Source organism: Entelurus aequoreus, linkage group LG13 (assembly GCF_033978785.1).
Source record: "Entelurus aequoreus isolate RoL-2023_Sb linkage group LG13, RoL_Eaeq_v1.1, whole genome shotgun sequence".
Classification (NCBI taxonomy): domain Eukaryota; kingdom Metazoa; phylum Chordata; class Actinopteri; order Syngnathiformes; family Syngnathidae; genus Entelurus; species Entelurus aequoreus.
Window position 1 is genome coordinate 35,767,415 of NC_084743.1, and position 144,179 is coordinate 35,911,593.

Below are 144,179 nucleotides of genomic sequence, written 5' to 3' on the forward strand. Positions count from 1 at the left end.
CTTGTCCACATCATTCATCTTACTGCGTCATGAGCTTAACTTTATGAATTAGTTTTGGCCACAAGGTATCGCCAAAAAAACAATTACTTCAACTTAAATACAGCATAAGTCTATTTCAAATGATTAATAGTAAATAGGTTAGGGTTTTTTATACCTATCATTATTGTCTGTTTGACTAATTTCACTCGATCAAACATTTTCTAACATTCAATGCTGAAAAAATAATAAAAGTATGTAAGATTTCTGCTGGTATCCAATTTGATTTAATGCCGATATCAGGCGATACACAAAACTCCAACAAGATAATATCAAAAGTGAAAAGGTTTTAATGAAAATCAAAGCAATTTTTCCATAAGAAATAATAGTCCAATTAATATGTTGCAGACAGCCAAAAATAAGAATACATGACAACATTTTTAAAGAATAATTATGGTCTTACATAAAGAAAACAACGTGAAATACTGTACATACATATGATTATGGAAATTGATAAGCAAACATCACTTTTAGCTTGATTGAAGACAGTGATGAGTGGAGTGGAAGGAGGGGAGAAACACACCTTTCTTTCTTGAATTCAATAGTGTTTCTCGCATTCTTTATTAAAGTGCTGCCACTCACAACTTTATTTGGCCCCATGTCAGATTTTTGAACTCAATAAAAAGAGTACAGGACTGATTTTTTGTTTAAGCGTTTGATTTCACGGAATGATATGCGGGCAAATGAACCAGTTTGGCCTTACGATAACCAAGATGTTTTCAAAAAACCTAGGCAAAATTTTGCTGAGCATTTTTGCCGAAAATAGAATCATACCAAAAGTGGGGCGTACGAAAACTAAAGTAGCACTTTATTGGTATGAAAATATTAGTTCTTTGATGCACTCTTTATTATCACTGTATTATATCTATCCTTTAAAATTGTTTCCTGCGTATACGCAATAAGCGCCTCTACGTTTTCACATGAGCTGATATCGGGATTGATACGGATTAATCCGCTTTGCCACTTGTGTCAGTTTTTTAACTCCGCTTCTTCTCCAAGTGAACTGGAAACAAAAGCATCTCCTTCTCCCAAGCTGACAAGGACTGATGAAGATCAGCTGTGCGTTGTTCTAATAAGGCTTCCCATAAACCGACAGACTTTTTATGGCAGGAAGCTGTTAATGCAGTCTTTGTCTCACACATGACATGTTGTGTAAAATGTGTGTTGGTGTTATTGGATAGAAAGAGCCATTAATTAAGTGCAGACAGTCTAGAAGGCATCAATTACTGATGGCTCACCGGAAAGCATGCTTCTCATGCTGTTGTGGAGTCACAAGTAAAGAACTCTATCTCAGTTTACGCATTTGCCTTTTTAGCGTTATTTCATGAACTTTTTCTCTTGTGTTTATTTCCAGGTGTCCATCATATCTTCCCTACATTCCACACACCCATCCCAATCGACATGAGGCACCATGAAGGGCGCTACCATTACGAGCCTCACCCTCTCCACACCATGCACGGGTAAGTGTTCTTGGCCCTCGTCACATATTGAGGGTCAACAGACCGAAGGAAATAAACAAATTAGGGCTGTCAACGCATGTGATTAATTTTAAAAAATTATTGCGTTATCATATAGAAGTTACAATAATCTCAAGGCCGAACCCGGAAAACACGCACATTGTTAAGCGGTCTGTGATCACAATGAGAGGCGACTAGTTTCGCTTTAAAAGAGAATTTTAGATTAAAATGAGGTAACTTGTTGGTATTGCAGCAACAAACGTTCTTATTGTCGGCGCACATCAAGTTCAAAATACCATCTTAAAGCGAAACACGTACTCGAGGATGGCGCCAATTGCAGAAATGCGACATCGACAACAAGCATAGGAGAGCAACGCTGGCAGTTTATCTGTTGTCAACAAAAGTAGCACAGTTAAGTTAAACATATGCCTTTGCTTAACGGACAGCCACCGCATGTAAGACACCTAACATCTATGAAGACCGAGTCCTGCAAGAAGATGTCATTCATATCACTACAACTGATCTGTCGTACAATAACTTGGAGAGGCACAATTACAGCAAGGCTACACCAACTGTACTAAACAAACAAGAGCGTCAAGTTGCAACTGCTGGCTGAATGTGAATTTGTTTTGCTTACTGGAGAACATTGATCATCTCTGTAAGTAATCACAACCAGCTGGGGTCACATTCTACCAAAAAAAAGAGATCAGCATTGTCAGCTGAAGAGGTAAACAAGCTTGTCTTTTTAAACAACTGGTTAAACTAAAGAAGTGTAAATGCAGATTTAAATGGCACCCTCTATGTTAAGTTGTTTATGAGTGTGTTTACTACATTATCGATTAGTAAATGTACCTTGTTTGCAATTTTATTGCAAAGACATTCAAAATGTGCACTTAATTTGTACGATACTTACTGTCACCAAGTTTTGAGCAAATCAATCACTTGCAGTTCCGTAAAACATTAAAAAAAACTTTCCTGTATGACATTCTGACCACCAAATTGCATTTGTATCCAAGTATTGGAACATTTTCTTAAGCAAATTTTTATTCATGCAAGCAAGTAAAAATATGTGATTAATCATGATTAATCATATATCAAGAGTGTTATTAACCTGATTAAAAGATAACCAATTGACAGCCCTAAAATGAATACATCTTTTTAAAAAATTATAATTTCTTATTATTATAGTCAATAGTACATGATAACAAAACAAAAGGTTAAAAAATACCATCTATTACTCTATTAATTCCTTTGATAATAAAAACTTGCATGTGTCACGATTTAATTAAAATTGTAATTAAACACATACAGTACATGTGTTATTAAATGTGTCATTAATTAATTGAATTAATAAAAAAAATCATACATTCATTTATTTAATTAATAATTATGTATTTCATGATTCAACTAATTATTTGGTTTAAAAAAAATTGTTGTTTATATTTCATCAACTTGTGTGGCAGCACTTCATGAATTTATTGTATCCATCAAATTCAGCCGTAAAAATATATGAATTAAATAATTAAATTGTGAAATTAAATAATTATTGGAAAACATAATTAATCAAAACATGAAATGATTGATTAAATTGTGAAATGATTACGACAAAATGACTACATCAATTATTGAATATTGAAATAAATAATCAATTATTGAATAAATAATTGATTGAATACTGAAATAGTAAATTCAATTATGAAATAATTACCAGTAAGAAGAGTATAAGATCTTTGATGGTAACTTCCACCATATCATCCTAGATCCTACAGCACACAGTAGAATTAGAACATACTATGTTGTTTTTTCCCCAACCCTGACCCTAGTCTGATTTTTGGAGTATCTACGAGGTTTGAATTGAACCCGTTTAGGCCCTGGTCAGATCCGGGAAAGTCCCAAAAGAACCCAAGTAGTCCCAACGATGAATGGGGTTACACAAAATTTCGGACCTTTTGGAGCACCAGGCCTTTCAAGGGTTAGTCCGTTTTTGGGTACTTTGGGTTAATGATCATTTTGGGGGTAATTTGGGACCATCAAGTACATGGACTTGTTCCCAATAAAGGTAGATAGGGTCCAATCCCTTTGAGGACATTTCTGGTGGAAAAACGTGCCCTAAAAGGCTCAGCTTCATTTTATAAGTGCCCCAGTCCATATTTTCTTACCTGTAAGGGTGGGCAAACTTTTGAAAGTAGCAAAATAGGGAATGAGCTAGCTAACGATCCTTAATACTGACTGGAATTCATATGATGATCGACTTCTACATGTTTTCCATCTAAAATGCGTCAAACAGCACGGCAAAACACAGGGCTTAAAAAAAACACCCAAACAACACTTTTCTGCCGAAATGTGTCATGTATCCATCCATTTTCTACTGCGTGTGCCTGTTGGGGACGCGCGGGGGCAGGAGCCTATCCCAGCTGCACTTGGGCAGAAAGCAGGGTACACCCTGGACAAGTCGCCACCTCATCGAAGGGCCAACACAGATAGACAAAGCTTGTTTATGCGTCCCTCTTTACCAGCAAACCCCCACTCTGCTTTGTATTGCATCTTGAAGCCATTAAATAAACGTACGACTAGAAAAGCGCCTCTAGTTTCTAGTTTGCACTTATTTTAGAAGTGCAGACGGTTTAATACTTTTGGTATGTTATGTTAAAAATATATATCTTTGTGTTGTTTGAGTTAAAAATATTTTTTTGTTTTAAATTATGACCCATGGGCATTAAAATACTTGAACTTGAACTTGGCTAACCAGACTAACAGGCAGACCAGACCAGACTAAACTAAGACAGAAAAAAAAAAAAAAAAGCTAAAACAGCTTGTTTTGGATATGCCAAAAACCACACACAAACTGAAATGTGATACATTACATCGTACATTAAGCTTGACATGACCCCCAGTCAGTTGTACTTGTAAAGTTACTCTTCCTTCTACTTCACGCTTGTTTTTGGCTGCTGAAATGCTGTTGTGGCTGCTGTCTTTTTTTTTTTTATTCTGTTGGTTGCTCCCAATTATCCAATGACACCTTTGACCAGCTGCTCTTACAAACTCATTCTCGAATCAGCTGCCGGCTGTTTTGATGTTAATGTGTTGTACTTGCTAGTTGACGTGGGTTTGTTTGCATTTGACGCTATGAAGACCACAGGGTATTGTTTTCATGTTGTCATCAAGCGGATACCTGCTGTTTTGTTAGCTACCTTGCTGCTCAGCTAACAATGTAGCATGTAAACATCATGCAGGGATCAACCGTTGCAACATTTCCCCTGATGTGTTGGAATGTGTGGGACACACTTGTGAACACTTAACATCATGTAAATGTCCCTTTATAATATTGGGAAGGCAGTGTTGCAGCATTAGCTAAGGCTATGTCTACACTAAGCCGGATAACTCTTTAAACAAATAATTATTTAGCCTAAGCCCTGTTTCAGCCACACTAAACCAGTGTTTAAGGTTCCCCTCCTCGGACCAATTTTTACACGGGTAAGTGAGCCGTGTATTTCTTAAATCTCCGGCTCCTAGCTTTGTATTGACTCATTGATTGTTTACAAACTGAGTTTGGAGAGGAAGTGACGCCAGAAAGGCCACGCCCCACACAGGAGGTGATGTCAGAAAGAACACGCCACAGCCAGCTTCATAATAAAGCGGTTTTGTAACTCGGAGCTAACCACTGGAAATATGGAGGAGAGTCATCCAGACATGCCCGTGTTTCTCATTCTTGTACATGTATGTGGAAATCACTCATAAATACCTTAAGAGAAAGCGATTGCAGCTATTTGGGATACAACACTTCTCAGACGGCAAGAAAACTTTCGAATGTCCAGGTCAGCTGTGATTCTACTTACAGAAAAACTTTGTCCATTTGCCGAAGGAGAGTCAACGAGAATGCGGGCTACCGTGGATGTGATAAAAAAGGTAGCGTGTGCTTTGTATTACCTGGCCGTAGAGTGAAGACTAGGGAAAACAGCTTTTGGACTGGCAAAGCTGACTGTATCAGTTATTGTCCGCCATGTATGTCACGGACTCAACGTCTAGGTCCAGAGTATATAAAGTCACCAAAAACGAATGGACGATGAAGGTGAAAGTAAAAGAGTGAGGAGTCTCCTGACCAGATATCTAGATTCCGAGATTGATTGTTGTCAAATTGTCTTTGTCACATTGTGTACTTTTGTGTCCAATAAAGATTTGATTAATTTATGATGGCTCAGGTGTGATTCACTACAATAGGGCCCCACAGCACACTGGATTCCAGTTAATTGAAATACCACAACACTGGATATTGTTCAGATAAGTTACATTTAAGAATTTGCACACAAAGCAACACTGGAGGTGACTATGACGTGTGCATTTTCCGTATTAGGTTGCGTTGCGCCGGCTGACGGAGGGGGGAAGAGGGTCTTAAACGACCATTGTGTGTGTGTGGACAAGGATAAGGTTAGGTGGCATTTACTCTGGATAAACTTAGCCGGCTTAGTGTAAAAGGGGCCTAAGAGTAAAAATAAAATTTAATGTAATAGTTTAACGGAGAGTTTTTTTAAATGAGCATGTCTGCCTTTAGACAACATCAGCAAAAAATTCTTCTCATATGAGGACGGTACAGCAAAGACGAAGAGACAGTATTTATGTTCTCTTTTGGTCAGACATCTTGAAATGAACCCGCAAACCAGCAACGCTTGCCCACCCTGCCACCATGTTTGACTGTTGGTTACCATCCAAACTCCAGCCTTCTCTTCCCAGAACCTCAACAGTGTTGCAGTAGATGAGAAAAACAGACGCCCTGTTCATTCCACAGTCAACATTTATACTTTTTGGGAAGCAGTCGAGGGGCAAATGACAGCGCTGAACAACTTAAATATGTCCGAGGTTTATGTGCGGCAGGACTGGTCTCTACCGCCCAAGTACACAAACACATGTGGTGCTTCTCACCAGACCTGCTCATGGCCAGCCGCCCCACACAATTAAATGCAGTGTACGGATGAGCCGTTTGGGTTGTGTGTTTTCCCACTTCATTGTTTTGGGTTGGTGAATGTGTAAAGCGGACATGTTTTATGCCGTCTGCTGGTTTATGTTTGAATGCGGTTGCTAGGATTATGCTGAAAAAAAGCATTCCACCCACCCATCATCGCAGAAAATCTTCTCTTCCATAACGTTAAAAGAGACACATAGAAATAGCTAACGAAGGCTCATATCATGGGTGTTCAATTGTTTTCCCAGGAGGCAACTTCCAGAAAAACATATTAACACAGAACACTTTGATGTTCTTATTTTACTGGTTTATTAAACACGTTAAAATAAGCACAAATTCACACACCGAGCAACAATACCTAACCGACAAACAATAGCTATCAATATCTAATGAAATGTCTATAACTCCCGGACGAGCCCCCGATTGACAAACAATAAATACGTTGTAAAATAAATTAAGTATTTAATAACCAGCAGGGTTTTTTTTAGATTGCCAAAAAACCTGTGGTGGGGGGGGCATGGCCGTCATGATGTCATTGTTAATTTGCATAATCTGCTATGATGCATGTATCTGTTTTAAAAAAGGTTAAACAAATGTATACATACATTTAAACACAAAGTTGTGTTATTTCTCAGTATTAACATATATTTTTTTGTTTTGCACTATTTTTCAATTGTTGCTGTTCATTGTACAATGTACTTTGTTGAGAATTGTTCTAGTGTCTATAGACTTTTAGTGACTTTTCTTTATTAAAAAGGACTAACAACAAATCTAGCATCTTTTTCTAGTGGTGTTGAAGACTGTTGTCGTGTTTATAGACTCTACTTCCGTCATGTACATGACTAACAGCGAGCTGCAGCGAGTCTCTACCGTCCCAAAACGGTAGAAAACAGCTACCGTTCTTTTAATATTTCCACATTGCACATTTTGTAGATGGCAGTCCACAAGTATGTCTCGAATCATCAGACTTTGTGTTACTTCATCTGGAGGCTATAATACATTATATTACTGAAATGTATTTTCACATGAAAAAAACCCTAATTTTTAAGGTGTGGCGGCCTTAATTGTTCTGTGGCGGTGCAACACAGGTAGACTGAAAACAATTTCCACCAAAACTAGGGATGAGACAAGCATTAGGGAAAACAACACAAGGTTTAAGTTAAAGTTAAAGTACCAATGACTGTCACACACACTAGGTGTGGTGAAATCTGTCCTCTGCATTTGACCCATCCCCTTGTTCACCCCCTGGGAGGTGAGGGGAGCAGTGGGCAGCAGCGGTGCCGCGCCCGAGAATCATTTATGGTGATTTAACTTAACTAAAGAAGGCAATCACATGAAACTAAGTAAGACACACAATACCTTTCAAACTGACCACAAGCAGGGGAGTCCAAACTTTTTCACAGAGGGCCGCATAGTGAAAAATGTAAGAATTCAGGGGCCACTTTGACATATTTTGTACATTAAAGATGATAAAACCAATTCAATCTACATCAGACTATGCTAAGCTATTTGAAAGAACATTGTTATCTTAGCTTTTGTGTTGTAGTTGACAAAGCAAATATTTTTGTGTTATATATCATATACCTCAATGATGATTAATTCATTTAATTTTCAGATCATGTCAAGGGCCAATTAAAAAATTATCTGCGGCCCAAAAATGGCTCCCGGGCCGCACTTTGGACACCCCTGACTTAGTAAACACAAAATAACACACATTATGTACGTACATTAACTGAAATGGCAGTTAAATAGAACTGCATACAATTCATTTCTGTGAGCATATTTTTACGTTTGAACGTAGCTCAAGATATAAGCTCATGACCGTAAAATATATTTAAAAGAAACACGACATATGTTACAGCCTTGTGTCAATGTAACAACAAATCAAATAATAATGAGTATTGCAGGTCCTTTGTCTACGTACAAGTTTAATGTTGGAACGTAAATAATAGCAAAAAGATCAGCTAAGTGGCTCGTACTATACACAGAACAGATTAAGTACATATAAAATACGGTAATAAAATGTAACGGTAATACAAAAGAGGACCGTTTCTTCCTTTTATTTCTGAGGTCGTAGGAAGAAGCTTAATTATTCCTATCGCTTTGACCAGAACACTTCCCTAAGGAGTCGTCTGGGGGGTATTCTGATCAGATGCCCCAGCCACCTCATCTGGCTTCTTAGTGGAGAAACCATATTAATCAATGACAAAAAATGTGTTCACTTCCTGTGTTCAATATACCCTACTCACAAAAAGCTAGGGACATTCGACCCCGGGCAAAACCCCCGAAAAAAGCCAGAATGCACCAGCCAACCTGACCCCCCAAACCTCTAAACCCCCTAAACGCACAAATCCAGACGTCCAGTTCCCCAGCACCCCGACAACCCTAACCCTCCATCAGGTAACAAAGCAATAACATCTACAATTTATACATGTACCAACAATTTGCCTATTCAGTTGAAAGTGTCCAAGTAATGGCGCAACCTTGACATGCACATGCGTGCTGCTATGCCCTTACTCATACGTTACCTATACGCCCAACATGCTGCACCTTGTCTACATAACTCGTGCTTACTGCAGACTTCTAACAATGAAACAAGTCTGTCTGTGATCATTCCGACACCAACATCAATCACTACGTCTCTTTAACTTTCATTGATGCTGTACGATAATTGTGTCTGACATTAGAGTACAATCATGACTTTGGATTCATTAAAGTATTCGACTCTGCTGCACCACATTGATTGCATCCAGAATGTTTGGATGAACGACCCCTGCTGATTGACTTTTGCTTGCCACAAGGCTCAAACGGCCTCCGGTTTAACCTTTGGGACTGAAGTCTGTTGAGTTTACCCACACCTAAAGGAACGTCCTGTCAGAGAAATGGTGGCTCCCAAATGATGCTTCCTTCCAGGTAAAGCTATTATGTCAGGCAACACTTGTACATTTCACCTTAATATGAAGACCTGAGAACCACTCGTCTTGTGCTGTTTGGATGTGCACCCACATGTGTGAAAGCAGAAATAATTCACTAACAGATATATATTTAAAGCGTTGAGGCTGATTGGCAACACTAAATTGGCCCTAATGTGTGAATGTGAGTGTGAATGTTGTCTATCTGTGTTGGCCCTGCAATGAGGTGGCGACTTGTCCAGGGTGTACCCCACCTTCCGCCTGAGTGCAGCTGGTGGAGTAGGCTCCATTCCCCTCACAACTCAGAGGGGACAATCAGTAAAAAATGGATGTATGGATGAAAAAAGTTTTTTTTGAATAATTATTTCATGGCCTGGACTCGTTCTCTACATCACAATAACTCGCCATCTACTCAATTTTATAAAATGTTATAGCAGTTTATGTGTATGTTACATTGTAAGGTTTCTTCGTGAGGAACCCTGAAATATTGCAAACATTTAAATAAAAAATTATTCTGGGCTCTTTCAAGTGCTTAGAGTTAAGACATTTTTCAAGCTGGCTGACATAATTACTTTCTGGATATTACAGAAAGTATGAGAATATGTGAGCTGCTGCCTGCTCTTATTTACTTATACATGTCTCCTATTGTCAATATATTTACACAAAGTTTGGATTTTGGAAGAGATATACAAACGTTTGTATTTTCTTAACTATATATCTCCATGTCCATCCATCTCTGTCGCGTTGCTACTTGATTGAATCCCGAAACATGAAACTCCTTTAATGAGCCACAGTTTGAGTGTTGCAGACAGAGGCTTGTCGAGCGACAGTAGCGAAAACAAACAAAACGAAACCAGGAAGATGCTAAGAAAGAAGGACAAAAACTGTATTTCCTGGCAAAGCTTGAAGTTTTGACAGGTATGCGGAGGAGACGTAGTGTAGGCATCAAGTACTACATTAAGAAGAATATATGGGGGAGTAGTAGAGAAAGGGTGCCGCAGTGAAAGCAGCTGAGCAGACTTAAATAGATATAATTTTAAAAATCTAAAAGGGACAAGCGGTAGAAAATGGATGGATGGATGGAATAGATATCAAAACCTATTTGGGGAGAATTATTGACAATGAGAGTATTTTTTATTCTTAAATACATTTTTAAAAATGGCTCCAGCTTTATTTTATTTTATTTTTTTAATTTTAAATACCAGTCGAAATTGCCAAGATGCCTGTGGCGGTGGGGGCGTGGTCACAATTACATCATCCTATAATTTGCTATGATGATATGATTATTGTTAAAAAAACAAAAATTGTATACATATATTTAAAAATAAATCTGTTACTATTAATTATTATTAACATATATTGTTATATTATATCTTTTTGCCATATTTTTAATTGTTCCTGCTTATTGTACAAAGTGCGTTGTTGAGAATTTGTCATGTGTCTATTGAGTCAGTGACTTGTTCTTCCTTAAAAACGACTAGCAACAAACCTAGCATCTTTTTCTGGTGTTATTATAATAGAATGTACTCGTGTTTAGAGACTACTTCTGTCCCTCGATGTCCTTAACCAAAAAGGCGACCTGCAGCGAGAATGATATCACACTTGCTTCACGCTGCTGCTCCAGTTGGACTTTCTCTCCTGAAAAGCCGCCACGGTCCTCTTAATATTTGCACATTTTGCATTTTGTAAATTGCTGTCTGCGGGTATATCGAGGCCATATTAAAGTTACAATCGCATCTGTTTTCGATAGTCAAATTCTTTTTTCGGCAGCCAAATTTTTGGTGCATCATTAGTCAATAGTGTGCAAATAATGGGCTATAAGTATCCATTCATAATAACCTGTCGGTAGTAAGGTTTTATGTTCGTGTGGTTTTGATTTGATGTTCATTTTTCCCATGATCACAAACACACTGTCCGTGCCTGAAAGCAGATTGGCGGAGAATGAGGACGTGTTGTTGTGTGTCCGGAGAAGCATGGAGATGAAAGTGTTTGCACGAGAGGTAAAACCTCTTGGAATTGGGCTGTTTGTTATCATATACACTACCGTTCAAAAGTTTGGGGTCACATTGAAATGTCCTTATTTTTGAAGGAAAAGCACTGTACTTTTCAATGAAAATAACTTTAAACTAGTCTTAACTTTAAAGAAATACACTCTATACATTGCTAATGTGGTAAATGACTATTCTAGCTGCAAATGTCTGGTTTTTGGTGCAATATCTACATAGGTGCATAGAGGCCCATTTCCAGCAACTATCACTCCAGTGTTCTAATGGTACAATGTGTTTGCTCATTGGCTCAGAAGGCTAATTGATGATTAGAAAACCCTTGTGCAATCATGTTCACACATCTGAAAACAGTTTAGCTCGTTACAGAAGCTACAAAACTGACCTTCCTTTGAGCAGATTGAGTTTCTGGAGCATCACATTTGTGGGGTCAATTAAACGCTCAAAATAGCCAGAAAAAGAAAACTTTCATCTGAAACTCGACAGTCTATTCTTGTTCTTAGAAATGTTTGGGTGACCCCAAACTTTTGAACGGTAGTGTAATTGGAAAAAAAAAGTTTAAAAAAATAGCATCTGACTTTGTGTGACTTCTTCTGGAGGCTACAATACATTTTATTACTTTAATTTGTTTTCACGCAAAAACCCTTATTTTCATAGTATGGCGGCTATGATTTTGCCGTACGCGGGCCGCCAAAATCAATTACATTAAGGGGTCAACCCTGCTGGTATCAAAAATGTATCTGCCAATGTAGTTCTGTTGTAGTTGTAAAAAAAAAAAAAGGCATGTACCGATTAAAAAAAGGCCGATATCAAAACACCAAATATCGGCACCGATAATTAGCCTGGCCGATAATCGGTCGATCGCTAGAAGACACTGATGTGAGGGGGTAGTTTGTCGTATGAATCCTTGAATTGGACTGAAGGAAGTGTTTTTTGTGGAAGTTGCAAATATTTCTCCTCACTTCTGCTCTCCCTAGTTAGGGACAGAAGACCCTTTATGGATGTTTGTAAGGGAGTGGGCCTGATGGCAGAAAGTTGGCTCTTGGACAAGAGCAGCAGTCTGCAGACGCTTACTGGAAATGAACAAGAACCAAGTAGAGGTTGGATGGTGCAGACTGAAGTGTGGAGGCTGGCTTTGCCTGGAGTGGATTTCTTTCTGTAGCAGTGCAAGTTGGATCTGTCACATTCATTTCTCTATTTTGGTTCTTTTGTGTGTGTTCATGGGTAAAGTTAATTTGTTACATTATGTGCAACAAAGGTGTTGAAATATGGTACAGTTACATTTTTCATTTCATGAATCAGTACTCGCTAGTACAGACAAAATGTAATTGGTTCCTACAAAAGTACAGACATTTGTACTCATCCCTAGCTACTATGTTTTCTTTCACATACAGTAGGGAAGGGATTCATATGGCCTCATACCTGGGTGGATCTCGTGTGAGAGGAAGGTGAGTAGTAGGGCTGGGCAATAAAGACCAAAACTGATATCTTGGTAGTTTTAGGCCGAATCACGATAAATGATATATATCAGTATTTTTAAACAAAAAACCAAAGTGTTTAGTTTAAACTCAACACAACATTACTGTTATTACCGTCCATCCATTCATTTTCTGCCACTTGTCCCTTTTGGGATCGCGGGGGTCGCTGGAGCCTATCTGAGCTGCAGTGTTCTGAAATTCACTTTACTCACTCGTTACTCAACCAAAAAAGTTATTTCCTTACTAATGGCATTACTTTTTAATAAATGTAATTAATTAGTAAGTAAAGTAACTAATGTGATACAAAAAAAAAAAAAAAAAAGAGACGTTTTATATGACAGCAGGGTGTGCGCGAGTGTGTGTGCCTTTAAAAGGTTGTGTCTATTACGACGTGTGATGTGAGCTAGGGTTGTATTGTTAGCTTTAGCAGTTAGCAGCGGAAGTTTGTCGGCTCTGACGGCTGTTCTGCAGAATCTTTTCACTGGTTTGTATTACCTCTGGTTAATAAAGACGAGCCGCTGCTCGCCAGCCAATGAAGCGGGCACGTGGCAAATGTGGCGAGGGTCGGTGTCTGCAATGCACGGTAGCATTTCCGGACGCACGCCAGACACTTCCTGCAAGCCAGACCCTTCCTCAGCTACGGTGCCTGTCGGGCCACCCGGCGGCAGCAGGCGGCACCGGCTGCAAAAGGCCATAACAAAGGTGCATCAAAAGATACCAGAATGGCGGTATTGTCTTAAATGTATACCGCTTTCTAAAATATACCGGTATTAACTGTAATACCGGTATACCGCCCAGCCCTAATCATTTTGCAATGCAGTCTGCTGAAAATGATGGAAAGTGCTACTTTACATAGCAACCGACGCGGTGGTCAAAGTAGGAGTTGCCACAAAAAACATTTTAAGTTATTCAACACTTAGCCCCGTCTGGCATGAGCCCCCACAATTTGTCACGTTTTGTGTGTCAGGTAAACCGCGACACATGGGGCCATATAAATCCCCTTTCTACTTCACGCATTCTAGCTCTCTTTATCTTACAGTATTGATGATTTATGGGAGTGTGTAAACAACAGTGCAAAGTGGTTAGACAAGGACTACCTGTACACTCATACTTAGAGATGTCCAATAATATCGGCAGGCCGAAATTATCGGCCGATAAATGCTTTAAAATGTAATATCAGAAATTATCGGTATCGTTTTTTTTATTATCAGTATTGTTTTATTTGTTTTGTTTTTAATTAAATCAACATAATAAACACAAGATACACTTACAATTAGTACACCAACCCAAAAAACCTCCCTCCCCATTTACACTCATTCACACAAAAGGGTTGTTTCTTTCTGTTATTAATATTCTGGTTCCTACATTATATATCAATATATATCAATACATTTTGCAAGGGATACAGTCCGTAAGCACACATGATTGTGCGTGCTGCTGGTCCACTAATAGTACTAACCTTTAACAGTTAATTTGACTCATTTTCATTAATTACTAGTTTCTATGTAACTGTTTTTATATTGTTTTACTTTCTTTTTTATTCAAGTAAATGTTTTTAATTTATTTATCTTATTTTATTTTATTAATTTTTTTAAAAAAATGATCTTATCTTCACCATACCTGGTTGTCCAAATTAGGCATAATAATGTGTTAATTCCACGACTGTATATATCGGTATCGGTTGATATCGGTATCGGTAATTAAGAGTTGGACAATATCGAATATCGGCAAAAAGCCATTATCGGACATCCCTACTCATACTATGACTCGGATACATTGCGCATGTGCATGCGTGTGTGTGCATGGATTAGTGTCGGGCCAGTCAAATCAAAGAAGGGAAGTGTGCAATGCCTGGGCACATGCCTTGAACTTTTTAAACTGAGCTATTATTTTTGTGAGTTTTGTTAAAGTATATTTTAACAACATGCTGTGGGTCAGTGAAAAATAAGCTGCAGGCCACAGATGTGCCCCAAGCTGCACCTTGGATACCAGCGATTTAAGCGTTACACCACTTCAATGTCTTTTTAGCAAACAAAGCTTCCGATCTTCTGCCAGACATGACATGTTGAATGTGTATCCTGTGTGACTGGCGGGCTGTCTGATAACTTGAGATGAGAAGGCGGCTGTAGGCAACTTCAGAAGGATTACAGCGTTGACATTGTAAGAGCCTGTAGTTCTTTCAACCCAAACATAACTTGTTGCCACACAGATGAAAGGCTTTCGTCCTGACTTGTCTGCCCCTCCAGGGCTTCGTAGGAGAAGGTGAACAAAAGAGATTATTTTGTATTAGCTGAGGAAGTGAAGAAGGGAAAGCATGTAAGCAGATTGAACCTATTAGCTTATTTTTCGATGCACTTTGGCTTTTTGTACACACGTTAACATAGGTTTTTATACTTAAAAATGTCAAAGATCCAAACTTTTAAAAACTGTTGTTTTGGCAGTGTTTGATTCATGAGTGATGATTTGATGTCACGCAAGTTCGACTCAAAACATTGATGAAGTCATTCCACTGAATCAGTGATATTTGCTTGTTGTAACTCTCAAATAAACTTACTTCCTGTCTTTTTTTTTTCAACTCTAAATCTGAAAATACACCTATTAACCTATTCAAAATGTGTATTTGAAGAAGTGGGTAAGAGAAGGTAAGAAGTAGGTAACAGAAGGTGAAACGTAGGTAACAGAAGGTAATAAGTAGATATCAGAAGGTAAGAAGTAAGTAACCATAGGTGAAAAGTAGGCAACAGAAGGTGAGAAGTAGGTGATAAAAGGTAAGGGAAAGTAAGTAGTAGGTAAGAAGTAGTTAAGAGATGTTGACCCATCACAGGTAACTTTTTAAACATGTGAGTAGCAGGAGTGAGTTTTTAGCATGATTATCATAAAATTATCAAATTAATGAAATAAGGTCTTTATGCTATTAGCATGTTGACAGGAAAGACTTTATGATTAGGGACTGAGTACAAACCCAATAACACCACTCAAGCGTTGTGTTTACTAAGGGGAGGTGACGGCAAACAGACACTAGATGGCAGTATGTACAATTATTATATATATATAGTAACATACATATATATAATAATAATAATTAACAATACTAATAAACTAGAATGGAGTGTGACAAAATCCAAGAGTGTATGAGAGTGACTATGTGTGTAGATTAACTGAAGTGTGTGTTACCAAGTGTTGCACGAGAGAAGAGGAAGTCCATGGGCAGGCAGGTGATCCGGGGAGATAGAGAGGCGTCAGAATCCAGGGACGAGCAAGGAGTCGGGGAACGAAGGAGGCAGTCAGGGAAGCAGGGGAACGACGAGGAATGACGAGTCACACAGCAACGTCAAACACGGGAACGGAGGTCTGCAGTAGGATGACACGACAATGAGACACGGAAGGGAAAACAGACAGAGAGAGCAGGATTGCATCAAGCAGGATGATCGCTTACTATACGCCAATTGAAGACTATATTCCGGCGGCGGCAAGCCAGGTTGTCCACGCTTATGAAGGCAGCTACTTCATTAACGGCAGGTGTGCTGATAGATGATTGCCGCCAGCTGTGGAGGTGCGTGGCCGCGGTCTGCGCGGCGCGTGTGGGGGCGTGTCCTGCGGTGCTTGCAGTGCGCAAGGATGAGGGCGAATTCCAATGCGCCCAGGCCGTGACATCAAGTGTACTAAAGTACCAGTTTAAAGAAAAAATAAATGCTCTTTAAATGCTAAATTGTGTTTCATTTAACCGTAATATTCAAATATATTTCCAATCCGCAAAATATCGTCTCAACAGCCACCAAATTCCAAAATTTCAGACGGCCAGTTTGAATATTTTGCTCCAAATGTCTTTAGCTATTTCCGTTCGTGCGGGACTTGATGATGTCACTGTAGGAAGTGATCTGCACTCTGACCATAGTCAGCAGAACAGTGATAATAGAAATATGCAAACATTGGAATGAGATGTGCTGTTTATCATTCACAATCCCTATGTATGACAAGAACACATATGTTTTTCTTTTTTTTATGCCTTCTGCATGAAAAATAAACGCTAGCAAAAGTCAGCTCCTCTATTTCGCCCACAAAGCCCTCTAAATAACTATCCAAAAACCGCCAATAATACTCCATACACATCTCGTGACCTGAATATTAACCAAGCATTAGCCATTTTGTTATTATAATGGCTATTGCTGACAACCTATTTTTCAGCGGCGCATTGATCACAGGAGGTAACTAACTTGTGCTGCTGTATTGACATTTTGAGACCTGCTGCTGCTGCTCAATCGCCTCTTGAGCTGGTGAAAGTTAATTATGTATTATAAATCATGCCTCTCACTTGGATAGTGGAAGGTTGTAGCAATAGAACAAGACGTTGGTGAACTTTGACATGCAACTTATACCTGGAGATGGCGAGAAAGACACAAAAAGACGCTTATGTTTAATTCTCGGGAAGATATAAACATCCCATCAGTCGGCATCCCAGTGACAGCAGACATTATACAGTAAGTGATTGTGGTCTTGTTCAACACTCCGCAATATTACTACATGATGCTATCGTGTTTCACACAAGCTGGATCTGTTTAGCGCACAGCTTAAAAAAATTGTTGCTCATCCTCCTTATTTTCAGGCTAAAAAAATATAAGGTTGTGGATCATCATTTGTCCCAAAGTAGTCTCTGTTGTCTTTCACGCAGTAGTAGTGTTGTTGTTGTTGTTGTTGTTGTTGTTGTTGTTGTTGTTGTTGTTGTTGTTGAAGGGAACTGTCCCACATGCACGTCACAAATTGCGTGACTATTATTCCTTATTATCTCACACAATGGCACAATTCCTGTGAGATTTATATTATTTTGAAAATATCCATTTACCATATTTTTCGGAATATAAGTCGCTCCGGAGTATAAATCGCACCGGCCGAAAATGCATAATAAAGAAGGAAAAAAACATATATAAGTCGCACTGGAGTATAAGTCGCATTTTTGGGGGAAATGTATTTGATAAAACCCAACACCAAGAATAGACATTTGAAAGGCAATTTAAAATAAATAAAGAATAGTGAACAACAGGCTGAATAAGTGTACGTTATATAACGCATAAATAACCAACTGAAAACGTGCCTGGTATGTTAACGTAACATATTATGGTAAGAGTCATTCAAATAACTATAACATATAGAACATGCTATACGTTTACCAAACAATCTGTCACTCCTAATCGATAAATCCGATGAAATCTTATACGTCTAGTCTCTTACGTGAATGAGCTAAATAATATTATTTGGTATTTTACGGTAATGTGTTAATAATTTCACACATAAGTCGCTCCTGAGTATAAGTCGCATCTCCGGCCAAACTATGAAAAAAACAGCGACTTATAGTCCAAAAAATACGGTACTCAAAAACTTTGTAAGTCTTTGTGGTACAAAACAGAAATGTATGATAAGTGCTTTAAATATAATGTCAACTTATCATTTCCATTATACTAGTACTTTAAGGTTTTCAGGGTTTTTTTTGTTTTTGTGTTTTTTTACAAAAATATTTTTGGGATAAGAAAAACAAAAATATGTAGAAAAATACCAAAAACATTTATAAAGAATTAAAATTATTATATTTCATGGTAAAGTCAAATTTTAGGAAGTGGTGACAGACAATGTGTATTGTGTAGGACACTTTACAATATTTTACACAAAATATTGTTGCATGTTATTGCATTTATACATTTTATTTCCTGGGGACACACATGGCACCAATTTGTTCAATGTTTCCTGAGCTCTGTGTACATAAAGTGAGTTTAAAATTGATGTACACATCATTGTACACTAATATTATGATATACTTCTGAATTACTGTATTGATGAACAAAGGTGATGTAATGCCACCAAGGCAGCTTTGGTCGTTAGTTTTTAAAGCTTCGGAATGATAAAAGGAACATGACAGCTGATGAATGTGTTTTCATGTGCACATTTTGTAACACCAAAGTAGGGAAAGTGGGCATTTTTCCTGTGGACATGGACTGAATGTTAAGTTCAGGCATGGTGTTGGATTGAAGATCAACTTAAGCTGAAAGCAAGCATGTACCAGTAGTTCAATCATACTGTATATATATTATATTTAACACTACAGCCTTGTGAGGAGTTGATTTAAAATGATAGTTTTCTCCCACAGAGCTGCAGGACTTACAGGAAGTCCAGTGATCTCAGACATCTCCTTGATCCGTCTATCGCCCCATGCAACGGCTGGTCCGGGGGATTCACCGTTCAGCCCTCCGCATCCCTATGTCAGTCCCCACATGGAGCACTACCTGCGCTCTGTGCACAGCAGCCCCACCCTCTCCATGATCTCTGCAGCACGAGGACTGAGCCCGGCTGAAGGTGAGTCTACAACATACTACGACGCCGAATATTAACTGGGATTTCAAAAGTGCTGTTGTTGAAATGAATTTTCACCATGAGGAAAGACAGAGGACAGTTTTAAACTAAGGGTGTCCCAGTTCAATATTGATATCGGATATCAGCCTGATATCAGCAAAAACACAGGGATCGGGTGATATGAATTTGCATGTAACATGTCCGATACAATCGGTCCGATACAAGCAGTCCTGCAGCGTGTTTACTTGTGCAGAGCTGGACCGCCAGTTAACATCTAAATGTCCCCCAATAAGCACACATGGTTGGTCTTTTCTGAAATTTTAGTTAAGTCATTTACAAAAGCTAAACATGGCTACAGGCTAGCTCACAATTACATAACAGCTAAGCACACAATAGCACACAAGCTAGACATACGTAATAAATGTCTTTAATTTAATCATATTGCAGTCTAAAACAGCACATTAGTCAATGTAAACAAGTATCAAATAATTACAGTTGCATATTCTTCCACATGTGTCAGCTTCTGGTCTTTCAATTAGGGGAAGCTCATTTTCAGCTACTCTCTAAACATGAGTACAGTCTCCAATACCAGATAAAAGATTTAAAGATGATATATTTTACAAAGAAAACGTCACTTAAAAGATTTAAAAATGTTCCATATCAACACGAAATAACGGAATGAAACTTGAAAAATGCTCTGCCAGTAGTTTATAATTCAAGATCGCTAATTCGCTCCTTCAGCCTCAGACTGATCATCCATTGATGATCAGTCTGAGGCTGATGATGTGAAAAATGTTTCATGTTACAGACTGAATCCAGTAAAAATCACAATAAATGCAGTACCGAAGTATTTTTTAGTAACACGATCCAAAAAGTTAGTTGAAAACTAAATTGTCAAAAAAAACAAGCATTTTTTAATCTGTTCCAGACAGCACTCACAACTTTCCTTTGGTCCCATGGCGAATTATTTTAGGGTAATACTCAATAAAAAAAAATTACACAGACCGAGTCACCAACATGTGAATTCTTTGGTGATATGCAGACAAACAAACAGGTTTGTCATGTGCAATATTTGGCCGTAGACCAAATATTGCAAGCCAAGACTGTAAACTAGGGCCAAATTTTAGTGAACATTATTGTCAAAAACCGAATCTTATGAAAAGTGGGGCATTCAAAAATCGAGGTACCACTACTCAAAGTCTGACCTCAGACTTCACCACAGCTTGATTCTGGTATATTCTGATCATTTAGATTTTTAATAGTTTTAATTTGCTCTTCTCATTTCTCCAACAGTCACCCATGAACACTTAAAGGAACGATCCCTGTTCAGTCTCCCTCCACCGCCACCAGGGGCTAACCCTACAGAATACTACCATTTGATGGCCACTGCCAGCCAGCGCAGTCCGTATGGCGACCTCTTGATGCAGAGCAGTGCGGCGGCGGCAGCGGCGGCGGCGGCAGCTCACCTACCAGATTACATCAGTCCTGTGGATGGTGAGAATAAGACCTCCCAGATATAGTATTTGAATCGGTATCAACGTTGCCAGGAATACAATTTTGTACGATAAATATCGTATTTGTTCGATAGTTTCACCCTGTGAACGATTATGATTTAAAAAGTGCCATCATATCAAATTTGATCCTTCAATACATAAGTAATAATAATAGCAAACAAAAACAGGATACCTCCTGCGCTGTGCTCGATGTTATACATTGTTTTTGCTTGCATCTCAACAACCAGGTGAGGGCACTGCACTTCCATCTTTATCTAATAGTACTAAGTGTTTCCACTGGGAGGTAACGTAAGTATTGCTGTTAGTTGGTTAGTTTGGTATTTAGTTAGTTTGTTAGTTAGTAGTGCTGCAACTAACAATTATTTTAATCATCTAGTGTACATATAAACAACTTGTATTATATAAACTGCATTTTTTATTTATCGGTGAACTCTGTGGATTATTTCAGTATAACGCAACACATCACAATACTGTACCATATTGTGTCTCAAGTATGGTGATACCTGTCACTTCGTGAAGTCCTTGTCAATACCCTGCCCTAAGGGTAACATAGTAGAAATATCCGGATCAGACCCAAAATCCAATCGGCTATTCTTTATCCTATTTCAGACATTTTCTGAAAGTTAGATGAAAATCCACCCGAAACTTTGTGAGTTATTTATAGCGGGATGAGAGAAATGGAGTGAACCCTCTCTATGTCTCTGCAGGGTCTGTAGCATACACAGGCACACACACACACAGAAGTTTAAACGTGAGGTAGTAGAAATGGTACGGGTCAGCCCCAAAATCTAATCAGTGTTTTTTTTATCCCATTTTTTGTAAATTTCCTGAACGTTTTATAAAAATCAGCTTAAAACTTACTAACTAACAAACTAACAGATACCAATAGCAACGATTACATAACACCCTGGCAAATGTAATAGAACACAGAACTAAGATATTAGGGAAACATTAAAATTACATATACTGTACATACATACAAAAAATATAAATGATATATACTATATATATTATTATATATACTATATGTACTTATTTTGTATAATACATAATAATAGTAAAATAAGAATACTAATTAGATAGATTAGAACTAATACTTGATTATCGTATTAATTACAGACATGATATACAGTATATATGTGTATATACAGTGTATATATATGTCAAAAATATGAATCTTACCATGCTGGTATTAATCTAATACTAATACTACTTATGGTATTGATACTGTCAATATTTGGATCAATACGCCGACTCCTGCTTCCTTACCCTAGGTGCTGATAAAACATGTTAAATGAACATACTCCAAAAAGTTTTTCAGATTAGCAGATAGATGGTTGATTATAATCAGTCCCTCTTGAATTTTGCAATATTTTTTTGTGAATGTGTGGCCTAAAATGTCTGAATTTGCGGCACATGTTTCAGAAAGTTGCTGCAAAAGTTGCAATATTTTGAGGCTAATTTTTTCAATATTATTGAATCAACTTGTGATTTTATTAATTTGTTATTAATGTTTTAAGTGTTCCTCGTAACAATACAATCAACAACAAATGGAAAACAAATAGTGTACTAATGTTTTACTCGTTTTATACCACACACACTTCAAAGTAGACACTAGATGGCAGTAAAAAGCACATACTCTGAGCTTTTTGTCAAAGTACTGTGCTATTTAATTCATTACAACTAATAATAGTGATAAACTATTATAATTACAGAAATAAACACCACCAAAGGGTTCCTTATTGTCCACTGTCTGCTTAGTCATCTTTAAGTTGCAGACATTCTCTGTGTATGTTTTTTACTTGAAAAGTGTTTGTCCATCTTAAACATTCATTTATGTTCCAACACATTTAGCCCCTCACATTAAGATCATTTTTAAACTGTTGAAAGCAATCTATAGAGTAAATGTGTGTTGGTAAATGAGAGACAATGACAGTTTATCATCATAATTCAACATCTCTGACATGTAAATGTTCTGCTCTTAATTGTTGTACTCTGGATAAATAAATGTTGAATAAATATATACTAATATGTAAACTAGGAAGTTAATATTTGTATACTACATTACCCAGAAGGCTTAGTGCTGTAGACAGGAACAGGATGTAGGTCTGAGCTACTCGAGAGGACGGCAATTGTGTTGTTTGAGCAATAAAGAGTTAATAGATTGTTACATATTGTTGTACCTGCTTCTTCTACACTAGAAACAAACAAGTTTTGATTAGACCCTTGACATGCACGCTTGAGTGCTGCTCAGAGACAAATTGCATTGGCGAAAATTACGATGATTAACCCAAATTTGCAGGGAAGTTGCGAGCATTGGACAAAGTTGTGAGGCTGCGTAAAATTCACAAGGGTTTAAATTAGATTTGCGTTTAAATTTGTGTAAGTTGGCGCTATCGTGGCATCGCTAAATCCTGTTATTAATGACTTTTGCACTGAAAGTCTTCAACGCCAGAACACATTTTTTTGCTGACTTCAGCAAAGCATCCAAGAAATCTTCCCCCCTCATGAATGTGAAATAGAAAGCACACATTGTGGAATCCAGCACTTTTCAATGCTGAGTATTCAAATACCCTGCTTGGCCATAAGTGCAGCTTTACTCTATCCTTCTTGTCCAACCACCAAGACGAAACAACTCTGCAGTGATTCGAATCTGAAGTCACTGCGGGATTTATGCCAATGTGTTGCTATGCTATCATTACACAACCAAATATCCTCCTCCAACAACCCCAGAGACACCAAACCATGCTTGTTATGCAGCCTCATACCACACTGACTGCCACCATCCCACTGACTTTTTTGGTGTTCCATCACTATCTTGGTTTGGCACGCTGCCTGCATTGCATTGCAACCTTGAGGTGACATAGACCACATTGACCCAGGCAGCCAATCAACCACCTCATTAATGTCGGGGTAAGAGAAGATGCGTAGTGACCGAGGTGGTAAACATGTGTTTCATGTCTTGGTGTTTGCTTTGGATGGCAGAGCAGATCAAACCATAGCAGAGGTCTGTGTGCGAAGTCTTAGTCAACAGACCCACTGCAAGAAATAGGAGCCCTGAGTGCGGCTCATCAGACAGCCTTAATTTCTACCGCTGGTTTACTTAAAGGAAAGTGTGGACCGACTCACACCAGACCATTCGTACCGGGCTGGATCTTTTCTCTCTCATCCCTTGTTTGCCTGCAAAAAAGTTACATTATTTTACCTTGTTTCTGTGAATATTAGTGGCATTGTTGGACACTCTGGGAGGTGCGGAGTGATAAACAAGTAGTGGCTTTATTTTGTCAGCTGATAGCATTAGCACAAGTTAGCAGGGTGAGGCGATCCTTTATCGGCTTGTGTCCCGGTAGTGCTTTCTCCTTCTCTATATAATAAAAGTCCGCTGTGGCTACAACTTGTGGATAACAGAGCAGACAGCGGACAATAAGAAAGCCTTTGGTGGGGCTTCATTCAGTAATTATGATCAATTTACTAGTACCATTATTAGTTATAATGAATAAAAACAGTACAATAATTTGACAATGGGCTCTGAATATGTGCTTTTACTGCCATCTAATGTCTACTTTTAAATCTATGTGGTATAAAACGAGTAAAACATCAATTCAGTAAGTTTTCAAATTTTTGTTGAAATCCTGTGCTTTTTTCAGGTTAAGGTTTCAGGAAACATTTAAAACATCAATATCAAATTGAGTTGATTCAAAGTTGATTCAATGTTCTTGAAAAAAAAGCCTGAAAACATTGCAACATTCAAAAATAGCTTCCGCAAATTTAGGCAACGATTATGGAGGGACTGACTAATCGTACACTCCAAGTGTCAGTAGAACCAGGACGTCAAGTACAGTAGTAGTCAGGATTTGCTCAACCCGCCAATTTAAACTTATTTTCCCCAAAACTATATCTGCTCTTTTAAAATAAACACGCTCATGTACACTCCTTCATACCATATGCCTTTTAATATGTTTTTGTGTGCGCTGACATATTATTATGACTTTATAAAAAAGTGGTCCCACAATGTAAGTCATAATCACTCGCTTACACACACACACACACACACACACACACACACACACACACACACACACACACACACACACACACACACACACGCACACACACACACTCACTTACAGACACACGCACACAACATCATCTAATATTAGTGCACGCTTCTAGGCATGCACATCTGTTTTCTGACTCCCAATAAATCCAGTGAAATAAACCCTTTCTTAAACTCTTCTATGCTGGGCCATTAGGTTGAAATATTCATGAAAAAAATCATATTTAGTGTGCATGTACAATGTGTACATGGATGAGGTTGCTATGACAGTAAATACTTTGATGGGTACTGTAGATGCAAAAAATTTGCAAATATTTATAGTGGATTGATAACTGGGTTCGGTCCTCTGGGGTCTTTCTGTGTGGAGTTTGCATGTTCTCCCCGTTACTGCGTGGGTTCCCTCCGGGTACTCCGGCTTCCTCCCACCTCCAAAGACATGCACCTGGGGATAAGTTGATTGGCAACACTAAATTGGCTCTAGTGTGTGAATGTGAGTGTGAATGTTGTCTGTCTATCTGTGTTGGCCCTGTGATGAGGTGGCGACTTGTCCAAATGTAGCTGGGATAGGCGCCAGCACCCCTGCAACCACAAGAGGGACAAGTGGTAGAAAATGGATGGATAGATGATAACACTTTCTTCTTGTTCTTCTTTTTCTTTTTTGCGTTCTTCTTCATGTTCTTCTTCACGTTCTTTTTCGTGTTCTTCCTTTTTCTTTGCGTTCTTCTTCACGTTCTTTTGCTTTGCATTTTTCTTCTTTGTTTTCTTCTTCGCCTTCTTCTTCTTCTTTGCATTCTTTATCACGCTCTTTATCTTCATATTCTTCTATGCATTCTTCTTTTTCGCATCCTTTGCATTCTCCGTCTTTGCAATTTTCTTTGTGTTCTTATTTGCATTCTTCTTTTTCGCGTTCTTCTTTTTCGTGTTCTTCATCTTCACTTTCTTCTTAGCATTTTTAAATAAATTTGTTGCATGTTTATTCTATGCATTCTATTTGTTCGCGTTCTTTGTGTTCCTCTTTACATTCTTCTTTGCATTCATTGCAATTTTTCTTTTTTACGTTCTTTGCGTTCTTTGCAATTTTTCTTTTTGGCGTTCTTCGCTTTCTTCTTCGCTTTCTTCGCAATCTTATTTATATTCTTCTTTTTTTCAGCAATTCTTTTTTCATTCCTCTTCTTTCTGTTTATCATTTATATTGGATATCGTCTGTATCTCAACACTACAATAATCCATATTTGGATGTTTGTCCATCGGTTTAGAATATTCCATGTCCCAATCAAAATATTAAGATTCAATAATTTCCCTCACAATGTAGAATACTTGTTTTTCAGCTTGAAGCACTGACTTGTGTGTAGAAATTGAAGAGGTGGTTGGAATATTTCGTGTTGGCAAAGCGCCCAAAGGGGCGAGGTAGGTGCCAGGTTCCCAGACTGTGAGCCCTGTTTCCTGCTTTATAAAGGGGATCATTAATACACATCTGCTATTAAAACTCTTGGCGTCGCAACACGCTCGTCTCCTTGCAAGAACAGCAAACCAGCTCAGCCTTTTGATGCAAGAAAGAGCTCCTAGCATAATCTTTAATAACGTGCAGCTTGTCCCGTTCTGTACGTCCATATGAAATACATAAAAAGCTGAAGTATTTAACAAAGAGCAACTTTGCTACAATTGCCATTACTTAATATGTCATATGTCTCTACTTTAAGACAAACGGTTTTAGAAGAGCCTGGTTTATTCATTGGGCTGGAAGGTGCAGATTGGCCACTTTCGACAGCAGCTGGCTGCTTGTACTTAAATGAGTCACTAAGAGTTTTCTGCTACTTGCACCTCTGATAATGTCTGTTATAAAACATAATTATAATTAAAACTCACAAATGACATCTGCTTTCTGTCCCTCTACATGCAACTCAGTCCCCTATTGAGCATAGGGTTGAGCTATATAGACAATATACAACATAAATAACATACATTTGGTTAAAGATAGAGTTTTCAATACTATTGTTGTATCGTGATAATGCATGTTCATGACACATTCTAGCTGTGTCCCGCAAATTTGACAGCAACAAGCGGAAACACGCGTCCTCAACTAAATGTAGCGTACTTGCTATCTGCAAATAAAGTACATTACAAGTACCATTATTACTGGAGGACGAGGACTAGCTAAACATGCTACACTGCATGCTAAAAATAAGCGATGCTAACCACTAAGCTCGATACAAATATCGACAGTAACGATACCAAGTATAGTATCAGTATATGGTCAATGTTACAGTAATAAGATCCATACTTTTTTCTATCGCAACATCTTTTGTCTTTTTTGTTATTGTTTACAAACTCAGGAAATAAGTCACAGGGAAAAAAACGAATTATTTAATTCAAGGCCAATACTAGGAAATCATTAAAATATTGAATTGATATTGTTACACCACCATCCTGTGTTTTGTTTCTATTTTGGAATTGTGATAATCAAAAATGTAATCATTCCATGATCTTGAAAATGTTAAACATCAGTATCAAAATTGGTATGACCTATCCTGCCCCTGTAACTAATTGATATTGGATCGATATCCAAATGTGTAGTATCGCCTAACACTAAAGTAAAGTATCCAAACAACATAAATAAAAGTGCTTACATTTTAACAGAAATGTAGCTAGATCAACAAGTAGATTAATAATAGTTTTGAGAAAATAATACAATACTGTTTTGAAATGGTTCCATTATCATTCATATACCAAATAATATATCGTTGGAGGAGGCTGCAATATAGATTTTGGGCCATATATCGCCCTATCAAAAGTACCAGCAAGTACAGTAGTTTCATGAAGTAATGTAATAATAATGTACAGTATTTACCTTAGAGAGTGGACTTCTATGGTATCTCCTCAAGTTGCTTCTGTGTCAAACACACCATCAGCAGTTTCCCTTTATTTTCATAGATACATTAGATATTTAAACATTTTTGGCGGCGTTATCAACTCATTCTGCTTCAGTATGGTGCAGACTAGCAGAGCTACGTTCCAACTGCTTCACCAAGTTAGCTGGCTACTTGCTCTGTCAGGTTTTTAAAGATGTATTTATTTAATTCAATTAATATTATCCACTTTTTCTTCTCAGCACTGCCTAAACTATCAATCTGCCAATCCTTTCCATGTCCAGGCCAGGTGAGGTTTCTCTTGTGGAGTCAAATTAAGTCTTCTTCCGTCCCATGCTTGGAAAAACAAAGTTATGTCGATCGCTAGCGTTAAGCTAATGCTAGCGAGTAAGACTGAATGTTTTGATCTGAACTCACAAGGTTCACTGTAACATTTGCTATGTCAACTAGCGGTGGAGATGCTTGTAACCTGAATTTTTGCTCTCAATCTAAAGCAGGGGTGTCAAACGTACGGCCAGGTACAGGTACAGGTTCAATCTGGGCCGCGGCCCGCAAGATGAGTTTGCTAGGTAAAAAAATGACCTGCAGTTTTTTAATTAAAGAAACTGCTGTTCTAAATGTGTCCACTGGATGTTGCAATAGCAATTCAAGTGTAACCCAGGTCACACATGACACTGTTTAAAGATGACATGTCAGCTGACTTTAAGCACCCTCTTCTCACATTATTAACCATTTCCACTCTGCACCCATCTGCGGCCCCTTCCGAGGTTTTTTGTTGTCCCATTGAGTTTAATTTTTTTCTAGCCCTGATGTGGGATCTGATGTTGTTGTGGTTTGTGCAGGCCTTTGAGGCATTTGTGATTAAGGGTTATACAAAAAAACTTTGATTGATGATTCTGGATTGGCTGCCCCTACTCCAATCAACGCAGGTGCAAGCTATCAGCAGATTGGAGTAGCAGCAGATGGCGGCAGACTAATATAGTATTGACGCATGATCATTTATTTAATTGTAAATTATCTACTCTACGAATTAAATAACGAATCGGTAGCATGCAAACACTTAAGTCAACATGACTATCATCTTTGTAGTCAGAGTTCCGTGCAGCGCTTGCAATTCGTTGACATCTCGTTGCGCACCCTGAACTCCATTGTAAAAATGTGTGTTTCTACATTTGTTGTTTGTTTTCCTATGTTCACATTGATTACGTTTGTAGTTATGTTACAATTATTTCGGCTATGGTGTCATTGTGATAATTGTTTTGTTTATATTATAAGTGTAATATTTGAGTGACGGTAAAGGAATGTGCAGTTACAGATGTCACCAATGCAGCGGTTTGAGGAAACACTCGGTTGCTTTTCCATTCATGTCTTTAATCGGGAACTGCCAACACGAAAGTGCTTAAAGTTTAATGGCTTTGTAAATACACTGAGACAAAGCCTAAGTTTATTGTTTTCTTCATTGTGTTTTTGAAACTGCGCCAATTTTTTCCTCAGAATTTTCAACTACACTGCAAAAAGTCAGTGTTCAAAAACAAGAACAAAAAATTAGGGGTATTTTACTTGAACTAAGCAAAATTATCTGCCAATAGAACAAGAAAATGTAGCTTGTCAAGACTTTCCAAAACAAGTAAAATTAGCTAACCTCAATGAACCCAAAAATACCTTAAAACAAGTATATTCTCACTAATAACAAGTGCACTTTTCTTGATAGAAAAAAAAAATAGAGAGACCTTTTTTCTCAATATGTTAAAAAATACTCTTAAATTAAGTAAATGCTAGTGCCATTATCTTGACATAATGATAATGGCACTCGGCATTACATTTCTTGAAAGCAGCAAACTTACACTAAAAACTTGTTTATTGTTCTTAATGGAAGGCAACAAGGCAACCGCTTGTTACTCTCGGGGTTTCTAGCCGCTCAGGCAAATCATATGGTCTAAAAATGCATTTTCCCATCGATAACATGACATCATCGCGCCAAATGCGTGCTCTTTCAGTCAATTAGTGCGCGAGGAATATATATATATATATATATATATATATATATATATATATATATATATATAATATATATATATATATAATATATATATATATATATATATATATATATATATATATATATATATATTTATTTATTTATTTATATATATATATATATATATATATATATATATATATATATATATATATATATATATATATATACAGCCCAGCCCCCAGCCAAATTTGTTTTTATTGTAATTTTGAAGAATTTACCTGAATGTGCATGAATTATTTCTGTTCAAAATAGTTTGAAATGTCACATGTTAAATGTTTAAATATTAACTGTCAGTTTACTGTACTGTGCCAACTGTACTACTATATGAGTACGCATTTTCTCTTGTTTCATTGAAAATAAAACGTCATCTATTTTAATTATGAGATACAATTGTGTTATAATCATGATTTTTTTGTTCATGCTTGAAATAAGAAATTATTACTTTGAAAAAGCAGTTTTATACTTGTGAGTGTTGATGACACAGCTTTGCAAAAGTTGATATTCTAGTTTTAAGCATGTTTTACTCAATTTAGGTCATAAAATCTCAGCAACAAGCTGTAATATCTTACTGAGATAATTTAGGACCCAAACCCTTAAAACAAGTAAAAGACTCTAACATATAATCTGCTTAGTGAGAAGAATTATCTTATCAGACAGAAAATAAGCAAATATCACCCTTATTTGAGATATTTAATCTTACTTAGATTTCATTTTTTGCAGTGTAACTTCAATTGTTTTGCCAAGAGCTGTATTTGTAGTGTGTACATTTTCAGAATATGCTTGTTCTATTATTGGCCAGAGTAAAACAAAGAAAACAATCTGAAATTGTCTTTATTTTTAAATTATTATGCCACAGCCGAGTCATACCAAAGACTATAAAAATGGGACCCATAACCTCCCTGCTTGGCACTCAGCAACAAAGGGTTGGAGTTGGGGGTCAAATCACCAAAATGATTCCCGGGCGCGGCGCCGCTGCTGCCCACTGCTCCCCAAGGGGATGGGACAAATGCAGAGGACAAATTTCACCACATCTAGTGTGTGTGTGACAATCATTGGTACTTTAATCTTTAATGATTTTAAAAGTCAAACTCACGTAGGAATAGATTTTCCTCCATGCGACCCCTGAGCTAAAAACATAACAATTAGCCGAGAGACAGCTCGTGTCCCAAAAAATGTGTAAGTTGGGACACTCGTATACCGAGGTACCACTGAATTCTGGTGTATCTTTACTCTATGGTATGTAGTACATGCCAGAGTTACATAGAAATTCACAGTATCAAGGGCACAAGTGTCATGGCTTCTTCTAAGTTAAGTTAGTGGGAAAGTAGTATTCAACAATACCAACAACAAAGACACCCAGTTGCCTCTGTCCTTTGAGAGTCAGACATTTTTTTGTAATAGTATTCTGAGATCAATTTGTTTAAATTGCCTCCATTTAACTTGGCTGTGTAGAGATTGGTATCATGGTGATTACTGACAATGATTGGTGAGGTTTCTTTATGCATAAGAGGATGCAAATGTTAAACAGGAGAGCTGTTTGTGCAAGCACAGATGCAAGAAGATAGCATGGACGTGTGTTTGGTGAAGGTAAACGTTAGCATCTGCTAGACCAAGATAGGAATGTTGTAATGGGTATGCAAATGCAGTGTATTATGAACATTATATTTGGATTAGTTCGTAATACTACAATATTGTTTGTCTTCGTGTCCAGTTTCACGTTTCTCCAGCCCAAGGCTGACACCCCGACTGAGCAGAAAGAGGGCACTGTCCATTTCCCCTCTGTCAGACGCCAGCATTGACCTGCAGACCATGATCCGCACCTCGCCCAACTCCCTGGTCGCTTACATCAACAACTCCCGCTCCAGCTCGGCCGCCAGCAGTTCCTATGGCCATTTGTCTGTTGGAGGGATCAGGTATGACGATGCACAAAACTCACATACCCTCTGACAGGCAGTGGAAATGTGTGTTTTAATTTCGTTTGTGAAATATTTTTAGGTACTGTACAGCGATATTTCAGTTTTCATTCCCCCCATTTTTGTAATTTTGCTCCGGTTTTTGTTTGTTTATAGGAGTGGCAAACATTGTATGTAGCAAAAAGAGGTGGGTAGTGTAGCCAAAATTGTACTTAACCCTTGGGGATACCCCAAATGTGGTGAATGTCATAAATCTTGAAAGTAAATCATCCATCCATCCATTTTCTACCGCTTATCCCTTTTTTTACTTTTAAAGCTAAATCTCTAGATCAACTTTAGAGCTATCAGTCGATAAAAAGTGTTTAATTAACAAAAACACAAACAATTCATTATTCGTGCACGTACACACAATATTTTTCTAACCACATCCACACAACTCTTATGTCATTACCAACTCACCAACTTTGTTTTTATTACATATAAGTTGCTGGCAGGTTCAAAGCAAGTATGCGTTTAGTATGAATATATGGTACTCTATGGTAACATATGGCGTTATCTTGTGGTTGAGGGGTAAAATTACTCCTCTAATAGCAATTGCATGGATTTCAAAGGAAAATGTTTGGATTAATTTGGTTTTCATGGAAAAAGCATTATGAAATAACAGGTTTACAGTATATGGACATATGGCCATTAAAAAGGGAGTCAATGGGGGACAAAAAAGTCCTGGGGAACTCCAATGTATACTCACTCAATAGCTCATGCTAAATATAACTTTGCAAAGAACGGATAATGTACTTTTTGAGATTAATTATTTTACAACGCCATCCACTAATTCTTTTACAACGCCATTCATTTTCTAACGTGTGTCCCTCTCTGGGTCGCAGGGGGGTGAGAGAGCCTATCCCAGTTGCACTCAGACGTATTTCATCTCGCTAACTAACTAACTTGAGTAAAAGTTAGTATGTACTACAATACAAAATATGCACACTTTATAGTCACTTATGACGTTACAACAGGGCTAATGCCATGAAAACATTGCCACATCTCCAACTTACAGCAACATGTTTTCTCGAGTTGGAAGTGGAATCCTCGAAATGTGAACATTCCTACAGCAAATATTACAATATAAGTCTTCTTCTTCATAGTTTTTAGTATTGATTGATTATCGTGAGAGTTATGTTCCAGACCGCTCGTAAATTTGTGCAAAGTAGGGACATTATTTATCTTATGATTTTTTTGTATATATATATTTAATGTATTTTAGGTGTTTGGACTTTTTAGGTATATTAACCGCTCACACACTCATAAAAACGTACTTAACATTTACATTAAACATTTTATTTTGTGCCATCTCATGTGTCTCACGAGTGTAGGTATGACAATAAAGATTTTTTTAATTCTTGAATTTGATAAGTACTCACAAATAATGGCGATGGCGTGGCTCGTCAATCACCGTTATTGCCGCAGTCTTTTTAAAAGACACCATTGTCGTCGTCCTTATATATTTTTTTCATTCTTTTTGCAGCGAATAAATTCATGTGATTTTTGTATTGGCATCTAGTAGATAGTAGCTCGTAGCTTAGCTACCTTCCTTTAGCATAGCATTGAGGAGGTCCACATTTTCTCTAATCGTAAGCAATTTCCTCCGGTGCTTAAATTCTGTGCCAGAAGCCTTAGAATGCGCATAAAGTTAGGACTACATCGTAAGACTTTTAAATAAACTCAAATGTTTCCAAAAACATTCAGAGAAAATATGCAGTCAGAGCCAACAATAAGTGAAGCAAACTGGAGGGATCTATGTGCCTGAGAACACAGTGTTTTGGGATTGGTTCGCCTTTAGCCAATAATAGGGGTGTCCTGATACGACTTTTTCATTTCCGATACAATACCGATATTGGACCCTTGAATATGATAATAAACAACGCATATCAACACGAATCCTGCATATTTCATGGTTTTCTAAAGTGGAATGTAATAAAAAATTAGGATTAAGTGAGGTTCGTCAGAGCGCAATGGTAGGTATCAATAACCATGTAACAGAATTATGCTTTTGAAGGAAGCTTTAAATTGTTTTAGTGACACCCACAGGTCACAATAATTTATAAAGTTAAGTTGATGACTTGCTTGTTACTGGATACTTTCTAATACGCTTCGGCCTTGGAGACTTTGTATGTGTAATTAATACTGCATGCAACTATAATTATTTAATACTTGTTTATATTGACAAATGTGTGGTTTTAGATAGCATTATTGTTAAATTAAGGCAGTTCTTCTCAAATGTCTGGAGCCGTGGCAGCATGTCTGCAATGTAGACGTATAATAATATTTCCGAGATTTACCGGCGGACGGCTATCTCCAAAATGTGCATTGTGCAAATAATAAGAAGACGGTGGCGCTCGTTCAAGGATAAAAATTGCGCGAGGGGCCGATTTCAGCAGTAAGACCGGCTCCTGGCGTCTTGGGAAATGTCTTAGGCGGTTTCTCCTGCAGCTGCACGCGCACAGCCACGCTTTGCACTCCTGATCGACCGACCTAGCCCTTAGAGCTAATCCTTGTCTCAAAGTTACAGATCTGACTTGCCCACTTCCCTTGCCCGCCTTGTTCTAACATGCCTTGGAAACCTGCTGGAGATACGAGTATACGTAGTGGTGATTTCTCTAAGACTGCAGGCGAAGTTCAGCTTTCCCTAAATATAAACCAATGCCAGAGCATTTTTCAACTTTCATTCCGTTGTTCCATGTTGATATGAAAAACTTTGCAATCCTGTAAATGGTGTTTTCTTTGTAAAAATCTAGCATCTTCATATATTTTATCTGTTATTGGAGATGTTACTTGTGTTTAGAGAGTAACTGAAAATGAGATTATCCTACTTGAATGACGAGCGGTTGCCACTGGTATACGGCCTGTGTTACATTGTACAGTAATAACCGTTGAAAAATAGAACAAAATGATACAACATAAGAAAATTATTTGTTGATACTAATTACTAATAAAACAGACTTGTTTTTAAATGTATGTACGATATTTTTTTGGTCTTTTTTAAAGAAAATATATGCGTCATTGACAATTATGCAAATTATATGATGGCTTCTAGAGGTATGGGGAAATAATCGATTTTGAGATGCATCGCAATTCAGATATGGGCGATTGTAAAACCGATTAGTAAACCTCAATAAGCGAATATTTATTTATTGTAAATAAAGTAATGCAGACAAATTTGGCTGACCGCAGCGAGCAACCTCACCGAGAGCTCCAACCAGCTCCTTTATTTAAGTTGCAAGTGATGAATGATTATTTAGTGAAATAAAAATAAATTTAAAACTTCATCAATGTACATAAATTAAAGATGCATCAGTTATCAATTTTGAATCAAATCGTAGCTCCTGAATCGTAATTGTAATCGAATCGTGAGGTGCCCAAAAGATTCCCATTTTTAGGCATCATATTGAACACCTCTCGTAATACAGTTTTAAAAAGATATTATAAAATACTGTATGTTAATGAAAATAGCAATTTTTTATTTTAAATTCCACAAGACTTACTAAATTCATAAGACTTTAGTAAGCAAATCGCAAAGTGGTGAAGGAACACTGTAAATGATTTCTTAAGGAAAAAATTGCTTACGTTTTTCATAAGATTTGGGTTTTTTTGGAACAAATAACTAATGAGAACGAAGAAACTACTGTACTGTTTAGCACACAGGTGGGAAACTCGAGGCCCGGGGGCCATTTCTGGCCCCGCCACATCATTCTATGTGGCCCGCGAAAGCCTGGAAAAAATAGGTTTCAACAAAATCCTTTTTTTTTTTTATTAAATGCATTCGTTCTTTCAATTTTGACAGAAAAAAAATATATATTTAAAACTTTAATAAACTTTAATATCATCTGATCATGCCAATTATATTATTATATACTGTATTTTGTGAGATAAAAACAAATAGTTAAATATCTGCTTGTCACCTCTGTTCATGATTTTAAAGCAAGTTATACATTAAAAACAATCTAATAATCAAATGCATATGCATTTTGATTAATCATGATTAATCACAGGTTATTAACTGCATGATTAATGTAAATTAATTTAAAAAAGCGGCCCTCTGAAAGCAGCCATTCGTGCGATGTGGCCGTCAATGAAAATGAGTTTGACACCCTTGGTTTAGCAGTTTCATAAGCCTTAACCACAAGAAGACATTCTAACATTAAATCAAATGGCTCTTGCTTCTTATTGTTACAAAAGCTTTTTTTCAAACTAAAAAATGTGTGCCTTTCCTTCTCCTTTCATCCCAGCCCCTCATTTAGCTTCCCTCATCCCATCAACCCGATGGCGTATCAGCAGTTGTTGTCCCAGCAGAGGAGTCTCAACACCTTTGGCCACACTCCTCCTCTCATTCAGCCGCCACCTTCCTCTTTCTCTGCCCGCCAACATCCCCTAGCCACGCCCCCTATGCCCAATGCCCACAACAGCACCAACACAGAAGCTAACCAGGTGGGAATGACAATGGAATGATGATGATGATGATGATGATAAACCTGAATGTCTGAGCAAGAATATTGACATGCTGCTGAGGATGGGTGCTTACCTCTGATAGAGATCTACTGTGCAATATGTTTTTAACATTTGATTATGTTTTTAAATTTTAAATTGTTTTATTGTTTGTTGTCTTAAGACTATTTTATGTAGGTTGTTTTAAAAGCACTGAGCTGGATTGCTGTCCAATTTCGTTGTTTCCATACAATGACAATAAAGGTATTCTGATTCTGATACAGTCTAAAATAAATATTGCAGCCTTTTGTGATAAGGATATAAATCAAGATATATTATTTGGCATATAAATTATAATAAAACCATTTCAAAGCAGGTTACTGCAGGGGGTCTCAAAGCCAATTTACCTGGGGGCCACTGGAGGTAGAGTCTGGGTAAAGTATTCACTTAAGAATCACGTTTTAATCACATGACTAAATGTGTCACCTACTTGTATCAGCAGCTATAGTGACCCTGAGCTATGGTACAGTTACAGTAGGCCATAAGTCATTATAAATGTTAAATTGTATATTTTGAGACTGTTGAGTTCTCCAGTAGACACTTCCGCTTGCTTAAAGGAAGTTGCTCTTTGTGTCGCCCAACATGTGTGTGTGTGTGTGTTGTGCTGTCATTGTTTGTGTTTGCACCGTTATTACCATTGGTTTATCGGTCAGTTTTAGTTAGTCAGTGTGTTAGTTCGCAAAAAAAGTAAAAGGCACATTTTCATGAAATTGCAAAAGGTGTCCGCCTAGTGGTTAAAGTGTCCGCCCTGAGATCGGTAGGTTGGAGTTCAAATCCCAGCCGAGTCATACCAAAGACTATAAAAATGGGACCCATAACCTCCCTGCTTGGCACTCAGCAACAAAGGGTTGGAGTTGGGGGTTAAATCACCAAAATGATTCCCGGGCGCGGCGCCGCTGCTGCCCACTGCTCCCCAAGGGGATGGGACAAATGCAGAGGACAAATTTCACCACATCTAGTGTGTGTGTGACAATCATTGGTACTTTAATCTTTAATCTTTAAAATGGGATACGGAACAAATGATTACATTTTGGGGCTGATCTCAAACTTTTCTGCTATGTTACCTAATTTTTAAATTACAGGCTTCAACTACGGGGACAAAGAGAGCGGATGACTGACAAGATGATGCACTCTCTCTTTCATTCTGTTTTAAATAGCTCAAAAAGTTATGGGCGGGTTTTCATCTAAATTTTAGGAAATGTAAAAAAATTTGAATAAGGAAGAAGTGATTAGAATTTGGGCCTGATTCGGATCATTTCTACTAAGTTTCCTTACGTTTACGTTTCTGTGTGTTTGCTTGCGTGCTTGCATGTGTGTGTGCGCTTTTTTTTCTGGTATAGATAAATAAAAAAGTTACGGTGCTTTTCTCATTGAATATACTTTTAATTTCTTTCATTCAGACAGTATTTTGATATCGTACATTTTTTAGGTTTTTTACCTTTAAGGTAGAAAATGTAATGGTATATCGATACCTGTGTATGTTGGACTCATAAACAGATGCACGATGCGACGTAATATAAAACATTTAAAAATGTATGGAGGATTCTTAAGAGGTAGCACCAAACATATTGGTGGCAGTCCAAATGTTTGTATATGTGGTGGATCGCCGCAAATAAATAAGTGCATGGGAAAGTAATTTATTTATTTCCTTTTTCATCTCCATCACTTTTAAGAATGTGTTTCTTCTTCTTACTGTCAGTTCAGTCTGTCCGCAGTTCAAAGCCCGCTCCCTGTTTCTTAATTTTCAACAATACACCAGCCTCGCTCTCTAACAAGGGTAATAACTCCTCCACACTCATATTTTTGTGGCTTTGTGATCATCAAGCAGTCTAAATTGTTTAGTCTCAGCAGCAGACCTGGTCTCACTTAAGTATCCGGTGCCTTGTAGGACTATCAGGACTAAACCTCGTACAGAATCACATGCGGTCGAAAGTTTTTGAAACAGAAGTTAATCAAGTGGTGCGAGGGTTGGAATAACTTTACGATTGACAGTTTGATAAGAGTTACTGACTCGTCATGATCTGTCATGTCTGTCGGTCAGAACGCCAACGGCGACCCGGCAGTGAGCAGCACAGTCAACCAACTCAACTCCAAGAGGACAAAGGTCAAGCTGGAAGTAGAAGGCCCACTGCCTATCTCACCAACCTCCCAGGTAAGGGAACTGATTACGCAATGAAAATAAATGTGCATAATTCTCAAATTGTATGAATATAATAATGAACAATAACAATTGTTTTTTTTTTTACATTTTTTAAATGATTAAAAACTATCCATCTATCAATTTTCTACCACTTGTCCCCTTTTGAGGTCGCGGGGGTGCTGGAGCCTACTACCATTCACATATTTTACTGGCCAATGTTAAGGATATTACTGAAGAATCCCAGTAACTTGTAGAAAGTCAATCACAGACGGGGGCCAAATTTCAAAGCACACTTTAAATTCCAAACCATATTGTTAAAATGATCACTTTTGAGTGTTAAAATGCATTTTTAATGTGTTATTTTGTACAGACAGGGTTTGATAGTTTAAGTGGTATCGTTTTTAGTCGCATACAATTCAATTGATGCCACTTTTAGTGATAATCTGACACCTTAGTAAGAATGGTTAGTACAATGCATCATATTATTTGTTATGCATAAATTGTACAGTATATGTATGAGAATTATGGGGTGGTTTTGCAAAAGTAAGTTTGGGTTCATTATTTGCTGAAATTCGCCATTGATTTTTAAATGGTACCACAGAAGAAAACTTCAGCTTGAGAAAGATAAAGAAACTCATTGATTTTTAATAATAAAATAAATAAATAAATATCATATAAATAATAAAATAATGAAAATATTAAAATAAAATAATCATAAAAAATATTCAAATTAAAATTAAAATCAAAGCGTGTAGATAAAATATGTTCAATTGCAATATGCACAAATAAATAAAAGTGTTTTCAGCCTGGATTTGAACATTGGCAATGTTGAGGCCTGTCTCACATATTCCTGATTTTAGGAGCATAAAACAGAAACAAAGTCTCTCACCATGTTTTGTCTTGACTCTGGACACCAGAAGGAAACCACTCCTTGAGGTTCCCAGAATCCAGTTCTAGAGATGGTTCATATGGTTCTAACATGTCAGAGATGTACTTTTTGGCACAAGACCGTGAAGTGACTTGTCCACAAGCGGAGCGGTTTTAAAGTCTATTCTCTGAGCAACAGGAAGACAGTGCAGTGACCTGAGCACTGGACTAATATGGTCATATTTCCTGGTTCTAGTCAGGACTCGAGCAGCTAAAGTCCAGAGCTGTAAGATCATTGTTCAGCATGTTTTGTTAAACGTAGGGAAGCGTTTTTGCACGTTTTCCCGTACTGCCACACAAGCTAGTATACCTTCCACTCAACGGCAAATATGTTTTCAGGCAGCAGGGGCGACTAGTATATGGTTCAAGGCGTATTCACAAACCAAGAAATGACCTCTGCCTCACGATTCCACTCCGATTTATGAAGTACATCGATTTTCATACATGTTGTATCACTCGATTTTTGAAATATTTGACCCAGTGAGCAAGACCCATGTTTTGGTCGGATCTTCTGGAGTTCACTGTGACATTTGCTATACCAAAGAGCGGTGGGAAAGCTCGTAACCCCAATTTTTGCTCGCCACCTAAAACATAACAATTAACCGAGAGACAGCTCGTAAAATCGGGCACTCATTTCCGCCATTATTGGATTAACAGTATGACTATGCTTTTGATTGGACTATTAACATAAACCTTCTGATGCCACGTATCTACAAAAATAATACTAAGTATTTATGAGATGAATAAGATTTCTCCTTTTTAAATAAGGTTTAAGATGTTTATCAGAACAGTCTCTTCAAGTGGATAATTTTCGTACATTGTTTGAGTTATTGGCTTAATCCATTCCATAATTATCCGTTAGCAAAGAAAAATCTGTAGATTAGCCGCACCTTTGTATAAGATGCAGGATTCAAAGCTTGGGAAAAAAGTAGCGGCTTATAGTCCAGAAAATACGGTACATTTTATATGACAGCAAACCAGAGCGAATAAAACTAACTACGGTAGTCAATGTTTAACTGCAGCTGCTTTTTGGGTATTTGGGTATATCTTTTAAGTTATATATATCCTTCGATTCACAAGGCATATCAATTACCATCCCTTGCAGTTCCTTTCTTACTTCAAAATTGCACTTTTGAGAATTTAAGGAAAGTGTTTAATTAAGTGTCAAAAGTTATTTATGGTGAAGAGAAAAAACTGACTATATTTGTATTTTTTACTACATTTTCAATATTTAAGTGTAGATTGAATCAAATCAGATCAAATCCTAATTATTAGAACCTACAGTTAATAAATGTGATAGGTATTGGTATCAGCCAATCTCACTCATTGATGGCTGGTATCGTAATCGGAAGCAGAACCCTTTTTAAAACCCTAATTAGAAAGGCAGTCAATGTATGAAAAATGGAGAATAATTATTCCAACAAAGTGCAAGGATCAGAAGTGTGATTTGGGCCTTGGGTCTGAAAGAAGGTAGTATACAGTAAAGAAGGCACGATACAGTAAAGATGGCACAATCCAGTAATATCTTTTTGATGCCAACGTCCCGTCTCTCATCTTCAGAACCAGAGTGGAGGGATGTTGGACTTGAATGAAGATCTGGACAAGGACGAGTGCAAACAGGAGCCAGAGGCCGTGTACGAGACCAACTGCCACTGGGAGGGTTGTTCCAAGGAGTTTGACACCCAGGACCAACTTGTCCATGTAAGTATCTAAACCTCTTTGATGTTCATTCATGACAGCATGCTGTGTGTGCGTGAGTACGTTCATGGATTGATTGGTCACTGATCCCGACGCCTAACATTGATGAGGCTTCTCTCGCCAAATTTAGCTCAATCTTTGCAGCTGTGCACCCTGAACCCTCCTGACCTCTAACCCTTGAACCCTTCCAAACGACACCCGCTACCCACTGGAGCCTAGAGGGCCGTTCATAAATCCGTCGTCATGCCAGCAGCTCTGCAGTTGCACTGATCGTCAAGTCACAGAGTGAAGAGACGTGTTCTCACATTAGGGGGAGAAAGAAAGAGTTAGCTTTAGTATCAGGATCAAAAGTCGTATATGACTTGGTGACACGTGCATGGCCTATCATGCCGTGCTCTGGCCCAGCTTTCAGTCTTGCCAAAGGAGTGCAGATATGACGGGGGCCCAGGCCTAGTGTGAGTACACTTTTAGGAACATTTGCCTCATCTCCAAATCCCAAGACACAAAGTCCAGGAGAGTTTTGGAGGGTTCTAGAGTCACCCGGCAAAAAATATATGGCGTGATTAAGGGTGTGGATGGACAATGATTGCCCAATGAATTACTGACCATAGGATCTCCAGTTTCTCTCAACCTTAGAACCCTGGGGTGCAATTTTGAATCACCCCGACAAAAATCCCTGACAACATCTCCCAAAGCACTCTTGGGTTTCATGCGCACCAAACAAATACATTCTGAACCTAAAGAATCCTGTTTCAAGAGCCCCCACATTAAGGAGTCACACTGGTGTGTACCTGAAAATAGACGTGTCTCTGCTGAGCTACACACTTCCTCTGCCCAAAGTAGACCTCAGCGGGATGACTGAGCCACTGGGCTGAAAAAGTGACAACCTAAGTGGAGCATTGTGAGCTGGGGTGTCTCTTAGTGCTTCCTTTCTGTTTGAACATATATAAATATGGTGCAAGGGCTCTGTTTTAAGTGGTTGTCTGTTATCAAAATCAGAGCAAATGCTAAAAATTATTCATCCTTATGTTAATCTGCACTAAAATTATTCCAAATATATAATTATTATTAGTATGCTGACTCATTATTTGACTCTCAACTATCCTCAAATTTCTCTACTGATTCAACCAATGTTGTTTGAATTTGATATTGATATCAGCAAAAACAAAACACAAATATGGGATTATACCACTTTGCATGTAAAATGTCCATTTCAATCTGAATGTTAAAAAATATTTTCCGGTAAAAAAACAAAACTAGCAGGTCCGTCGCCACAATTTCACAGTAAAAATAACAGTGGTACTGTTGTTCCATTTACAGTAATTCAGAGTAAAAAACATTATGGATTTTATTGTAAAATTCTAGTATTTTTAGAGTAATACAAGCAGTCCTTTACGTGTGCAAAGTTGGACAGCCAGTTAACATCTAAATGTCCTCTATTAAGCACAAAAGGTTGGTTTAGTCTTCTAATATAGTCAAGTCATTTACAAAAAGGTAAACATGGTAGGCTATGCAGTGTTTCCCATAAACTGCCAAGATACCTGTGGCAGTGGGGGCGTGGCTATGGGCGTGGTCACCATGACATCATCAAGTAATTTGCATAATGTACTACAATGATATGATTTTCTCTAAAAAGGCTCAAAAAATGTATACTTACTAATTAATAATAACAGTTTTGTTTTAAACGTCCATCCATCCATCCATCCATCCATTTTACAATATAATTACAACACTTTATGTACATATTTATATGCAGATTTGAACAATAAGTTATTCACTGAAATATATTTATTAATTGTGGTTCTTACAAAAAATATATCTTATAAAATATAAAAGCTAAAAAGTCTCTTAAAGCTCTGCCCCTTTAATTAGTGCATACTAAATAATTTAACTTTGGCCTACTACTACAACCATATTATTTACCAGCAACATAAAGTGAAACAGAGGCAGAGGTGTCCTGCCACAGTCAGTAACAAATAAACAGAAAACAGTAGTGGTCAAATACAAATAAGGCAACAAGAGAAGTATCCTACACTTCTCTTTTGTAAAGTAAATCTGAACAGCCTATATGGGCATCTACATCAACTATATGATTTGCCTGAGAAGCTGGACAGGACAAAAAAATAAAAAATAAATAAATAAAAATAAAAAAGACTTTTTTTTTTTTTTTTAATGTAGTTGTGGCGGACGTAATTCTTTTGTGGCGGGCCGCCACAAATAAATGAATGTGTGGGAGACACTGCTATGGGCTGCTAGGAGCTAACAGCTACACAACAGCTAAGCACACAATAGCACACGAGCTAGACATACGTAGTACGTGTCTTTAATTGAACAATATAGCAGTCTAAAACAGCACATTTGTCAATATAAACAAGTATCAGATAATTATATTTGTGTATAACTTAGATGTTCAAAGTCCCCCAGGCAAAAGCATATTAGAAGAATTATAGGAAAAGTAAGGTACCACTCTCCTTCCACATTTCTCAACCCATTCAAACTGTTCCAGTAACAAAACATTAAAGATCACAGTTCTCCACATTCGAAAATAAATTCCCATAATTGTACATGTTTTGTACGGCACTTCACTTCATTTTCACCCGCAATTTCTACAAAATTGGATGTCTTTAGTTTTACTTTAATAAAGTTTCTGTAAATATCTTAGAATCCTAGAAGATGGTGACAAGTGATTTAGTTAGGAAGTTTCTTGAGACGTTTGCAGACATCCTGAACAAACATTGTTTTTATAGTTTTTGTCTCCTGTTGACAGAAGCGACAAAGTGGCAGCTTTATTTATGGCAGTGTTGCTCACAATGTGTGTTTGTCGTTACTGCACGTGTGCTCACAGGATGTGAAATTATCTGGTGGGAAATAGACAAGATCTTGCTGACTCATGTTTTGCAATCAAGCAGTGCGTCTGTACTCCTTTAGCGCACGTTTCTTTGTGATTGTCTCCTCAGCACATCAACAACGATCATATCCACGGTGAGAAGAAGGAGTTTGTGTGTCGCTGGGACAAGTGTTCGCGGGAGCAGAAGCCCTTCAAGGCCCAATACATGCTGGTGGTCCACATGAGGAGGCACACGGGCGAGAAACCACATAAATGCACAGTACGTACAAAGAGGCCCAACACAATGCTGGGATGCAATGTTCGAATTTAATGAGCAGCTCAAATCAGAACAATCACCGTATTTTTCGGACTATAAGTCGCAGTTTTTTTCATAGTTTGGCCGGGGGTGCGACTTATACTCAGGAGCGACTTATGTGTGAAATTATTAACACATTACCGTAAAATATCAAATAATATTATTTAGCTCATTCACTTAAAAGACTAGACGTATAAGATTTCATCAGATTTAGCGATTAGGAGTGACAGGTTGTTTGGTAAACGTATAGCATCTATATGTTATAGTTATTTGAATGACTCTTACCATAATATGTTACGTTAACATACCAGGCACGTTCTCAGTTGGTCATTTATGCGTCATATAACGTACACTTATTCAGCTTGTTGTTCACTATTCTTTATTTATTTTAAATTGCCTTTCAAATGTCTATTCTTGGTGTTGGGTTTTATCAAATACATTTCCCCCAAAAATGCGACTTATACTCCAGTGCGACTTATATATGTTTTTTTCCTTCTTTATTATGCATTTTCGGCTGGTGCGATTTATACTCCGGAGCGATTTATACTCCGAAAAATACGGTACTTAGAAATTATGTCATATACTTTAACCATACCAGAATTTCAGTAATTGATACCGATACCTATGAATTTGGACGATTTATTTATTACTTTAAAAAATAAAACTACTTAGTATAGTACTTTTGAATTATCTGCTTTATTTACAAGTCTTTCAAAATGTCAAGTATTTAGGATCACTGTGCTTCAACAAATTTTTGCACAGAATTTAAATTGCAGTATCAGCTTATACATTACATTTAACAGCAGTGTTCTATAACTATGGGTAAAATAGTGGAGCTCCCATTGGCTCCTCTGGAACCGGACATTTATTTACGTTTAACTAATATTTACAATGCATTAAAAAAAAATCCATCCATTGTCATGTCTTTCATAATAATTGTGAAACGAAACGCAAAAAGTGCAATTCCCCTTTAAAGGACACAGTCAACTCTGAACACTATTTACAGAATTGTTCAATGTGCTCTAATTCCTGGTCCTTTTGATCAATAATGTCACAGATAGTTATTAAGGTATCTACAAACTGTTTTCCTGTGCGAAACAAACATGCACATTACCTTTAACATAGAAACACACACAAGACCCTGATAGTCATTCCCAATGTGTCCCTCTCTGTGTTTGCAGTTTGAGGGCTGTTTAAAAGCGTACTCTCGTCTTGAGAATCTCAAGACCCACCTCAGGTCCCACACAGGCGAGAAGCCCTATGTGTGCGAACACGAAGGCTGCAACAAGGCCTTTTCCAACGCTTCAGACCGGGCCAAGCACCAGAACCGCACACATTCAAATGAGGTATGTCAAGAGAAATATTTTAAATGTTTGTCACCATGTCCCTTGACCTCTGTATAGGCAGGGGTGCCCAAAGAGTGGCTTCCCAAAATGAATGCATATTCATACTGACCTATTTGAAGCTCAGACAATCATTGTTGCTATGTCCGAAAGGCTTACTAGTGATGTGACACTCTCCACTACATTATTTATGGTGGTATGGGGCTAAACTCCTCACCAATGGTGCTGCTGTACGCTTAAAATGGCTGTGTTTGGCCCGTGACTCATTGACATATTTTCACTTTGGCTCTTGAAGGCATAAAGTCTGGGCACCCCTGGTCTAGGGGTTTGTCTTTGTGTTGTTATGCTAGCTGCTATGTGAAGGTTACATTAATATACATATGCTGTACATCCACGGGAAGAACATCAGGTATAAGCTCAACCAGGGCCGCCCCTCCCTATATGTAGATTACTCGCTACGCCTAGGGGCCCTATGATCCGTGGCGACCCCCGTTTTGCCTGCATAAGTGCTTGTAAAATGTCAGATAATTTATGACCGGGCGCTTTGTGTGAAATTTTATAATAGATGTATTCCTAGCCCCCTCCAGCTCTGTCATTGATAAGAATATAGTGGAAAAGTTTCCCCGTATATTCTCATTCTCACTCTCGTCACAGTATAGTGCTGGGCTGCTAAAGATGTCTTTAGATCAAATCCCGGCCTAAGATACAAAACATAAAACATATACAGTAGGGAAGGGATTCATATTGCCCCATTCCTGGGTGGATCTGGTGTGAGGGGAAGAGGCAGGTTAATCATGTTTGCAGTGGAGTCTGATGAAATGATAAAAGAGCCACTCTACATAGCAACTGACACTGTGGTCAAAGTTGGAATTGCCACTAAACACATTTTTTAAGATATTCAACACTCTACTGCCATCTGGCGGCTAAAGTGAATAGTGCAATCCCCCAATTTGTTACATTTCATGTGTCAGGTAAACTGTGACGCATGGGGCCATATGAATTCCCTTCATACTGTAGTTGCATATGTTTTGATAATGTTATATTTTACGGCGTGGCGCCGTTGGGAGAGTGGCCGTGCCAGCAACCTGAGGGTTCCTGGTTTGAGCTCCAGCTTCTACCAACCTGGTCACGTCCGTTGTGTCCTAGAGCAAGACATTTCACCCTTGCTCCTGATGGGTTGTGGTTAGCGCCTTGCATGGCAGCTCCCGCCGCCAGTGTGTGAATGTGTGTGTGAATGGGTGAAGGTGGAAATAGTGTCAAAGCGCTTTGAGTACCTTTAAGGTAGAAAAGCGCTATACAAGCATAACCCATTTACCATTTACAGTTTGCACTAGTAATATACATTTTTTAACAATTTATTTTCCATTAATCAGTTTTAGTGTATGAAAGTATAAAAATAAAAAAATCTCAGACCTGCTGGCGCAACCAGGAATCTTTAGGGATGAGTCCTTTTTGGGGGAACCTGGGACCTTAAGGGTTCAGTGCTATCTAGCGGTGCATGAAACCATTAAGGGGGCTGACGACCCTTTTGGCAGAACACAGGTCCTCTAAGGGCCGAGGCTCTATTTGGTACAGTCTCAGGCCAGTAAACCACTTTGCTTCCAAAAGAATAGTCCGCAATCCTTTTGGGGCCAATTGGTTCCTCTTGCAGTCATTTTATAAGTGCCTTGCTCAGATGTAGTCCTTTCCTTATAAATGTTCAAAAAACAGAAGCCAATACAAATCACTTGTATAGACAAAAGTAGACAACAGGCGGTCATAAAGCAACATCTGTCATGAATTGCAATTGTTTCCTTCTAACAAATGGTTGAATCTCTGTTGACAGAAACCATATGTATGTAAAATCCCGGGTTGCACCAAGCGCTACACAGACCCCAGCTCTCTCAGGAAACATGTCAAAACTGTTCATGGACCCGAAGCTCACGTCACCAAGAAGCAACGGAGTGACGTTTCTCCAAGACGTCCGCCGCCCAAAGACGACGCAGAGACTGACTTCCACTCTAAGAACGGTGCAGGAAGCGTGGACGAGATGACCGATGCCAAAGGCACCTCTCGAGGCGTGGAAGACTGCCTAAAAGTCAAATCAATCAAGACTGAGAATTCGATAGTAAGTCCTGATAATAAACCTGAAATGACTATCATCATCTTGTTCAATAATAACTGCATGGGTTTTGTCCCAACTTCAACTTACTCTCTGTTTGCCCATTTACTAACCTGGCACGATCCCTCCTAAATTCTATCTTTCCCTTTTTGCTTGAATGTGCTTTTCTCTTCTCCTTCTAACTTTCCAAATGGACAGTCTTCATTGAGGTGAGCATTCCAGAAGCTTCTTAGACTGGGGGAGTTCATGCCTCGTGAAAGTCGTAATATATATGACAATTTTGCTTTTATCTGCCATATTTTTTCAGATTATAAGACGCTACTTTTTTCCCAAGCTTTGAACCCTGCGGTTTATACAAAGGCGCGGCTAATCTATAGGTTTTTCTTCGCTAACGGATAATTGTGGAATGGAATAGGCAAATAAATCAAACAATGTACTAAAATGATCCACTTTAAGAGACTGCTCAAACTCAAAGTGTTTACAAAGTACAAGGAAGAACAATCCTGATAAACATCTTCAACCTTATTAAAAAAAGGTAGAACATTATTCATCTCTTAAAGGATGAATAAAGATATCAATGACTTTTCTGTTTTGTTGGATCAGCCGCTTTACTGCCGTGTTACAGGCACCATTTGGAAAAATTAAGGTATGGAAATAAACATTGACAAAATATTTCTATGTAAATATCTCACTTCGCAATGTACCGGTATACATCTGAGGCTTATAGTCCAGTGTGGATAATATATGTATTTAAAAAAACAATATGTATTTAAAAAAAAATTTCTTCTAAAATTTAGTGGGTGCAGCTGATGTATCGGTGCGACTTATAGTCCGGAAAATATGGTAATTTTGCATGACATTTTCACTTTTATGGAGGGTTAAAATAGGACAAAATTAAATAAATGAATAAGAATGAATAAGTGCATGTAAAATGTCAATTAATGAATGACAGAGCGCGTCATATAAAATTTTACCGCAAACTTATTCCTAGCCCCTTCCTGATTCTTGCTTCTTTGAAAAGAATATAACAGTAAATGTTCACAATTCCATTGTCCCTGTGTGGCACACAGCTTAGCTGGTAATCATACCTACTGGAATATGTTAAAATGTTAAATGTGTTATTTTGCAGTAAAATAAAAAAAGTAATTATTGAACAATATCTCTCCCTTTAATTTGTTTTAGCAAAAAACATGCATCACATTAAATTCAACTTTGATTTTAAAAAAAATCTTAACATAATTTTACAGATATAAGAAAGTGTAAAAAAAAATTGGAATGGGGATCTTAAAAAAATGTCTAATTAGACTGGAGGGGCCTGTTAATCATCATATATTTCATATATTTATAGTTTATTACAGATGAGTATATACATACATATATATATATATATATATATATATATATATATATATATATATATATATATATATATATATATATATATATATATATATATACAGTACATACTCATAAATATATGCATCTATACTGTATATACTATACATACATATACACATGAATATACATTCATATACTGTATATATATATATATATATATATATATATATATATATATATATATATATATATATATATATATATATATATACATACATATACACACACACATACATACATATATATTTATAAAACATTATCATTGGTTGTCATGGAAGCATTATACTTCTCAAAGTTTAATCTAGCTAGGATAGGATGTAGCTAGACTCTCCTCTGTGTCGTAGTCATCCCACCAAGCTACAATGAAAACTGTTTTCCCTCATGTCATCATTATTGTTTGCTGACATGCATTTCTTCCATTTTGTCCCTCGCTAGATGTATCAGTCCAGTCCTGGTGGTCACTCGTCATGTAGCAGTCAGCCGTCACCTCTCAGCAGCACCAACAACAACGACAGTGGGGTAGAGATGACCATGCACAGCGGGGGCAGCTTCGGAGACCTCAGCGTGCAGGACGAGTGCCCCATGGTCGACTCCACCGTTAATGGCGGGGGCCAGCAGGCTGGGTTGGGGCTCCAGTTCAGGAAAACAGTGGGTCACAGCGGCGGAGTTAGCATCAAAATGGAGACGATTAAAAAAGAAAGGCTGAAGACAATGAGAGACCCCTGTCCCTGGGTCAACTCAGCCCCGCAATTACCACAGGGCCACTACAACAGCACAAAGCTGCCCCCAATACCTTCAGTTGGTAAGTATGAAACGTTGAAAAAAAAGCTTCTGTTGCTGTATTTTGTGTACCAGCACAAACCAACTCAAAAGATGAAATTGAATTTGACAATAAATTTAGATGCACTGAAATCGGCATATCAAGCTGCACTCTGCCTTGTACCAAGGCTGCTTTGTCGCAGTCCTTTGGATTACAGTAATGACATGTCCATCACTGGACTGTGCCCAGCCTGTAGTTTCAGAAATAGTTGTTGTTTCAATCCTGTAGCCTGTGGAATAGCTGGTGGTAAAGGGTATTAATCAAACAATCTGGTAAAATTTGGCATGCTGAATGAGAAAGCGTAACAGGCCCAAGTCTAATCTACTGTAGGAAGGGGATTCATATGTTTATATGGCCTCATTATCTGACACACGAATTGTGATAAAATTCTGAGGGGGGGGGGGGGGGGGGGCACTATCCACTTTCGCTGCCAGACAGCAACTTTGACCCCAGCGTTAGTTGCTATCTAGAATGGCGCTTTCCATTATTTTCAGAAGACTGCATTGCAAAACGATTAACCCCCGACCTTACTCTCCCGCAAAATCCATATGAATCCCTTTTCCTCCCCTACTGAAAATGAATATGTTGTTATAAAGTCCTTAACTATGTCCTGTGCATCTTCAGGTTCTCTGATGGAGCACTCCAACTTGAGTCATCTGAGCAAGTCACACCCCAGCCAACGCTTGGGAGATCTGTCTTTGTGTGAAGTGACTATGCTAAACCAGCTGAATGATCGGCGTAACAGCACAACCAGCACCCTCAGCTCAGCATACACTATGAGTCGGCGCTCCTCTGGCATCTCGCCTTGCTACTCAAGCCGGCGCTCCAGCGAGGCGTCACAGTTTGGGGCTAACCGTCATAACAATATCAGTTCAGCTGACTCCTATGACCCAATCTCAACCGATTTGTCCCGCCGCTCCAGTGAGGCTAGCCATTGTGGAGGTGGTGGTGCCGGTGGAGCTGGAGGCGAAAATCTCCCCAGCCTTCTCAGTCTGACCCCAGCTGAGCATTATCGGCTCAAGGCAAAATATGCGGCTGCCATTGGTGGAGCTCCACCTACGCCTCTACCTAACATGGATAGAATGAGCCTTAGGACCCGCATGGCACTCTATGGTGACTCTCAGGAATACCCGTTGCACCAGTACCACCAGCCTCCCTCTGGAAGTGTGCCCCGGCGATGCAGTGATATTGGATATGGCAACCACAGCATGATGCCCCATGAGGTGCCTGCAAACTTGCCACGCCGAGCCAGTGACCCAGTGTGTCGTTCCACCGTTGACCATCCGATCCTTCCGGGAGTCCAACGGTATAACAGTATGAACAGCATGAACAGTCCCTCAGAACGTCACCAATCATTGGCTATGCAGGGTTACACTCGCTCTGACGGCAACCTGCAGCGCTACCCATTCATGCCCAGACCCCCAAGCATTTCAGAAAATGTAGTTATGGAAAACATAACAGTAGACGGGATGGCAACTGGAGGTGAACAGGGTGTAGAGGATGATATAGTTCTTCCAGATGACATGGTGCAATACCTGAGGTCCCAAAACCCTGCAAGCCAAGGTCACAACTTGGGGCAAGGAAACTACAGATTCAATAACCAGCCTCAAGGCTACCAGACAGGAATTGCACCACCAGCGTCAGCTTTTTCGCAGAAAAGGCTGGCCATGACTCAGTCTGCTCAGGATATGGATCATAGTGTCTCCCAACAGCCCTTCTCAGCATCATCACACGTGAATAAGAATAATATGCCAGTGCAGTGGAATGAAGTGAGTTCAGGGACTGTGGACACGGTAACCAGGCTCGCTAAACAACAGCAACATCTCAGGGGAAACCTAGCCCTTGTTCCACAGAGACACAATTTTAGTTCCTTCCAGGCACAGGGTCAGAACATCAGCAGCAACCAGCAGGTTGTGCCTATGAGCCAGAACATGTATATGCAGGGCTATGCAAACCACAACAGCAAGAGGTTAAGTAATCCTCACCAGTGCAATAATTCGAGTTTAGGTGATGAAAGTTCCCTGCAAGGTTTCTGCCAAGATTCACTTTCTGTGAGCAATAATGTGAGAGCCACTCGAAATACTGTAGTGTCTCAAGAACTGCAAAGTTACAGAGGAAGAACCCAACCTGTTGCCTATTCTAATGTGAACCATGTGGCTCAGCAGCACAGCATTGTGTCCCAACAGAACAATAGAGGAATGTTACAACCAAGACCTCCAGTGGACCCCAAACATAGTGGAAGACAGCACAGTGGGTCTGGCGTGAATCACTTGAACCGAATACCCAAGTTCGTTGATGTGAGCCCCAACCTGCATAATAACACCTCAGAGGCGAGTCCAAAGAGGTGCAGTGGCCCAGGAACCCAACAAAACTCCAACTCTGCCATGTTTCACGCAAGACAGATTCATATGTTTGAGCAACCTCCTGCCAGCTTAGACGCTCCACTGTGCCCCAGTGTCAACCAGGCTCCTGCCAATAACAATACAGCAGCGAGCAACATGGCCTCGCCAGGCGTCAATCAGGTCTCCAGTAGTACAGCAGATTCTTCCACAGGTGGAGTTGGCGGTGCGGAACACACCCAAATAGATTTCGACTCCATGTTAGATGACGGAGATCACTCCAGCCTGATGTCGGGCACTTTGAGTCCCGGCCTTCTGCAGAGCCTCTCCCAGAATTCCTCTCGTCTCACCACCCCACGCAACTCTGTTACCCTCGCATCGGTACCAGCAGGGATTGGCAACATGGCCATCGGTGATATGAGCTCTATGCTCACAGCGCTGGCTGAAGAGAGTAAGTTCCTCAACATGATGAGTTAGAAACATCAACAATGTATACGTCAGAAACATGTGGACAAAAAAGCACTGATTAGACAACAACAAAGTGGCCATTTTGTTTTGTTACGTTATCATGGTCCATATCAACACGATTCTGATTTATCTTGTGATATTTGTACATCCAATCTTTGTATAGGATACATTAAGAGTAGATAGCAGTAAGGACTGTTGCCCTGCAGATTTAAAGTTCACCTTCTTACAATTACAGTAGCACCTCAAGTTTTGTTTCGAACACATTTTTTTTTCGATTCAGAAAATTAACCTGTCCCAGATATTCAAAGAATGTAAACACATCACAGTTTTACAAACAAAGTTTAATTGAGTGTTTCCTCTCTCGCGATTCAATTAGTACAGTCTTTTTATAAATAATAAATGATAAATGGGTTATACTTGTATAGCGCTTTTCTACCTTCAAGGTACTCAAAGCGCTTTGACAGTATTTCCACATTCACCCATTCACACACACATTCACACACTGATGGCGGGAGCTGCCATGCAAGGCGCTAACCAGCAGCCATCAGGAGTAAGGGTGAAGTGTCTTGCCCAAGGACACAGCGGACGTGACTAGGATGGTAGAAGGTGGGGATTGAACCCCAGTAACCAGCAACCCTCCGATTGCTGGCATGGCCACTCTACCAACTTCGCCGCGCCGCCCCCCTTTTTAAAGTACCATTGAGTACTGTTACGCCCCTGTGTTAGTTTGAGTCATTGTTTGTAAGAACAGCGCCATCGTATGGTCAGATTCACTCATTGCAGGTATCCTGTTTAAAAAAAGTGACTTTACTCTGATACTTTATTTGAACCGGAATTAGAAGAAGTCTAGTCGTTTGTTTCTTCATGTAGTTTGCAATTCATCTCTTCCTCAAGCAACATCTGTAAATGTTAAGTACACAAAATAATGTAGGTTTACTTTATCTGTTGCATATTTGTTGTCTCCAGTAATGTTCTATGCATATTGTGTCCATGCTATTTGCTACATAGCTTAGCTAATGTCGTTATCATTATGCTATTAGCATGCAATTGCATTTGTTCTGTCTCTTTGTAGTTTCACAAAATCCTCAGTAAACTTTTAAATATTTATTATCACACGAACATACACAGAAGTACTGAAAATTGGTGCAATTGAGAACCGGTATCCATTTCCAGGTACCGGGAATTAGTACCGTATCGGTTCAAAGGAGAAAAGCAATAAACAGTATTATTGAGATCATGGTACAAAGGTGAACTTACAAAATCAGCAGGGCATCAAATGCTTATTTTCCTCCTTGTATATACAGTATATATATGTATATAGTGTACACTGTAGATGGCGGTGCACTGAACTCATTTCCCACAGTGCCTTGCAGAGAACACGGAGGTAAAGCATCTAATCACCGCTACAGCAGCAGGAAAAATATACTGTATGGTACTTGCTTTAAGTTATGCTGCCAGCTTTTTATCTATAAACTAGGGCTGCCAAATGTGATGTGTTTTAATGACCTATGCCTACGTTAGTTGTGTCATAAAGGTCAATGCTAACCAATTAGCGTACAGGACGTGGGGTGCAGAATGTTGTACAGTATTATGTTCTACAGACTTTTTGATCATGCTCTGACCTCTTGAGGCCTCCGGATCAGAGGCATGAACTTTCCTCGGTTCAAACCTTAAGGGTGATGGATTAAAAAGGACAAGTAAACGTCTTGGTCTATCAAGGCGCATGGACCACAGTTTGGGATGGGGAACATCCTCTTAAAGAATATACAAGTACCTCTGTGTGTACTTAATGGGATCCAACGCTAATTAACACATTCATAACATCACCCCCACCACCTTTTTGCCTCTCTTGGGCTTTGGTTGGACTGACGAATCCCGGAAGTGACAGACTTTGATATTCAAAATCCGCTTTTGGCAAACTAGCTGAGTAAATCCCTCAGTTTAATCGTGTAGTATTTTAAAGTAGTTCTTGGATAGGGGTGCAGCGGTACGCTAGAGTCACGGTTCGGTACGTACCTCAGTTCGAAGGTCACACTTTGGTACGGTAAGGGAACAAAATACAAAAATGGCTTAGCTTTTGCGTTAACAACTTTAATGATCATTTAAATTAAATATGAAAAACTATTGGATTCCCAAAAGACGTTACACCTCTTATCCAAGTAGGCTTCATCAGAGTGTCCGCCCTGAGATCGGTAGGTTGGAGTTCAAATCCCAGCCGAGTCATACCAAAGACTATAAAAATGGGACCCATAACCTCCCTGCTTGGCACTCAGCAACAAAGGGTTGGAGTTGGGGGTTAAATCACCAAAATGATTCCCGGGCGCGGCGCCGCTGCTGCCCACTGCTCCCCAAGGGGATGGGACAAATGCAGAGGACAAATTTCGCCACATCTAGTGTGTGTGTGACAATCATTGGTACTTTAATCTTAATCTTTAATCTTTATGCTCATAGACTTAGATCAGTCAGATCTAGTCTTGCAGCTGGTGCCAAAACCCTAATTAGGAGGGTGTGGTAGTGGTCGTTCCGCAGCAATCGTTTTGCCACACAATAGTATAAATAGTTGGCACCAGCTGCTAAACTAGATCTGACCAATCGAAGTCTGTGAGCATGAACTGATGAAGCCTACTTGGATGAGAGGCGAAACGTCTTCAAAGACAAACCAAACAGCTCAGTTAAGATTGAATAAATGCTCTGAGGGTACAATGACCTGGATGAAGGAGAACATCCATAGACACATTGGATTCTCCTTAGCACTGTCACTTGCCAAGACTCCTGCTTGCTAAAGACTAGACATATTTGTTTACAGAGTAGACGTATGACGCCTTAAACCAGGGGTAGGCAATCCGTCGATCACGATAGATCAGTCAATCTTTGGGATTGGTAGCTCCTGAAAATGTTTAGGGGTAAATCACAACAGTGTCCTCCCCTCCCTGAGAGTATCACTGCTATTTAAATATGGAAAGCGCCACTCTACATAGCAACTGATACTGTGGTCAAAGTTGGAATTGCCACAAAACACATTTGAAGATATTTAACACTCTACTGCCATCTGGCAACTAAAGTGGATAGTGCACCACCCAATTTGTCTCATTTCATGTGTCAGTTAAACCGCAACAAATTGGGCCATATGAATCCCCTTCCTACTGTAACAAGGTAAGGTGTGTACACCCATTTGTCTTTGGCACACTGCATAAATACAATTAAAAAAAAAAAAAATTGTAAAAGACATCAAAACGCACAATGAGAAAAAAACAGGATGTTTAAATATTTCACAGGTGGTTATAAGGGAGATTTCTCCTTGGTTCTAGGCTGGGACTAGGTTTCTTGGGCTTAATGACCACTGCCTTAAACACTTCCTGTCCCTCACTAAATGTGTGGGAAATGGGTTCCCTTCTGTACCAGACCGAATATTCTGTACGAAAATATCAAGATTCCCAATACATGTACCGTTACACCCCTACTGTTAAAAGTGTTTTGTTTGTGTATACTCCTATATACTTTCACAAAGTGTGTCTGGGTTTGTGTGACAGTGTATATAATTTTTGTACATTTCAAATAAACTATGTCTTTTTTTCCATTTTAAAGTGCTGAGTTCTCTCTTATTTTCAATTTAAGATTAGATGAGTGGGACTGGTCCCCTGTGCTTGCGAGCAACCTGGTCGATGTTGCTTGGGATCGCTTCAAAACGGCGTTCCTAAAGATACTAAATGACATGGCTCCCGTGAAAACAGTCAGGATCAAAGCCCGCTCGGAACCATGGATGAATCCGGACCTATTAGCTGCCATTAAAGACAGAGACAGAAAATACTCTGAATAACAAAAATGTAAAACAGAAGTAGATAAACAACCCAATAACATCAACCTCAAATTACTCCTTTCAACTCTCAAAAAGCAATGCAATAAATTAAGAAATAAGTCAACCAACCTGACTAAATCCTTTAAAAAAAATTACATTAACGACAAAATAGAGGAAAACACAAATAAGCCACGTGAGCTCTGGAAAATTCTCAACAACCAGCTTCCCGGTTGCAGCCAGAAACTTAAAACAAGACTCACCAACATCAGCATCAAGGAGGGTGACTCCCTCATTACAGACAAAATGGAGGTAGCTAGCAGACTTAACATCTTTTTCACCAGCATAGCCGCAACTCTTGTCAACAAGCTGTCCCACCACTCTGGTCGCTTTGGTGTGGAACACATTAAAGCCTTCTACAGAAAGCTAGGAGTATCCAACGATGATTTCAAATTAGAAATGGTCACAGCTGATGAGGTGTTTAAAAAATTGAGCGCGTTCCACCCTAACAAGGCCACCGGCCTTGATAATATTCCCTCCAGATTCCTCAGGGACTCTGCCTCCATCATTGCACCGATCATCACGCACATAATAAACCTATCAATTACACAAGGCCAAGTACCAAAAGATTTTAAGATAGCAAGAGTAACTCCCCTCTTTAAAAAAGGAAGCAAATTGGAACCTGGCAACTACCGACCTGTTTCTATTCTCAGCTCCATTTCGAAAGTAAATGAGAAAATAGTTTATGAACAGGTCGATAGTTACCTTGCCACTAATAAACTCATGTACAAATTCCAATCCGGCTTCAGAACTAACCACTCCACTGACACATGTCTTCTCTATCTGACCGACCACATCAAACATGAGGTGGACGCGGGCAAATACTGCGGCATGGTCATGCTGGACCTTCAGAAGGCCTTTGACACCGTTAACCACGCTATACTGTTGGATAAGCTCAGAGTAATCGGATTTAACAAAACCTCATGGAGCTGGATGCAATCTTACTTGGAGGGGAGGGAGCAGGTGGTAGAGGTGAACGGCACCGTGCCCCCCCCCCCCCCTCTCGGTGAGCTGTGGAGTCCCCCAAGGCAGTATATTGGGACCTTTACTGTTCCTAATATACATAAATGACATGTCATCGGCATGCGACTGTGAATTGTTTTTGTTTGCGGATGACTCTGCCCTGCTGGTATCTGGTAAGGACAAGTCACAGGTGGAGAAAATCCTCAGTGCTGAGCTGTGTAGAACTTGCACCTGGCTCGCTGACAACAAGCTATCCATACACTTGGGTAAAACAGAATCCATCCTGTTTGGGTCCCACATCAAACTTAAGAGAGTCAATGACTTCACCATAAAAGTGGGTGACATTGTTATCACCAGGAAAGATGAGGTCACCTACCTAGGTTCCATTCTAGAGGCTAACCTTTCCTGTGATAAAATGGCAACCAAGGTAATCAGAAAGGTTAACCAACGAACGAGATTTCTCTAAAGAATCTCTCTGGTCAACAAAAGCACCTTGAGGATTCTGGCGGGAACTCTCGTTCAACCCTTTTTCGATTACGCATGCACCTCCTGGTACCCTAGCACCTCCAAAACCCTCAAATCTAAACTCCAAACATCTCAGAACAAGCTAGTCCGGTTACTTCTAGACCTCCACCCCAGAACCCACCTCACTCCTACCCTCTTCTCTAAAGTGGGCTGGCTCAAGGTGGAGGACAGAGTTAAACAACTTGCACTGAGCCTAGTCTATAAAATCCACTACACCTCCCTGATACCGAAGTACATGTCAAACTACTTCCTTAACGTAAATGACCGCCATAACCACAACACCAGGGGGAGCTCCACTAACCACGTCAAACCCAGATTCCGAACTAACAAAGGTCTTAACTCATTCTCTTTCTATGCCACATCAATGTGGAATGCGCTCCCAACAGGTATAAAAGAAAGGGCATCTCTATCCTCCTTCAAAACCGCACTAAAAGTTCACCTCCAGGCAGCTACAACCCTAAACTAACACCCTCCCCGGATTGCTAATAATCAAATGTAAACAATCAAATGCAGATACTTTTTCTTATGCCTTCTGATCTCTCTCTCTCTCTCTCTCTCTCTCTCTCTCTCTCTCTCTCGCTCTCTTTCTCTCTCTCTCTTTATATGTCCACTACTTGCTGTCCATATCCTACCCCCCACCCCCTCCACACCCCTGATTGTAAATAATGTAAATAATTCAATGTGATTATCTTGTGTGATGACTGTATTATGATGATAGTATATATGATAGTATATATCTGTATCATGAATCAATTTAAGTGGACCCCGACTTAAACAAGTTGAAAAACGTATTCGGGTGTTACCATTTAGTGGTCAATTGTACGGAATATGTACTTCACTGTGCAACCTACTAATAAAAGTCTCAATCAATCAATCAATCAAACATGTTCTGTCTGAAAGGTTTCATAAAAAAGTATGGCTTTTTATCCGTCAATTGTCATAATGTCACACAGCAAGATGTTTTAAATGTTTAACTTGACTGCACGTCATTTATTTGATCAAAACTTGGTAACAGTTTTGTCTTAAGTGAGTGTATTATGAAGTGAAATTTCAGCAAGTTCCTTAGTCTCCTCACTCATCTTTCGCAATGCATTGTGAGGACTGGGTAGCCATTGTTGCTGGACAAAGTTTTTGCTTACATGGCTTGACTCAACCAGTGGTATTGTGAGACAGAGCAACAAACTGGATTAAAATGGATCATATGAAAGAAAAAAATCAAGGGACTGTACCGAAACAAACTGGACCTTATTCTAAAGCAGTGGTTCTTAACTTTGTAGGAGGTACCGAACCCCACCAGTTTCATATGCGCATTCACCGAACCCTTCTTTAGTGAAAAATAAAATGTTGTTTTTTTCAAATTCAAGACAAGTTATATGTTGTTGGTAACACTTTAATATGGGGAACATATTCTAATTAACAAAGACTTAATTTAGAGTTATTTGGTTAGGGTTAGGGTTAGGGTTAGAGGGTTAGGGTCAGGGTTGGAGGGTTAGGGTTATAATAAGGCCATGCCGAATAAGGCATTAATAAGTACTTAATAATGACTAGTTAAGAGCCAATATGTTACTAATTTGCATGTTAATAAGCAACTAATTAATGGTGAATATGTTCCCCATACTAAAGTGTTACCATGTTTTTTTACTGGTGCACAAAATGAACCGTGCATGAACATCACCTTGTTCAAAGAACAAAACCAACACAGTGCATAAACTCACAACAAATTACACACCTGCAAATCAGTGTGACTTCTGCTGTTGCCGTATCCGTAATACGCCGATAGGGAGAAGTTTTTATTTACACGATGAGTCGGGTGTGTTTTGACCTCCGCCGAACCCCTGAGGCCGACTCACCGAACCCCTAGGGTTCGATCGAACCCAGGTTAAGAACCACTGTTCTAAAGCAGGGTTATTGACAAGGGGGCCGCATTGTTTATACATACACATACATACATATATATATATACAGTATATATATATATATATATGTATATATATATATATATATATATGTATATATATTAGGGCTGGGCAACGATTAAAAATTTTAATCAGAATTAAACGCACAATTTCTCCGATTAATCACGATTAACTCCATTGTGTACGCAAAACCCAATAATGAATTCAAAAGTAGTGTGTAGTGCACCTTTATTGGAATATTTTCCCATACGAACAAAAGCGCCAAAACATTTGTTGTGCAAACACAATTTAAATCAGTACTTGTTAAACAGTAGCAGTTAAAGGCCTACTGAAATGAATTGTTTTTATTTAAACGGGGATAGCAGATCTATTCTATGTGTCATACTTGATCATTTCGCGATATAGCCATATTTTTGCTGAAAGGATTTAGTATAGAACAACGACGATAAAGATTGCAACTTTTGGTATCTGATAAAAAAAAAGGCTTGCCCCTACCGGAAGTAGCGTGACGTAGTCAGTTGAACATATACGCAAAGTTCCCTATTGTTTACAATGATGGCCGCATGAAGTGAGAGAAATTCGGACCGAGAAAGCGACAATTTCCCCATTCATTTGAGCGAGGATGAAAGATTTGTGGATGAGTAAAGTGCAAGTGAAGGACTAGTGGGGAGTTGAAGCTATTCAGATAGGGAAGATGCTGTGAGAGCCGGGGGTGACCTGATATTCAGCTGGGAATGACTACAACAGTAAATAAACACAAGACATATATATACTCTATTAGCCACAACACAACCAGGCTTATATTTAATATGCCACAAATTAATCCTGCATAAAAACACCTGCGTGTTTGTTATGCTAGCTCCTAGCTCCTCTGCTAGCTCCTAGCTCCATAGAACACGCCAATACAATTCAAACACCTGATCAACACACACAATCACTCAGCCCAAAAGACCGTTTACCTAACCCAAGGTTCATAAAGCTTATATATTTTTAAAAAGTTACGTACGTGACGCGCACATACGGTCAAGTTATCGAATGTTTAGCAGCCAAGGCTGCATACTCACGGTACCTGATATTCAGCTGGGAATGACTACAACAGTAAATAAACACAAGACATATATATACTCTATTAGCCACAACACAACCAGGCTTATATTTAATATGCCACAAATTAATCCTGCATAATAACACCTGCGTGTTTGTTATGCTAGCTCCTAGCTCCTCTGCTAGCTCCTAGCTCCATAGAACACGCCAATACAATTCAAACACCTGATCAACACACACAATCACTCAGCCCAAAAGACCGTTCACCTAACCCAAGGTTCATAAAGCTTATATATTTTTAAAAAGTTACGTACGTGACGCGCACGTACGGTACGTGTTATGCTAGCTCCTAGCTCCTCTGCTAGCTCCTAGCTCCATAGAACACGCCAATACAATTCAAACACCTGATCAACACACACAATCACTCAGCCCAAAAGACCGTTCACCTAACCCAAGGTTCATAAAGCTTATATATTTTAAAAAAGTTACGTACATACGCAAAAAAAAGCCAAAGCTGCATACTCACAGTAGCACGTCTGCGTCTTTGTCATCCAAATCAAAGTAATCCTGGTAAGAGTCTGTGTTGTCCCAGTTCTCTACAGGCGTCTGTGTATCCAAATCAAAAGTCCTCCTGGTTAGAGTCTCTGTTATCCGAGTTCTTCCATCTTGACTGCATCTTTCGGGAATGTAAACAAAGAAGCGCCGGCTGTGTACTGTTGTGGCTGACTACGTTCGAAAAATACGTCCATTTCGCACAGACAACTTTCTTCTTTGCTTGCTTGGCTTCCTTCTCCATAATGCAATGAACATGATTGAAACAGATTCACGAACACAGATGTCCAGAATACTGTGGAATTATGAAATGAAAACAGAGCTTTTTCGTATCGGCTTCAATGTGGAAGGCATACCCGTGTTCGTCGGGCTACGTCACACGCATACGTCATCCGCAGAGGCGTTTCGAACCGGAAGTTTAGCGGCAAATTTAAAATGTCACTTTATAAGTTAACCCGGCCGTATTGGCATGTGTTATAATGTTAAGATTTCATCATTGATATATAAACTATCAGACTGCGTGGTCGGTAGTAGTGGGTTTCAGTAGGCCTTTAAATAGCATATTTTATGAAAATCAACTCAAAAAATGTAAATGCAAACATTCAAGCTTATTGCCACTGCCAGGGTATTTAAGTTATCCTGTTTGTTATGGAAAATAAATATAATCTACATACAAATCCCTGAGCATCCGAACAGGCAATTTCTGAGGTAACAGCAGAAACATTTTATTTTATCAGGGAGAAAGAAAAGAAAGGGTGAAGCACAAAACACTTCACTGCTGGGATTTCCTTTGCAGGGGACTAGAATGTAAAGTCCATGTTAATTATGGAGTTCCTTCAGAGAATCTCACTCAACTCGGTGCAGTTTGTTCATTGTTAGAACTTGACGGCCATTAATTTTAAATGTACTGCCCTATGAATTAAAGTGCCATAACATTTACTGTGCAAACACACTTTTAACAGCATTTTTAAACAGTTAGCAGTTAAACAAAATATTTGTAAATCTTCAGCCTCAGCTTCAACAATGTTATCAAAGCAAATACAAAATTAAAGCTTATTGCCACTACCTGGGCATTAATGTTATATGTTCCTTATAAAAAATAAAACAAAGTCCTGTGCCACAATCACAACAATTCTACAGGCAATTTCTGAGGTAACAACAGAAAAGTTTTACGGTCATCATGAAGCAGCATAACCAGTCTATATTCAGTACCAAATGTCCCTATTAGAGAGAGGTGACGCTCAAAAAAATTCACTGTAATTATGGTTACCGATTGATGTCCAGTAGTCCCCACTGAGAGCAACTGCAGCTGCACGTTGTAAAGTTGTCACTTTTACAGTCCTCTCCTTTTCATACAACTGGTGTATTCTTGGTGCTATGGTGCCTCTTGATGGCGGCTCATACGTGCTGTCACTTGTTGCGATTCGCACAATGTTTCTCAGGCCGGCGTCTTCCACAACACTAATGGGCCTACAGTCTGTAACTATCCACTTCGCTATGGCATTTGTTAGCTTCTCTTGCTCTCGTTAATCTATACTTCTCCCGCACGCTGCATTTAACGTAGTCTGCCGAAGCCTGGCTTCACTTTCTGCTTTGTTGAATGGTTTGCTCGCATCAACAGTGTGCTTCGCGTTAAGGTGATATTTTAGACTGGAAGTACTCCTGTGATAAGAACATTCAGCTTGGCAGTGGCTACAAATGACTTTGCTTCTGTCAAATCCGCCGCCTGGTAGTACTTTATAATGAAAAAGACCCTGTAAAAGTTCTGTTGAGTTACCCTTCTTCTCCATGCTTGTTTTGTTTTCTACCGCGTTCTCCTTCCTTCTCCGCAGGAGCCAGCAATAGGCGTTAACAAAATAAAAGCATGTAAACAACATACGCAAATGCGCGATAAAATAATTGTCAGCATTAATAGATTGATGGGTTAACTCGAAATGAACACATTAACTTGCCCAGCCCTAATATATAATATATATATATATATATATATATATATATATATATATATATATATATATATATATATATATATATATATATATATATATATATATATATATATATATATATATATATATATATATATATATATATATATATATATATATATACACACAGTACAGGCCAAAAGTTTTTGACACACCTTCTCATTCAATGCGTTTTCTTTAGTTTCATGACTATTGTAGATTGTCACTGAAGGCATCAAAACTATGAATGAACACATGTGGAGTTATGTACTTAACAAAAAAAGGTGAAATAACTGAAAACATGTTTTATATTCTAGTTACTTTAAAATAGCCTTCTGATTACTTTTTTGCACACTCTTGGCATTCTCTTGATGAGCTTCACTGGTGTCATAGTTTTGATGCCTTTAGGGACAATCTACAATGTAAATAGTCATGAAAATAAAGAAAACACATTGAAATGAGAAGGTGTCTCCAAACTTTTGGCCTGTACTGTATATATTTGTATATATATATACACACACACACACACACACACACACAAATATTCCCTGAAGAGCAGTGAAACCTGTGAAACAGGCTTGTAGGACTGAAATAGCCTCTGTGTTTTTTCCTGACCTAACGAATATACACACATATATATAATATATATACATATGTGAGTGTATATATATATATATATATATATATATATATATATATATATATATATATATATATATATATATATATATATATATATATACATATATATATATATATATATATATATATATATATATATATATATATATATATATATATATGAGTACATTATACTATAATTTTTAATCAATCAGAAATATCAAGCAAATAAAATGCACCAAACATGGATAAGTGTGGAGAGGGTTTTTGCATTTTTCCCAACATCCCTTGTATTGGATTTAAATGGGTGTAAGTTTTTTTATTTGTTGACTGGACGTTTTTTATAATATCCACAATGTTCAATGAGCAGATTGTGTTATGTGTGACCATGTTTGTTGAATTTTCATGTTGGTTGATTTTTTATTCATTTTTTTGCACCATGACTTACTAATTGCTGAGCTGTATGTCCTTGCAAGTACAATTAAAGGTTGAGTAACTTTTGTTGGCCACCAGATGGCGATAAAATGGCAGCTGGTAGACGATTTGCTGTTTGTATAAGATGATCACTCCTCTCCCGGCCATTTGTCTTATTGAACTCGTGCCGTCTGTCGGGCCAAATCGAAGACTGCATTTGGCCGCGGCCGTAGTTTGGAAACCCATGTTCCATATACTCGCTACCTTGAAAAAAATAAATACAATTGGTGGAATTGATCCATATAAGCACGTCCAATAGACAAGATTTGACCAAACGGCCAAACATGTCCTGTATCTCGGTCGTCAACGGAGTCGTTTTTATTACAGGTCAAACATTTCAGAATGCAAAGTCAGTAAAGGCTCACAGACAAACCAACTTGGGGGTGTGCCAGACCTCTGATTTTTACATCATAAGGAGAAGATTGTCCTCCTTTCAAAGGTAAGTCAACAGGACTCGTCACTGTGCGGTGTCTCCTGGAGAAGTTTATTTCAAGTCTGAAATACAATGTGCATTAATGTGGGAAATATTTAAAGTCTTCTCAGCTATTGATCTGTGAATAGGGGTATTGCTTTTTTCCCCAAATACTGTATGTTGTTCGTAACCCGCAGCTAGCTTAGCTTAGTTTAGCTAAAGCTAACATCCTACTAAATGCTATGTGCTCAACAGAATAAAACCGGCTTTGAAACTTACCAGTGTGAAAATGCCGTGAACACATGAACATGTGCCAGGTGATGGCATTAAAAGTCATGTTTAATCATCTCACAGCAGCTATCCAGACTATTTATTGTCTCTTTATTAGCTCACTAACCCGACATCCTTGGCTTTGCTGTTACGCTAAAAATTTGACAAATCACACAAAATCTTTTTTTTTTTTTTATGGAGGAGCAATCATGACAACCATTGTGGCAGTTATTGATACTGCATGTTTGCAACATATTTGGAACTTGTTCAAGAAAAAAACACAACTTTAGGACAGAGTCTTGCATTCAACCCAATGTAAAGATGCTATTCCAATGCAGCTAGACCTATGAAGCCTTGCGTTTCAGCGTCACACTTTCAAGCCCTGTTCGGGTTACGAGTTTCGCCACCACTAGTTGGCATACTGAATGTCACAGTGAACCCTGTAAGATTCAACCAAAACATCGGGTCTTACTCACTAGCGTTAGCTTCTAGCTACAAATGGACATAACTCTGTTTTTCCAACCGTATGAAGGAAGAAAGTAAGTGTGAAGAACAGTGCTGAGAAGAGGTGGATACTATTCATTGAATTAAAGTAGTAGATCAGGACGGTGGCACAGGGGTTAGTGCATGTGCCTCACAATACGAAGGTCCTGGGTTTGATCCTGGGCTCGGGATCTTTCTGTGTGGAGTTTGCATGTTCTCCCTGTGACTGCGTGGGTTCCCCCCGGGTACTCCAGCTTCCTCCCACCTCCAAAGACATGCACCTGGGGATAGGTTGATTGGCAACACTAAATGGGCCCTAGTGTGTGAACGTAAGTGTGAATATTGTCTGTCTATCTTTGTTGGCCCTGTGATGAGGTGGCGACTTGTCCAGGGTGTACACCACCTTCCGCCCGAATGCAGTTGAGATAGGCTCCAGCACCCCCGCGACCCCAAAAGGGACAAGCGGTACAAAATGGATGGATGGATGATTCATCAAAAACATGACAAGCTTGTAGCTTTCTAACTTGGTGAAGCAGTTAGAGTGTAGCACTGCTCAGCTGCGCAATGCTGAATAGAATGAGTCGCTAACGCCAGACAAAGATATTAAATTAACATCTATGAGGCGGACATTTATCCACGAAAATATGGAAAAGCTGCCAATGGTGTGTTTGACGTAGCAGCAGCTACAAGAAGATACCGTAGAAGCCCACTCTCCAAGATAAATGCTGTACATTATTATCACATTAATTCATAAAACTACTGTAGTTGTTTGTACTGCATTCTATTGTATTCTTTTCCATACAATAAAACATTTATTTTTCTTCTTAAAAGGCTTGTGACATGTTCAAATGAAAATGTTTTGGGGCCAAGGAACGAGCTGCGTCACAGAACCAATTAAACTCGTATCCTGAAACACCACTGTATACTTACAAAAAATGTATATATATATATAGACTGTCACTTAAAATTCCACAGTAAAGAAATGTTTTGAAATTCAAACAAGAATCTTAGACAGCAAATTAGGATGACCAAACTAAACAACAAAACAAGATCTTAACTACTAAAATCTTCTATCATTCCATTAACATTTTTAGCAAGATAACATCATTCTTGATGAATCTGTGTGGTTTGATGTGAATAAGACCTTGAATCAGGCTGATGATGTATGGATTGATATTTTTTACATACATAGTAAATAATTAATGAAGTCAGGTTGTATAAAAATACACTTGCACCCAACCTTGACGTGTCTGAGCACCTCAGAGCCGCTCAGAGAGAACCATTGTTGGAACGTCCAAAAGGGTTAAGAGGATCTGGGACTTTTCAAAGGATTTGGGCCCTGATTTGCATATGCATGCAGTACATGTATTTTTAATGATATCTGCCAAATAAGTACTGGGGGAAGGTTAACAGTCAAATCGGTGAATACAAATCCTTTCTTTCAACTCTCAACCACAAGACGCAGCCATGTTTTCTAGACACTCAAAGCGCTCTACAGAGAGAACTGAAACAAATATCTTTCATTTACTCCACATTAACAAATTGATAGTGGTAAGCTACATTTGTAGCCACAGCTGCCCTGGGGTAGACTGACGGAAACGTGGCTGCCAATTTGCGCCTACCTCTGATCTGTCATGTCTGTGTGATCATGTTTTGTTTTAGTCATGTTTGGTTTTGTTTTCGGACTTTTTGTGCACTCTTGTTTGTCACCATAGCAACCATTAGATTCACCTGGTTCACATCGTCATGTCACGCACGTGTTTCACGTTTTGAGTCACGCACCTGTTTTCACTAATCATGTCAGTATTATTTAAACCAATTGTTGCCAGGAAGTCTCCCTGGCGACATCACACTCCTGCCACTCTGTTTCATGCTCAGTTCACGCTGCTTGTTTCATAGCTTCCATGCCAAGAAAGTTTTTGTTTATTAATGCCACAGTTAGTGTTTTTGTTTCATTGTTCATAGTTTCTGCCTTTGTGCAAGTTTTGTGTTTATAGCCAAGTTTTGTACTTCCGCCCTTGTGCGCGCTTTTTGTTTATTCCTTTTTATTGTCATTATATTAAATCATGTACCCACCTCCAAGCCACGTACGGTCCAAATCATTTGCACCTCGGGAGAACAAACCACGCCATAGACCAGGTCTTGACATGATCACCTTTAAACATTCATTCACATTCATACACCAGTGTGAGCGGCACTAGGAGCAAGGTGGGTGACATGTCTTGACTAGGATGTTGCTGGATGGCCGCTCTTCCATTTGAACTACAATATTTCCATATTTTTTTGTTTTGCATTTTTATTGATTTTAACCTCAAAACAGTAACAAACAGACATTTTGATTAGATAGTTGACGCGCACGTACAAACGCCGCTCTTGACATATATATAACGCAGATTGATCAAAATATGCGGGGACGTTGCAATCTTTGAAAAAAGTTGCAAGGCAGCTCATAATTAGCAGGAACTGGTTAAATTTGCGTGAATTGGTGCAAACACAAAAATGAGTAAATGGGAAATGTTCCGATGAAGGTTTTATGCTCCCAATTCCAATATAGATAATCTATTATTGAGATCAACTGAGACCTACAGTTGCGATCAAAAGTTTACATACACTTGTAAAGAACATAATGTCATGGCTGTCTTGAGTTTCCAATCATTTCTACAACTCTTATTTTTTTGTGCTAGAGTGATTGGAGCACATACTTGTTGGTCACAAAAAACATTCATGAAGTTTGGTTCTTTTATGAATTTATTATGGGTCTACTGAAAGTGTGACCAAATCTGCTGGGTCAAAAGTATACATACAGCCTTGGCAAGTTTCACTGCAATAAGGCGCTTTTGGTAGCCATCCACAAGATTCTGGCAAGCTTCTGCTTGAATTTTTGACCACTCCTCTTGACAAAATTGGTGCAGTTCAGCTAAATGTGTTGGTTTTCTGACGTGGACTTGTTTCTTCAGCATTGTCCACACGTTTAAGTCAGGACTTTGGGAAGGCCATTCTAAAACCTTAATTCTAGCCTGATTTAGCCATTCCTTTACCACTTTTGACGTGTGTTTGGTGTCATTGTCCTGTTGGAACACCCAACTGTGCCCAAGACCCAACCTCCAGGCTGATGATTTTAGGTTGTCCTGAAGAATATGGAGGTGATCCAAGTCAATAGTTCCAAGCTGGATAAAGAAGCTATTGAAGAGCGATAACAAAAAGGGGTTGAAACAAAAAACTGTGCCAATGGTGCGAGTTAAGTAGCCAGATGATGTGGCAATGTTCATCATAATAATAGATGTAAATAAGTGTGGCAGCGCTTTAAAATGCTTCCATTGATCTTATTTTTTAATCTATCAGAAGATGAAATAAATAATAATTCCAGGATGTCATTAATGAAATGTACTAATTGTCCTCAAGTGGTGTACTATACATATGTAGCACCATCTACTACTACACTTGTGAACGCATTCATCACAGATGGGGGGATACATATTGTTTCAGCATTGTAATGTGCGCCCAGAAAATGTGTCCCGGTTACAACACACGTACAGATTATCCAAAGCATGTATTTGGGTATAAAGGTCACAGGTGACATTACCATATTTGACAATGAAGGCATGAATGTAAAAATCCACATTTATAGTATCGTTACTATCACTAATAGGTTGACACAGGCACACAGATCTGAAGTCATGGCCGCTTTCGCAGCAAGATATACACAATAATTGTTACGGCGACATCTAGTGGAGACATGTAGAACAGAAGTTTATTTCATTCAAAAATTACAGTTAATTTTTATACTCCGCAAAATCATCCCGCGTGCCGGATAAAACCTGTTCCTGGGCCGGATGTTTGACACCCCTGATATAAGTTGTTGAACATAAACATAATGTGTCCAGATTTGTGATCATGACACTACACTTTATGATAGTGACACTACACTTTATGATTGTGACACTTCATTTCATGATAGTGACATTACACTTGATGATAGTGACACTACACTTGATGATTGTGACATTACACTTGATGATATTGAAACTACACTTTATCATAGTGACACTACACAATGATTGGGACATTACACTTTATTATAGTGAAACTACACTATATAACAATGACACTCCATTTTATGATAGTGACACTACACTTTATGATTGTGACACTAAACTTTATGAGAATGACACTACACTTTATGATAATGACACTACACATTATAATAATGACACTACACTTTATGACAATGGTGCCACACTTTATGGTAGTGACACTACACTTTATTGACACTACACTTTATTATAGTGACACTACACTTTATGACAAAGACACCACACTTCATGATAGTGACACTACACTTTTGATGGTAACACTACACTTTATGATTTTGACATTACACTTGATGATAGTGACACTACACTTTATCATAGTGACACTACACAATGATTGTGACATTACACTTTATTATAGTGAAACTACACTATATAACAATGACACTCCACTTTATGATAGTGACACTACACTTTATGATTGTGACACTAAACTTTATGATAATGACACTACACTTTATGATAATGACACTACACTTTATGAGAATGGTGCCACACTTTATGGTAGTGACACTACACTTTATTGACACTACACTTTATGACAAAGACACCACACTTTGTGATAGTGACACTACATTTTATGATGGCAACACTACACTTTATGATGGTGACATTACACTTTATCATAGTGAAACTACACTTTATAACCATGACACCCCAATTTATGATAGTGGCACTACACTTTATAATGACACTACACTTTATGATAGTGACACTACACTTTATGATAGTGACACTATACTTTATGATTGCGACTCTACACTTTATGATAGTGACACCACACTTTATGATAGTGACACCACACTTTATGACAGTGACACTACACTTAATGATAGTGACACTACACATTATGACAAAGAGACTACACTATAGTGACACTATATGATAGTGACAATACACTTTATGATGGTGACACTACACTTTATGATGGTGACATTACACTTTATGATGGTGAAACTACACTTTAGAACATTGACACCCCACTTTATGATAATGACACTACACTTTATAATGACACTACACTTTATGATAGTGACACTATACTTTGATTGCGACACTACACTTTATGATAGTGACACCACACTTTATGACAGTGACACTACACTTAATGATAGTGACACTACACTTTATTGACACTACACTTCATTATAGTGAAACTACACAATATGACAAAGACACTACACTATAGTGACACTATACTTTATGATTGCGCCACTACACTTTATCATAGTGACACTACATTTTATCATAGTGACACTACACTTTATCATAGGGACACTACACTTTGTCATAGTGACACTACACTTTATGATAATGACACTAAACATTATGGTAATGACACTACAGTTAATGATACTAACACTACAGGAGTCCAACAGGTAGCTGGTAAAATAATATTTGCTTCAACTCTTAGTATTTTTAGTGTGTTCAATTCTGACATTATGCTCCTTTTTATGGACAAACTTACACAATATAGCATAAAGACAATAACCACACTATTTAAGTGTAAATATCCTTCATGAATAAAGCACAACCTTCATGCTGCCAGTTTGTCAAAGTAGTTCTATGGTGATGAAAGTAGGATATCTGCTCTATCATAAAGCTGAACACTGAATTTCGTATGTTTAACGTTAAACAGGACAAACTTCTGTTAAAGGAAATGCTTAATGTTATTTTGGTAACATTTCTATTTCAGACCAAAAATATGTATTTATTTTAATAATTTAGTTATTTTGCACAACAAATTAATTATTGAAAAAAAAAATCCAATGTAGTTGTATTAATCAAAACCTGCGCATCTAATTCAATTTTGTCTTTAGTCAAATATTACAAAAATATGTAGATTATCAGTCCTTTCGCACATGAAAAAAAGGCCAAAAGAAATTAGGTCGACAAGCACACGAACACAAGGTGTTCCTTTTTTTTTTTTTTTTTACAGAGTGTACATGTACATTTTGTAAATGCACACTACTTATTGTGTCTTTTTCAAGCAAGCCTTTTGAGCCAAGGGGTTAAAGAGGTTGAAATATTTAATGTAATCATCCTATATGCAGTCTATATACTAAAGCCATGCTAGTAGAAAGGGGGCGTGTCACATCCTGCCCTTTGACCCCAGAGGCCAAGTCATGATAATAAAGTCAATCAGACGTTGAGCTTTCTGTGACTTTCTCCAAAAGCTCATTTTTCTTTCAAAGACTTCCTGCTTTGCCGACAGAGATCAGAGGGAGGTGACCCGTGTCAGAGTCAGGATCAGCACTCTCAAAGGTCTGTGCCCATCTTCCTGCTGCCCAAAGGCACAGCATGGTCTGCTAAACGAAACAAGAATTATGATCATCTGACAAAGTGCCCCAGGGACTTTGACCATGAAGGCCAGCATTGTGGCCCTCCTCAAAGGGACAGTCCAGCATCAGTCCCAAACCCGGATGGAGGGTGACCTCTCATATTGTACTCTATCGCCATCCAGCCTGGAGGTCAGCTGATCTGAGAGCCTCGCCATGAGTGGACTGTTGAGGAATGTTGAAGGCAGGGAGATCTTTTCATTAAAAGCTTATTTGTTACACGGGGGACTGGGAAACCTTGTCTCAGTTCTTGGTCAGGTCTTTTTTCAGGCTTTTATGTTTTAAAGAGAAATTTAATAGAATAGCACAAATAATGTATAGCTGCTACTGTAGTAGTTATAAAATTGCTGTAAATATGAACATGCAGACAGTAAACGAGAAGGAAGAAAAACAAAGCTTTAATTTATTATAGTATCTGGTAAAAGTAAGAAAAAAAGGGAGAAAGAACATCATAACTAATTACTTTACAAAGTTTAAAAAAGGGTATGAAGACAAACAAAGCTGTGATAAGGTGATCTGCCATCTATTACTGTTGCCTGGTGCAGAAGAGTCTAAAAAGACAAATGAAAAAATAGTAATCTGTGTCAAAAACATTCTAATGTTTATTTGGAAAATACTTCCTGGTTTTATGTTGTTTTTCTTTAGTACCTGCGTTTTAAAATGCTTAATTGTTGTTTTAGTCACTGATCGAGTTTCAACTACTTTTGCCTGGGGAGACACGTTCTTTCATTCAGCCATTACAGACTGGACTTGAATGAGTGAACATCGTGTCCGTGTTTCTGTTCAATATTCCCCCCTCTACAGGTAAAGAAATGTGGTTATTCAACACTTTGCAATGTATTTTTGCTCTCTGTCTGTAAGGTATATACCTACATGCTTTAAAGCTGCCTGCGTGTGGATGACCGCGTGTGACTGCGTGTGCGTGCATCTGCGTGTGTGTGTGCGTGCGTGCGGGTGCGCGCGTGTGTGCGTGCATGTGCGCGTGTGTGTTGAGATTAGTTTGATGTAGAGATGTATTTTTTTTATGTTGTGTAGTCGTTTTTCATGAGAGTAGATTTTGAGATGAAAGATTTTGCTCTGCTGTTATTTTGTAGAGGAAAATGAAAAGTTAAAAGTCAATGCTTTACCAGTGATATTTGGTGATGATAATTATGCATTTCTATTTGTGTTTACACTAAAGGACTGTCAGTTCTGATCTGATTAGCTATTGATAAAAATATTATATATTTTTACAGATTAAAGTTCCAGCACAATGCTTTATTTTTCTACTTCTTTCATGTTTTGAATAGAGAAATGTAATGCTTAAAAAAGAGCAATGTTTAAAAAGTATTGTTTAAAAGTGTATGTTTTTGGAAAATTGCCATTACAGACTGGACTTAAATGAGTGAACATCGTGTCCGTGTTTCTGTTCAATATTCCCCCCTCTACAGGGGTGTAACACTACCAATGCCACCAATTTGTCAATTCACACCAATTCAATCAATCCCTGCAAATTATGTGCAGCCTCGCATCTTTGTCCATTGCCCGCAACTTCCTCACACAGTTTGGTCAATCAGCGTTGCCCATTGAACTTGTTTCTGAGCGGCACTTAAAGGTGCCATATGTAATAATGTGGCCAGAAATGGTACTGCAATCACGGTCAAAATGCTGTAGTCCTCTCCCCCTCTCCCTGAATGAGGTTGCCAGATACGCAGCTGAATCCAGCTCGATGCACTGGGCTACTCCGAGGAACTTCGAACTTCCATTGCCTCTTACAAGGGGCTGGGGTGCTGGGACCATAATAGCTGAATAGACAAGCGTTTTGTCAGTAACAAATCTCTAACCAACACATTTTACACAGAAATTAGGCTATTTTCAGGAAGAAGTATGTCATGCCTGTGTACAACATCACAACAAATGGCAATCATATAGTTATTGTCAGTACTATCAGAAAACAAAGACTAAAACTAACTACAACCAACGCTAGCAATGGTTATACTGGTGAAAATAAGTAAAGCATGCTTAGCAGCCTAATGTACACCCAAAACTAAAGAGGAGACATTTTACCAAGGTATGCCTATAGGCTACTGTTTCAAACGTTTCAGATTGCCATATAACTTGGTACATGTAGTCCACAATATGCAAACACGAATGAGGAATTGTTTTATCATGTGATTTAGCTGTCTCCATACGTTTCGCATTGCCATGATAACAGCTGTGCTAATGTTGGAACCCATTTCTTCAGCATATCAGCATATTGAGAGCGAAATAGGGACAGACACTACTCATCCACATAGGTTGTATTTGTTGAAAATATATTTTGCCCTGTCAGTTTGAATACACATCGACATACAGGCTAACAAGCATACCTGTATATTTCCCCCGTTAGCCTGTATGTCGATATGTCATTGACCGGGCTAGTATGCTAAGCATTACACTAGGAGCGAAGCACGTCACACTAAGCATTCGTTGCACGAACATACTAGCTTTGTTAGACAAGATCAGAGACTGTATTGGAGAATATCGTTTACATACGAAATATCAATTTCCATTTATTATAAGTAATAAGAAAACGTAAATGCCTTACTTACACTGCCGTTCAAAAGTTTGGGGTCACCCAAACTATTTTGTGAAATAGCCTTCATTTCTAAGAACAAGAATAGACTGTCGAGTTTCAGATGAAAGTTCTCTTTTTCTGGCCAGTTTGAGCGTTTAATTGACCACACAAATGTGATGCTACAGAAACTCAATCTGGTCAAAGGAAGGTCAGTTTTGTAGCTTCTGTAACGAGCTAAACTGTTTTCAGATGTGTGAACATGATTGCACAAGGGTTTTCTAATCATTAATTAGCCTTCTGAGCCAATGAGCAAACACATTGTACCATTAGAACACTGGAGTGATAGTTTCTGGAAATGGGCCTCTATACACCTATGTAGATATTGCACCAAAAACCAGACATTTGCAGCTAGAATAGTCATTTACCACATTAGCAATGTATGGAGTGTATTTCTTTAAAGTTAAGACTAGTTTAAAGTTATCTTCATTGAAAAGTACAGTGCTTTTCCTTCAAAAATAAGGACATTTCAATGTGACCCCAAACTTTTGAACGGTAGTGTACCTATCAAGGAAAAAATTAGCAAATTTGGCGTCAGAGGAAAAAAATCTTCTCCGCCTTCAATCATCTCCATCTTTCAAAGGCATCCTCTGTACAAATCTGTGTTTTGTTCCTGGCTTTTTCATGAATAAGTTGAGAATCGTAACGACGCCTTTTAGATTTACTAAGGTCTGACATGTTTAGTAACTTTACCAGTGGCAGTAGCTAGACGAAGATGGCGGTGCGTAATGAGCAACCTGGATGTGACACACTCACAGACTTTCTAATTGGTCAAACGGTGGAGGGCGGGGCATCGAAAAGAAAACAATATTTCGGGGCTGTAAATCTAATTTTGAAATTAGCAACTACTCCTATCAGTCATAGAGGTATTGGAAAAAAAACATGATTTATAAATGTCTTTTGACAAATCAGGGCCATTTCATGATGACTTGACATGCAATTATTACATATGGCTCCTTTAAACATACACATCAACTCTAAAAAAAAATGTATGTTTGCTTCGTGTTATCGTGTACAGACAGAGCAGGAATAACATGCAACAGTATATTAACTCTTTATTTCAGTCCTATATACTGTATATATATATATATATATATATATATATATATATATATATATATATATATATATATATATATATATATATATATATATATATATATATATATATATATATATATATATATATCACATCGGACTCATCAGCTACAGCTGTGTAAGTCATGGTACTTAAAGTCATGGCTTGAAAACTTTGCTTTTAGCACCGTGAAGTGGCAAAATGTTCAATCCGAGGTGACAAAGAAATATCACACCTCATTCTTAGCTGGGAGTGACTGGCAGATAAATACTCAAACATCAGCGGAATATTCACTGTGCATTTCAAATCTATCATAGATACCGATACAGCAGATATTTTCAAAGTGTAAGGCGGGCTTTTATGAAAAGTAACAAAAACAAAAAGACGAAGATGATGATGAAGGTACGCAGGAAAGTAGAGTCTCTTTGGATCATACTTGCCAACCTTGAGACCTCCAATATCGGGGGGGGGGGGGGGGGGGGCGTGGTTGGGCGGGGGCGTGGTTAGGGGCGTGATTAAGAGGAGAGTATATTTACAGCTACAATTCACCAACTCAAGTATTTCATATATATATATATATATATATATATATATATATATATATATATATATATATATATATATATATATATATATATATATATATAAATACTTGACTTTCAGTGAATTCTAGCTATATATATATATATATATATATATATATATATATATATATATATATATATATATATATATATATATATATATATATATATATATATATATATATATATATATATATATATTTTATTATATATATAAATAAAATAAATACTTGCGGCGTGGCGAAGTTGGTAGAGTGGCCGTGCTAGCAATCGGAGGGTTGCTGGTTACTGGGGTTCAATCCCCACCTTCTACCATCCTAGTCACGTCCGTTGTGTCCTTGGGCAAGACACTTCACCCTTGCTCCTGATGGCTGCTGGTTAGCGCCTTGCATGGCAGCTCCAGCCATCAGTGTGTGAATGTGTGTGTGAATGGATGAATGTGGAAATACTGTCAAAGCGCTTTGAGTACCTTGAAGGTAGAAAAGCGCTATACAAGTATAACCCATTTATCATTTAATTTTAGTGTTCATTTATTTACACATATACATACACACACACACACACAACACTCATCTACTCATTGTTGTACTTGAAAGTACAATGCTTTGTTAAGGGTTGAATTGTCCATCCTCTTTCTATTCTCTGTCACTATTTTTCTAACCATGCTGAACACCCTCTCTGATGATGCATTGCTGTGTGGCACGCACAAAAGTGCTTTCATCAAATGCACGAGAGTGTGGAATCTTCCATCTCTCCCTTGCATGGCCCAAAACCGGTCAATCCTTGCTTCCTGGGGAAGATCTTCCCTGGCAAGCAATTGGTACTCCAGTACTTGTACCCGGAGGCTGGTCAGGTCCAATCGCAGCTGCGGCAGACTTTTTTTTTTGGGGGCGTGGCCTCCAGCTCCGGCTGAATACCGGGAGTTTGTCGGGAGAAAATCTCTGTCGGGAGGTTGTCGGGAGAGGCGCTGAATATCGGGATTCTCCCGCTAAAAAGGGGAGGGTTGGCAAGTATGGTTTGGATTGACAACAAAGCAGAAAGGCCTCTGATTAATCTTAATAGTGCAAACTCAGGGAGGAAATATGGTGTGTTTTGCCAGCAACCAACTTAATTTAACTATATGCGCCATGTCGGGTATCATTTTACATCATCTTTCCATGTATGGTTGTCGCGATACCAGAATTTCAATGGTCGATATCAACACCTATACATTTTCACACTTCTCCATATTTATTCCATACTACAATATAAATACTGAACTCATGTATTTTTATATTCACTACTTTATTGAAAAGAGTAGGAAAGTTGTATTTTAAGCATTTAAAAAATCAATCAATCAATGTTTATTTATATAGCCCTAAATCACAAGTGTCTCAAAGGGCTGTACAAGCCACAACGACATCCTCGGTACAGAGCCCACATACGGGCAAGGAAAACTCACCCCAGTGTGAATGACTATGAGAAACCTTGGAGAGGACCGCATATGTGGGTAACCCCCCCCCCCTCTAGGGGAGACCGAAAGCAATGGATGTCGAGTGGGTCTGACATAATATTGTGAAAGTCCAACACATTAGCGAAAGTCCAGTCCATAGTGGGGCCAGCAGGAACCATCCCGAGCGGAGACGGGTCAGCAGCGTAGAGATGTCCCCATCCAATGCACAGGTTAGCGGTCCACCCCGGGTTGGGAGCAGAGTAGAAAAGAAAAGAAAAGAAACGGCAGATCAACTGGTCTAAAAAGGGAGTCTATTTAAAGGCTAGAGTATACAAATGAGTTTTAAGATGAGACTTAAATGCTTCTACTGAGGTAGCATCTCTAACTTTTACCGGGAGGGCATTCTATAGTATTGGAGCCCGAATAGAAAACGCTCTATAGCCCGCAGACTTTTTTTGGGCTCTGGGAATCACTAATAAGCCGGAGTTCTTTGAACGCAGATTTCTTGCCGGGACATATAATACAATACAATCGGCAAGATAGGCAGGAGCTTGACCGTGTAGTATTTTATACGTAAGTAGTAAAACCTTAAAGTCACATCTTAGGTGCACAGGAAGCCAGTGCAAGTGAGCCAGTATAGGCGTAATATGATCAAACTTTCTTGTTTTTGTCAAAAGTCTAGCAGCCGCATTTTGTACCAACTGTAATCTTTTAATGCTAGACATAGGGAGGCCCGGAAATAAAACGTTACAGTAATCGAGACGAGATGTAACGAACGCATGAATAATGATCTCAGCGTCGCTAGTGGACAAAATGGAACGAATTTTAGCGATATTACGGAGATGAAAGAAGGCCGTTTTCGTAACACTCTTAATGTGTGACTCAAACGAGAGAGTTGGGTCGAAGATAATACCCAGATTCTTTACGGAGTAGCCTTGTTTAATTGTTTGGTTGTCAAATGTTAAGGTTGTATTATTAAATAGATGTCGGTGTTGAGCAGGACCGATAATCAGCATTTCCGTTTTCTTAGCGTTGAGTTGCAAAAAGTTAGCGGACATCCATTGTTTAATTTCATTAAGACACGCCTCCAGCTGACTACAATCCGGCGTGTTGGTCAGCTTTAGGGGCATGTACAGTTGAGTGTCATCAGCATAACAGTGAAAGCTAACACCGTATTTGCGTATGTTGTCACCTAGCGGCAGCATGTAAATACTAAAGAGTGCAGGGCCAAGAACCGAACCCTGGGGAACTCCGCACGTTACCTTAACATAGTCCGAGGTCACATTGTTATGGGAGACACACTGCATCCTGTCAGTAAGATAAGAGTTAAACCAAGACAAGGCTAAGTCTGACATCCCAATACGCGTTTTGATACGCTCTAACAAAATATTATGATCAACAGTATCGAAAGCGGCGCTAAGATCAAGAAGCAGCAACATAGATGACGCATCAGAATCCATCGTTAGCAATAGATCATTAGTCATTTTTGCGAGGGCTGTCTCTGTAGAGTGATTTGCCCTGAAACCGGATTGAAAAGGTTCACAGAGATTGTTAGACGCTAAGTGTTCATTTAGCTGCTGTGCGACAATTTTTTCGAGGATTTTCGAGATAAACGGAAGGTGGGACACCGGCCGGTAGTTTACCAAGAGATCAGGATCGAGGTTAGGTCTTTTGAGTAAAGGATGAATAACCGCTTTTTTGAATGCTAGGGGAACAGTGCCAGAGGAAAGTGATAAGTTTATAATATTTAACACTGATGGACCTAATAATACAAAAAGCTCCTTGATAAGTTTCCCAGGAATTGGGTCAAGTAAACATGTTGTTTGTTTTGTCCCATTTACACATTTTAACAATTCCTCCAATGTTATTTCATCAAAGAGAGAGAAACTATTTTGGAGGGCAGTGTCCGTCGTATATACAGTCGTATCTGTGTTAACAGAACCCAGTTGTAGCTGAGATGCATTGTCTTTAATCTCTTTTCTAATGACTTCAATTTTCTTATTAAAGAAATTCATAAAGTCATCTGCTGAGTGGGTGGAGCTACTGGGAGGAGTCCCTTGTTGGGTTAGCGATGCTACTGTACTAAACAAAAAATTAGGATCATTTTTGTTGAGGTGGATGAGATTTGAGTAATATTGAGCTTTAGCTGAGGTAAGCATGCGTTTATAAGTTATTAAACTATCACTCCATGCTTGATGGAAAACCTCAAGTTTAGTCGCACGCCATTTGCGTTCCAGCTTTCTACATGATAATTTCTGGGCTTTAGTTTCTTCTGTAAACCATGGGGTACGCCTTTTAGGGGCCCTTTTTAGCTTTAGCGGTGCTACACTATCAATGGTGTCGCGCAGGGCGTCGTTAAAGTTGTTAGTGAGGTTATCAGTAGCGCCCACATAATTTGGGAATCGTGCCATTACCGAAGGCAGTAGGTCAGTAAGCGTCGTCGTTGTGGCAGCATTAATGTTGCGGCTGCTATAGTAGTTATTATTATTATTAGTTTGTTGACAATGAGTCAGAACTTCGAATTTTATAAGGTAATGATCGGACATTACTTTAGTGTACGGGAGTATCGTAACTTTAGAGGTGGTGACACCCCTGACAAGCACTAGATCTATCGTATTACCGTTTCGATGCGTGGGTTCATTTATTATTTGTGTAAGACCACAGCTATCAATTATAGTCTGGAGCGCCACGCATGGAGGGTCCGATGGGGTATTCATATGGATATTAAAGTCCCCCATTATGATTATATTGTCGGCGTGCGTCACTAGATCAGCAACAAACTCTGAGAATTCACTGATGAAGTCCGAATAGGGCCCAGGGGGGCGGTAAATAACAGCTAGGTGGAGAGGTAGCGGTGTGACAAACCTCATAGTGAGCACCTCAAACGAGTTATATTTATTATTTAGGTTAGGTGTAAAATTATAGTTTTCATTGTATATTAGTGCGACACCTCCTCCCCTTTTAAGAGGACGGGCAACATGTGCATTCGTAGGAGGGGGAGGAGGAGATGCCTCATTTAGCGCAAAAAAATCGTCTGGTTTGAGCCAGGTCTCGGCGAGACCAACGACGTCAAGTTTCTTGTCTCTAATGACCTCATTAACTAATAACGTTTTGGAAGATAATGATCGTATGTTTAAAAAGCCCATATTATAGGTAGTGGGCTGTTTTGAGGATTGTTTGTTGAAATTATCCGAAGTAGCAATATTAATAATGTTGCGTTTATTATGCGTAGTGCACTTTAAATAGTTTCGACCATATCTAGGAATTGATACGACGGGAATTTTCAGATTGTTTGCTTGATGCTGCGATAAACTGAACGCATCATAGTTAGCCACCTCAGTACAATGTATGTCTGCCTCTGACACCGTCACAAAAGAAAAAACATGTGAGTTGTGTTTTATTCTAAGAAAATTGCTATGTGTTCAGGGATTATCCAGCCTGGCGCCGGCTAGTTCTAGTTTAAATGACTCCTTACCCGGACACTCCACGCTTCTTTGGGGATTAGCCTTTCCCTTTGTTGTTAGCCCCGCTCGGCATCCCCGCTTCTGCTTCCGCTCACACCGCTTACGTCTCCTCCATTGACGGTCCCCGCTAGTACTTGACTCCGCTGCTACAAAGGCCGCTCGATGTAGCCCGCGAAATATTCCCATGCTAGCGAGGAGGTACAGCGTACATGCATCTTTCAGTCTATAACGACCCGATCTATCCACATCCAAAATTGTCTGTCGGTCGTATGTGATCACAGAGTGTTCACGCTTTGAGCCAGCCATGAAATTGACAGAAATGACGGGTGTTTTTTGCCAAATCGCTCTACACTCCCAAGAGCGTCTTCAAGCTGCTGCATTTCAATGCGCCGCCATTTTGTCAATCAAAAAAATCTAACTATGAACAGTGTACTGACTTATTGTTACAACTATTGTGCTTCAATCAATGTTAACACAGGTTGCACATTAGGAGAAGGTAGAGAAAAGAGAACTAATTCATTTCAGGTAAAACAAATATTTGTAGACTGCTTTGAAATGTTTCTTAATCCCAATGAATTGATTTTGTTCAATTGAAAACCAAAATAATTGTGGTCTTACCTTTATTTGTATGGGAAGTCGATGTACCTGTTTTTCTCCAATAACTTCTGTTACTTTGTTGGAAAAGTCTTCTTTGGTTGTTTTCCTCTCTATAGGAAGACAGCAGCAACAAGCACCTGTCGGCTCACGTACGCCACCTCATGGTGAGTCAGAGTACCGAGAGCCTCGCTGTATCACATTTCTAAGTAGTTATTGTGGGATTATAAAGAATAACGATGGCACACTTATGATAAAGACTAAGGTTGAGTATCCAGCGTCCACAACTAAATCTTCCGGAACCACCCAAATTCTTAACCCTCTGGGGCATGAATGTAATTTCATGACATTTAGTGACTCCAGGACAGAAAATATCCTCAATCCTGTGCATAGAACGTTTCTGTCTGAGCAACTAAGATATTCAATTGTGTACATTGAACCTCCAGGCTGTGCTCTCTGAGCACAGATCTAAAGATTTATATTCAGAGGAACCCAGGGACAAGGTAAGAGATGTCACTAATACAAGTCAAATCAAAGAACAATTTTGGCATTGAATAACATGGTGACCATATTAGACAACTTGTCTTTTAGTAGTAAGTAAGCAGTGGCGTGCAGTCACTAGAGGCAGGGGAGGCGGGGCCTCACCTGCCATCATGGAAAGAAAAAAAAAAGTAAAAAGAAAAAAAAAATTATTAAATTGTTATATGTATCCAGTGATTATACTAAAGTTATTTTCCATTTAACTTCACCAGTTTTAGATTATTTTTATTTTTATTTTCACATTTGCCATTCAAATACTGAGAAGAGACGGTGCGGTGATCAGCAGCCAGTTGAGGCACTTGTGCCTCACCATAGATTGCGACTCTGCTAACTGCTGGCCTGCTGTGCAGTGAGACCGTATTGCTATATGAATTATATTATACATTTCCATAGTTTAGTTAGCTGAGGTATATAATGTACAGTGTATTTTGTCAACAACTGTATGTGTGTAACGTATTTCTTGTGCTGAGCGATCATAAAACTGGAGGCTCGTCTCATAACCCCGCCTCCTGGTGCCAACCACCTCCGCCGCAGAATGCACCCCCGACGGGAGCGCCGCAGCCACACCAACCAAAGCCCACACCCAAACCCTCCACGTGCAAGACCGAATCCACCCAAAAAAAGTCACTTAACAAGAAGCCAAAAAGTGCAAAAACAACAATGCTCGCGCGGCGCGCCGGAGGAGCCGTGAACAGGGACACAACATTAGGTACACCTGCAGACTGCAGCGCGGATTTTATATTTCATTCATTCACAACTCCTCCAACACAAACACCACTGTTCCCGCACTTATAAGTAAAGGTAAGACCATAATAACGTTTTTTTTTATTAAATGTGCTTTTTTGTGTGCTACAGTTTGTAAGTGTAAAGTTAAGTTAAAGTACCAATGATTGTCACACACACACTAGGTGTGGTGAAATTTGTCCTCTGCATTTGACCCATCCCCTTGTTCACCCCCTGGGAGGTGAGGGGAGCAGTGGGCAGCAGCGGCGCCGTGCCTGGGAATAATTTTTGGTGATTTAACCCCCAATTCCAACCCTTGATGCTGAGTGCCAAGCAGGGAAGAATGCTGGTATGAGCTTTTAAACATAACCCGTTAACTGCTGCCAATCACATGGTGAATAAGATACTATTTAGGGTTCATAAGTTTGTAAATCTGACTGTGATGATGCAGTCGTGCCTCACCAGACATTAACCTCACCGCACGCCACTGTAACTAAGCAAACAAAGGCTCCTAATTTGGCTGCTGATGTATGCAGTAACATATTGTGTCATTTATCATTATACTATTTTGTCAAAATGATGTGGGCCAAGCGGTAGAGAATGTATTATTAGTTCACTTGTTCATTTACTGTTAATATCTGTTTACTTTCTGTTTTAAAATATTCCATCTACACTTCTGTTAAAATGTAATGAACATGTATTCTTCTGTTGTTTGATACTAATGGTAGTATCAATCCAATACCAAGTAGTTACAGGATCATACATTGGTCATTATTACAGTTTTCCTGTGTCTAGGGACATGTATCCTGAGTTTATAAACAATTATACAAATGACAAAATATTTTGGGATGATAAAAAATATTGATGTATTCACTTGGTATCGTAACAGTTGATATCTGTGTAGATCCACCCATGGAATTTGTTTACATTGAGGAGAGCCAGTTTGCTGTTAGCGGTTAGCTGTTGTATCCTCCTACAGTGTGTAGTCAAGCATGTTGAGATATTCCTCGGCTTCAGGGTATATAGTGTTAGTTTTTAAGCCAAAACGTGTCCATTCTTTATCTTCTGTTGCCACACTGTTTCTGCTTGTAAGTACTTCGTGCGTGTGCTCTGCTCCCATTACCAGCTATGTCACGACGTGACGACAGCACATTAGGAGAAGGTAGAGAAAAGAGAACTAATTGATGTCGCGTCTGTAAAGAAAAAAGGCAGCATTGTACCATTTTTTATAAATTAGTACTGCAGTACTTTATTTTACACTGGAGGATAAGGCCGAACACTTTATTTTATTTAAAGGCCTACTGAAACCCACTACTACCGACCACGCAGTCTGATAGTTTATATATCAATGATGAAATCTTAACATTGCAACACATGCCAATACGGCCGGGTTAACTTATAAAGTGACATTTAAAATTTCCCGGGAAATATCCGGCTGAAACGTCGCGGTATGATGACGTATGCGCGTGACGTAGTCAGTTAAACGGAAGTTATGGTACCCCGTAGAATCCTATACAAAAAGCTCTGTTTTCATTTCATAATTCCACAGTATTCTGGACATCTTTTGCAATTTGTTTAATGAACAATGAAGGCTGCAAAGAAGACAGTTGTAGGTGGGATCGGTGTATTAGCAGCGGACTACAGCAACACAACCAGGAGGACTTTGTTGGAGAGCAGACGCGCTAGCCGGCGACCTCACCTTGACTTCCTACGTCTCCGGGCCGCCAAACGCATCGAGTGAAGTCCTTCGTCCTTCCGCCGATCGCTGGAACGCAGGTGAGCACGGGTGTTGATGAGCAGATGAAGGCTGGCTGGCGTAGGTGGAGAGCTAATGTTTTTAGCATAGCTCTGTGCGGTCCGGTTGCTAAGTAGGCTTCAATGGCGTCGTTAGCACAGCATTGTTAACCTTCGCCAGCCTGGAAAGCATTAACCGTGTATTTACATGTCCACGGTTTAATAGTATTGTTGATTTTCTATCCATCCTTCCAGTCAGGGGTTTATTTTTTTTGTTTCTATATGCAGTTAAAGCACGATGCTATCACGTTAGCTCGTAGCTAAAGCGTTTCGCCGATGTATTGTCGTGGAGATAAAAGGCACTGAATGTCCATTTCGCGTTCTCGACTCTCATTTTCAAGAGAATATAGTATCCGAGGTGGTTTAAAATACAAATCCGTGATCCACAATAGAAAAAGGAGAGAGTGTGGAATCCAATGAGCCAGCTTGTACCTAAGTTACGGTCAGAGCGAAAAAAAATATGTATTTCACTGCATTCTAGTCCGTCACTCTAACGTTCCTCGTCCACGAATCTTTCATCCTTGCTCAAATTAATGGGGTAATGGTCCGAATAGCTCTAGCTGCGTTGAAAACAACAGGAAAATATGAGGGAGTGAACAACTGACAACGTCACGCTACTTCCGGTAGGGGCAAGGTTTTTTCTTATCAGGGACCAAAAGTTGCGAACTTTATCGACGTTGTTCTTTACTAAATCCTTTCAGCAAAAATATGGCAATATCGCAAAATGATCAAGTATGACACATAGAATGGATCTGCTATTCCCGTTTAATTAAAAAAATTCATTTCAGTAGGCCTTTAACCCTAATATGGACATAGTTACAGTAGGTTTACCTGACACATGAAACGTAACAAATTGGGCATTGCGCTACCCACTCTAGCTGCTAGATGTGAGTAAAGTGTTCAATATCTTAAAATGTGTTTTGTTTTATCAGCTAGAGAGGATCAATTATTGTCATCTGCACTGATAGGCAATAATTAATCAGCATTGGCCGATATCTTTTTATACTGATTGGTGGGCATCCCTACTTTTCATTTTGTTATTTTTCCTGATGACATGTGACTCACCTGCCTTTCTCGATCATGGGAGGACACAGGTACACCTGTGTACAAATTACACAACACTGGAATAACGTGCATGTTTGTGGAATGAAGAAGAGCACTCGCAGCAAAGAGAAGATGCATATTGGAACCGTCGATCTCCTCCCTGTGAGGCTAACATGCTAACACTAAGCTGAACAAAACCAGACAGAAGTGGAGCGGAACAGAGACGTTCATGTGAATGAACTACGAGGAACAATTTCAAAGAGTAGTGAACACCTCTGTGGGTCTGGAAGGTTTGTGAGTGTGAAAGGGGATCAGAGAGGCTATGAAGTGTAAATCTAGTCAAGTTTCAGAGGATATCCCATTCACACATAGGCCTGCAACTAACAATTATTTCGATAGTCGATTAGTCAACGATTATCTTAACGATTAGTCGGATAATAAAGTGTACACATTAGTGATGGGTCCGGCAACACAGGTTGCTGGTTACTGGGGTTCAATTCCCACCTTCTACCATCCTAGTCATGGTACATGTTCACATTATTTATTGACTGTACCTAAAAAAGATACAAATATATTTTTATTTAAATTAAGATATGAAATAATCCTAAATGAAATACAATGACTTGGTTTATATTATGGTCATAAAATCAGTGTCAGTTGAGTCGGTCCATAGGTTGCCTGTAGGGATTTTTAATGTCCAGCAGATGTCAGTATTTAGTGACACAGTATCGACACAGTATCAATACAGTTTTGCAATGTGTCGAAACGCTTCATGAGGCCTCATCAACCCATCACTAGTACACATATTCAATGGCTCTAATTTTTTCATCGACTTCTAAGTGCAGCAAAAATTTTAGGCATGTGCTTACTAACAACAAAGATGACTAATTCATTCATAATTTTTTTTAAAATTGTAATTATGTTGCTCATTCAGCTGTTACAAAAGTAAAAATTACTAATAAAATGTCGCCCATTTTAAAAAAAGTAAAGGCAAATTGCTGAAAAAATAAACAACGAACCTTGTTTATGTATTTAAAAAACAACAACAGTTAAAATAGCAGCAATGAAAACAAACAACAAAACACAAAATCAAACTTGCTCAAAAAGAAAAGCATTTTGTGATGTTTAAAAAGCTGCACACTGATATATTGACTGTTGATTAACTCTTGGCAGTTTCAGCACTCTAATAGACTCAATGTGTGGAACTCTATATTTGATCAATTATTTAAATGTTGGCTATTTAATAGAATGTAACTTTAATCTTACGATACCGCCGCATTAGTGCCTGTCTCTCTCTGTGTGTGTGTGTGTGTGTGTGTGTGTGTGTGTGTGTGTGTGTGTGTGTGTGTGTGTGTGTGTGTGTGTGTGTGTGTGTGTGTGTGTGTGTGTGTGTGTGTGTGTGTCGTTTATCATTGTGCCCTTTTTTTTACAGCATTGCAAATTGGCACTGCTTAAAAAAATACTTGAATTGATGTAGACAAATTTTAGCTGCCTGACTTTGTCTAAAACAATAGTTAAAGTTGTTTATTACACAACTTCGTCTTACTCTTGTTAGCTAGCTAGCAAGTGTTGCGTTTGACCAGATGTTCCTCCAAGTGGGATGTAAAACGCTGGTCAGTCCCAAGTTACTTAGATGACACATAAACTGATCTCGAATATACACCAATCACAGAATAGGTATTTTCTAATTTTATTGTCAAATATTTGAGAATAGAGACCAGCCTCGAACAACACATACGAATGCGCAGCCCAAGTTGATCTGGCCTTCCACCGGCAAAAAGCAACTCTTTTCACACAAAGAAAGCCCCCATCCCCCCTCAACACTGATAAGAAGAGAGACTTGGGGGTTGTGTTCACATTCCTGATGGTTTACGACCCTGTCTAACCAGGCAATCTGAAGACAAAGAGAAACTAGTATACAGAGTAAAATTAAGGAAGAAAATATGAGCTGATTCAAACATGATTATGAATAAAGAAATAGCTCTTAAACATATGCATTATCTACACAAGGTAGAAGCTAACACTCTCACCGAGGTTGAGATTAGTCCCACATCATGTTTCCGCTTGAAATGCTCGTGTATCACAGATGTGCTGCCATATAAAGGTCCACTTTGCAAAATGATCAAGGTATTTATATTTTTAACAAGAATAAGACGAAATATCCTCACACTTTACATGTTGTAATCGCCAATGTTTTTGCGAGTGGCGATGTGGACTTGCTTTCGCCCGGGGAAAAAAAAAGCGACGACGTCACGACTATTGTCCACAAATATTATTGTCGGCTACATAATATTATATAATATTTTATTGACGACAATGTCGACTAATCGTTGCAACCATATTTACAACATTATCATCCGTATTTTGCGATGTGATCGTGCCAAATCATGCAAATTCAACAAATCGCTGTATATCTTGCTGATTGTATTGTACCATATTTCCCTGTCTGAAATCTGCATTCTAAGAACTCCGGCTTATTAGTGATTCCCAGAGCCCAAAAAAAGTCTGCGGGCTATAGAGTGTTTTCTATTCGGGCTCCAGTACTATGGAATGCCCTCCCGGTAACAGTTAGAGATGCTACCTCAGTAGAAGCATTTAAGTCCCATCTTAAAACTCATTTGTATGCGCTTGCCTTTAAATAACCCCCCTTTTAGACCAGTTGATCTGCCGTCTGTTTTCTGCTCTGCCCCCCCCTCTCCTGCGTGGAGAGGTTATCAGTTGACCACAGATGAGCCGCTAGCTGTTCAAAGTCAGGACACGGGGTGGACCACTCATCTGTTCATCAGTCGGGGACGTCTCTGCGCTGCTGATCTGTCTCCACTCAAGATGATCTCCTGCTGGCCCCACTATGGACTGGACTCTCACACTATTATGTTAGATCCACTATGGACTGGACTCTCACACTATTAACTAGATCCACTCGACATCCATTGCACCGGTCGTCCAGGAGGGGGGGTCCCCACATCTGCGGTCCCCTCCAAGATTTCTCATTATATCCCATTGGGTTGAGTTTTTTCTTGCCCTGATGTGGGATCTGAGCCGAGGATGCTGTTGTGGCTTGTGCAGCCCTTTGAGGCACTTGTGATTAAGGGCTATATAAATAAACTTTGATTCATTAATTGAAAAGTATATCCGCTCTTTCTTGCACAAATGACATAACTGTCCTCCCATGTAGCTCAGACCTACTTCTGGTTTTGTCTAGGGCACTAAGCCTTCTGGGTAATGAAGTATAACATTTGCTTTCTAGTTTACTTGTGTCTATATATAACATTTAATCAGCCAGGGCTCCCACCCCCAAAGACATACACCTGGGCATAGGTTGATTGGCAACACTAAATTGGCCCTAGTGTGTGAATGTGAGTGTGAATATTGTCTGTTTGTGTTGGCCCTGTAATGAGGTGGCGACTTGTCCAGGGTGTACCCCGCCTTCCGCCCAAATGCAGCTGGGATAAGCTCCAGCTACCCCCGCGACCTCGAGAGGGACAAGCGGTAGAAAATGGATGCATTATCCAGGGTAAAAGAACTATAAACATACAGTATGTTCATTTGCAATGCTGACCTAGCAAAGAGGCAGCATTTAAATGTTAGAGATGTTGAAGTGTGATGATAATCTCTCATCGTCTCATTTACCCGCAATATGCACTATAGATCTCTCAACAGTTCACAAACCCGCTTAAAGGCCTACTGAAATGAAATGTTCTTATTTAAACGGGGATAGCAGATCCATTCTATGTGTCATACTTGATCATTTCGCGATATTGCCATATTTTTGCTGAAAGGATTTAGTAGAGAACATCGACGATAAAGTTCGCAACTTTTGGTCGCTGATAAAAAAAGCCTTGCCTGTACCGGAAGTAGCGTGACGTCGCAGGTTGAAGGGCTCCTCACATTTCCCCATTGTTTACACCAGCAGCGAGAGCGATTCGGACCGAGAACGAGACGATTACCCCATTAATTTGAGCGAGGATGAAAGATTTGTGGATGAGGAACGTGAGAGTGAAGGACTAGAGTGCAGTGCAGGACGTATATTTTTTCGCTCTGACCGTAACTTAGGTACAAGGGCTCATTGGATTCCACACTTTCTCCTTTTTCTATTGTGGATCACGGATTTGTATTTTAAACCACCTCGGATACTATATCCTCTTGAAAATGAGAGTCGAGAACGCAAAATGGAAATTCACAGTGACTTTTATCCCCACGACAATACATCGGTGAAGCACTTTAGCTACTGAGCTAACGTGATAGCATCGTGCTTAAATGCAGATAGAAACAAAAGAAATTAGCCCCTGACAGGAAGGATAGACAGAATATCAACAATACTACCAAACACTGGACCTGTAACTACACGGTTAATGCTGTACCGCCTGGCGAAGCCTAGCAATGCTGTTGCTAAGGACGCCATTGAAGCTAACTTAGCTACCGGACCTCGACAGAGCTATGCTAAAAACATTAGCTCTCCACCTACGCCAGCCCTCATCTGCTCATCAACACCCGTGCTCACCTGCGTTCCAGCGATCGTCGGCGCGACGAAGGACTTCACCCGATCATCGATGCGGTCGGCGGCTAGCGTCGGATAGCGCGTCTGCTATCCAACTCAAAGTCCTCCTGGTTGTGTTGCTGCAGCCGGCCGCTAATACACCGATCCCACCTACAACTTTCTTCTTTGCAGTCTCCATTGTTAATTGAACAAATTGCAAAAGATTCACCAACACAGATGTCCAGAATACTGTGGAATTTTGCGATTAAAACAGAGCTGTTTGTATTGGGATACAATGTGTCCGAATACTTCCACTTCAACCATTGACGTCACGCGCAAACGTCATCATACATAGACGTTTTCAACCGGAAGCTTCCCGGGAAATTTAAAATTGCACTTTATAAGTTAACCCGGCCGTATTGGCATGTGTTGGAATGTGAAGATTTCATCATTGATGTATAAATTATCAGACTGCGTGGTCGGTAGTAGTGGGTTTCAGTAGGCCTTTAACGTGCAAGGGTGAATGTTTTGAAACATAAATCAATGTTTAAGGTGGACAATCACGTTGCAAGCATAAAACATACACGGAGAGTGTCTTCAACTTGTGGACGACAGAGCGGACAGCGGACAATAAAGAATCAGGAAATACAATGAAAAAATAATAAAATATGCAATAATATGTGAATATCTTGCTAAACTTCACTTGATTGATTAAAAAAAAAAGACACTAAAACAATACAAACATGTAAGATATTAAGCAGTGCAAAAGTCCCAATTTAAAAGTGACGTGTTCAAATGTGCAAAGAGAGCAAAGCTGATGTAATGTGTGCTTTGATGAGGTCCTTATGTAGGACTACAAGAACTACTGTAAAAGAGATTCTCTGTCTCTATTGTGTGGCCCACATGCAATGTGTATGGGCGTCTTCCAGTCCTGTGCGGGGAGCAAAGGGAGGGAGAGATAGAGGCCACAGCTCTGGAATAGAAGCTGTTCCTCAGTCTGTTAGTGGTGGATTTAAAGGTTCTGAACCGCTTCCGGATGGTAGTGGTTCAAAGAGGTGGTTACCAGGGTGTGTGGAGTCTATGGAGATTTTCTTGGTCTTCTTTCTCAGTCTGCTGGCGTAAAGTGTGTCCAGGTGAGGGAGCACTAGCCCAATTATGCGCTGGGCTGCCTTCACCACTCTATGCAGGGCCGCTGTGCAGCTTCCAAACCAAACAATGATGCAGTTGGTGTGGATGCTCTAATAGTGCTCCCATAAAAATGTAGCATTAGTGTCTGGGGACATAGGGCCTGCTTCATCTTCCTCTGTCCTCTGGTCTCTGTTGAGCTTTCCTGACCAGGTTTGAAGTGTTAGTCCAAGACATCTGGCTGGAAACAGTGACTCCAAGGAATTTCAGGCTCTCCTTGTGGATAGGGAGGTGGTTTCTGCCTTTTGCTCTTCGAAAGTCCATGATTATTCCCTTGGTTTTTGAGGTGTTGAAGATCAAGTTATTATTCTCGCACCAATCAGCCAGGTGTTCCATCTTGTGCCTGTATCATGGTTGTCTGTGATTAGACCCAAAATTGTGGTGTCGTCAGCAAACTTTATTATGCGGTTGGAGCTGTGGATGGGTGTGCAGTCATGGGTAAAAAGTGTGAAGAGGATAGGGCTCAGCCCACAGCCCTGTGGTGTGCCTGTGGTCAAAGTAAGGACAGAGGAGGTGCGGTGTCCTATTTTCACTTGCTATGGTCTTCCTGTGAGAAAGTCCATAATCCAGGAACCCAATGAAGAACCCAGGCGTAGAATGTCCAGTTTGTTGACCTGCTTCTGATGAGGGATGACGGTGATGAATGCGGAACTTAAGACAACAACGCAGCTGTTGGGTCTACCTAGGTGGGTCAGGGCTGTGTGGAGGGTGGTGTTACTTGCATCCTCTGTGGAATGGTTTGCGCCATAGGAAAACTGATGACAGTCCATGTCTGGGGGGATAATGGACTTAATGTGAGAGAGTACCAGCCTCTTAAAGCACTTCATTACGATTGGTGTCAGAGCGACTGGGCGATAGTCATTTAGCGGATGACTTTTTAGACACTGGGATAATCCTAGAAGACTTTAGATGTGGGGAAGGTTGAAGATTGGAACGAGAGATTGAATATGTTAGTGATGTCTTCAGAACATTGCCTGCCACGCCATCCAGTCCTACTGCTTTGCGTGGGTTAACTTTATGGAAGGTGGCCCTCACTTTGTGTTGCTGTTACACCAGCAGCACCACCACAGCAGGTGGGGTTGTGTGTGGGCCAGGTCTCTCCTTCGGGGTGGCAAAGAAATTAATGAGGATATCAGGGAGTTCAGCATCTTTGCTGGGCAGCAGGCATCCGGATGTATAATCCGTCAGTATTTTTATGCCCTTCCACATGCTGCGGGGCTTGTTCATTTCAAACTGCTCCTCAAGTTGGAGCTTGCAGGCCCGTTTTGCATGTCTGATACTTTTCTGAAGCCTCGCTATCGGCCTGTTTGTCACCAGACATGAAGACTGCATTGCAGTGCTCTCACAGTGGTGTTCATCCATGGTTTTTGGTTGGGAAAACTTTAATTGTATTTAGTGACTTTTTAACATTGTCCGAACAAAACTTAATGTAATCCAACACTGAGCCAGTATATTCATCCAAGCCTTTGAGTGCAAACCGGTCCCAATCAGTGCTACCACAGCAGTCCTGCAGCGATGAGGTGGCATCCTCATTCCACGTGGCTATTGTTCCAATTGTTGGTTTTGATCTACAAATGAGTGGTCTGTATGTTGGGATCAAAGACTGACAAATGTGGTGGGATTTACCCAGGTGTGCGCATGAAGATGCTTTGAAAGCTCCTGGGATATTAGTATGTACAGTATATCTTGGTCCAAGACATTTTTTCTCCTCCGTAGTGGGATAATGTCCACTATAATCAGCATTAAAACTAGGGCTGCAACAACTAATTGATTAAATCGATTAAAATCGATTATAAAAATAGTTGGTGATTAATTTAGTCATCGATTCATTGTATCTATGCTATGCGCATGCGCTGCGGCTACGTCTCATGAGGTGGCAGTAAGCCAGCCAATAATGTGTCATGTGCAGCTCACGTGACCACGCCGTCTCCTTTGCCTGGAAACATTCGAAAAATGGCAGAGAAAAACAGTACGGATAATTCAGCGGAGAAACATCTTGAGGTTATCGCTTCAATGGAGAAAAGTGTACGACCTAAGTCGTCTAAAGTGTGGGAACAACTTTACTTTAAAGACTTCAAAGAAGACCGTTTCCTGCAAAATGTGCAGCATGGACCTCACATGGCACCGAAGTACAACATTGCTTTGGGAGCTCCTGAAGAGGAAACATGTTGGAGCCATGGATGAAGGGAAGTACTCACGGTACGTAACTTTTTAAGTCCATAGTCCGGGTACATTGATCCGTTGTGACCGTCTTTGTGTGTTTTTAATCTTTTGTTAACGAGGAGATTTGTTTTAAGGAAGCGCACCAGCAACTGTTGTGTATTAACTTTGAGAGTGTTAGGAACGTTTTGGAGAGTGCGACGACTTCGTTTTCTGTGTTGTTCTGAGTCGCAACAGGCATTCACGAGTTCAGCTTTTTTGTGAGTAACGTTAACGTTATGCCTTTGTTGCAACGCGGGGCTGATAATGCAGCTCCGGCACATTTGACTCCGTTTTGAGAGAGAAAACGCACGGTTACCAATTTCGAAATAAACGTAACAGACAGAAACATCTCAGGTTGGTTTCATAATGGATCAATGTAGCCGGGCCAAATAAAACTTTGTAAATATATTTAGATTTGAGTGACGCTTTAGTATAACTAAACGTTATGAAGGTGCTAGAATATTTCATGCTATTATTCAGAGGCATTCAAAATGAATCCTTTATTATTCACAACAAAAACGAGTACAATATCTGATCCAGTTCTGATCTGATGAGTTACATTTCTGTGTTATTAGACTTTGACTTAGACTTAGACTTCCTTTTTATTGTCATTAAAATTTGAACTTCACAGTACAGATAAGAACGACATTTCGTTGCATTATCTCATGGTAGTGCAGGATAAAAAAATCAATAAGGTGCAGATATAAATAAATAGATTACTGTACAGATAAATATATTGCACTTTTGCATATGCATCCGCGTTTATGAATGTATGTTATATTGTCTTAAAATTCCAGCGAGTTAATCCATTTTTGGGGGGAATTGAGGGGATTATTATGATGCGTTCAAGAGTCTTATGGCCTGAGGGAAGAAGCTGTTACAGAACCTGGAGGTTCTGCTACGGAGGCTGTGGAACCTCTTTCTAGAGTCCAGCAGTGAAAACAGTCCTTGGTGGGGGTGGGAAGAGTCTCTGCAGATTTTCTGAGCCTTGGTCAGGCAGCGGCTTTTTGCGATCACCTGGATTGGAGGAAGAGGAGTCCTGATGATCTTTTCTGCCGTCTTCACCACTCTCTGCAGAGACTTCCAGTCTGAGGCACTGCAGGCTCCAGTCCAGACAGAGATGCTGTTGGTCAGTAGGCTCTCTATAGTGCCTCTGTAGAATGTGCTGAGAACAGGTTGAGGGAGCTGTGCTTTTTTCATCCGACGCAAAAAGTACATGTGCTGCGTTATTATTGGTGTATGCTGCATCCCCAATGTCCATTTATTTAATTTAGCTTGTTTTAAATGTGGTGGCGTATTTGCCTTTTACGTCAGAAATGATTAATGCAATCAACTAGGTATGTATTAAGTTACATGTAAATGATGCTATGTACGTTCATTATATGGTTTCTCTCATTTGAGAAAGAAACAAGCCAGCATTAGCGACTTGGTACAAAGGAAGGTCTGCACACCACAGCAAGCGGCTGCATTGACTGTTGCTATCCTGAATATGTTGGTAACTGACATGAGGCCACTATCAACGGTGGAGGATGAAGGTTTTAGACCAATGATTCACGTCCTCAACCCTGGTTGACCCATTTCACCAAAGTGATGGAGAGGAAGTACGAGCAGACATTCCAAGCAGTGTAGACTGACATAAAAGCCACACTGATCAAACTTGCTCTCACTACTGATTTGTGGACAAGTGTAGCCACGGAAGCCTACCTTGGCAATACATGCCGTTACATTGGAGAGGAATGGAACATGAAGTCAATCTGCCTTATGACCATGCCACTAGAGGAAAGACATTCAGCATCCAACATTGCAGAATGGTTTGAATAGGTAGTAGCCAGGTTTGAAATTCCCCTAAGCAAAATTATTGCTTTTGTGCATGACAATGCTGCACTTTATTAAAAAAAAACATTTTTGTAACATTTCCCTTGTTTTATTTGGAAAGTTGAAAGAACATGGTGCCAGTATGCTGTTTTGTTCAATAAAATACTGGAAAAGATAGAAATGTAGTTGATCTCTTTTATCCGATTATTAATCGATTAATCGAAGTAATAATCGACACATTAATCGATTATCAAATTAGTTGTTAGTTGCAGCCCTAATTAAAACTATAATCTGGAGTGTGTATAATCTCCGGGGGTAGCGAGGAAGTGTTGAAATTTGGGAAGTTATTCCAAATGCTAAGTAGTTGAGTTTGGCTGTATGTAATGAAAATGACCGCCGTACCGTCAGTGACAATAAATGTGCATATAGATGTTAGCAGTAAAAACCGGAAAATACAAAGACACAAGGGAAAGAGTCGAGCCGCTGCGCCATCAAATGTCTACTTTTAGATCTGTGCAATATAAAATAAGAAAAACATCAATAGTGTTTTTGGTAGGAATCCTGTGCTTTTTAAGGTTAAAACACTGGTAACAAATTCATAAAATCCCTATATGATTCAATGTTATAAAAAAAAAAATTCTCAAAACATTGCAACCTTTGCCGTAACTTTCTGAAAAAGCCAGCGGGAACTCAACAATCACAAAAAAGTAAGCAAAATCCTGGAATGGACTGAATAATTTGTGGGTGTCCAAAATATATCATACATTGCGAGTATCATGACATGCCAAGAAAACATATGTAATTCATAAGTAACTTAAAGTATTTTCAATTGAATTTTTCAGTCCGGAACATTCCTACTGAGACGCGATGAGTTCCCACCTGGCACAGATTAAGTGAGGCACAGGAAATGTTTTAAAGTGTCATGCGTCTACTCCAGTGACGTGCAGTGAGGTTTGAGGCTGGGGAGGCACTGACTCACAAGTCAGATTTACAAACATTGACAGTATGATGCAATGGCACCGGCTCAACAATCACAAAAACACACAGTATGATGCTAGAATAAAACATTTCAACACACTTAGCACACAATTAACACAGCAGCAGACACTAGACCAGGGGTCCCCAAACTTTTTGACTTGGGGGCCACATTGGGTTAAAACAATTTGGCCGAGGGACCGGCTGTGTATATATATATATATATATATATATATATATATATATATATATATATATATATATATATATATATATATATATATAATTATCGAAGGGGAAATGCAGTTTTAGACAATATGATATCGGACACACTGAGAGTAACAAGCGGTAGAAAATGGATTAGAAAGGACAGATTAAAAAAACTAACAATAAAAAAAAAAAAAAAAAAAAAAAAGTAAACTTTTGACTTCCCGCGGGTTGGATTTTGGAAACTGGCGGGCCGCGGCCGGCACGCGGGCCGTAGTTTGGGGACCCCTGCACAAGCCAGTATATCTTACCTTTACTTGTAAATGAAGGTAATTTGCCTTTCCTACTGGACGAAGATCTCTATGACTTTGTTGTAGAAGTCCTCCTTTTTCTCTTTTTCTTGGAGTTTTAAGTCTCTCTTTCTCAATTGAGATAATTGCCACGAAATGCAAGCTCCTGTTTCCCCAAAAAGCAAGTGGTGTTCATCAGCTCTTTTAATATCTCACGATGTTCCTTTACATTGCCTTTGTGGATGCTGGTATTTAGTCTCATTTAGGGCCAGATCAATATGTGATATTCCAAATGTTTTTAAAGAAATCTGACCTTGAATGTGGGCAGATGAGCTTTCATGTTTTTCGAGGGTGCTTGGCAGGTTTTTCCAGATCCATCCCATCCATTTTCTACCGCTTGTCCCTCTCGGGTTTGCGGGGGGTGCTGCAGCCTATGTCAGCTGCATTCAGGCAGAAGGCAGAGTACACCCTGGACAAGTCGCCCTCTCAGTATATCCCATTTGGGTCCAAACACGGTCACTCTTTGAGAATAGGCAGGGAAAGCAATAAAGAAGTTTTTTGTAGCACAGCCAAAAAGCCTTTCTTTTCCAGTATACCAATCCTTTTGAAATGAACAAGTTATTTTCTGTCCTCGGACCACACACCTTTGAATCAAATCTGGCAGCTCTGGCGTTGGTCTCCCAGTATTAATGACTTCTTGCTTTGATTGAAAGTCCAGTCTTGAAAAATTCCTTATTTTAGAAACCAAATCCTTAGGGCGAAAAAGCATCACAGTTTGCGGGAAGTCTAGTAGTTGTTGTCTGTTGTTTTCTTCTTCTACTTCTTAAGAGTTTGTGAACTTTTGAAGTGCAAGTTGACAATATATTGCCCCCTACGTTGAGGCAAAGGTACTTGCTGCCTCATGGCCTGCTTTTTCCCGGTGGCAACAATCACGTGCTCCCTCGCACGCACACGCTCAATACACTTTGCGTGTAGACGTGGAGGCACCACCTTTGTCTGCCTCACTTCTCGTTATTTTCAGCAGGAAACACAGAATTTCTGTGATTTTGACCATGAAAATTATCAAAATATACAGGCCACACCAAAATCACATAGAAAGCATAGACCAAAAGAGAAATATTAAAACTTATTTTATTACTTCGTTTTTGAACATCTCATGGTTAAATGGATGGATGGAACCCCCAATTCCAACCCTTGAAGCTGAGTGCCAAGCAGGGAGGTAATGGGTCCCATTCTAATAGTCTTTGGTATGACTCGGCCGGGGTTTGAACTCACGACCTACCAATCTCAGGGCGGACACTCTAATCTAACCAACTGAGCAGGTTAGTTTTGAATAACCAAACCAAGCTAATAATAATAATTATTATTTTTAATTATTAGAGCAAACATTTTTTGCTCGTGACCTATTAGTTTTCTTATCAGTGTGAATTTAATCATCCTAAATAATGGTTTAATCCAGACTATGTTTTTTTATTTTTTATTATGCTGCAGGTCATGTAATATTTCCCAGTCTTTAGCGGCCTCCTGTGGATGAAGGAGGAATAGCACCTTATTGATCAATGTAATGTTTTTATTTTGAACACGCTTAACAAAAATACATTAAAGTGCATTAAAAAAAATTGGCATTATAGCCCACAACGATCATCAAAAAAAAAAAAAAAAAGACAGCAAAATCCTGGAAGGGCTGATTATTGCGTTATAGGAATGTAACAATATGAAAATGTCATATCACGGTCATCATTGTTCTTTTTTTCAAAGTTATTTTTTATTGATTTTCACAAAAATATAACAAACACAAACATGAATGTCACTCAGCAATGTTCATAAAGAGCATCAAAAGAGTATCAATTCTGATTTTCCTACCAGGTTAACACAGAAACGTTTTCTGCCATCGTACTGAGAAAAAATATAAATATATAAAAACATGAAATTTATTTTTGGATTTTTTTTAGGGAACTGAGGAAGGACGTTTCTAATTTGCAAATACCTAAAGTGATGTAATCTGAGGATGTTAAATTTTTACAGTTGCAAATATATTGTTTATACAAAAAAAAAAAGGTTGTTGGAACTCTTAAAAGTGAAACATCATTCTAAAGCAGGCGATGCCAGGAGACCAGAGAATGCTTCCATCTTTACTCCGGTGATCACGTGACCAGTATGCCACGCAGTTTAGGTCAGCTGTACAATTCAGAGTTAGGCTGTTTTGCTCATTCCAAAAAGTCCTCATGTAGGCCGAGTTGTTTATTCATCCAAATGTAAAATGATATTGTCAAGTATTCTTTTTTAATATGCACCAAGGATGAAGATGGGTAAGCATTACTAGGGATGTTCCGATCAGGGTTTTATGCTGTCAACTCCAATACTGGTCACCCAAGAGTGAGGTTGGCCGATACCAATACTGGTCACATGTGTTAACGGTATATTTTCAACGTATTTATTAGGGCTGTGAATCTTTGGGCACCACACGATTCAATTTGAAATCGACTCTCGATTCAAAATCAATACTTTTTTTTTAATAACATTTGATGCCAGTTCTATGATGAATTAAATTTCTTCATAAAATTACCAACTCTAATAAATGTCTATTACTTAAAAGAAAATTGGTTTTCTTTAAAAAATGCTTCCCAAACATTTCATAAAGTCAAATACAACAAGATAAGTATCCAACATGTCTCTCTTGTAAAGTACAGTAGATATAGATCATCTACATCAACAATATGATTTGCCTCAGTGGCTGTACAGAAGAAAAAAATTATGAAAAAAAAAAAAATTGATTTTTTAAATTGTTTTAAATAGATTAAAATAGTTACAAATAAGAATCGCGATTAATCTGAAAATCTTTTTTTTTTTTTTTAAACCTCTAGTATTGGTGAGTGCTAATGAAATTATTTTCTGGACCATAAGGCGCACCGGATTATAAGGCGCACTGCTGATGAATGGTCTATTTTTTATCTTTTTTCATATAAAAGGCGCACCGGATTATAGGGCGCATTAAAGGAGTCATATTGTTGTTTTTTTTCTAAATTGAAAACACTTCCTTGTGGTCTACATAACATGTAATGGTGGTTCTTTAGTCAAAATGTTGCATAGGTTATATTTTTCAGACCATCTTCAAGCCGCTTTCTGACAGTCGCGTCCGGATGCGCCGTTTTGTGGGCGGTCTTATATTCGTGGCTCACCTTCGACAGCGTCTTCTCCCCGTCATCTTTGTTGTAGCGGTGTAGCGTGCAACAGTGCTGGCCCAAGCCTCCATGGGGCCCTAAGCAAAATTTGATTATGGGGCCCTCTATTTTTGCCAATAATATTGATCGTTGATCATTCACACACCTACTATAAACTCATTGCGGCTCTGGCAGTGTTGTTTACATTATCCTATTGTCAGCCTGGCATGTCTTTACAAATGACATGTCATTTATAAAGATATGGGGGTGGCCCATTTAAGAACATAAATAATACCAATGAATGAACGAATGATGTCCAGAGTGCCACATATGGTTTCTAATCTTAAAATGTAGAAAACATTCAGCTACAAGAGTGGCCTGGGGTTGAACAGTCCAAGTGATAAAGCTTTGTATTTACAGTAAAAGTGTCATCTTGTCTCATCTGTCTTGTACATTTTAGTCTTTAATTACTAGTTTATATTTTTAGTTAATTGTTCATATTTAATGTTTACTTTGTACAAAGAGAGCGCAGTCTACTGAAGTTAAATTCCATGTGTGTTAAACATAACTGGACAATAAAGCTGATTCTGATTCACTTTATTATTTTTGGTAACAAAAACCTGAAACAGCAATGTGCAAAAATAATTCGTAGTGCAAGAAAAACAATAAAGTGCAACAATAAAATCACTTAAATATATATAAAAAGGAACAAATTCAATTGTACAAAAAACAACATAATCAAATTAAATATCAAGCAAATACTTAAATAATATTAATGAACCGAGTTACCAGAAACAAGGTAACATAACGGTTTATAAACAAATATAAAGTTACTACAAATTAAAACTATGTAAATGTACGTAACGATGTGCAAAATTTTTTTGGGGAAAAAATCAAAATAAACTACCTTAAATTAAGGTCCTTAATTCACACATTTGACCATCACATCTTCACCACCCACACCACTCCACCCACTCCTTAAAACCTGTGCTTCCTGGCTTTTCTGGAGGCAAAGTCATTTATGATATCACTGTAAGAAATCTGATGGCCGACTTTGTTATTAATACTAATCACTGCCATGTACGAGTCTGACTCAGACACGTACATGCAAAAAAATAAAAAATAAGAATTTTTGTTAATTGCTTTTGGGGGCCCCCTGGTGGCCGCGGGGCCCTAAGCAAGCGCTTAGTACGCTTATGCCTTGGGGTGCAAGGACGGGAGTGGAAGAAGTGTCAAAAGATGGAGCTAACTGTTTTAATGACGTTCAGACATTACTTAAATCCATAACGGAGCAGCATCTCCTCGTACGGAAACCACAAGGCCTGTGTCTCGTGAAAAACTGTCCGACCGGAACTCTTTAATAACTAAAGTGCCTTGGGTGAATAATATAAACTCACTACACCGGTATGTTTTAGCGCTTTCATGGCGAGTTTACTGACAGATATAAGTAAGAACTTTACACTACTTTATATTAGAAATGGCAACAGCGGAGGATGAATGTCACATAACAAGAATATAGAGAAAAAGAAGAAGCTTATCTACTATGTCGTCGGTACGGACTACAAAGACAGACGAGCGCAATTTTTCAGGGTTTACGCAAATCCCAAATACAGATCAGCAGGTACCAGAAGGTAGGAAAAGTTGCTTTTGCATAATATTGCGAAACAAAACGCCAGATAATGTATTACCTTATACACACACCATAATAATACTCGTATGTTTAATGCGCCGACAATCCATCAAGCAATGCGGCTTTATAGCTTACCAAAGTCGTACTAAAACATGTTGATAGACTTTTGAGCGCCGTGTAATGTTCTATATTTTCAATGGAACATATAAAATGTTGGTGTTGTTTACTTGAGTGATATTGCCATCATACCTCTTACCACATATCTCTTATGTTTGACTGCCATCTACTGGTCATACATATCATTACACCATGTGCCAAATAAAATTGCTTCGAGGTCGGTGGGCAAAACCAGATTTATTCCGTACATTAGGCACACCGGGTTATTAGGCGCACTGTCGAGTTTTGAGGGGGAAAAAATGATTTTAAGTGCGCCTCATAGTCCGGAAGATACGGTACTGAAATTCTGAGTACAAACATATTTCCTGTGTTGGATATCTGGAATCAATTGGAAAAGTTGGATTAAAAATGGTTTGGCTTTGTTGTGATAATAATGTAAATGGATGTTTTTATTGTGCAGAAGAACAAGCATCAACATGTAAGAAACAAGCAGGGATAAACCGTCAGTCTGTTTATTACTGAAACATTTTATTTCCATTGTTGCAAGTCCAGCAGTGATGTCATCATCATGCACATATTAGCATGACTCATCAAATAAATACAAATATTGAAATGTCAGAAATACGAAAAGATATCCAAAGAGCTGGCATGTACATTAAGAAGGCGTCCATGTTGCATGTGATCCAACATGCGATGGAGGAAAGTAAGAAAACATTCATTGATTAGAAAATCAAAAACCTTTCAACTAAAAGTTCTTCTTTTGATGAAGATTGTTGCTCAAAGGCACCAAAGTAACCATTATTTTGAATAATGCTGACTTCAACGTTTTACACTTTTTCATACATTTTGACATACATCGTAAGTCAGTATGGGGAAAAACATGTCTTTTTATGAAACCAAAAAATGTTCTAACAAACAAAAAGTTTTGCTTGCCTTGTATTGTTTAGCGGCGACCCAGACAAAAATAAAAAATAAATAAAAATTAAAAAAGTTTGCAACTAAAAATAAAACAGTTTGTAACCACAAACATGATTTGTAACCAAAATTTTGGGTTTGGAAATATTTTGTTTTAATTTCAAATCTATTTTTTGTTTGCAAATATTTTTTGGGTTGTATAAAAAGACACATTCATCTCCATAAATCAGGGGTGTCCAAACTTTTTCCACCAACAGCCACATACTGAAAAGTCAAAGCATGGGGCCATTTTCAAAAAAACTAAAATGTCTGCTAAAAACAAACATTTATAGTTAAATACAAACAGGTGTGTCAGCTTTGTGTTATAAGTGACAAAGCGTAATAATACTTATTAATAATATTATTACAATTATTAATTATCAAACATTCTGCTTTTCTGCATTAAATTATGTCTTTTTTATTAAATTTATTTTCAACAATATGTGCGGGCCAACAAAACTTGAGCTGCCAGCCACACTTTGGACACTCCTGCTTTAAGTCAAACGTGTCCAAAATCTGGTACAAAAGTCGTACCAAATTTACCAGCGTGTAATCTGCAGGGGGGATGGGACAGTTTTAAGTGCCAAAATAGAAATGTGGCGTCAACAGCAGACCAGGCTAAAGTGATTTTTTTTTCATTTAAGATGGAAAAAAACAAAAAAAAAACAGTCTGCATTAGACCGTAATCAAGAACTCAATAAAAAGGAAAATATTCACACGTTATGAGAAAAAGTTGTTTGCTATGTAAAAATTCAAAAAATGGGTATGTATGTATAATCTAAATAATATATTTTCTACATTTTTTCAAACTTATTGTCTTATGTGATATTTATAAAATCTGGAAATACATTAATTTATTAAATCTTTATAATTGTGTATAATCTCAAATCAAAAAAACTATTTGATTTGAGGTTATTCAAAATTATAAATACATTTGACCAAAAAAAAAAAAAATAATAATAATAATAATATATTGGCTTATTTAATATTTATGTAAGAAGGAAACATAAAAATGTATTAAAGTTTTAGATAGGGATTTTTCTTATTTATTTAGACAAAATGTATTGGGTTCTATTTTTATGTATGTACCTAGTGAAAAGACAATATTAGATTTAAGATCATCATATACAATTATAAAGGCCTTTTATATACTGTATGGATTTGGAGAATGTATTCATTCATTAAAGTTTCAGATGGGTAAAATAAATAGGAAGGCATTTTATTTTGTATGCACCTACAAAATATTTAAATAAAATATATTAGATGTGAGAAAAAAAAATACAATTAAAGGCCTTTAAATAAAAATAATAATAAAAAAAACTAAATCTCATGAGCTAGGAATTATTTAAATTTTTAAAAATAAAAATAACTTACAAAATAAATTTACCCCGCTCCCCCACACACACAAACATTGAAAATTAAATAAATACATTTTAGATGAAGGAAATAATAAATAAAAAATGTATTTAGAATGTTAAGTATATTTAACTGCTTGACTTACATTGGATTTGTTTTTTGTGTATTTTATCTAGGTTTTAGTCATTTTTATTGGCTGTAAAAAGTTTGGACAGTTTTATCTTAAATTGATGCTGGATTAAAAAAAAAACTTTTTCAAGAGTTTTTCTTTTTTTTTGTCCACAAAAATGGAAATATTTTACGCCAAATAAAGGTAGAAATGATTGACATCAGCAAGCCACACGTTGCCAAGCAGAATCCTACACGCGTATTTACAAAGTACTACTTAATTATTGGTGGTACACACAGGAGAATACTGCGTTTGCATCGTCACAATTAATTCACAGTTTTTAGTAAGCTAATACTTTGTACATGCCAGTCAACGTGTGTGAGTGTGTGTGTGTGTGTGTGTGTGTGTGTGTGTGTGCGTGTCTGTGTGTGTGTGTGTGTGTACTTGTGGTCTCGCCCAACTCTTAAGAAGAAAAAAAAGCTCCAAAATGTGTAAGCCATTGTTCCATTACAAAATAAGAATACAATAGTGTTTTGTTTCTTAATTAACTTAAAACTACTTCAAATAAACTACAAGAGTGATGCTTTTTTGTACATATATTTTCTAATGAAGTAATTGATTTGTACATTTGGTTGACGGGGTATGAACGTGTTCTATGTGACGTTGAAGATGAGCAAAGTTGTTAACTGTGGGAAGAAACATCAGAAGAACTGCTGCTGTTGCTGTTTGTCGTCTGAGCTCTCTTGATGTACAAATTTAATAATTTCATCTGCAAACAAACACAACACTTTCATATTTTTACTCCATCATTTCAATTCTTTTCTTCTTGTCTTTTCTAATGATTCATATTTTCTATCTGAACAAGGGAGATAAGTATTTGATCCCCTAATCAAACCCAAACATGGTGAACTATAAAAATACCTATACCTTTAAGAAAGTACTCCTACTATACACGCATTATGTGTTCAGTGGTTCACAAATGTTTTTTATGAAGTACTACCTCAGAAAACACTTGGCTCTCTAAGTACCAACATTAAAACACAGTAGCGTAATAGGCCTAAGTATTTATTAAAAACAAGGCAGAGGTTTTATTTAATAAGTATATTCTATATTTCTGGCCACTGTGACATTCACAGAGTTTAAACAGTAACACTGTGTTTGAATATAAATGGAGTGATAATGTGTATGTGTGTGTGTATGTGGTATGTGTACCACTAGTGGTACACATACCACAGTTTGAGAATCACTGATCCATACCATCATGGACTAGGCCAAAGATCTGACCTCAGGGATATGATTGTAGACCTGCACAAGACTGGAATGGAGTACAAGTTTGACAGTCAACACCTCAATGACTCACACAAGACCACAATGTGATGTGGTCACATGACAACAAAACACATCCTACAACAAACTACAAGTACTACTACAATACATGACTACAATTACTAATACTGCATAAAACTACTTGTAGACTACTGCAAGTACTACAACAACAACAATACTCCTAAAAGTACTGCAATAAACTACATGTTACGTCTTCGACGCATGGCTGCGATTGTTGTGTTCCCCTCCAACGCAGGAAACAAGCAGGAGTAGGTAAGATTAAAGTTTCTTTTTAATAAATTAAAGGCAGGACAAAAAATACAAAACTGAGGACGCTAGCAAGCGTGGAGCTAAACAAAACCAAAATGTCACCAAGGGTGAAAAAACGAGGAAAGCTAGACTGTACAAAATCACTACAGCGAGGAGAAAAAACAGGAGAACGTAACTGTTGCCTACAGCAAACATTGACCCAGCAACTACTGCTGGGTGACAGGAAACCATAAAGGGGAGTGATTAACCAAAACACCTGGTGGGAACACTAATTGCCAAACTAAGACAGGTGAGGAGAATCAGTACCCATGGAAACCAACAGTAAACAGGGAAAGAGGGTGCACCCAGGAAACAGACTAACACAGAAACATTACCTAAAAATACATCATGCCATGACCCGGGTAACGGATCATGACACTACAATGACACTACTATAAGTACAACTACAAGAAACTAAAATACACTACTTAAGTACTAAAGTACCAAAATGTACAAGAACACTAGGACAAGTGCTACAAGGACCCTACTACAGACCACTACAATTCACTACTACAAGTACTACAACTACGAGTACACTACTACAAGAAAGTACAGCACTAAAGTACAAAAAACTAAAAGCACACTACTACTAACTACTACTACTACTCAGAGTACAATAACACTACTACTACTAGGAGTACACCACTACAAGAAACTACAATATACTACTACAAGTAATACAGTACAAAAAACTACAAGCACACTACTCCTACTAGGAGTACACCACTACAAGTATTACAACTGCAAGTACACCACTACAATAACTACAACTGCAAGGACACTACGACAAGTGCAACTACTACAAGCCACTACAATTCACAACTACACATACTACAACTACAAGTAAACTACTACAAGAAACAACAAGTACACTGATAGAAGTATTGAAGTACAAAAAACGAAAAACACACGACTACTACTACTACTAGGAGTATACTACTACAAGTACAGTACTACAACTACAAGAATGTACAATACACTACTACAAGTAATAAAACACAAGAAAGTTAGGGCACTATCCTCTTGTTCCCCTCTAGTGGTTTTTTACATGCTTGAAATTACGCATGTTTCTCATATTCGTATTTTCCCATCCATTCTGCGGACACGCCCACCTTCCGTACGTCAGACAAAAATGAAGGTGGGCTCATTAGTAATGAGGCGGACTTTGCCTTGATGCCTTTTTTTCAAGGTTGTGTTAAAATGATGGAACATGCAGTTTTACAAACGCTTGTGAATGCCATTGGTATCCATGGAAAAAGATACTACTTTAAATCTGAAAAGGATGTATTTATCCAGGCAGTGCTTGTCATGCGAACAAGTGCCGCCGTGGTGATGTAGTGTGTGTATGCACGCTACAACAGTTTTTTCTTCCTGGGTGTGAATAATAATCTGTAGATGAAGTTTCTTTACTTGTTATCATAACCACACTGATGCTATTTGTGATGTTAAGAGTTCTTGGAAGAGAGATGCTTAAAACGGAAAGCAGTTTGTCGCATGCGACAGGAACGGCCATAGTAGTAGTAAGAGTTCTGTTTCGTACAAATGTTTGTCAAGCTTTGACGCGTAAGAGGGGCTTAATAGGACAGCGTGTGTGCGTGAGCTTCCGCAGATGAGCAAGACATTTTACTGTTAACAGTCAAAAAATCAATTGATAGACGCTACATTAAATATGTATTTCATATTAAATAGTCACATAGTTCAAAGATCACGGTACAGATGCATTAAACATCCATACAAATGCGGCCGATATATGTACGAGCCGGTTTCGCTGTGGTCACACTAACAAGACAACAATGTGGATTTTGATTTTTGATATTTAATTCAGAGTGGCATTAAGGTCCTTTTATCCTAGTCTCAATGGACCTTTCGAGGTGTCTCAATTGAAGCAATTAGAATAGATTTGATAGTTTTCTAGAAGTTTAATTTATCATTTCTTATGTGTGGTGTACACTGCATCCAAACTTCAAGTGCAATACAATATTTTCCCCTTCCAGGGGCGCTGGACTTATTACAGCCTCAGAGGCAGTAAAAACAAAAGTCCTTAAACCAATGGAAAAATACCTGAAAGGCCAAATCTGACAGGAAATTCCCAAATTTAAGTGTTGCTTAACCCAGAGTGCGCATCTTGTATTAAGGCGCGCACTGTCAGACCTAAGTCGGGTTTGAGAATGCTGCACAGCCAGAATCCACGCAGTTGAGCACCTTTGTTCACTTTAGCACATGGGAGAATAGGCCCCTGAATGCTGTCACTACTACTACTACTACTACTACTACTACTACAAGAAATGACAAAAACACTATATAAGCAATACTACTACATGAAACTGCAAGTATACTAGTAAAAGCACAACAGCTACAAGAAAATACAATACACTATTACAAGTACGACAACTGCAATACACTACAAGAAGTACTACAACTACACTACTAAATTACTGAAACAACAAGAAACTACCACTACAAGAAATTGCAAGTACATTACTAGAAGTACTACAGGTACAATACTACAAACACTATGACTACAATACACTACTACAAATACTACAACTACCAGTACACCAAAACAAGAAACTACATCTACAAAGAACTATAAGTACACTACTACAAATACTACAGCTACAAGTGCACTACTACAAGTACTGCAACTACAAGAAACTACAAGTACACTACTACATGTAATACAGCTACAAGAAAATGTAAGTACAAGAAACCACAATTATACAAGTACAAGTAATACAACTACAAATACTATACCTTCAAGAAAACTATAAGAAACTATAACACTACTACACATACTGAAACTACAAGTACGCTACGAAAATCAGAATCTGATTCTGATTCTGAAAAGTAATCTAACTACAAGAAAATACATCTGCAAGGAACTTGTAAACTGCTACAAGTAGTACAACAACAAGAAACTGAAAGTACACTACTACAAGTAATACAAATACAAAAACTAAATTTACAAGGAACTACCAGTAGATTACTAGTACTACAAATACAATTACTAAAACTACAAGAAACATCTACAATGAGCTATAAGTAAACTACTACAAGTACTTCAACTACTGAAACTACAAGAAACTGCAAGTACACTACTACAAGTAATACAACTACAAAAAACTACAAGTATACTACTACAACTAAAAGTACTACAACAAGAAACTACGGTAAGTATTGCAAGTAAATTACTACAATACACTACAAGTACAGTACACAACTACAAGTACTACAAGTAATACAACTACAATAAACTTAATCTTCAAGAAACTAGAATTATACTACAACAAGTACTACGACAAGAAACAAAGTATTACAAGTACCGTATTTTTCGGATTATAAATCACAGCTTTTTTCATAGTTTGGCCGGGGTTGCGACATATACTCCGGAGCGATTTATGTGTGAAAATATTAACACATTACCGTAAAATATCAAATTATATTATTTATCTCATTCGCGTAAGAGACGAAGCAAATGTCAGCAATCGTCACACACATGTCAACCAATAAGAATTCGGCGGGGGCGGGTCATGGCAGAAGTGCATTGTGCGTCATGCCAGAAGTGCATTGTGCGTCATGGCAGAAGTGCATTGTGGGTCATGGAATGCTAACTGCTACTGCTACACAGCACACTGCTACAACATTGGCGGTAACTTATAAAAACTGAGAAGGGCTGAACAAAAATGGCACCGAAAAGGAAATCATATACTGCAGATGACAAGCCGGATGTAGTGACATATGCAGCAGAAAACGGTGATCAAGCAGCAGAAAGAAAGGGAGCGGCGCATACCAGGAGCGACAACGAGGAAGAAGATTTCATCGGATTTAGCGATCAGGAGTGACAGATTGTTTGGTAAACGTATAGCATGTTCTATATGTTATAGTTATTTGAATGACTCTTGCCATGATGTGTTGCGTTAACATACCAGGCACGTTCTCAGTTGGTTATTTGTGCATCATATGGCGTACACTTATTCAGTCTGTTGTTCACTATTCTTTATTTATTTTAAATTGCCTTTCAAATGTCTATTCTTGGTGTTGGCTTTTATCAAATACATTTCCCCCAAAAATGCGACTATACTCGAGTGCGACGTATATATGTTTTTTTCCTTCTTTATTATGCATTTTCGGCCGATGCGACGTATACTCCGGAGCGACTTATAATCTGAAAAATACGGTAAATTACTACAATACACTACAATAACAGTACACTACTACAAGTAATACAACTGCAACACACTACATCTACAAGAAACTACAAGTAAACTACTACAAGTACTACAACTACACTATTACAAGTACTGAAACTACAAGAAACTAAAAGTAAACGACTACTACTCCATTAAGTATCAAGTCACTTTTTGTATCGGGATCAAATACTTACTTTAATGAAATACTAATGAATGTAAAGTATTATCTTTCATTTTATGAATATGTGTATATTCTGTCAGTTACAGTAAATCTAGGATCAAATGTTTCATAAAATCATCAATTGGTTATTTTAAGAACAAAGTAAGACACATATGTTTTTCAGTTTGATACAAGAAGTGAAGAACATAGAAGAAAGTACAAGAAAGTGACCTGTGTAAAGTTGGCCCCCATTATCATTGCAAATATTAAAATAACACTGCAATTTATTTGTGATGGTTAGCCGCTTAATGTTTCGTTTGTGCCGCTAAGGTTTTAAGTTATTCTAAAATAAATGTTCTGCCTAGTAATGTCATCCAGCGCCCCAAACTTGTCCCCAATTTTTTTGCTGAAAAAATATACAGTATGTCTAACTATTATAGTTTTGATGTTATTAACATCTGCGATGAGGTGGCGACTTGTCCAGGGTGTACCCCGCCTTCCGACCGATTGTAGCTGAGATAGGCTCCAGCGCCCCCCGCGACCCCGAAGGGAATAATCGGTAGAAAATGGATGGATGGATGGATTCATAGGTAGCCCCCCATCATGTCCCAATTGTTTGTGCGGAAAAAAATATCTGGCTGACTATTATAGTTTTAATGTTACAACAGTTAATTTTGTATCGTTATTCACCTCCATAGTGATGTGCGGATGGATGTTGACCTACAATATCTATCAATACCTCTAATACCAAAGCAAACTTTATGCTGGAAAATGTATTCTCAAATCAAGATATGCATACTTTGATCAATCAGTAATTTGAGGTCATGTATTTCATTTAACACAATAAATGCCTGTGAGAAAAAACTATTTTGGTCAAAATGTTTTTTCTCACAAGTGATGCTCTTTGTGGAACAGTCTACCTACCACAGTAAGGGAATCCTCCAGCTTTACTACATTCAAAAGTCAATTAAAGGCCTGGTTCAAAAGTAAACAGATAATGATAAAAGGCAATTTAATCAATGTCATAATATGAGCACTTAAACATCATTTACAGATCGGTATTTTTACATTTGACATTTTATTCACGCTGCGTGCAATTCACTATGGCACTTTATTCGGGCTGTATATGCAACACAGTATATCATGGCACTTTATTCGGACTATGTACAATGCAATCCATATACATTCCTTCTTTTTATTTTATTGTTTTGTTATTTTTAAAGTAATTACCTGTTTGTTTTTTTGGGTGGGGGGTGGGGTTGGGGGTTAACTCTCTCCTTTAAATTACCTGAATGTTACTGAGTCTGTGGTGATGATCCTGACTTTTCTCTGTTTTATGTGAATATTATTGTTGTTTGTATGTAAACACCAACCTTTCTGGGGACTACAGGCACAAATTACCCTTTGGCTAAAACCTGACATATTTACATAATTCATTAATATGTGCTGTCTCTATTTTAAATAAAGTATTCAATTTGAATAACAGGAACAAAGTGGAAAATAACAAAATCATTGAGAGCTTGTGTAAATGATATGCAGTTGGTGAAATTACTTTTTCCTCCGCCTGGGTATGCGTGTAATGCGTAAACACAACAGACGATCTCTTAGTCAGTCTGTAGAGTAGGGATGTCATGGTATGAACATTTTTTAGCATGGTTATTGTGACCAAAATTATCACGTTATTGTTATAATCGCGGTAATTCTAAATGTGCTTAAAACTTTCAATAATTGCTGAAATCTTTTAACCAATTTTTATTTAAAAAACACAAACAACACATTCAAAATGTATATATGTACCTCAAGTAGAGAGTTGAATGTGCATATGAAAGCAACACAAGGATTATAAACGAAGTAATATGGTAGAAACAAAATAATAATAACATAGATAAATAAAAAACAATGTGAAAATTAAAAAGATGGCACCTTATTGACATAAGACATAACTGCACTTTTTGTCCAAATAGATAAAAATAGTGTTCATATATGAGGTCTAGTCTTACACATAGAACTGCACGCAAAATAATAATAATTATATATATATATATATATATATATATATATATATATATATATATATATATATATATATATATATATATATATATATATATATATATATATATATATATATATTTTTTTTTTTTTTATCAATATTGAAATCACAATTATTAATTATGTTTGGTAAAACAGTGTTGGGGTGTGAATGCGATGCCATCATGTAATTTGTAATATCTAAAAAAAAATGCTCTAGATAAACGTTATCTATATATTTAAAGACAAATATTTGTGTTTTTGATCATTAATAGTTTTAGCGTATCAGCTTTTTTATTACATGCTGCCTTTATCTCTATTTTGACATTTTCATAGAGAGAGGCATTTTTGAAGTTATGTACACACATTTACATGTACTAATGTGTGTACATGTACATGCTATATCGAAACAGATCCATTAAGAGTTTGAGCAGAAATTTGTTGTATAAGTATCAATTATACACCATAAAACATTAACAAAATGCTATGTCACATGAATGGTTATTAAAGTAATTACTTTGTGGAATGAAAAAAACAAGTAATGTAAAAAAGATGGTGTCTACTTTGTGATATCAATATAAAACACAAAGCAGTTTGGCTAATGAAGATAAAGACAAATAAACAAGCTTTGTTTTTTTCCAACAACCATGTACATGTGCAACAGTTTGGCCAACAAAAATAAACAGGAGTGATCCAATACACAATCTTAGTGCCTCACCGACAACTCAGCCTGTGTTCAATTCGATAAAATGACAAAATATTTTAGCGAGTATTGACGTTATTGGAACACTGACAAATTTAGCAATTAAACAAACTAAAGACTTTATGAACCAGTTGTGGCAATGTTTTCGATATATCACCTGCTGTATGGTAGTCCTCAGTTACAGCAGCTGACGGAAGCAAGCTAGTTGCACGTTTAAAATTAAACCGCAAAATCTAATATTTTTCTCCTCCAACAACTTTGCGCTCTTAAACGCACACCGAGACTCCACGGAAGTAGAAGCGACTCAGAGGGAACATTTTCATTACATTAGTTTGTGATTGATACTCTTGTTGCGTTTCTCGACCTTAAACGTCCAGCAAATTTTCCTCAGAGTTGTGTTTTGCATTGTCTGCAAACAGCGGACCTCTCCCTCTCTACCCCCAATTAAACAAACGGGGCAAACATTATGGCAGTGTTATTTGAATATTTGCATTAATATGAGGGGCTATTTTCACACAGGTCCAGAGATGTGATAATGATGATGATAAAAAAACATGATTCAGTACCTTGCTGCCTGTCAGCTGTGCCAGGTGAGGTTTGAGGTCCTCACCAATTACAGAGTAGATCGCCACCAGACAAAACACACTGGCCTTGCGGACGCTGCTTTCTGTGTTGTCGTAGCCCTGCAAGTAGACAAAGTATTGATACTGTACAGTAGTATTGTCAGTATTAAGTAACAAAAACTATGCAGTATTACTTTCAGTGTTGACATAAGTATCGATACTGTGCAGGATTACTGTCACTATTGATACAAAACCTAAAACCAGTGAAGTTGGCACGTTGTGTAAATCGTAAGTAAAAACAGAATACAATGATTTGCAAAACCTTTTCAACTTATATTCAATTGGATACACTGCAATACAAGATACTTAACGTTGGAACTGGTAAACTTTTTTATTTTTTGCAAATATTAGCTTATTTAGAATTTGATGCCTCCAATATGTATCAAAAAAGCTGGCACAAGTGGCAAAAAGACTGAGAAAGTTAAGGAATGCTCATCAAACACTTATTTGTAACATCCCACAGGTGAACAGGCTAATTAGGAACAGGTGGGTGCCATGATTGGGTATAAATGCAGCTTCCATGAAATGCTCAGTCATTCACAAACAAGGATGGGGCGAGGGTCACCACTTTGTGAACATATGCGTGAGCAAATTGTCGAACAGTTTAAGAACAACATATCTCAACAAGCTATTGCAAGGAATTTAGGGATTTCACCGTCTACGGTCCGTAATATCATTAAAAGTTTCAGAGAATCTGGAGAAATCACTGCACGTAAGGTCGAAAACCAACATTGAATGCCCGTAACCTTCGATCCCTCAGGCGGTACTGCATCAAAAAGCGACATCAGTGTGTAAAGGATATCACCACATGGGCTCAGGAACACTTCAGAAAACCACTGTCAGTAACTACAGTTCGTCGCTACATCTGTACGTGCAAGTTAAAACTCTACTATGCAAAGCGAAAGCCATTTATCAACAACATCTAGAAACGCTGCCGACTTTGCTGAGCCTGAGCTCATCTAAGATGGACTGATGCAAAGTACAAAACTGTTCTGTGGTCTGACGAGTCCACATTTAAAATTGTTTTTGGAAACTGTGGACGTTGTGTCCTACGGACCAAAGAGGAAAAGAACCATCCGGACTGTTATAGGCGCAAAGTTCAAAAGCCATCATCTGTGATGGTATGGGTGTATTAGTGCCCAAGGCATGGGTAACTTACACATCTGTGAAGGCACCATTAATGCTGAAAGGTACATACAGGTTTTGGAGCAACATATGTTGCCATCCAAGCAACGTCTTTTTCAAAGAGCTTTCAGCAAGACAATGCCAATCCACGTGTTACAACAGCGTGGCTTCGTAGTAAAAGAGTGTGGGTACTAAACTGGCCTGCCTGTAGTCCAGACCTGTCTCCCATTGAAAATGTGTGGCGCATTATGAAGAGTAAAATACGACAACGGAGACCCCGGACTGTTGAACAACTTAAGCTGTACATCAAGCAAGAGTGGGAAATAATTCCTCCTGAAAAGCTTAAAAAACTTGGTCTACTCAGTTCCCAAACGTTTACTGAGTGTTGTTAAAAGGAAAGGCCATGTCGCACGGTGGTAAAAATGCACGTGCCAACTTTTTTGCAATGTGTTGCCGCCAATAAATTCTAAGTTAATGATTATTTGCAAAAAAAAAAATAAGTTTCTCAGTTCAGAATAGAATATGGCGACTTGTCCAGGGTGTATCCCGCCTTCTGCCCGAATACAGCTGAGATAGGCTCCAAAACCCCCCGCGACCCCAAAGGGGACAAGCGGTAGAGAATGGATGGATGGAGTTCAGAATAGAATAGATCTTTATTGTCATTGCACATTGTACAACGAAATTGCAAGTAAACTCATTTAGTGCAAATTCATAATGACACATAAAAAAACATAAGAACATGGTACTAAGATAAATAGATAAAAATAATACATAAACAACAAAAAATACCAAGCACACAGCTCACATGCACAGTCATTCTTTTTTATGCCTTGTGTTCAGCGACACTATTGCTCTCGAGTAGAAAGTGTTCTTGAAACTGTTTGTCTGGCATTTTGTTGTCCTGTATCTCCTGCCCGAGGGCAGCAGTTCAAAAAGTTTATGTCCGGGGTGAGATGAGTCCGTTATGATATTTTGGGCCTTTTTGAGCCCAAAATATTAAATATCTTGTCTTTGCAGTCTATTCAATTGAATATAAATTGAAAAGGATTTGCAAATCATTGTATTGTGTTTTTATTTACGAATTACACAACGTGCCAACTTCACTGGTTTTGTGTTTTGTACAAGTATCAATTCTGTGCAGGATTATCGTCAGTATTGTGTAAAAGTACATAGTTAAATGTAATTTATTATTCTGTAAATGTACAAAGCTGAATGTATTTTATTATGTTAAAGTACATTGTTAAATGTATTGTAGTTCTAATAATGTAAACATACATTATTATATGTATTAACAGTGTAAAAGTACATAGTTAAATGTAGTATAATAGTGTGATAGTATTAAATGTATTGTTATTATTGTGAAAAGTATTAATTGTATTATTAATTGTACAAAAGTACATATTACATGTATTATTAGTAGAGTAAAAGTACATTGTAAAATGCAATATTAATATATAAAAGTAGATGTTAAATGTATTATTAGTAGTGTAAAAGTACATTATCAAATGCAATATTAGTATATAAAAGTAGATGATAAATGTATTATTAATAATGTAAAAGTACATTATCAAATATAATAATATATAAAAGTAAAAATGTTAAATGTATTATTAATAGTGTAAAACGCAATTAATGTCATAATAGTGTAAAAGTACATAAGTAGATTTATTATTAATAGTGTAAAAGTACATCGTTAAATGTATTAATAGTGTAAAAGTACCCACTATTTTTTAATAGTGTAAAATGTAATTAATGTATTAATAGTATTAAAGTACATAGGTAGATTTATTATTAATAATGTCAAATGTAATAAATGTATTATAGATATAGTAAAAGTGTCACACCTGCAGCAGAAAAGGAATGATTTCAGCCAGATGCTGCACTAGTAAATCCTTTGGTGATGCGTTCAATGACTTTAGTTTACATTTTGATGGCAGCCATGTTGATTAGATTAAATGTATTGTAGTATTAATAATAGTGTATATGTACATAGTTAAATGTAGTATTGTAAATGTACATTATAAAATGTAGTACTAATAGTGTAAAAGTACACAGTTAAATGTATTAATAGTGTAAAAGTACATCGTTAGATGTATTATTAATAGTGTAAAACGTAATTAATGTATTAATAGTATTAAAGTACATAGGTAGATTTATTATTAATAATGTCAAATGTAATAAATGTATTATTAATATAGTAAAAGTGTCAAACCTGCAGCAGACCAGGAATGATGTCAGCCAGCAGCTGCACTAGTGAGTCCTTGGTGATGCGTTCAATGACTTTAGTTTGCATCTTGATGGCAGCTAAGTTGATTGGATAATCAGCAGTTTGTACAATGGGACACAGAACTTTGATACATTGTTCAGGATGAATTGATCCTGCCAGCGTTGAAGACGCCTCCTCAGCCGCACGCACCACCTAAAGGATATACAGTATATGGAAATATCAATCATTGTACAGGAATTTTCGATTAACAAGTTGATATGATTATTGAACAAGAATACAACACAAAGTGTACCTTATTATTATTATTATTATTATTATTATTATGTACCTCTTTGTGAGAATCTTTGTGCGCCTCCAAGGTCTTCATGATTGTTAGTTCTGCATAATTCTTGAAGCGGGCCGGCTGATTCCGTAATATTTCTTTCAACACACGCAGCGCCAAGGCTCGGATTGTGTGCTGACAGAAGCATTGAGCAACATCAACAACATTGAATGTATAAATAAACGTGTGTGTGCTACTTGTGTATTTGTATGCTACGTGTACTCGCTACATGTACGTGTACGCTACATGTACATGTGTGCTACATGTTCATGTATGCTACATGTAAATGTGCGTTACATGTACGTGCTGAGTTAGCTTACATCTTTATCTCCCAGTGTTTCAAGCAGGAGGAGGAGGACGGTTTTGAAATGTTCATCCCACACAGCCAGGCTATTGTCTTTCGTGATCTTCAGTAGCTCCACCAAGGCACCCTTACGTTCATCAGAGCGCTCATTGTGATTGGACAGCTCCTTCAGCAGGTCAGCAACCAGGTCTGAATGGTCCTGACCAACTGTCCAACAAGACATAATTACATTTAAAAACTGTCTTAAAACTTCAATCATATTCTCCTAAGTCTGGATGCATTATATATTCAAATGTGTTTCATTTCATGTACTCATCAATTATAAAAATGTGTTCCTTACCTTCATTTGAATGTTTTGTTCATAATAAATATATATAAAATGTTCTGTTTTCAAAGTAATATAACATATACTTTAGACACTCCTGGTCTATACATACATGATATAATCAAATCACTGTTTTTGTTGTGTCTATGATTGTACTAATGTGCCTGTAAAGTTAAATACACGTTACATTAGTAACACGCTATATTTTAATCTTCTGCAGGACAGGGTCAAAGGTCAAAAGAGCAAAAGAAAGAGCATGAGTGAAAAAATGCAAAAGGATGTAAGGAATTAGAATAAGATCAGGTAGTCAGAAAACGACGGAATGTTTACCAGGAAATCTCCTGGCGTTTTCAGCACTTTCCTTACGAGGGCCTAAAGAGGAGAGATCAAGATGGAGGATGGAACATGCTGACATTTGACATATACCAATATCTCCAAACCAACTGTCTTCTCATTGAGGAAATATGACCTGATGATGAAAGACAAATGGTTTGGAGCACACTTACAAACTGCTGATGTATTGATTATACGACACACTAGCCAGCAATCAACATGGTTTACAATGACTGGAAGGATGATATCAAATCGTTGTCGTATTACCGACAATGTCAATGCAACGCAACACAATGAAGAAATCCGTCATGCTTTTTGATAAGAGCGTCCCGATACAACTTTTTCACTTCCAATACGATACCAGTATTGGAGCCTTGACTATTGTCCAATAACAATCAGTTCGATACAATATCAGCACGAGTCCTTGGGCATAATTTATTATTTTGTACTTTGGAATGTTAGAAAAGGTTTGATTAAGTAAAATAGAACACTGGTAGGCATGATAAATAGACCTATTTATTATTAACAATCTAGAATGGACTTATGATACATTTACGTCAAAGTAAAGTGGCGACACCTACTATTTATCTACTATTCATGATGTTAAACTCATGACACAGTAAGTTAAATGATGGGGACGCAATTGTTATTGGATACTTTTCAATACGCTTCTGCCTTGGAGACTTTGTATGTGTAAGTAATATGCAACTGTAATTATTTGATTGACAAATGTGCTGATTTAGACTGAAATGTTGTTAAATTAAGGATACTTAATTGCTTAGATTGAGTGCAGTTGTGTAGCTGCTAGCTCCTGGTAACCTACAGCCTACCATGTTTACTTTTTGTGAATGACGACTAAAATACAAGGAAAGACCAACCTTGTGGCTTATTGGAGGGCATTTAGATGTTAACTGGTTGTCCAGCTTTGCACAAGTAAACACGCTGCACGACTGCTCATATTGGACATTTTACATGCAAACTGAAACAATCACAATGTTCTTTTCCAGATATCAGCCAAGTATCACATCATATCACCCCTACATTGTGCACCAATTTAGGATTTAATCAATTTAAAATGGCACTTTTTAACATTTAAGTAATTTCCTGCTGACATAATGTTACACAGTATATCAAAACGTCCTCAAATTACTTCTGGCACTATAGAGTCCTTCCAGAATTTTCTAGGCTTTTTTGTGATTGTTGGGGCCTAAAACGCCAGAATTTGCAGCAGTTTTTTCATAAAGTTGCGATGTTTTAAGGTTGTTGTTTTTAAAAAAAACTTTGAATCAACTTGTTAATTTATGATTTATAATTTTTGCAGCAAAAATTTTAAACAAATACTGTATTTATGTTTTACTCGTTTTATACCACACAGACTTAAAAGTAGACACTAGATGGGACGGCGTGGCGAAGTTGGTAGAGTGGCTGTGCCAGCAATCGGAGGGTTGCTGGTTACTGGGGTTTAATCCCCACCTTCTACCATCCTAGTCACGTCCGTTGTGTCCTTGGGCAAGACACTTCACCCTTGCTCCTGATGGCTGCTGGTTAGCGCCTTGCATAGCAGCTCCCGCCATCAGTGTGTGAATGTGTGTGTGAATGGGTGAATGTGGAAATACTGTCAAAGCGCTTTAAATACCTTGAAGGTAGAAAAGCGCTATACAAGTATAACCCATTTATCATTATCATTTAAAAGCACATACTCAGAGCTCATTATAAAATGACTACCGGTATATTGTTTTAATACATTATAACTAATAACATTAATGATTATAATTATAGAAATAAATACCACCAAAGGCTTCTTTATTGCCCGCTATCTGCTCTGTTGTACACAAGTTGCAGACATTCTCTGTGTATATTTTACACTTGATAAGTGTTTTTCCATCTTAAACACACATTTACCCCTGCACATTAAGAGCATTTGCGAACTGTTGAGAGCCATCTATAGCAGTGGTCCCCCCCCCCCCGGTCCGTGGGACTAATTTTCAAGCATTGACCGGTCCGCAAGTACAAAAAGGTTGGGGACCACTGATCTATAGCTCTAATTTTTTGGGTAAATGAAACGATGAGAGATTATCATCACATTTCTCTTTGCTAGGTCAGTACTGCAAATGAAAATATGTTCTTATTGGTTTTATCTTGAATAAATAAATGTTATATAAATACATGTAAAATAGTGAGTAAATATTTATGTAATACATTAACAAGAAGGCTCAGCGCCGTGACATGGAAAGTACGGTCTAACGTACGCTGGAGGACTACAATTGTGCCGTTTGATCAGCAAAGAGTTGATACTGTATATTGTCACATGTTGTTGTTCGTGCTTCTTCTACACAAGAAATAAACTTAAGTTTTCATGAGACCGTTGATATGCGAGTTTGAGTGCTGCTCAAAGAAAAATTTGATTGATGAAAATGTTGATTGTTCAAAATGTGCGGGGAAGTTGTGGGCTTTTGATACAATTGCAAGGCTGTGCATAATTCGCAAGAGTTTGTTGAATTTGTTTTAATTGGCACGATTGACATTGTGAATTTCTGAAAGGACTGATCATGACTATAGAAATGTCATAGCACGGGCAACAGTAGTTATAGTTTTACATTATGAATGAAAAAAAATAATCTCATGCACTCACAGTCACGGAACTGTTCCACGTCATCATCAAACACTGCCTCCTTCAGGGCGCTCTTGTTGTAGGTGCAGATGGTTTCTCCGTGGCCGTAAGGAGCAAATTCCCGACTCCTGGGCCCGGAAAATGAGCGTGGTGACGGTGTGTTGAGCAACGACGTCTTGTTGTCCAAGGCAGTGCGACCCACTTCCTGTGCATCTGATCCCGGGCGAGCATCAGAAGCAGGACTAGACGATATTCCTTCTCTCCCCGCCTAGAACACAACACTTGATGCTTCATGTCTACAAACTTTGTTTCTTCAGGGCTTTTAATGGATGACAGCTTGTGGCTGTGTCACCTTGACAACGCGCCTGCTCACAATGATGCTATGTTTTTGTTTACTGATTAGACACAATAAGCATTTCCTGTCCCTTACTTGAAGTGAACCGTGAAGGGAATGGGTACGCCTCTGTATTGGTTGTTTCATGAAGTTTGGTTCTTTTACGAATTTATTATGGGTCTACTGAAATTGTGACCAAATCTGCTGGGTCAAAAGTATACATACTGCAATGTTAATATTTGGTTACATGTCCCTCAGCAAGTTTCACTGCAATAAGGCGCTTTTTGTAGCCATCCACAAGCTTCTGGTTGAATTTTTGACCACTCCCCTTGACAAAATTGGTGCAGTTCTGCTAAATTTGTTGGTTTTCTGACATGGACTTGTTTCGTCAGCATTGTTCACACGTTTAAGTCAGGACTTTGGGAAGGCCATTCTAAAACCTTAATTCTAGCCTGATTTAGTCATTCCTTTACCACTTTTGACGTGTGTTTGGGCTCATTGTCCTGTTGGAACAACCAACTGCGCCCAAGACCCAACCTCCGGACTGATGATTTTAGGTTGTCCTGAAGAATTTGGAGGTAATCCTCCTTTTTCATTGTCCCATTTACTCTCTGTAAAGCACCGGTTCCATTGGCAGCAAAACCGGCCAAGAGCATAATACTACCACCACCATGCTTGACGGTAGGGTGGTGTTCCTGGGATTAAAGGCCTCACCTTTTCTCCTTTAAACCAATTGCTGGGTATTGTGGCCAAACAGCTCAATTTTTGTTTCATCTTACATCACATGGACAAAGATAAGACTTTCTGGAGGAAAATTCTTTATATATATATATATATATATATATATATATATATATATATATATATATATATATATATATATATATATATATATATATATATATATATATATATACATACATACATACATACATACATACACACAATTTACATGCAGTCAGCAAGCGACCCCCGGCCAAAAAAAAAATTTGGACACCTCTGGTCTAAGTGAAAATCATAACTCACCGCATCGTCTCGCTTGCCCTCTCGTCTGATAGACTCATTCAGATCTTCTTGGCTGCGGTAGCTGAAGCTTTGGATGGCCTCTGTGACGCCACGCAGGGAACTGTAGATATCCTCCGAGTTCATGTTCTCAGTATCGTACTCCATCATGCTAATGCGCACAAATACACACAAAGATACACACAGTGTCTCTTTGATCCTAACACTAACAGTTATAGCACAGCTTTGAAACGTCGTACTTCAGTGCAGGCAGAGTGAAAAAGTACTGATTTAGTGAGTTGACCTCCTTACAAAAATATAAATATAAAATATAATATGTATATAAAAATTATACAGCAGTATTTAATTTATTGACTGGAATCAAATATTTTGTTTCAGTACAAAAGGTGATTCACAAAACATTTACAAAGCGTTTTTGGCAAACAGATCAGAACGATCAGGGATTCTTATACTTGAGGAACTTGTAGTGTTTTGTAGTTATGGTACTTATAGTAGTGTTCTTGCAGTTATAGCACTTGTAGTTCATTGTAATTGCATTACACAAAGTACTGTACTTGTAGTGTGTTGCAGTTGTATTACTTGTAGTTGTAGTACTTGTAGTAGTGTACTGTACTTGTTGTTTCTTGTAGTAATGCACCTGTAGTACTTTTAGTTTGTTGTAGTACTTGCAGTATTTTAAGAGAAAGAAAGTAAAATATGTTTGTCACAAAGAAGTAATGTGCACGAGAGAGAGAGAAACAGTTGCATTGTAGTGAAGATGGCTGTGATTGGCTCCATTACAGAGTTTGACAGTGGCAGCGAAGACTGGCCAACTTACATCGAAAGAGTTTAATTATACTGCACTACCAATGACATAAGTGAAGAAAATAAAATTAGTGTGTTGTTCAGTGTGATGGGACCTAAAACATATGGGCTGCTACGTAGCTGATTAAACCCTGAGTACACAGCCAATGAGACATTCAGGCAAATTGAGGACATTTAGCAACAACATTTGAATCCAAGGTCCCTGGTCGTTGCTGAGAGGTTCAACTTCCACAAAAGAATTTAAGGACAAATTTAAAAAATTGCTGAATACTGTGCTAAATTGCACAAATTGTCAGAGCACTGTCACAAAAACATGTTGTTGTTTTTTTATTTGGATGTTTTCAACATTTGGTCTTGCTGTTGAAATAAAATGACACTAAAATGATGTACTGTTCATATCTTTGTAAGGGGGCAAACATAAAAATTCTAATAGTTTCACCACTGTGTTTACGTGTGGTTTATTGTGTTTTTCCAGATAAAATAATTAATATATGTAACATAATAAATCATGTATTTTACAACATAGGGCTGGGCGATATATCGATATAGTTGATATATCGCGGGTTTGTCTCTGTGCGATATAGAAAATGACTACATCGTGATATTCGAGTATATGTTCTCACATAGTTGCTTTTAGCTGCGGGCATTACACTACAGGTGTTTCTCCCTCTTTCTTGTCTCTTCTTCTCACAGAGACTTAAACAAGTGCACCTTCTTACACACGTCACGTGTGCAACGTCACACGCTCCCGCGAAGCAGAGAGGTAGCTACATGGGTAACATTAGCTGTGATGCTAGCGGAGGGGTGCGGGTGGTAATACGAGAGAAAGAAGGTGCAAATCTGGTAACAAATGGAGGAAGAATTAATTCCCAAGAAAAACAGAAAATCCATCGTCTGGCAGTGGTTTGACTTCAAGCGGGAATATGTCAAACAATTATGCAGCAAAAGCGTTGCTACAAAAAGTAGCAGCACTGCTAATTTGTAGCATCATTTGAAAAGTCACCCGCTAGAGAATAAGGAGTGCTTGAAACTCTGCATGTCAACATCTCCGTTCGGTGCCACACCCACAAAATGCCAAAGCAACAATTTCCAGATCAACACCGTATGAAAATGGTATTTTGATATGTCATCTTAGTGACATCATGCACAAAAGTGCACTAATAGCTTGTTTTAAAATGTCTCTGACAATCTTGCACTTTCTGTTTTGGAAATGACATGAATGTTTGTGCCACTGCTTAATAAATACAGTTTTGGTAAATTGACTTAGTTGTGATTTCCCTCTCTGCATGAAAGTTTAAAATTAGCATATATTAATGCAGTATGAACAAGAATGTTTTAATGTAGACACATAGAATCATCATACTGCTGTGATTATATGCATCAAGTGTTCATTCAAGGCTAAGGCAAAATATCGCGATATATATCGTGTATCGTGACATGGCCCAAAAATATCGAGATATTAATAAAAGGCCATATCGTCCAGCCCTATTACAACATAAACCAATGTTATAGTTCTGTCTCCTTCAGTGGTTATTACAAATATACCATCAGCAAGAAACCAAGAAGCTGAAACTTAAGACAAGGAAGGGGAAGATTGGATTAGGACTTGGTCTTAAACTGTAGTAAAACTGCATTTTGTTAGGACATGGTCCTTAAAGGCCTACTGAAATGAAATTTGTTTATTTAAACAGGGATAGCAGATCTATTCTATGTGTCATACTTGATCATTTTGCGATATTGCCATATTGTTGCTGAAAGGATTTAGTATAGAACAACGACGATAAAGATCGCAACTTTTGGTATCTGATAAAAAAAAGGCTTGCCCCTACCGGAAGTAGCGTGACGTAGTCAATTGAACATATACGCAAAGTTCCCTATTGTTTACAATGATGGCCGCATGAAGTGAGAGAGATTCGGACCGAGAAAGCGACATCTTCCCCATTAATTTGAGCGAGGATGAAAGATTTGTGGATGAGTATAGTGCAAGTGAAGGACTAGTGGGGAGTGGATGCGATTCAGACAGGGAAGATGCTGTGAGAGCCCGGGGGTGACCTGATATTCAGCTGGGAATGACTACAACAGTAAATAAACACAAGACATATATATACTCTATTAGCCACAACACAACCAGGCTTATATTTAATATGCCACAAATTAATCCTGCATAAAAACACCTACGTGTTTGTTATGCTAGCTCCTAGCTCCTCTGCTAGCTCCTAGCTCCATAGAACACGCCAATACAATTCAAACACCTGATCAACACACACAATCACTCAGCCCAAAAGACCGTTCACCTAACCCAAGGTTCATAAAGCTTATATATTTAAACAAAGTTACGTACGTGACGCGCACGTACGGTCAAGCGATCAAATGTTTGGAAGCCAAAGCTGCATACTCACGGTAGCACGTCTGCGTCTTTGTCATCCAAATCAAAGTAATCCTGGTAAGAGTCTGTGTTGTCCCAGTTCTCTACAGGCGTCTGTGTATCGAAGTCAAAAGTCCTCCTGGTTAGAGTCTCTGTTATCCGAGTTCTTCGATCTTGACTGCATCTTTCGGGAATGTAAACAATGAAACACCGGCTGTGTTGTGTTGCTGCTGACTTCCTTCGCAAAATACGTCCGCTTTGCACCGAGAACTTTCTTCTTTGCTTGCTCAGCTTCTTTCTCCATAATGCAATGAATATAATTGCAACAGATTCACCAACACAGATGTCCAGAATACATCCAGAATGAGATGAAAACAGCTATTTCGTATTGGCTTCAATGTGGAAGCCATACCCGTGTTCCCCGGGCTACGTCACGCGCATACGTCATCCTCAGAGGCGTTTCGAACCGGAAGTTTAGCGGCAAATTTAAAATTGCACTTTATAAGTTAACCCGGCCGTATTGGCATGTGTTGCAATGTTAAGATTTCATCATTGATATATAAACTATCAGACTGCGTGGTCGGTAGCAGTGGCTTTCAGTAGGCCTTTAAAGGCCTACTGAAATGAGATTTTCTTATTTAAACGGGGATAGCAGGTCCAATCTATGTGTCATACTTGATCATTTCGCGATATTGCCATATTTTTGCTGAAAGGATTTAGTAGAGAACATCGACGATAAAGTTCGCAACTTTTGGTCGCTGATAAAAAAGCCTTGCCTATACCGGAAGTAGCGTGACGTCACAGGTTGTGGAGCTCCTCACATCTGCACATTGTTTACAATCATGGCCACCAACAGCGAGAGCGATTCGGACCGAGAAAGCGACGATTACCCCATTAATTTGAGCGAGGATGAAAGATTTGTGGATGAGGAAAGTGAGACTGAAGGATTAGAGGGCAGTGGAAGCGATTCAGATAGGGAAGATGCTGTGAGAGGCGGGTGGGACCTGATATTCAGCTGGGAATGACTAAAACAGTAAATAAACACAAGAAATATATATACTCTATTAGCCACAACACAACCACGCTTATATTTAATATGCCACAAATTAATCCCGCATAACAAACACCTCCCCCCTCCCGTCCATGTAACCGCCAATACAAATCAAACACCCGCAAAACACACTCAATCCCACAGCCCAAAGTACCGTTCACCTCCGCAAAGTTTATACAGCATATATATTTCCCCAAAGTCCCCAAAGTTACGTACGTGACATGCACATAGCGGCACGCACGTACGGGCAAGCGATCAAATGTTTGGAAGCCGCAGCTGCGTACTCACGGTAGCGTGTATCCAACTCAAAGTCCTCCTGGTAAGAGTCTCTGTTGTCCCAGTTCTCCACAGGCCAATGGTAAAGCTTGACTGTCATATTTTGGGAATGTAAACAATGAAACACCGGCTACGTGTTTGTGTTGCTGTAGCCGGCCGCTAATACACCGCTTCCCACCTACAGCTTTCTTCTTTGCTGTCTTCATTGTTCATTAAACAAATTGCAAAAGATTCACCAACACAGATGACCAGAATACTGTGGAATTTTGCGATGAAAACAGACGACTTAATAGCTGGCCACAATGGTGACCCAAAATGTCCGGTACAATACGTGACGTCACGCGCAAACGTCATCATACCGAGACGTTTTCAGCAGGATATTTCGTGGGAAATTTTAAATTGCACTTTACTAATCTAACCCGGCCGTATTGGCATATGTTGCAATGTTAAGATTTCATCATTGATATATAAACTATCAGACTGCGTGGTCGGTAGTAGTGGGTTTCAGTAGGCCTTTAAGGGGGTATTATTCTAATATTTTTCTACATTTAAACACTTCCTTGTGGTGTACATAACATGTAATGGTAGTACTTTGGTCAAAAGTTTACACAGATTGTTTTACAGACCATCTTTACGTCGCTTTCTGACTGTCATCAACATGTGCCATTTTGTGGGCGCCCTTAATTACGTGCCTCCACTTTGACTGCATTTATCCCCGTCAGCCAAGTTGTGTTAAAAGCTTCCATATGGTGTCTACTGACACATACATTTAAGAATGATATGCTACTTTGTATTAAAAAGTGGCAAAAGCGGAGGATGCATGTGCACACAACAAAAAGGTAGAGAAAATGAAGGAACCTTTTGACTACACCGTTGGACTACACTAGCGGACACGCTCAAAGCCCTTTGGGTACAACTTTACCATATATATTGAGAGATCCACTGACGTCACCAATGGGAAAAACGTCACAAATAGGAATAACGTCACAAAGCACCCAGCAACAAAGGGTTGGAGTTGGGGGTTAAATCACCAAAATGATTCCCGGGCGCAGCGCCGCTGCTGCCCACTGCTCCCCAAGGGGATGGGACAAATTTCACCACATCTAGTGTGTGTGTGACAATCATTGGTACTTTAATCTTTAATCTTAAATGGGACAAAAAGTATAAAGTAATTAGGAAGGCAACACTGTTTTATATATCTCTCTGCCATGGTTTTGATGGCTTTTTGGTTTGTTTTTTAATTTTTGGGACTTACACAGATTACAACTAGACAAAAACAGGTACCATTGGGTAAAAACATTAGTTTTGCATAAAAGGTCCCTTTAAATTGTAGTAAAAATGCATTTCATTAGCACTTGGTCTTAAATCAGGGGTGGGCAATTAATTTTTACCGGGGGCCGCATGAGCAACCCGAGCACTGCTGGAGGGCCACACCGACAATATTTACATTAAATTTTGCTCAAATTATTTTTGATATACCGTAAGATAGATAATAATAATATTTTCATTTAACCTAACTTATCTTTATACAAAAGCAGATGGCTTTTGATGGTTTTATTTTTAACACTTTCTTACACAACACTTCCTGATGTATATTACAATACAAAAATTTCAATTTCTGTCACTTCATCCTGCATCCTCTTTGTTGTGAACGTAGCACGCCTGTAAGGTGATTGGCGAAGAAGGAAGAAGCGTTGCTGTTGCGGAAATGAGGAGTGAGGATTGGTTTTCCTTTTGGAAAGAACGAGATAAGTTGAGCTGTATTAGTATAGGTTGCTCAATAAAAGTTTAACAAGAGCGTCAGACTTGGTGTGCACTTCTTCTGGACGCTACAATTGATGTCACAAGTGGGATGAAATGCCTCCCAGTTCGCCTTGCCATCAAACCTGGGAGTCTTCATTGAGGGCGGAATTCCCCCCGTGGCAAGCAGCGTGGCTGCACCTGTAAACGCTCTCTCTCTCTCTCTCTTTCTCTCTCTCTCTCTCTCTCTCTCTCTCTCTCTCTCTCTCTCTCTCTCTCTCTCTCTCTCTCTCTCTCTCTCTCTCTCTTTGCGGCGAGCTCCTCACGTGGCACGTACCTCCCGATGACGTAGCACACAAAAAGTGCAGTATGCGCAAAGTTTTACTTCTGACACCAATTGTAGCGTCCAGAAGAAGTGCACACGAAGTCTGACGCACTTTTTAAACTTTTATTGAGCAAGCTATACTAACACGGCTCAACATATCTCGTTCCTTCCACACGCACGTCTCCTCACTTCTCATTTACGCAACTCAAGAAGACAACATCTACTTCAGCAGGTCGTTACACTATATTCTTTAAAGACAGCAACGTGTGTACCACAAATAAGCACACTGCTTTACCTTTACTTGGCAGTCCATGTCTTTTTTAAAACACGCCATTCGTCATCAACTTTTCTCTTTTTAGCGTCTCGGGGATAACCGGGCATCACTTGTCGCTGTGCGCCTTCCCTCACAGGACATACGCACATATAACACTTTTCAAAATAAAAGCAGCACAGTTGTATTGCACGCACGACAAAGATGTTTTTTTAAAATGTATTTTGTATTTGTGATTGCCGCTGCGCGCACGAGCATACGTCCGCACGGAAGTAATACAAATAAAATAACGCTTTTCAAAACAAAAGCAGCACCGTTGTATTGCACACTCGAAATAGATACTTTTTAAAATGTATTTTGTAATTTATAATTGGCCTCACGCGGGACGGACAGGGACGCAGAATGCCCAGGTCTGTCTTAAATTGTAGTAAAAATGCATTTCATTAGGACTTGGTCTTAAATTGTTGTAAAAATGCATATTTCAAGCTCATCCCACATAATTACCTGGGTGAGGGAGCTCTACGCAGGACCCTGAAAGAAGGAGCAGCAGGGTTGGAGTTAGGCGGAGGAAGAGGAGTAAGGGCGGGGGGTTGCTTTGCCAGTCCGTCGACACCCCAACCCCATAACCGACTGTTGGCACAGCGCGGCCGGGAGGGAAGGACGGACAGACAGGCGAGAGAATGAAGGATGGAACAAAAAGAGGACAGCGCAAGACAAGACAAAGAGGGAAGAAAGAGAAACCACTGAAGTGTACACATGAACACATTGTAGGTAACTTGTGTAATACTACACTAGATACTAGTGATAAGTAAATGACGCCTAAGTGAGTGTACAGCACATTCACTACCTGCATTGATATTGCTCTGATACTTTAGGACAGTGGTCCCCAACCACCGGGCCGCGGCCAGGTACCGGTCCGTGGTTCGATTGGTTAATCAAATTTTTTTTTTTATTAAATCAACATAAAAAACACAAGATACACTTACAATTAGTGCACCAACCCAAAAAACTCCCTCCCCCATTTACACTAATTTGCACAAAAGGGTTGTTTCTTTCTGTAATTAATATATTTCTGGTTCCTAAATTATACATCAATATAGATCAATACAGTCTGCAGGGATATACTCCGTAAGCACACATGATTGTATTTGTTTATGACAAAAAATATATATATTAAAAAATAAATAAATACACCCCCCCCACACACACACCCCGGTCCGTGGGACAAATCTTCAAGCGTTGACCAGTCCGCAGTTACAAAAAGGTTGGAGACCACTGCTTTAGGAAACAAAATGATCCCACATGTCGAAATGTTTCCTTTCTCTTAGTTCCATTCAGATCAATGAAACAGTTCGGCACTCCACAGTCAGATGACATCAGTTGTATCAGTACTGTTTTTTTTTCTTAAATTGACACAGACATCAAGGCATCCAGGGACGCAGTATCACTTTGTCAGTATCGTTAGTTAGACCCATCACTAATACATAGACTACACATCAACACAACATTGTTATAGTTAACATTATGAAACACTAATAGTATCAGTGCAGTATCGATACAGCAAATAAGCGTGCCTTACACTCACTGACGCATCATTTACCTACTAATTACCTATAACGCAAAGCTGTTTTGTTCAGTTAGCTTAGCATATCTTAACGTACATTTAAATGCTTGTAGCATCTCTAAAGTACAAAAAAGTATCAAAGTGAGCGCCATATTTTTAATCTTAGAGAATGTGATCCTGGCTGGAAACAGGTAGGACCCCGCTGCTTAAAGTGTAAGAACACTCTCAAACTGAAAACTAGGAGAAGCTTCACATATTCTTGTTACAATGAAGCTGCATCTGTGTCGCTCATTCACACATCAGATGACTGACGGCGGTTGGTTACCTTGGCGAAAGTCCTCCATGTGAGCAGTTAGTTGGAGAGGTGAGTGGGCTGCTTCTACTCGGCATATGGCGAGGTGGCGTGCGACCAATCGTGTTACTTGGAGACCCCTAAAAGACAAAAAGCACATTTCCAGTGTTCTTAAAGGGGAACTAGTGTAGTATTATATTAGTATATTAAGTTAGTATATATTTAACCCTCTACAGTAACTTACAACGCTGCTGCTGCCGTTACTCGAGTTCTTTAGGTGGTTGTGCAGTAATTTGGTGGCACCGTCCTGGAAGGTCTTGGGCAGGGCTCCCAGCAGCATGGTAAACTCTGGTGTGTTGAGCTCAAACAAGGCAATCAGCACCACCTGGGCAGCCTGAAGGCAAGGACCAGTTTTTAGAAAACACTTTCAACGAGGAATCACCTTATAAGGAGTTACTCATGAGGAGTTACCCTTGTTGCGCAGTTCCAAAGGGGCCTGATCCAAAAGGTAAAAAATACATGAAAACAAATACAAGAGCACAGAGCCCCTGCAACCAGCAGCCACTACAGCGGCGCCATTTTGAAAATAAAATCTTTATTTGCATCATAAATTAAATGTTTTTGAAGATTGACAGTAATATATCAGTCCCCCCAGAATCTCGTGGGCATTTTTGCAGAGACCTGATTTTGCAACAGTTCTTCCCAAAAATGGCAGAGGGAAGAGCAGCTTTTATTTAGGTGTTTGTTGCAATAACATTGTGTGAAAAAGGCAAATTTGCAATTTTTGCTGACAAAAAAAAATTATTTGATAAATATATAATGAACAAAAAGACTGAGAAAAGCATCTTACCAAAATGGCACACAAAAATATGCAGAATAGGCTTTATTCGGCACAACAAAGTACACATGTATTACTGCAAGGAAAAGACTAATCATGATATCTCAGCCTTTACATGAAAAAAATGTTTTAACTGTCCCAGTTAGAAATTATTTATGCTGGAGACGAGTAAACAATACAAATAGTCTCACTCTTCCTTCGTGCTGGCTTCTATAAGCAGAAGAATATTTAGCTTCAAAAGTATAAGGTTGTGAATCCTCATTTGTCCAAAAATAGCCTTTGTTGTCTGTTACCAAGTTTGCAATGATTAGAAAACACACTCGTGTTTGATTAGGAAGTAAGAACACATTTCTGTATATGTTGCCAGAAGTCAGATGTGCGCTGCTATGCTGGAAATAATTAAAATGATCAAAATACGGTAAATATTGAACATATTAGATATTGTTATGAAGGTGTCTGTGACTACATTATATATAAACTTGCAGTGTGTATATTGTACATATTACATATTGTTATGCAGGTGTCTGTTAATACATTATATATGTACTTGCAGTGTGTATATTGTACATATTACATATTGTTTTGAAGGTGTCTGTTACTACATGAAATATATGCTTGCAGTGTGTATATAAAACACATGACATATTGTTATGAAGGTGTCTGTTACTACATTATATATATACTTGCAGTGTGTATATAATACATATTACAAACCCCGTTTCCATATGAGTTGGGAAATTGTGTTAGATGTAAATATAAACGGAATACAATGATTTGCAAATCATTTTCAACCCATATTCAGTTGAATATGCTACAAAGACAACATTTATGATGTGCAAACTGATAATCTTTTTTTTTTGTTGCAAATAATCATTAACTTTAGAATGTGATGCCAGCAAGACGTGACAAAGAAGTTGGGAAAGGTGGCAATAAATACTGATAAAGTTGAGGAATGCTCATCAAACACTTATTTGGAACATCCCACAGGTGTGCAGGCTATTTGGGAACAGGTGGGTGCCATGATTGGGTATAAAAACAGCTTCCCAAAAAATGCTCAGTCTTTCACAAGAAAGGATGGGGCAAGGTACACCCCTTTGTCCACAACTGCGTGAGCAAATAGTCAAACAGTTTAAGAACAACGTTTCTCAAAGTGCAATTGCAAGAAATTTAGGGATTTCAACATCTACGGTCCATAATATCATCAAAAGGTTGAGAGAATCTGGAGAAATCACTCCACATAAGTGGCATGGCCGGAAACCAACATTGAATGACCGTGACCTTCGATCCCTCAGACGGCACTGTATCAAAAACCGACATCAATCTCTAAAGGATATCACCACATGGGCTCAGGAACACTTCAGAAAACCACTGTCACTAAATACAGTTTGTCGCTACATCTGTAAGTGCAAGTTAAAGCTCTACTATGCAAAGCGAAAGCCATTCATCAACAACATCCAGAAACGCCGCCGGCTTCTCTGGGCCCGAGATCATCTAAGATAGACTTATGCAAAGTGAAAAAGTGTTCTGTGGTCTGACGAGTCCACATTCAAAATTGTTTTTGGAAATATTCGACATCGTGTCATCCGGACCAAAGGGGAGCGAACCATCCAGACTGTTATCGACGCAAAGTTCAAAAGCCAGGGGGTGCATTAGTGCCCAAGGCATAGGTAACTTACACATCTGTGAAGGCACCATTAATGCTGAAAGGTACATACAGGTTTTAGAACAACATATGCTGCCATCTAAGTGTCGTCTTTTTCATGGACGCCCATGCTTATTTCAGCAAGACAATGCCAAGCCACATTCAGCACGTGTTACAACAGCGTGGCTTCGTAAACAATGAGTGTGGGTACTTTCCTGGCCCGCCTGCAGTCCAGACCTGTCTCCCATCGAAAATGTGTGGCGCATTATGAAGCGTAAAATACGACCGCGGAGACCCCGGACTATTGAACGACTGAAGCTCTACATAAAACAAGAATGGGAAAGAATTCCAATTTTAAAGCTTCACCAATTAGCTTCCTCAGTTCCCAATCGTTTATTGAGTGTTGTTAAAAGAAAAGGTGATGTAACACAGTGGTGAACATGCCCTTTCCCAACTACTTTGGCACGTGTTGCAGCCATGAAATTCTAAGTTAATTATTATTTGCAAAAAAAAAATAAAGTTTATGAGTTTGAACATCAAATATCTTGTCTTTGTAGTGCATTCAATTGAATATGGGTTGAAAAGGATTTGCAAATCATTGTATTCCGTTCATATTTACATCTAACACAATTTCCTAACTCATGTGGAAACGGGGTTTGTACATATTGTTATGAAGGTGTCTTTTACTACATTATAGGTATACTTGCAGTGTGTAAATTGTACATATTACATATTGTTATGAAGGTGTCTGTTACTACATTGTATATACACTTGCAGTGTGTATATTGTACATATTACAGATTGTTATGAAGGTGTCTGTTACTACATGAAATATATACTTGCCGTGTGTATATAAAACACATTACATATTGTTATGAAGGTGTCTGTTACTACATTATATATATACTTGCAGTGTGTATATAATACATATTACATATTGTTATGAAGGTGTCTGTTACTACATTATAGGTATACTTGCAGTGTGTAAATTGTACATATTACATATTGTTATGAAGGTGTCTGTTACTACATTATATATATATATATATATATATATATATATATATATATATATATATATATATATATATATATATATATATATATATATATATATATATATATATATATATACTTGCAGTGTGAATATAAAACATATTACATATTGTTATGAAGGTGTCTGTTACTACAAAATATATATATAATTGCAGTGTGTATATTGTACATATTACATACTGTTATGAAAGTGTCTATTACTACATTACATATGTACTTGCAGTGGGTATATAAAACATATTACATATTGTTATGAATGTGTCTGTTACTACATTATAAATATACTTGCAGTGTGTATATAAAACATATTACATATTGTTATGAAGGTGTCTGTTACAACATTAAATATATACTTGCAGTGTGTATAAAAAACATATTACATATTGTTATGAAGGTGTCTGTTACTACATTATGTATATATATACTTGCAGTGTGTATATAAACGTTGCTAGGGAGTTTTGAAGTTGTTTTAAAGGGCTCTGAGGGCTACAAGGGTGACTCCCAATAGCCGCATCTTTCAAGCATCTTTAAAATCGTTTTAAAAAAAAAAGACATTTGTGTTTCTGTCACTCATGATTGTTAACAATAGGCAAAATTACAAAAAGTGCAGTTTTCCTTTAAAAATACTGTAAAAATTAATATGATTACAGCAGGTGCGTGTTCAATTACAGTAAGTGTGTTTAACCGTAACCTTCCTGCCACTTAATTTTACACACTATGGTTGTTGTTGTTTTTTTTACCAAGCCTTTATTCATTTTTTCTTACAATACCGCAATAATATTGTACCGTGGCCTTAATACCATGACAAATTGTACCGGGAGATTTTGATATTGTTATATCCCTAATAGTTTGTAAAGCAAACACCACCAAAGGCTGTCTATTGTTGTTTTGTGTTTTATAGTCTGATGTCTGCTCTGTCATCCACAAGTTGTAGACATTCTCGTGCACAAAGGTAATAGGCTAAAGGTTTTAAGTGTTGTACGTTCATGCCAATGTTTTAAGTTACATTTTTGGCAAATAAAAACCTCTCTGCACACACACAGACTGTTCGTGCAAGAGAAACACAGCACGAGTGGATTTTGGGCCCTGTTTCAACAACATCAACCACTTTCACTCTTCTGTCATTACAATGAATGACGCACAGGGGCACCACTGACTCCCATCACGTAATTGAAAAAAAAAAAAGTTTATTTATTTATTTAATTTTTTAAACAGGGCACTTAATGTAACTTAAATCTATATCTGCAGCCTAACAAAAAATACATGTTTTATCCCCTAGAGGGGGGGGTTACCCACATATGCGGTCCTCTCCAAGGTTTCTCATAGTCATTCACATTGACGTCCCACTGGGGTGAGTTTTCCTTGCCCGTATGTGGGCTCTGTACCGAGGATGTCGTTGTGGCTTGTACAGCCCTTTGAGACACTTGTGATTTAGGGCTATATAAATAAACATTGATTGATTGATTGATTTGTCAGTAATGTGAATTGATGTATTTGATGTAAATAATGAAGTAAAAGAAAAAATCAATTTCAAGGCTGCTGAACACATGATTCAGGTTTCGAAACAGATCCGTACGGTTTAAAAATAAATACTTTATTTCTGAAAAACACTTGTTTTGTTTTGCATGTAATTTTCTTATTTGACACTGTTATTGAAAGAAAGAAAACCAGGGTAACAGTTGACGGAAGTGACATAGGCTCCGCGCGTGCGTGGACAGATCAGGTCTTCCTGAACAAGTCGTGGAGTGACAAGCACAAAGTACAGTATAATATCGACTTGGGTGAAAAAAACAGACCAAAATAAAATAACTTGTTTACTGTTTATACAACAATATCTAGTATTAATTGCTCAATATTTTTTCCACTGGCCTCTCTGCACACACGCACACATTTTGGCACAGTTTTGACGACATAGTACATATGAACATGGCTGAAACTACTAGAAGTTCCCCAACATGGAGAATAAAACCAAAAATCAAACAGGAAGTCAACCAGCATCATCTAACAAACTGTTGTCATCCTTTACAATTACTGTGTATTTGTTGCAGATATGTTAATGAATAGAATTGTTAATGTGGAAGAGACAAACAGAACAATGCAGTTAGTTGGTACTAACATAACCACATCCATGCAGTGCTGTGCAAATAAACCTGACTTGGCCTCAAGCTCTGGAGGTTAATGAAGAGAGGCAAGCCTTTCTCATCGTTTCATTCCTTGTGGCATCAAAACACACGTTTGGTTAGTCAACAATGCACAGCAAGTCTCACGGCGGTTTTTTTTGTTTTGTTTTGAGTTGGTTTTTTTACATACAAGGGTGTACCTAAAATCTGGACACATGCCAAAATGCATGTATTATACAGTTATTTAAAAATATATATTTACAATATATTTGTATAAATATATATGTATATATATTTGTGTTTATATATCCATACACACACACATATACATATACAGTATATACACATACATGTATGTATATATATATATATATATATATATATAAATACATATATTATTTTTATATCCAATCTATTAATGAATAATGTATGTTACTATTATCATGTTAATTTGCTATTCATTAATGAATTACGATGATAATTATATAATTATTGTAATAAAATTACAGTAATTGTATGTCCAGACTTTTGGGACGCCCTGTATAGACGTATATAAAGGTAGAGCATCATACAGTTTCACGCAGTGTTGAAGATGGTGGTTAGGCACACGGCAGGCGAGGCATTTGTCTACCTGCTTACACCTTTCATCCAGGTTGCCCTCAATGGACAGTAGAGCTGCAGTACTGACCCCGCCATCTAGTTCCTCACTCACCCACTTATTTAAGGTCTGGGGAACAGTGGCAAGGCAGAATGGGCGTTACAGAAAGACACTGTAATATTACTAATATTGTAGCAATGCTTCATGAAGGCAATGCAGCGTACATCATCTTCCCTCCATATTTAAAAACGCACACAGCCACTGTATAAAATGCAGAATATTTTATGTGTTCCCCGCGCCAACGACACCCCACTGCTCTCAGTATGTGCGGAGGAGCAATCACATTAATGAGAGTTTGTGTATTATTTTGCGAGTCATGCACTTGAACACGTGCACTCCAAATACAACTAAAGGTCCATCCATCCATCCATTTTCATCCATACCGCTTGTCCCTTTCGGGGTCACGGGAGGTGCTGGAGCCTATCTCAGCTGCATTCGGGCGGAAGGCGGGGTACACCCTAGACATGTCGCCACCTCATCGTGAGTGATCAAAATGCAATAATATAATGTGTGCGTGTGTGAATTTGCGGTGAATTGATCATCAGCCTATGCCCCCCAGCCCCTCGTCCGCCCCTACCCACACGCTGTACATGTGCACACCGAATGCAAACAGAACAATTACATTACAGTTGGATACGCTGCGCGTATGCACATGACGCGTCGTCTAATTTGCATAACTGGCCATAACACATGTGCGTACAAATTAATGTATGGGAAATTCTGTATTAACATTTCAATTATCAACCCAATTTACACACACGCTATTCATGTGCACGACACCGTCGTCTAATTTGCATAGATGCTATTAGAAACCCTAAGTGAGCAAAAACAAATGCTTACAAATACTGTACATATGAACTTCCACAGACAGTCCCATTATAATGTGTTAATGAGCAACTATTTGCGGTGATTCAATTGTATCCATGGCGGGCCGCCAAAAATAAATAATCATGGGAAGCGCTGTAAAAACTTTATCAGCCCAATTCGCACACACGTGCACATACACGCACACACTGTACAAGTGTGCACCCCAAATGTAAAGTAGAGATCACATTACAGTCAGCTATGTTGCGCACATGCTTATGCTCGTGTTTGTGTAGATTATAGTTAAAACCCGCCTCCAAAGCTGTAAACCAAGGGAAACATCGATTTTGCTCCAATCCTGAATATGAAATACCGACAAATGAATAGTGGTCAGTGTTGTGACACCATTATCTCCATAGAGCGCAGACTTACCTTCCTGACATCAGAGCTTTTGGGTTCGGTGGTCCAGGTGATGATGCGAGACACGGCCAGGCGAGTCTCGCTGGAGTTGACAAAGTCTGTCGGGTCCATTTGCCGCGCCAAAGACTCAATGTACTTCAAAATGGCCACCTTCACCTACAGAGACATCATTATCGGTAGCTCCACGAAGAGCATCAAATATGTCTTTTTACAATACCTTCAGGTTTGGGGTCTGTGTCTGATCCACAATGAACCTCATTAAAATATTAAACTGCTGGTCAAACGGGAAAGACTCTCTGAAAAATTAAAAGCATTGAAGTCAAATGTGCACTTCTATAAGATGAAGATGAGTATTATACTGTATTAGGACCTTGTGATGTCCAAAGCTTTTTGGACTTTGGCCTGGACTGAACCAAGCAGGTCTGCACCCATCTTTTTCAGCAGCTGGGTGAGCAGGACAAACAGCCAGTCCTGCAGGTCCTCCCGGTGCACCGTGATGAAATCCACAAGAGTCTCCAGGAACATGCTGAACACCTGAAACATGGTGTGGAGGAACGCATGGCACAATATTGATTACACGGAACAGAATATTCCTGTTTATAATAGTGCAGACACTTACTCTCTGTTAGCAAATCCACAGCACAGCAGCCCATGCAACAAGAGACATTTTATTACATTACATGAATTAATTACATGACCTTTAAAATTAGTAGCAACACACATTCGTAATGTAATTTATATTTGTTACCTTGCTGTGTGGATCCGCAAACATTCTTGTGAAAATTTCACAAAGTCTCTTCAGCTCCACTCGACTACATGGCACAAAACACAAAAAAAACATTGTCAAAAATAAGATTGTATTTTCTCCTATTTAAGGGATTGTATACGGTGGGGAAAATAAGTATTTGACCCTACATGTCATGTTAATCAAAGACTGTACATTGTCTAAAGGGCCATACCAATCCATCCTTAACTTCAAGACAGCATTAGTCCATTACAGGTAGTTAATAAATAGATCAGTGTTTGACAAATTTCACTTGGCTTTTCTAACATTCCACATAACAAAACAATACATGTATACAGTGGAACCTCAATTTACCAACCCCTCTATTTACAAACTTTTCGATTCACTAACATATAGATTGAGCTAATTATACATCCGTGTGTGCACCATGTCTCTGTGTTTGAACACTTCATTCAGTCAGACAAAACGCAGGGCGAGTCATTTTATCAGACACGGGGCCTTCCACTCATTTTCTGCACAGGAGACTTCGTCATCACGTCTCAACGCTTCAGCGTGTGTGCCTTTGTGATTTTTCCCTTTTTGACAAGTTTTGTCCATTTTGATAGCAATACAAGTCCCAAAAAGTCAACAGACCAGCATGGGAAAAAGGAAGGAATACCTGTAGAGTTAAAAAAAAAAAACTATTTGTGAGGAGTACTGTACATTAAACCCGCTCGCAAGTAGGATGAAGAATTGACAAACAGGCTCCGCATTACAGAAAATGTTAATAGGGAAGAGAACATACTTTTCTGAAAAATGATGCCATAGCAGACTTCACAGGGAGGAAAAGACAACAGGTATTGTACCTCTCTTATAGAAGCAAAAGAGCACACGCCCAGCTCCGTGTGGTTGTTTTATTTTTTTTTAATGTTCATTGTTGTAGCAATATGGTTGTTAAAGGAGTATTGTGATTTTGTGAGGGCACCGTAGTGGCTTCTGTGTGTGTGCACGTGTTGCCATAGCAGCGCATAGCCGACAGTGCAGCTTGGGTTTTTAGGCTTATTAATAAATAGAAAGTTGATCCATCAGCCTCTTGTTATGTTTGATATACAGTACTGTATAGCACTTTATTTTGTGTTCAAAGTGTACAAACTTTCACAAGAATATGGACTTTTGTCGAGGCTGGAACCCATTCTTCATATTTACATTGTTTCTTACGGGGACCTCTGCTTCGCATAACAAACTTTTCGATTTACGAACCCTGTTCAAGAACCAATTAAGTTTGTAAATCAAGGTTGCACTGTATATGATTCCTGCTGATGTCATATCAGATCAATATCGGTATCGGTCAATACTCAGGGCTCCAACATCGGTATCATATCGAGACACCCCAAAAAATTATGGAGTATTGATGTTTATTTACAAGAAAACTTCTGGTGTTAATCATGAAAACGGACCCTTCCAAACCCACCTCAATATCCTTTGACCCTTGAGCAGATTCTGAAGTCCCAAAAGACCCTCCTTCCGTTCGGACCAATTGGAACTGGCACAGTGGTTAAGAACCTCCGCCACGTCCTCAGTCTGGCGAAGGTAATGTGGGATGACGCCGTTTCTTGAGCCATACGAGCGCTCTGAGCAGGCACTGGATGCGTCGCTGTTGGCGTCATCATCAGAGTATATTCCTGGTGATTCGTACCGCCGCCTCATTGGCTTCCTCTGCAGGTCAATAAAAGGAGATGTTGAATATGACTCTGTACATTGTTTCTCCCACCAACAACTTGAGTTGATGTAATTTAAGTTTTTATACAATGCCAATCACAACCAACAATTCTTTGAAGCAGTGCTTTTTCTACTATAGGTTTATTGCTACAGTGCATCTGGAAAGTATGCACAGCGGGTTATTTTTTCCACATTTTGTTATGTTACAGCCTTACTACTACTTTTTTCCTCAAGATTCTACACATAATACTCAATGATGACGATGTAAGAAGTTCTTTTTAAAACAATTTTGCAAATGTATTAAGAATAACAAAAATTACATGTACATAAGTATTCACATCATTTGCTCAATACTTTGTTGATGCATCTTTGGCAGAAATTACACCCTCAAGTCTTTTTGAATACGATGCCACAAGCTTGGCACACCCATCTTTGGGCAGTTTCACCCATTCTTATTTGCATCACCTCTTAAGCTCTATCAGGTCGTATGAGAAGCGATGGTTTTGATTGAGGATGTCTCTGTACATTGCTGCATTCACTTTTAACCTCTATCCTGACTAGTCTCCCAGTTCCTATCACTGAAAAACATCCCCACAGCATGATGCTCCAAACACCATGCGTCACTGTAGGGATGGTGATGGCCTGGTGATGAGCTATGCCTGGTTTCCTTCAAACATGATGCGTGGCATTCACACAAAAAAGTGTGATCCTCGTCTCACCAGACCAGATAATAACATTTATCATGGTCTGAGTCTTTCAGGTACATTTTGGCAAACTTTTTTTTACTAAGGAAAGGCTTCCGTTTGACCACTATACCATATTAGCATGATAGGTGGATTACTGCAGAGATGGTTGTCCTTCTGAAAGGTTTATAGTGTGAGTTTATTTTGATCATGCATTCAATTACAACATGATACATCACAATTTGAACTTTCTCTTTTCAACATGTATGAAAAGGAGTAGGGAGAAGCAGAGCTCATTTAATCATACCTCTTTTCCATTACATAGCAATTGCACCACTTTTAAAGTTAAAGTTAAAGTACCCACGATTGTCACACACACACTAGGTGTTGTGAAATGTGTCCTCTACATTTGACCCATCCCTTTGATCACGCCCTGGGAGATGAGGGGAGCAGTGGGCAGCAGTGGGCAGCAGTGGGCAGCAGTGGGCAGCAGTGGGCAGCAGCGGCGCCGCGCCCGGGAATCATTTTGGTGATTTAACCCTCAATTCCAACCCTTAATGCTGAGTGCCAAGCAGGGAGGTAAGGGGTCCCATTTGTATAGTCTTTGGTATGACTCGGCCGGGGTTTGAACTCACAACCTACCGATCTCATGGTGGACACTTTAACCACTAGGTTCACTTCCTGGTCTCAATTTGTTCCCGATATACTCCATTAAAAATTTTATAAAAATAAACAATAAATAGTGAAGTAATTTGTATTTCATATAGTGAGATGAGTAAGATTATCTTTTTTTTTATTTTTTTTTTTTTTTTTTTTTGAGTAAGATTATCAATAAATTCAAAGTGTTTATCATAGATCTTGTTCTTTGTAAACATTTTGAGTTTCAACAGTTTCTTAAACTGGATCATATCAGTACACTGTTTGATTTCTTTACTTGATCTATTCCATAATTTAATTCCACATACTGATATACTAAAGGTTTTAAGTGTTGTACGTGCATACAAGTATTTTAAGTTACATTTTTCACTGAGGTTGTATTCTCCTCTTTTGTTGAGAATAATTGTTGTATGTTCTTGGGTAACAGGTTACAGTTTGCTTTGTGCATAATTTTGGCAGTTTGCAAATTTACTATATAGTTGAATTTCAGTCATTTTGATTCAATTAATAAAGGGTTTGAATGTTCTCGATATCCGACATTATGTATTATTCAAACTGACCTCTTTTGTACAACAATTAGTAACTGAATCATACTTTTGTAGTTATTTCCCCATATTTCTGCACAATAACTCAGATGTGTTGACACGAGCAAGCAGTAGAGAATATGGAGTGATTTTTTTGTTCAATACAATTTTTTCATTATTGATGTATTTCTTGCCACCTCATGTTTTATATTTTTCATATGAGATTTCCAGTTAATTTTAACATAAATTATTACACCGAAAAATTTGATTTAACTTCCTCTTTCAATCTCTATTGAAAGAGGTTCTCCTCTCGCCACAAAGAAATGCTGTAGATCTAACACAGTGACCATCGGGTTCCTGGTCACCTACCTGACTAGACTAAGATAAATGCAGCAATGTACAAAGATATTATAAATTAAGAACTTGCGCCCGCCGCGACCCCGAACAGGACAAGCGGTAGAAAATGGATGGATGGAAGGATGGAACTTGCCATCCAATCTGATAGAGCTTAAGAGCTGCAAAGACGAATAGGCAAAACTGCCCATTTGATTTTTTTAATACATTTGCAAAATTTAAAAAAACAAAAAAACCTTTTCACATTGTCATTTTGGGTATTTTGTGTGTAGAATTTTGAAGACAAATTTGGATGAATTCCATTTTAGAATAACAAAATGTGGATAAAGTAAATGTGTGCACAGCGCAGAGGCACTGTACACACTTTTTTTTTGTCTAGATAGTGTTTGTCTGCTTTGCAAACCTTTTGTGAACAACTCAAAGTTGCAAAAAAGGTTTAGGAGCACGGGTGGATAAGCAGGATCTGACTACAAACACAATACAGCAGGGAAACATTCAAACAAACGAGCACATTTTAAGCTATAAAATGGTAAAAATAAGAAGTTAACAGCAGTAAGATGTGAATGGGACAAAATGTAGAACATTAAGGCAATGGAGCACAGACACAAACAGTACATGGAAGCAAACAAGCATTACAAAGCCTTACAAAAAAAGCGGTACGGTAGTAAATGTTTCTAAGCTTAATTGTGTAGTATGATGCAAATGTGGAATTGCAGATACAGTGGTACATTGTTTTTGTACGCCCTACTTCATTTTCCTTGAACATTCCTCCAAAAAATGATCCGCTCATCGGCGTCTTCGCCAACAAGGGTGTTTAAGTAAAGGTGAAAGACATGTTAATTTATATTTTTCATTCATCTTTTATATGTATTTCAGATTATTTTCTGCATGTAAAACTATAATTATTCTCTATAAAGTCTTCATATCTTTGAGTGTCTGGAACAGATTAATTGGATTAGCGTGACTTCTTACGGAACAAACTGCATCAGTTTCCGTAAGATTTGGGTTTTGCCTGAACT

At 38.4% G+C, this 144,179-nt stretch overlaps 2 protein-coding genes across 7 annotated transcripts in view; one reads left to right on the plus strand and one right to left on the minus strand.

Annotated features, from left to right (window-relative positions):
* Window positions 1–1,398: 1,398 nt before the first annotated feature.
* LOC133663356 (zinc finger protein GLI2-like) lies at window positions 1,399–56,043 on the plus strand. Its single transcript, XM_062067767.1, has 12 exons — window positions 1,399–1,496; window positions 18,980–19,185; window positions 20,476–20,676; window positions 31,373–31,574; window positions 35,861–36,059; window positions 38,158–38,268; window positions 40,744–40,884; window positions 43,839–43,988; window positions 45,206–45,370; window positions 47,193–47,474; window positions 49,302–49,668; window positions 50,311–56,043. Exons 1-12 carry the CDS (start codon window positions 1,438–1,440, stop codon window positions 52,500–52,502), a joined length of 4,275 nt encoding a protein of 1,424 aa, XP_061923751.1. The 5' UTR covers window positions 1,399–1,437; the 3' UTR covers window positions 52,503–56,043.
* A 46,371-nt stretch (window positions 56,044–102,414) lies between these two features.
* The window catches only part of clasp1a (cytoplasmic linker associated protein 1a), a 168,266-nt gene continuing 126,501 nt past the window's right edge, over window positions 102,415–144,179 (minus strand). For 4 of the 6 annotated variants that reach the window (XM_062067771.1, XM_062067770.1, XM_062067769.1 and 1 more), the window contains 17 exons: window positions 140,695–140,939; window positions 139,248–139,311; window positions 138,870–139,033; window positions 138,717–138,795; window positions 138,512–138,655; window positions 137,249–137,344; window positions 131,206–131,355; window positions 130,995–131,101; window positions 129,610–129,735; window positions 122,277–122,424; window positions 120,938–121,184; window positions 118,303–118,344; window positions 117,664–117,854; window positions 117,350–117,478; window positions 117,007–117,213; window positions 113,613–113,729; window positions 102,415–105,096 (listed from right to left, as the gene is read on the minus strand). In XM_062067771.1, coding sequence (XP_061923755.1) covers window positions 105,010–105,096; window positions 113,613–113,729; window positions 117,007–117,213; window positions 117,350–117,478; window positions 117,664–117,854; window positions 118,303–118,344; window positions 120,938–121,184; window positions 122,277–122,424; window positions 129,610–129,735; window positions 130,995–131,101; window positions 131,206–131,355; window positions 137,249–137,344; window positions 138,512–138,655; window positions 138,717–138,795; window positions 138,870–139,033; window positions 139,248–139,311; window positions 140,695–140,939 — 2,343 coding nt within the window. In that variant the 3' untranslated portion in view covers window positions 102,415–105,009. The remainder of the gene's footprint in view (window positions 105,097–113,612; window positions 113,730–117,006; window positions 117,214–117,349; window positions 117,479–117,663; window positions 117,855–118,302; window positions 118,345–120,937; window positions 121,185–122,276; window positions 122,425–129,609; window positions 129,736–130,994; window positions 131,102–131,205; window positions 131,356–137,248; window positions 137,345–138,511; window positions 138,656–138,716; window positions 138,796–138,869; window positions 139,034–139,247; window positions 139,312–140,694; window positions 140,940–144,179) is intronic. The other 2 variants (XM_062067772.1, XM_062067773.1) reach the window with 2 other exon arrangements.

Excerpts from the sequence above, each read along its gene's own strand:
- LOC133663356 (XM_062067767.1), top strand. The coding sequence starts at position 1,438 with ATGAGGCACCATGAAGGGCGCTACCATTACGAGCCTCACCCTCTCCAC. Across the intron at positions 19,186-20,475 it reads AGGACTGAGCCCGGCTGAAG|TCACCCATGAACACTTAAAG; the intron begins GTGAGTCTACAA and ends TTTCTCCAACAG. Across the intron at positions 20,677-31,372 it reads TTACATCAGTCCTGTGGATG|TTTCACGTTTCTCCAGCCCA; the intron begins GTGAGAATAAGA and ends CTTCGTGTCCAG.